The sequence below is a fragment of the Mus musculus genome, chromosome 13, assembly GCF_000001635.26.
Source record: "Mus musculus strain C57BL/6J chromosome 13, GRCm38.p6 C57BL/6J".
NCBI lineage: Eukaryota > Metazoa > Chordata > Mammalia > Rodentia > Muridae > Mus > Mus musculus.
Genome location: NC_000079.6, coordinates 56,325,885 through 56,469,520, shown reverse-complemented (window position 1 = coordinate 56,469,520; position 143,636 = coordinate 56,325,885). Strand labels below are relative to the sequence as shown.

General features: G+C 48.3%; 1 protein-coding gene, 5 long non-coding RNA genes and 1 other non-coding gene across 16 annotated transcripts in view; 2 read left to right on the top strand and 5 right to left on the bottom strand.

The window, feature by feature from the left end:
• The window catches only part of Slc25a48 (solute carrier family 25, member 48), a 34,408-nt gene extending 2,847 nt beyond the window's left edge, over positions 1-31,561 (bottom strand). For 2 of the 4 annotated variants that reach the window (XM_006517278.4, XM_011244532.2), the window contains exons 1-7: positions 31,491-31,556; positions 30,986-31,389; positions 26,689-26,732; positions 20,452-20,523; positions 18,242-18,500; positions 5,776-6,018; positions 4,433-4,566 (exon numbers count right to left, since the gene is read on the bottom strand). In XM_006517278.4, the coding sequence (XP_006517341.1) occupies positions 4,433-4,566; positions 5,776-6,018; positions 18,242-18,500; positions 20,452-20,523; positions 26,689-26,732; positions 30,986-31,031 (798 nt within the window). In that variant the 5' untranslated portion in view covers positions 31,032-31,389; positions 31,491-31,556. Of the gene's footprint in view, positions 1-4,432; positions 4,567-5,775; positions 6,019-18,241; positions 18,501-20,451; positions 20,524-26,688; positions 26,733-30,985; positions 31,390-31,490 lie in introns of those variants that run through there. The other 2 variants (XM_030247304.1, NM_177809.4) reach the window with 2 other exon arrangements.
• Positions 31,562-35,252: 3,691 nt separating this feature from the next.
• On the bottom strand, positions 35,253-42,935 carry Gm3045 (predicted gene 3045). 3 transcript variants are annotated; one of them, NR_165659.1, is made up of 5 exons: positions 42,782-42,935; positions 40,337-40,483; positions 40,034-40,162; positions 38,975-39,322; positions 35,253-36,551 (listed from the first exon to the last, which is right to left on the bottom strand). It is a non-coding gene; the product is annotated as a predicted gene 3045 (long non-coding RNA). The 3 variants fall into 3 exon arrangements; NR_165657.1 differs by having other exon boundaries at positions 40,034-40,483; positions 42,685-42,935; NR_165658.1 differs by having other exon boundaries at positions 40,034-40,483.
• Positions 42,936-45,708: 2,773 nt separating this feature from the next.
• Gm46418 lies at positions 45,709-86,804 on the bottom strand. Of its 4 annotated transcripts, none has more exons than XR_001780958.2 (8): positions 86,637-86,804; positions 78,079-78,212; positions 64,974-65,068; positions 59,451-59,566; positions 58,499-58,647; positions 57,939-58,122; positions 56,175-56,274; positions 45,709-46,920 (listed from the first exon to the last, which is right to left on the bottom strand). It is a non-coding gene; the product is annotated as a predicted gene, 46418 (long non-coding RNA). The 4 variants fall into 4 exon arrangements; XR_001780956.2 differs by having other exon boundaries at positions 58,499-58,619; XR_001780957.2 differs by lacking the exon at positions 57,939-58,122 and having other exon boundaries at positions 58,499-58,619.
• A 13,859-nt stretch (positions 86,805-100,663) lies between these two features.
• Gm10782 (predicted gene 10782) lies at positions 100,664-106,621 on the bottom strand. The gene is made up of 4 exons (NR_046061.1): positions 106,245-106,621; positions 103,546-103,804; positions 102,052-102,279; positions 100,664-101,279 (listed from the first exon to the last, which is right to left on the bottom strand). It is a non-coding gene; the product is annotated as a predicted gene 10782 (long non-coding RNA).
• Positions 106,622-112,339: 5,718 nt separating this feature from the next.
• On the top strand, positions 112,340-122,994 carry Gm40960. 2 transcript variants are annotated; one of them, XR_001780955.2, is made up of 3 exons: positions 112,340-112,578; positions 113,603-113,837; positions 122,894-122,994. It is a non-coding gene; the product is annotated as a predicted gene, 40960 (long non-coding RNA). The 2 variants fall into 2 exon arrangements; XR_873492.2 differs by lacking the exon at positions 122,894-122,994 and adding an exon at positions 115,256-120,270.
• Positions 120,674-123,761, bottom strand: Gm32003. Its single transcript, XR_382481.2, has 3 exons — positions 123,687-123,761; positions 122,958-123,052; positions 120,674-122,637 (listed from the first exon to the last, which is right to left on the bottom strand). It is a non-coding gene; the product is annotated as a predicted gene, 32003 (long non-coding RNA).
• Positions 123,762-126,992: 3,231 nt separating this feature from the next.
• Gm24716 lies at positions 126,993-127,096 on the top strand. The gene has a single exon (XR_003950790.1). It is a non-coding gene; the product is annotated as a U6 spliceosomal RNA (small nuclear RNA).
• Positions 127,097-143,636: the final 16,540 nt, after the last annotated feature.

Below are 143,636 nucleotides of genomic sequence, written 5' to 3'. Positions count from 1 at the left end.
TGGGCTAAGCATTTATTCCTATATAAGAAGTCTTAGAGTCATTACTTTGGGAGACAATGTGGATAAGTGGAAAAACACGAGATTACTAGTGTATTTAACTACAATAGTGGCAACATTGGGCCACTAAAGGGTGTTCCAGGGAACAACCCAGACAATGCTTCTTAAAGCCTTCCCTAGTACCCATTGAACCAGTGGGCACCCAGTGACTGCTCATCACCTGTGGGAGCTGAGGTGGCATGGTCTGAATGGAGAAGCTGCTAGCCTCTGCCTCACAGCTGTGTCTGTGTCACAAGACACGGGTATCATGACTGGTCACTTGTGTTTTGTCTTCTATCCCTAGGTAATGCTTCCCATGAGCTCCTGGCACCCCACATCTTTCTGCTTTGTGCCAGGTAGCTACAGAGAAATGTGGGCAAACTAGAGCCTCTTAGATAAGCCCAATCTGGAGCAATGGCAATGACGGGATCAGAGAGGGGTCTAGGGAGCTGCCCCTTAAGGCCTAGTCTGGAAACTGCACACTCAAAAGGTAAACCCAACCCAAAGCAAGATCAGAGAGCTATCAGGAAACGAACTGCACCTTCTCTTACACTGAATCACTTCAAAGCTTAAGACACAGAGTGGCTCATTTTCAGAAAGAGGCAAACATCCGTGCATGTGCCCACTAGCAGCCACAGGATGCAGCTCAGTCTAGGAGAGGAGTTGATGGGCCACATCCTGGTGCCCTACACATCAGGCAGACCCATGTGGGATGTGGGCAGTGCTGGCACTCCCTTCTCATGCCTGACTGTCTTGGAATTCTTCAGGATCATTCAGAGTGACTTGAATCCAGCTCCAAGGGGAAATTTCCATGCTGGTGCCCAGACTCCCTGGAACCTTGGCTTGAGTCGGCTCCAAGGCAGTACCAGGCGCACCTGGCCTTGGAGCACAGTTTGCCTCACAAAACAACATTCAAGACACTGGGGCCAAGGCGTTCCTCATGAAACCTCCATAGTTACCTGCTACCGGCACGAGCCTCATGCCTGTGATGGATGGCCCTCTTGTCCCAGTCTTGCATGCTCTCTGACTGCCTGTCCCATCTACCTCTCTAAGCCACCTCTGGTCTCTGCTTTGGATGCTCCCTAGACCTGCTTGCAGCCTCTGTCTATCCAAGCATGGCCATGCCAGAGTGGACAGCAGCACCTTCTTGATCACAGGATGCCCTCATTGTTCCTCATGGTCCAGGACTCGGTAGACCCTGACAGGGTAAGGAGCACGGTCTGTGGGTGTGGTTTTCCCTGGTCTCAGCACTCGTGGGGCCTCGGTCTTGAGTAGACCTTCTATAACTGCTTATTAAGCGAGCCCCTGAAGGATGAGCGAGTGCATGGACGACAAGGATAAGCAAGTGCATGGGTGAACAAAGAGGACCCAGTGCCGAGGGATTCCTCGCAGTAGTAGCTGTGAGTGTTCAAGTAGTGTTAGGACCTCAGACCCCTAAGGGGCAGGACCACCAGGCCACTGACCCTGGCCCCTCACAGCCCCTGATTACCACAAACTCTTCTCCCAGCACTGTTCCAGGCTCATCAAACCACCAAGAACCCAAGGCTTGGCCTCCTCAGTTCAGAGCTAAAGTCTCCTTTCAGGAGACGGCTCGCACGGCCCAAGACAACCTTCTAAGCATGCAGAGAATGGGACCAAAGCATCAGGTATTACTTTGGTTGTAGGTTAGTGGTGGGTTCCTAAACCCTGGGCTTCTGGGTTTCTCCCTTGAGATATGAAGACCAGACCAACCTGCCACACGAGTCCTCTCTGCGTCTGTAACTAATAACCCTGAAGTTTAACAGTCCTAAAGCTCAGGTCAGTAAACGGCTTAATTTCTAGTCACCCGTCTACTTCAGGAGCTCTGTCGGCATATATAGCCCAGAACTGCATCCTTCCAGGCAGGGATCTCTACCCAGAAGGCCTTGAAACCACAGACAGGTCCTCCACCTGCTCGGGGCTCAGGACTGAATTTGCTTCTCACATTGCCAACATATGTAGGTAAGAGCCCCTGGCACAGCAGTTCTCAACCTTCCCAGTGCTGTGACCCTTTATTACAGTTCCTCGTGTTGTAGTGACCCCCCCAATCGTAAAATTATTTTTGTTGCTACTTCATAACTGTAATTTTGCTACTGTCATGAATTGCAATGTAAATTTCTGATATACAAGATATTTGATAGGTGATCCCTGTGCAAGGGTCAGTGAACCCAAAGGGGTCATGACCTACAAGTTGAGAACTACTGACTAATCTAGACTATTGGCCACTCCAGGGGGTACAGTCTGGGGAGTTTATAGAAGAATTAGACAACCTGCCCTGTCCACAGACTATAAAACTAAATATGGATAGCAGAGGGCTCTGGTGCACACACACACACACACACACACACACACACACACACACAAGCAAAATGAAGACAGCTCTAGTAGACAGGAAACACTCATGTAACACAGAGTAAGCAACAATATAAAGCACAGGAAAGACAAGGTCACAAGTTCAACTGGCCCTCACTTCCATGCACAAAACTGCAATGTCCAGTGTTTGCAGACCACTGGGGTAACACCATAGAAGATATACAGTGCTATTGCACACAGAGGGGATAAAGACAGTCTCCATAATGATAGCATTGGAAAAGAATAAATGACACAGAGGAACAAATGAAGATTGAGCTAGGAAAGGAATCCATCCTGTCCAGCACAGCAAATCAGCAAAACCCCATTACTAAGAGGGAAACAGAAAAGGACAGACAATAATCCAACCAATCAGAAAAACAACAAGATGGCAAGAATCAGTAAGCTCCTCTCAATACTAGCCTAAAATGTAAATGCCATCAACTCATGAATACAGAGATTTGGACATCTGACTGGACGGAAAGATCAGCCCAGCTGCCTGTTGTCTGCAAGAAACACACCCCACACTCAGAGTCTAAAGGCAGAGGACAAATGCTAGCTGGCCTAGACTGGAAGGTAAAAGTCAGCTGGCGTGGCTATTCTGCTATCTGATAAGATAGACAGACATCAAACCGAAACCAGAAGAGATAAGAAGGTCGATGCTTATGAAGGAAGGGGACAGTCCATAAGGAAGACATAGCAATTGCACCAGATGGCACTCAATTTTGAGAATAAACACTAGAGGAAATTACAGGTCATACAGATCCTGATATAATAATAGTGGGTACTTCATTAAGTATCCCACGTTCATCTAAAGATGGACCACCAACCTAAAAGTAAAAAAACAAAACAAAACAAAAATCAAAAGCCCTCCACCTTCCATTACAAGATAGATTAAATGGATTTAACAGACATCAATGAGATATTCCACCCAATGGATATGGAATATACGCTTTTCTAAAGAGCTGGAGGAGCCTTCTCTAAAATAGGCCACATTCTAGGACACAAATTAAATCCTGGCAAATATAAAAGCATAAATACAGTCTCTGTTTCTTATCAAGTCATAGTGGAATAAAACGAAAATTCAACAGCAAGATAAAGCACAGGAGCAGTGAAGACGCATGGAGATCAAACAGTACGCTCACCAACGATTCGTAAATGTTCACTGAAGAAACCAGGGGGAAATGTAAAAATCCCTCGAATCAGACGAAAGGGAAAAGCACCCATAGCTAGGGATGCTGACTTACAGGAAACCGAGCAGTTAGAGATAAATACCCTAACAGTGCACTTCAAAGTTTAGAGAAAAAAAAAAAAAAACAAGAATTAGCCAAACCCCCAAGCAGTGAGCAGTAAAATAAATAAATATATAAATAAATTGTAAAGGTCCGGGCAAAAATTAGTGAAATGGAAATTTAAAAAAAAATCATCAGTCAAGGAGTTGGTTCTCTGAAACAATAAGCAAGACTGGCTACACACACACACACACACACACACACACACACACACTGAGAGAGAGAGAGACAGAGAGACAGAGACAGAGAAACAGAGAGAGACAGAGACAAAGAGAGACACACACAGAGAGAACGTTTTTCTGAAATCTACAATGAGACAAGGGTGTCCACTCTCTCCTCTCCTGTTCAATACAGTGTTTGAAGTCTTCACTGGAGTATCAGGACAAGAGAGGAAATAAAGAATATAAATAGAAAAAAAAAAGTCAAGTTGTCCCTATTTGCAGATTAGCATGATCTTATCCTTAAAAACCAAAGTATTCCACCCCAAAACTTGATCCATATTTTGAGCAAATAATCAGGGTACAAAATCCAGTAGTGATTCTATATACTAACAAATAAACTTGCTGACAAAGAAATCAGGAGGTGGGGTAGGGGAGAGGTCCCATCTACAAACTTAACCAAGAACAGGCTGGTAACCTCTAGCACCTGCTCTCCCAGTATCCTCCTCTAGCCTCACCAGCAGCAGCCTCACCCTCTGCCAGGCTGCTGCTGACCCAGGGCGGCTGCGTGCAGCTTACCTTAAAGCCTTCTTGCTGGTAACTCTGGGAGATGCAGTCCACGACTCCTCTGTATTTGTTTAAATAGACCCCATCTGCTTGGATTCGACTTTTCACGACATCCATTGGAGTTGCTGTCCCCCAGGAAATTGCCCCTGGGAAGTCAGAGAAACCACTTGTGTCAGAGCTTTCTGTCTGTCTTGGGTCTTCAAGGCCTGGCTTCCTGAAGATGCTGTCCTCCAATGCCCCCTCCCCCATCCCATCCTCATAAGTGGTGGGGGAACATGACTTCTGATCCTCTCTCTCCACCCACTCGTGGACCTAGTGGAAGCCTCCCACACCTCCTCTGTAAACTGGGCAGCAGAGTTGTGTTTATGAGGCCGGCAGGAGACTGAAGCAAGAGATCGGACCATGTCGGAGCTCCCCACACAGAAACATTATCAGTGGAATAGCGACTGCTTCTGTAGTCTCCCAAGCAGGCAGAGAGAGCCCAGCGTGAGACCTGTGACCAAAGGCTTGCAGTTATGGCTAGGTTTGAGTCTGGGGGAACTGAACAAAGCCCGTCTGTCACAAAGACTGATCACTGAGAAGGGCCAGCCTGGGAAAATGGAAAATGTGTAAAATCGTCTTTAAACCTGTGGCATAAAACTGAGAGAACACACAGAGGGGTCGTCCTTGCAGGATCAGCTTGAAAATTCCAGTCTGAGCATTTGTGTGACTTTAAAGGGTTAGGGAAATAGGGAAAAAGGAGGAGGAGGGGAAGGAGGAGGAGGAGGAGGAGGAGGAGGAGGGAAAAAAGGAGAAGGAGGAGGAGGAGGCCTGAGAGGCAGTAGGGAGCCACATCAAAGAAGGCATGTGGCAAACCACTTAGTGCATGCTGACTTCCCTCTGAATGAACTGGGGTTGTGGCCCAGGTGACAAAATGAGCAAGTGTGGCTAGCCTTGGATCTCTGTGACTGTCGGACCCCTGGGTATCTCAGGGCAATGCGGAGATTGGATCCCCCTGACCCCCGTACCTAACAAGCCTGACATTTAGCAAAAGTGAACAGAGATAATAGCTTCTCCCATAGCAGCTCAGCAATGCCTGCCACAGAGAACATGCTAGAATGCACCCATTGCCTCAAAGTCCAGTGAACTCACACAGAGACTCTCATAGCCCTGGAGAGAAGGATCTGGGAGGTCAAAGGGCCGTTCTCTCTACTAGGTGTGGCACAGAGTCAGTGAAAGGAAGGCTCCTGCATATTTGGCTGGATGAGGCCCATCTCCTTAGGACCGGGAAAGTTGTGGTAGGCTCCTCTATACTCTACCATTACTGTGGCAGGCCCAGGACCCAGGGATGGGACTTCCGTGGCTGGGGTCCTTACCTGCAATGCCCCCTGCCAGCCAAGCTGCATAGGGGCTGGGCCCTGTGCAGGCCTCAGGTGTGATCCACTCGCTCAGGAACACATAGGGAATAAAGTAGAAGCAATATCCCGGGATGTCTCTCAGCAGCATGGCGCTGGCTCCCCGGTACAGCCCTGTCAGGCCCTCCATCTGCACAATGGTTGCAATGCAGTGCACTGGTCCCTGGTATGCTGCCACCGCCCTGGACTTCAATCCATGGCTAGCTGAAAAGACAGGAAGGAGATGGTGCCAAATGACCAGGCACGTGAGAGACTGGCCAGCCGCTGGCACCACAGCCAGTCTCCTAACAGACAGTTCCCACTCATGTGGCTCGTTCATTTTTACCAAACTATCTGTCACCCTTGGCAACTTATACCAGAATTCTGAGTCTCCAGAAAGGAGCCCTGGCAACCAGATTGGAGACAATATAAGCCAAGTTGCCCTGGAATTCACAGTCTTCTGGTCAACCATCCCTATGCATTTCTAAGCAGCTGTGATTGAAGAAAGAAGACAATCAAGTCAAGCTCTCTCTTGATGGGGAATTAATAGTCAAATTATTTGAAACCAGGCTGTCCTGGATGCAAACCTTCCTCCACCACTTAACAAATGTCGGCGTTTTCTGCTCTTGTTTTCTAGTTCGTAAAAGACAGATCAAGAGTCATGGATACAAGTCAGGTCACATGCCAAGTCCTTGACATGCTGCCTGGAACAGTGTGGGGTTCAATAAGTTAGCAGCTGATAGTCATTGGTAGGGTCCACTGGCTGGCTAGAGGATGGACGTGTTCTGACTCATGCCAGCCCTGGCCTGGGCTGTGCCCTAAAACAGCTGCAAGGCAGCATCAATAACCCTCAACATCAAGGGCCCTGGATTCTGTTTCCTTTTGTAACAGGCCCCAGACCTTAGCATAACCTTCTCCATGATGGAAGTGCCATTCAGGCTGTAAAATTCAGCATGCGGAGAGCACCACCTGCCAAAATGAAAACAAAGACCTAATTCACCAAAGTCCATAGCTTTGGGAAGTCCTTAAATGTAGGAACCTTGATGTTTGACATCTACAGTTCTGCTTCTGTTCTTGTTAGCTAAAGTGTGTCAACCCAAGATCTGGGTTTTGTGCTTAAAATCTCACCCTGAAAAAGGCTCAGGCTACAGTAGAATACCAAACACCAAGTGTAGTCTAATAAAGACTTTCTATTGGCTTAAACCTATACCCAAACACTCTTCTCTGGTGGATACCCAACAACACTTGGAAGCTTGGGGGTCTATGCTGGCTGGTTGTGGTCTGTTTTCTCTTAGCTTGTCTGAGGGTATACAAAACAGTAGAGCAGTAGTCGCTCTGCCATCCGGTCCTCCCAGAGGCTACCCACCATCCTCCCTTAGACTCTCCTCTGCTATGGCTCATAGTCAGAAAGGCCTCTAAGTACAGACACAGTGGTACTCAGTGGTCCTTCTGAAGGGTCCTCCCAGCATGCTGTAGTCAGGATGAATCAGGAGACCCAGCCATGACCACAGCACTGTCTGAGCCACTGGATTCAACCCCTGATCCGGGCATCTGATTGGCTCTTATTGCATGCTTTGGACAGGAAGTGCCTGCCATCCTGGGAGCTCTTTCCATCTCTCCCTCACCCCCATGAGCATTCAGCCTCAAGGGCTATGTGGTTAGGATTGGAGTAAAGGACACGGGCTTTATCTCATCCTTAAAAGTCCACAGGAGCGAGGGAGAGGCTGCACTGGCCTGAGAAACCCATCTGAAAAAACTCCTATGAATGCATTTCCCCGTGGGGGTGTGGGGATGGGGAGGGAGGTGGACGGGGTGGGTAAATGCCACCTTGGGGTGCTTTGAGAAAGAGTAGACATTGTGGCCCTTGAGAGGCCCCAAGAGGTCATTCTTTCCCAAAACTATGATGACATCAGCAGCGTTATCCTGGGAAATTTGCCTAAGACCAAATAGGTGTTGCTGTCTGGCTATGAGAACACTGACTGATTGAGCATGCTCCTCTCTAGGCAAGGCTGGCCTGACCCAGGAGTCAAGGCTCCTCTGAATCAGCTTCCACAGGGTGGCTCTCCGGAGTTACTGATTGAAAGGCTGTGGCCAGATAATGATCTGCTAGTTTGGCGGTGCTGATGCTGTAAGAACTGTTGCCAACCTGACAACTAGCCCTGTGTGTCAGTAAACCCTTCTTCCAGTTTCCCCTTTCCTCCCTTGAGTTAGCAATAAGAAAATCCTCTCACATTCCCCTAAGTGTTATAACATAAGCAATCTAGCCGTGATTGGTGCATAGTATTCATTTGTGGCTATTAAAGCAATATACTAGCCAGTAAAATATATAATATATAGGCTATAATAGAAGTTATAATAGGAACGAAAACAATCACCAGATGCTGACACAGCTCTGCACCAACCCAAACTCGAACTGTTAACACTTGTCAACTTGGCAGTACTGTAACAAAATACCTGAGGTAATTAACTTCTAAAAAGGTTTACTTTGTATCATAGTTTGGGGATGGGGTGAGGCCTTTCAATGGTTTATCAGTCTCATTGTTTGGAACCTGTAGCAAGGCGTCATGGTTACATAAGACAACTTCACACAAGTGTGTAACATCCTTTGAGCATATCAGCCCCTTACCCTGCTGCCCACCCCTCCCTTACCTCTCTATTTCCATTTTCCTTACTCAGCCTTACTTCTTGCATGTCATATATACATATTTGGTTTTATGCACCTATATAAAGTATGAGAGCCACAACTGAGAGAAAACATTGAATCTTTTTTTTTCTTCTAAAACTGACTTAATTTACTTACTAGATTATATCCAGATTTATTGGTTGTCCTATAAATGACATAATGTCACTCTTTGTGGCTCAAACAATTCTACTGTGCACCCAACCACACTTCCTTTGTGTACCCTGCAGTCGCCACCTGGGCTGACCCCATAGCTCATCCACTGTGGCCCTGTTGCAGTAAGCACCGGTGTGCAGGTGGTCCTGTTGTGTGTTGACTTGGTGCTCTTGGCAAACACGCAGGAGTGGTTCAGCTGGCTCAGTTTTAGTTTTTGAGGAACCTCCATAGTGATTTACATTTCTATCAAAAGTTCCCCAGTATCCTACATCTTCCCTAGCCCTTCTTTTTCTTTCTTTCTTTTTTTTTTTTTTTTTGTTGTTGTTGTTGTGGTGGTGGTGGTGGTTTGTTTTGTTTTGTTTGTTTGGTTCTTTGGAACAGGGTTTCTCTGTGTAGCCCTGGCTGTCCTGAAACTCACTCTGTAGACCAGGCTGGCCTTGAACTCAGAAATTCGCCTGCTTCTGCCTCCCGAGTGCTGGGACTAAAGGTGTGCACCACCACTGCCTGGCTGATTTATTGTTATTTAGTTATTTGAGATCTTTCTATAACCCAGGTATTAACCCTCTGTTAGATATCTAGCCACCGAGGATTCACTTCCTTCCTGCGGGCCGTCCCTACACTCGACTATTTCCTTGTTATATAGAAGCTTTTTTAATTTTATGAAACCTCACTCGTCGATTGTTAGCATTATTCCCTGAGCGACCAGGGTCCCATTCAGAAAGTCTTTGATAGGCCAATGAGGTGGTTCAGTGGGTAAAGATGCTTGCTGCCTAGACCAATGACCCCAGTTGCATCTCCTAGGACCAACGGAATGGAGAGCTCCCGTAACTCTTCTCACATGCAGTATGGCACGTGTCTCCTCCAACTCTAAATAAATATAATTGAAAATCAGAAAGTCCTTGCCCATGCTGATGTCTTAAAGTGTTCTGATTTTTTTCCTCTAATGCTTCCAGGGCTTCAGATCCTACATTAAAGATCCATTTGGAGTTGATTTTTGTACCGGGTGAGGGAGAGAGAGTACAGTTTCAGTCTCCTTAATCTAGCTATCCAGTTTTACCCGCACCATTAGTTGAAGAGGCTGTATTTTTGTCTAATATTTATTTTTGGCATCTTTGTCAAAACTCTATTACCCATAGTTGTGAGAGTCTATAGATGGGTCCTCTGTGCTGTCTGGTCTGTTCTTCTGTTTTGTTCTGGTCTATTCTATGGGCTACATGGTTGTTTGTTTTTTGTTGTTTTTGTTTTGTTGTTGTTCTTATGACTCTGTAGAGCAACTTGAAATCAAGTTTGGTGATATCTCCAGGGATTTTTGTTTTGTTTTGTTTTGTTTTTTGGAGGGGGTTTTAGTTTTGGTTTTCGTTTTGTTTTGTTTTGTTTTTCCTCCCTTAGAATTATTTGACTTTCTGGAGACCTGTGCCTCCATGGGTATCTTAAGATTGGGGTTTTTTTCCCCAATTTCTGTAAAGAATGACACTGGAATTTTTTATAGGTTTGCCTTTATATATGATTTAGTGTTTCTCTAGCTTTCAATGTTTTCTTTGCTCTCTTGGTTTAATATTATAACTGAAATGTGAAGTCAGAGAGTTCTTTCCTGGTCTTGTCTGTTTACTATTCTAAATGCCTCCTGGTTCTATGGTCATCTGTTTCTCTAGATTTGGGGAATTTTGCGCTAGGGTTTTGTGGAACACATTATATATATCTTTAAATTGAAGTTCTATCACCCATGACTTACAATTTTTTCATAACTTATACATTTGATCTTTTAATGGTGTCTAATAGATTTCATGTGTTCTATCCATATTTTACTGCTTTATCTTTGTCAGTGTCCACATGTTTTAATATCTGTTTTCCACCCCTGACAATCTGCCTTCTATTTGGTTCATTCTGTTAGTGGGGCTTTGTAAAGAAGGGGTTTTATGTTTGGTTGTTTTGGTTTGGTTTTTGACTTACTAAAACCTCCATTTCTTAAATTCCAATTTAGCATTGAGTTCCTACGTCAAATCCTGTTTGACTCTCTTCATTTATTTATTTAGATTCTACTTCAGTTCATTTGATAGTTTACTTGTGTCCTCTGATTTCATTAAACATTTTTTTTATAATGCTTTCTTGCTTCTTACATAGCCTGTGCTGGGACTTAGGCATCTGGGCTTTTGTGTGTGGGTTAGATGTTATCAGCTATATTATTTCTGTTGAGTTATCCACAATGTTCAGTGTGGGGCCAGAGTACGGCAGAGTGGGTGTATAACTCAGCAGTTAAACCCTCAATCCATGTGCATAAGAGCCACCAGGCACCTTCTATTACTCCAAGAGTGTGAGCTACACAAACAACCACAACAGTTGGCTAGGACCGCTACATAAACGTCACACTGACCAGTTGAAAATATCCATCCCTCTGGCTTCAATAATAATTGAGGGATAAACAACAAGGGTCGAGTGGCATCAACAAGAGCCTGGGTTGCTGAGATCAGCAGCCAAGGGAATCGGGCTGGGGAGCAGAGTTTCATCAACTGAGAAAAAAAAGGCTGAAATGAAAAAGCAGCCGAGAAAAAGAAGCTGGGGTAACTTCAGGGTGCACCGAGCTCAAAGATCATTAAAGCCACGGAAGGCATAAGAAGAGAAAGCACAGGGGGCAAGAGAGAAGAAATGACATAGGAACGAATGAGGGAGAACAATAGCGGCTCACAGAAAGAACAGTAGAGCATTGACTCGAGAGCAAGTGGAAAAACCCAGGACAATCATAAAACCTAACCAAGCAATGGACAAACCCGAACAAGAGGACTGTGATACAATCTCAGAAACGCCAAGGTTACACATTAACAAAGGTTAAAAGCAACAAAGAAAGAAAAAATAAAAGCAGCGCATCAGAAAGCCCAGTAGATTGAAAATCAGTCAGTGTTTCTTCCTCCAGGTGGGGTGGGTTTTAAACTCAGTCCCTGCTACGACGTTTCCTGGGGCGAACTGCTAACAGGAGGAAGCGCAGTTTGCAATGACAGTTCAAAGCTATAACACCAGGTTTTAGAGTACGCGTTGCCCCAGGAGAGTTTAGACAGGCTCCCTTTCAGACTGAGTTTCAGATGCAACTGTGAGGCTGATGGGGCATGGAGTTCTCGGTCCAGGGAACTGCCTCTCTCTGGCTCCTGTTCTCATTCTGCAGCTGCGACAGCACAGGGGGGATGCAAAGGACACACCCACTCCACCCCCACCCAGCATCACAGCACACACTTGGGACCCAAGATTTCACAGCCGGGACTGATGTCCCAGGTCTTCTACCCATGGTGCATCTGACCCTTAGTCCTGCCACATATATAGAACACTTCTCTCTGGCTGCATAACTTTATCATATGACCTATTTCAGGTGGGCTGCATGCAGCAAATGTCTAACCCTAAATACTTCTGAATGAACACATATCCTGAGGGTTGGGGTGTCATCTTGCTAACCTTAGTAATCGGATTCATTCTACACTGATCATACCCTTATCTAATCTAACATCTATCATAAAGCTGCAATTTGACCTCTTGATATCCCTGATAGCATTTTCCTCCTCCAGGAATGAATCTTGGCTTCCCATCTACGACATTCTCATGACACCCACGTTCAGGAGGGGACAGCCTCTTCTTGCTATAGAACGATCCTCACCCAGGGAGTGTCTGGGGTTCCTTGTTCTTTCAGTGAAGTGCTCGGCTCCCAGTTTCTTCATGATTTTCTTACCTCCTTTTCCTGAGCCTCAGTTTTAATCAGTTTGATTCTAAATTTACACTTAATAAAAAGCTTATCTCGGGCTGGCAAGATGGCTCAGTGGATAAGAGCACTGACTGCTCTTCCGAGGTCCTGAGTTCAAATCCCAACAACCACATGGTGGCTCACAACCATCTGTAATGAGATCTGATGCCCTTTTCTGGGGTGTCTGAAGAGAGCTACAGTGTACTTAGAATATAATGATAAGTAAATCTTTGGACCAGAGCGAGCAGGGACTGAGCAAGTGGGGCTGACCGGAGCAAACGGATTAACCAGAGCAAGCAGAGGTCCTAAAAATTCAGTTCCCAACAACCACAAGAAGGCTCACAACCATCTGTTCAGCTACAGTGTATCATATACATAAAATAAGTAAATCTTAAAAAAAAAAAAGTTAATCTCTTCCGTGACGATCGCACGCACCTATAGAGCCACACCTACCAAGACGCTCCACAAACTGCACTGCTCTCCTGATAAGCTCAGGTTAAAGAACGCCACGCTATCTATCATCCAGGAAGTGCTCTCGAAGCAGGAAACCACCTCCGGGGCGGTGCCTGTTTAGCATCCACTTGCACGGGTTCAATGGCATGCATGGTTTACCATCAGGACCACGAAGAACGTGTCACCGGCTGCAGAAAATTGCAGTGCTAGGCCCATGTGAAAACACATCACAGTACTTACAATGGCCAGGATGAAGACTTTGAGTTATATTTATCAACTCAGCAGCAATGGTAAGAGCCAGGGAAAACTATACCAGGTCAATACTCAGCTGCTGAGTAGGTTTTAGATTTTTTTTCCCAGAAAACAATGGGAGTTCCAAAAGGTTGATCATGCAGCACTCTGAGCTGTATACCTTGGCCCAGAGGGTGTGGCTTGGAGTCCCTACCACTGGCTGCCGAAAAGCCCTGGGTGAGAGTCCTCTGTAGCTCTAGCACAGACTATGGTAAGTGAAGGCGAAATGTGAATGATTCTTATAGGCTGATTTGGGAGATAACAGGAAAATGGCTCTTAGAAATATGTGTGCTTGAATTTCCTAGACCAGCATGCCATTTGCCCAGTGTGACTAAGGAGAGATACAGGATGCTGAATCCCTGCTCAGTCACTAAACTGCTGATGCCCCGCCAACATCTTGAGCCTCCCAGGGGTAGGAGTTGGGGGCCCATGTATGTGGAAGGATTAACATATAGCAATATTTTCTTCTAAAATAAAATATTTTAATATCTCTAACCATACTTTTTATATTGAGGACTGTCATAAAAAAATGAACTTCTGATTGTTTCTTAACATGAATGCTTCGTCGCGGAGACAGAGCCGCTAAGACTGATACTTTCCCTAAATCAAAAACATGTTACCGTCCTCTAATTGGTATAGATTATAGATCTCAGAAGGCCTACAGCCCCATTGACACATAACTGCCACACCACTGGTTCCCAGCCTTCTTGATGCCCTTTAATACAGTTCCCCATGCTAAGATGACCCCCCCAACCATAATATTTTTTTCTCATTGCTACTTTGTAACTATAATTTTGCTACTGTTAGGAATCGTAATGGAAATGTCTGATGTACAGGATGTTTGATATGCAACCCCCAAAGGAGTCATGACCTACAGGTTCAGTAGGGCAGTCGCTGTCCTACTCAGAGACTGGCAGGACGTTTGAGACAAGAGAAAGGACACGCTGCTACATTCACTTTCGCCCTGGGGTGGGAGCCCCACATAAATCTACAGGTCTACATCATCAGTTTTGGTCCCTGTCATGACTGCTTTTGACAGTGGCTAACTGGTCCTGTGGCTCTTCAGCAAGTGTCCTGATTGCTGGCCTCATCTCTGGCCGTCCATCTCTGGTCTCTCTCATCCCTCTGCAGGATGCTGTTGTGCTTGTTTGGTTTTGAGGTGGGTAGATATCTGGATTTGACATTTCTATTTCCTTGTATGCTGTCTCATTCTTGGGTCCCGTTACGTTTTCTTGTTTGTTTTTCTGTCAAATTGCATGGGCTGGGATCATCTAGGAAAAGGGATTCTCAGTTGAAAAGAGATCTCCATCAGATTGCCTGAGTGACATTTTCTTGATTAACAACTGATATGGGCCTAGCCCACCAAGAGTGGTGCCATTCCTGGGTTGGTGGTCTGAGGTGGCATAAAAAAAGATTCCAGCTGAGCAAGCCGTGGAGTGTGTGCTAGCTACTTTTATGTCAACCTGACACACAAACAAGACTTATCTGAACAGAGACGATCTTAATTGGGAAAACACCTCTATAAGATCTGGCTGTAAGGCATTTTCTTAATTAGTTATGGATGAGGGGTGGCCCAGCCCATTGTGGGTGGTGCCACCCCTGTGTGGTCCTGGGTCTATAAGAAAGCAGGCTGACCAAGCCATGGGAAGCAAGCCAGTAAGCAACACCCCTCTATGACTTCTGCACCAGCTCCTGCCTCCAGGTCCCGGTTCTGCTTGAGTTTCTATCCTGACTTCCCCTAGTAATGGACTCCAAGCTGGAAGTGTAAACTGAATAAGCCCTTTCCTCCCCACCTTTCATGGTCATGGTGTTTTGTTGCAGTGATAGAAACCCTGACTAAGACAGAGAGCAAGCCAGTGTTCCTCCATGGGTCTTCTTTAGTCCCTGCGTACAGGCTCCTGCTGTGAGGTTTCTAGCCTCCTGACTTAACTTCATGATGGAATGTAAGATTTCTAGCCTCATGATGGAATGTCGATATGAGAGGAAATAAACATTTTCTCCACAAGTTGCTTTTGGTCATTGTATTATCACAGCAACAGAAAGCAAACACCCTTTCTGGGACAGGACACTTCCTTATGGTAGGAATCTGTAGCCTGAGCCCCGAACACTTCAGCATCATTCCATACCCATTAGACGAGCAGACCTGAGCAGGTCCCCACATCAAGGCCAAAAGTTCATACACTTGGCATTCAACAAAATCCTCCCCTGCCATGTTCTCATCCACAGTCTAAGGTAACAGAGGCACCCCATATGCTCTCTGGGCAAACAAACTGGCTATACCCTCTTAGGAGTGGGCTTGGGTATGAGCAGCCTGGTAGACCCCTCAGATCACATGTCGAGAACTTCTCATCTGGGGTGCACTTTGCTAGCTATTGTTTCTCAAGAGTCTATCTATTTCCCCAGGACCCAGGGGTTCCAAAAGAGTCAGGGGCTTCAGTAGAAAGAACCCTGCATTAAAACACACCAGCATGCCCGATCCTGTTCAGTTAGTACTTACTGAACAACCCATTCAAGGGAACAGACTTCCTAGGTCTTTGTTTCTTTATCTATAAAGAGGGGACAAAGATGAATGGCGCTCTACTTCCTTGGCTTTGTGACATAGGAAGAGAACGTTACAGACACACTTCACTGGAGTAAGTGTTTTGAGACCCCACTCTGCTCAAGAGGCATAGTTACCATTCTTCTGTTTATTGTTCTGTCCTGATAGAATCTGTGATTCTGAAAGTATACCACCTGTCAACTTCACCACCTAAATCAAGGCCACTGATAACTATCTGGGAACAAGAACATTCAAGGCTGGCGTCAAGACATCAGGACAACCCTTAGTCTTGCCCATTGATTTTAAAACAAAACCAAAGCAAAACAATAGCTAACACCACAATGTACCTCCAATGCATGCAACGTTAACTATGATATAGCATGCTGAGTGCACGGCTTTATGCACAGCCACTCTAGGCCTCCTTCCTCCACTTCTAGGCTGCCAGGGCCCCAGCCCTCACTTCCTTTTGGCATCTCAGAGCCTCCTGGAGAAGCACAGCCAGACTATCAAGGGCTGGAATGTGTCTGGGTTTTTTGGGTCTCACCTGTGTCCCCAGAGTTCCTGACTTTCCACATAGTTCTCTTATTTAGAAAGTGAACAGAGCTATCATTAATGATTTTATCACTTAGGGGAGCTTAGAAAATCTGCTGTACTTCCCAACTGGAGAAGAGTAGAGTATATATGGTATGCGTGTGTGTGTGTGCATGTGTGTACATGTGTGGTGTACATGTGTTATGTGTATGTGTGTGCATGTGTGTGTTAGCATGTGTGTGCACATGTGGTGTGCCTATGTGTATACATGTGTGTTGGCATGTGGGTGTGCACATGTTCTGTGCTTGTGTGGTGTGTGTGTGTGTGTGTGTATATATATGTATATATACACACACACACATATATATATACATATACATATATATATGGTGTGCATGTATATACATGTGCGGTGTTCTTGCATGTGTGCAGGTGTGTGTGTGTGTGCAATGTGTGCATGCATGTTTGTATGTTGAACTTGTGTTGTGTGCATGTGTGTGCACCTGTGTGTACATGTGGTGTATATGTGTACATGTGTGTTGGCATGTGTGCATGTGTGATGTGCTTGTGTGGTGTACATATATTATGCATGTATGTGTGTGCATGTGTGGTATCCATGTGTGTGTGCTTGTGTGTGTGCTTGTGTGGTGTGCATATATATGTATGTGGTATGCATGTGTGTATGTGGCATGCTTGTTGGCCACACATGTGTACAGCCACAAAGCAAGGGGATCCCAAGTGGCGCCCACACTGCCTGGAAATGCTGCTGTTGGCAAAGCCATCCTTCAGGAGGGCATGGCCAAAAGCCGAGACTGCACGTTTCAGTCAGCCCCGGCCCTGCTCCGTTCAGTCCACACGTCAGGCCACACAATTGTCTCTTTGAGCTTATGTAACTGAAGTACCTGACAATTTTTAACTGTGATGTCTTACAGGAAGGTCCATTTTTCTGTCTGGTCTTAAAAAACCAGAGGATCCAAACACATCAGACCACAAGATAGCAGCCATGGGGAAACAATGCCCTTAGTTGTCCTGTTGAAGGACACTGCCAAGGTCACCACAACCCCACTACCCCCTCAACCTCCCCACCCCACCCTCGGCAGCTTTCAGATATAGCTGCCACCCACCTTTTGCCTGGGCTGCCTTTTTTTTTCTACCCGCAGAGGGAGGCATACAATGAAGTATGCCCTGGGTTCATGTCTCAGTCAAAAGAGGGAAACTGAGACCGGGAAGAAAGATTGTCTCATCAATATGGGAGGGGGCATGCTTCCTTCGACCCTCTGTTTCCTGTAGTTACTGCCTCCAATGCAATTGTCTGAAATCTCTCCCTGCATCCTTGCTTTCACCCCTGGGATAGGACCAGTTGGGCCTGCCTCATAGCTCCCTGGTGACTCTGTTGTCATTCTATATCCCTTCCACCCTGATGCTGACCCCATCTATTGGAGACAGACACACATCCTCAGAGCAGCCGGGCCTCAGGCCCGCCCTGTGTACGGTGGGGAGCATCAGTCTCATGCTCAGAAGGCTTAGGGTCTGCACCAGACACTGCCAGGACAGGGGGCTTATGGACCTGGGCCAGGATGCTCCTGAGTGAGCTTGTGGGCCTCCTGTCATGTTCCACAGCTGAACCCCAGCCTTAGAGTGCAGAGGGTTCACACAGTGACCATTCTGAAGGCTGCCAGCAAGGGCGGGGTGGTTGGGGGGACTCATCATACATAATACATACACTATGACAGGAAAGACCAGAGATCCAGCCCCTCCATTCTATAGACATGGAGACTTGAGACTGAACCAAGAACAAAACCCACAGAATCGAAATATGTCTCCTCCAGCACTCAAGTCAGCCAAAGGTGACACACAGCGGGTTCCCCTCTCCTCTCTTTCCTCCTCTGTCAAAGCCACCTTCAAAAGCAGCATGGGAAACTCCCAAGAGGAGAAAATGAGATGCTCCCTGTGGTGAGCAGGGAAGAGGGTGGTCTTGCTCACAGAGAAGGTTATGAACAATGGGACCACAGATCCAGACAAATGGGAAAGGGTCACGGGTCCTCAGACACCAGATTTCTCTCCATCGGCCTCTTACCTTCCCGAAATGGCTGTGTTTGCATCTGCAGTCGGATCTTGATGAGTTCCACGGGCCCGCCCAGCCCAACAGAGACCACACCAGTCAGCATGCTAGCCAGGAGCAGATCAGACAGACTTCGGCCAGGGCCAGCCTCGAGTTCCCCACAGCGGTACTTGCTGAGGAACCGTTGGGTGTTGCTGAAGACCCCGAACACCACCGAGTTATAGATGGCGATGCTGGCCAGGGGGAAGGACATGCCCTTGAAGAAGCCAAACACCTGTGGCAAGGAGACCCAATGGGAGGAAGTGTGAGGCCAAACGGCTCTTCAGGGTCTCTCTCTGCATACCAAGTATGGGACCTCCCTGCTCCCCAGGCTCAGAGTTAATAATCCACCATGCCACAGAAGAGCCCCCAGCAAGGGTCTAGATGACATGGCATGATAGGAGAAGGCCACATGCAACTCAGGCAGTCATTCTAGCCCCAAAGATGAGCCTCCTGCACAATGGAGTCTTGGCCTCAGATATATGCATGTCCCAAATGGCAGTGTCAGAACTGTGGCTGCAGAATGTCTGAGGAGCCCTCAAGAGTCATGGGGATGTTAAGTCCCAACACATCTCCTCACTAGCTGCTCACGCAAAGCTAGCACTGTCTGTCTGTCTGTCTGTCTGTCTGTCTGTCTCTCTCATTACTTTCTATGAGTCAAATCAATAACAAAACAGTGTTCACCTTCACTGAGTTCATGGTCTTGGGGGTAAGGCAGATGAGGACAGGATGGAGGGTTTAGACAAACTGACAGGCAACACTGTGCAACTCACTAAGTCTGTGGTGACAGGCTGACAAAGGGACTTACCAAGAGTACCGGGGACAGCATCTCAGAATGAGACCCTTTCCACACACAGATGCATGCACACACACACACCAGACATACAACATACACACCACACCACACACACACCACACACACACCACACACAAGAAAAGGGGGAGAGCGAGGGATGGACAAAGCAAGAAGCAATGCTTCCAGCAGGGGTCAGAGTCTCCTCTATAACTGTGTTCTCAATGAGCCCACACACAGGTGCTCTAAGGGAAACTGGAAAATTCCACAGCCATCAGGACAGCTGAAACGGTACACATGTGCCAACGCCAACGATGAGGAAGTTCTAAAAAGCCACGTCACAACACGAAAATGTAGAAAGCTATGCCACAAACAGGTTATCGTGACTGGAGAGGACACCTCACAGACGTGTGTACACATATGCACATAGGCATCCGCCTCGCCTCATTTCAGGCTCTTCCTCCATAACTTGAGACACTGAGCTACATTGTCTCAGAAATAACACCTGAGGTCCCCACCAGAGGCTGGGCACTGGGACACTGGCTGGCAAGTACTGCCGGGAATGTGAGCCAAGCAAAAGAATCAATGACCATCTTTCAGTGGGCTGGGGAGTCACGCCCATTTAGCTTAGAACACCAAGTACAAGGTTGGCACTACTCACCCTAATTTTCAGAGTGGTTAATCAAGAGTTAACGCCACACTGGCATTCACCATGAATTTGTCTGTTGGCAAGCTTGGTACCTAGCCTCGGGCATTTGTTACAATGTGGCCTGTGACAGCAACAGTCTCACTGGGCACATTGCCAGGAACCCGGGAAGCTCAGAGCTGCCATGAACATACATTTGACTGTTTCTTTAAATGGGGCCATTTTTATCCTAAATGTAACTTTTAAAAATCCTAGATTCCCTCAAAGGGTAGTCTCAGAAAGCAACCTGCTAAGCCTTAAGAAGGAAGTGGGTGTTAAAAATATTATTCCATTTCCTATTTGAAAATCAGCACCTCAGTCACGTGTTGGGGGTGGACGTGGGGGTGGGGATTCCCGCTGCATCCAGATAGAGAGATGCTACTAAGGCTCAGCTTCCCTGCAATCATTGTGTATACTTTATTTGTGCAGGAACTTTCCATTCTGTGGTTCCAAATTCCTCAGAGCTTCTCCAGAGAGCTCATACAAAACTCTTTGGGAAGTTTCTTCTCAGCAATGTACTAAGTGACCAGAGGTTAGCTGAGGTAAGGTTGCATTTGCCCGTGTGGTACAAGATGAGAAGAAATAGGTGAGCCGCAGCAAGAACAAGCTGCCTCCCATCTGTTGCCGTGATGTAGGAGTGTGGCCTGGTCCATGTGGTCCAAGGAAGGCTCTGACCAGTAGCACCCTCCGCCCACCCCAGGCACTTACACGCTCCCTCTTGTACACCATGCGGATGCAGTTGAATGTGTTCGCATAGCCGACACCAGCTTGCAGGCGAGTCTGCAGAGAGAGAGGCAAGGGCAGGGAGCCACTCAGAGATAGGTCACAAGCCCCCAAAGACATCCTACCCCAAGAGACCCACCCAAGGAAGAGGACCAGACTCAGTCCTGGTCAGCCGGGTGCCACATAATCTTTAGGGACACTTACTCCACTATCCATCTAGCCCAGTCCCATGCAGAAGGCTGCTTTGGATCAGGGGATAACCCAGATCGGTTAGATGTATAAAGATGATGGTTGCTGGACTCAGGAGGCCAGCCTCCTAGGTACAAAATGCCAGACCTCGGCTCTGTCCCTTTTGCTGCTATCTCTCACTCCACTCTTCTAGAAGCCTCTAGGGACACCTGCTCATTCCCCACCCCCACCCCCTGCAGGCATCTTTCTAAGCTTTGCCCCTTTCTCACCAGAACACAGCCTTGGCCCTAGTGTCTCCCTCTCACCTCCAGCTGCTCTATGCCACAGCCAGGCTGATTTCTCTCAAAATAATTGAAATTGTGTCACTCTGTTTAAAACTCTCCAGGGCCTCCTGTGCCGAGGACTCTCGGGATTGGCCTGCCTGTTACCTTCCTGGTCACTTCCTCCAGTGGCATCCTGCCTCCATGACAACCTCATCTATACTTCCTGCCTCCAACCTCTGTTCTGGCTGGTCCCCTAGAATTTCCTCCGGTCCCTGCTCTCCTTTTGGATCCGAGCGTACACATAGTAAGGAGGGTTTATATTAGGTTACCCCATGGGGCAGAGCCCCCCACTGCCTTCTCCTCTTGCCCTTGCCTGGAGTTGGGCACAGCCCTGGCACAATTCTTTGCAGCTCTGCAGTGACCAAAGAGGCTACCCAGGAAAGGCAAGATGGCACCCTCTGAGGAAGCCTGGGTGGTCAGGGTCAGGAGACGACAGGCACTGAACATCGAGGAAGCTCCTAAGATTGTTCAGAATAGTGTCTGTCCTGGACTCCGAGGTTCTGCTTCTCTTTTAGTCATATTGCCTGGCATTCTCCCTAAGATGCTTCCTCAGTCCCCTTATCATGCACTGTCTGTTAGGAGTATGAGAGCCCTACAATGGTCCTGTCCCCTACAGTATCCAGTGTGCAGCAAGGAGTGAACCCTGCCCCTCCCACCGCCGAAACAGGCCACCAAAGTGGCAGTCTCCCAGATGTCGTCTTACTGCAGCCCCAACCTTCCATGATATGCAGGGCTATCTTTTAGCACATCTAGTTTTAAAGGTAACTGCTAAATGTGCAACTAATACAGGAATACATTATGCCGACAAGTCTAACTGTAAGTCCAGACCCTTCTCTGACCCACAGTTCTGTCCTACTCCCCTGCCTCTGAGCAACAGCGTGGCCTCTAGCATGGCTGAGGATTTGATTGGCATCCATTAGTAGCCACAGACAATGAAGGGGAAGCGCTGCCGGGCTGTCTGTGAGTGTCAGATGAGTTAACCACCTTGCCGGACACCAGTTGTTAAAAGTCACGAATCTGAATCTGTTCCAACCCTCAGAAGATTCAGCAATAAGGACAGCAAAATCTCAGCCCTTGTGGATAATACAGCTTAGTGAGGTTGGGGGGAAATATCCCCAGGAGTAGCTGGGCCACATACACTGGGCTAGATGGGTTTAAAGGAAAAGAGGGACTGGAGAGGTGGCTGAGGGGTTAAGAGCACTTGCTGTTCTTGCAGAGGACCTGGGTTCGATCCCCAACACCCACAAAATGGCAAGTTCACAACTGCCTGTAACTCCAGATCCAAGAATCTGATGCCCTCTTCTGGCCTCTGATGGCACAGTGTATACACGGTTCACAGATACACATGCTGGCAAAAATGCTCATGTGCATAAAATAAATCTAAAAACAATTAGCGCTAACACAGAGAAGTGTGGGTAGTAAGGTCGGGTGGATCTGGGAGGAACTGAGACAGGGGAGTAAATGTGATTAAAATACATTGTATTTTGTACTCAAAGAATAAATAAACCATTGCTTTTTTAAAAAACCATGGCTAACAATTGGAATATATAGCAGACAGTAAACCTCAACACTTTAAGAAATAATTCCAAAATGAAGTATATCTGGTAGCTGAATGTTATATACATATATACGTATATACGTGTGTATGTGTGTGTATATATACATGTATATATGTGTGTGTATATATACATGTATATATGTGTGTGTATATATACATGTATATATGTGTGTGTGTGTATACATGTGTGTGTGTGTGTGTGTGTGTGTGTGTGTATTTGCCAGTGTTAAGAAGGGCTGGGTGGGAGAAACACCCTAGAATGTACAGTGTGGGGCTGAGCTCTTGTAGTATTTTGGTTAAGCCTAGCCACAGAAGTTAAGCTTGGGGTAGGGTTTTCCCAACCAGGACAATGACAAGGACTATGGGAGGTGATGTAGGCCTCTGTCTATATCCTATGTACCCCTCACTGGCCCCAGATCTGCCAGATCTGTCAGACCATGGAGGAATAAGCCCCCACAAGATTGAGTATTCAAAGCACTGAAGCCCACGAGTAGGCTTAACTCATTAAGAGTCTCTTCAGGGCTGTGAATGAAGCTCTACCAGACATGCAGAGCCCTTGGCATAATGCTGAGGTCAGCCACCAAGCCAAGCTCCTGGACCCCGGTTACCACGTGCACTGACTGCAGACTGCATAGGGGCATCAGAAAGCCCTTTGCCACACCCTGAAGATGAAGAACACTGCTGGTTTTAGATTCCATGGTTGCCATGGCATCTTGAAGCAGCCCAGCATATTGTCACACATCTCTAGGTATCAGACATCCCAGTTCCTCACCACAGGAGCAGCCAGTAGCCCAGGGCAGGGGAAGGAGCCTTTGCCTGAGGCCAGCAGCCCAGGGCCTGATGATCAAGGCGCTCCTAAGCACTCAGGCAGGCCCTGGCTTACCTCTCCTACTCCTTAGACAATCCTTATGACAGCCTCACCTGGGAGGTGCTGTTTACCCATTTTACAGACAGGAAAGTGAGGAAGGCTCAGTGTCGGGAATGGGTGCATCTTAGTTACTTTTCTATGACTGAAAAAAACAATACGGCCAAGGCAACATAAAATATTCAATTTGGGGGCATACAGTTCCAACACTGCAGTGATTATGGTAGTAAGCAGACAGGCATGGTGCCAGAGATGTAGGCTGAGAGCTTATATCTGACCCAGACAAACGAGTCACAGGGAGTCTAACTGGAAAAGGTGTGGGCTTTTGAAACCCCAAAGCTCACCCCCAGTGACACACTTCCTCCAGCAGGGCCATACCTCTTAATCCTTCCCAAACAGTTCTACCAACTGGGAGCTAAGTATTCAAACATGAGGCCTATTGGGGCCATTTGCATCCAAACCCCCACAGAGGGCAAGTATTGCGGCTAAGACTGGATTCTTTTATTATTGTGTCTGTGGGTACACACACACGAGGGTGCACGTGCACATATGCACATGAAGGCCAGAGGACAACCTTGAGTATCATCTTCAGGGACTGAAGGTGACTTAGAAAAGAAAGGTGACTCATATTCACTTCCTTTGAGGTGGGGGGGTCTCTCATTGTCCTAGAACTCATCAATCAGGTAAGAATGGCTAGCGAGTGGATCCTTCTGTCTCCCCAACTCTGGTACTGGGATCCCAAGGGTGTGCCACCATGCCTGCCTGGCATTTTAACATGGGTTCTGGAGCTCAAACCCAGGTCTTTGTGCTTGCTAGGCAAGCTCTTTGCTAACTGAGCCATTTCACCAGCTTGACCAGACTTCTATTTAGACTTGCCCAAGCCTTTTCAGTTGGCAGGGAATCTAGAGAAAAACGTTACCCAGAAGGAAAGCGGATGTTCCAGAGCAAACAAGAGCCTAAGGTTAGATCCAGGGCAGACCACGTGAGTCCACTGCCACACTGGGGTGTCAGCAAGAGGTTCTCAGGCTGGACACATCTGGATCTTCTCACAGGAAGGAGGGTTTTCCTCAGATGCAGAACAGAATGGGAAGGAGGTGGTACCGGCCTTTTCAGGCGTGTGCGTTGAGAGTTGGGGGCAGGCTTGACTATGCAGGAAGCAAAGGTACTCACTTCCCTAATGGCATGAATCCAGTGTCCCATATCCTTAGAAAGGAGACAAATCTTTGGCAAGAGACACAGGGCCACATGAAGGCAGAGGCAGATGGTTGTAGCTAGAGTGGTAAAGCCATGGTCAGAACTGCAGCAACAGACCAAGCCAGGAGGAAGGCATGGGGCAGAGCCCCACTGAGACTTCCAGAAGGGTTCAATATCTTGACATTGCTTTCTGCTTCCTGACAGTAAAAGTATCTTATCTTCATTTGTTTGGTTTTGTTTGTTTTTAAGGTATATTTATTTTACATTTATGTGTATGGGTGTTTGGCCTCCATGCATGTCTGTGCACCATGTATGAGCAGTTACTTGGCCAGAAGAGGGAGTCAGATCTGCCTGAAACTAGAATTATAGATGGTTGTAAATGATCTAATGTGGCTGCTAGTGATTTGAACCCAGGTCCTTTAGAAGAGCAACCAGTGAGTGCTCTTAACTACTGAGCCATCTCTCCAGCACCAATTTCTGTTCTCTTAAGACAGCCAATTGGTGGTAATTTACTACAGCAACCCAAGAAACTAACACATGAGTCATCTTCTTAAAGGTCAGTTCTTCACACCCATTCAGCCATAATTTGTTAAGAATTCCCTTTTATCTGGTCAACCAGAGAGACGATGACACATGCCTGTGTTCTGACACAGAGGTACAAACTTCATGAGCAATCCATGGGCAATCTACTGTGAAGCCACTCGAAAGGAGGACTTTTGAGGTGTCTCCATATTTCCCTCAAAATGTACATGCACAGTTTACATTGGGGACCTGGTAACACATTCTCCGAATTTGGCTAACATGATGTGGCAACTGTGGAGATAATTAATTGACATGATGATATTAAACCGATGGCCCCCCCATTGTAATACCTACTGGGTTTCGAGAAGAGCTCTCCCAATGTTACCTGCAAGGCAGAGTAAATTTAAAGTCCTGCTTAGCAGGCTTTGCAGGTCCAAACCAGGGTCTGTACCCAGGGCCTGCAGAGTTCCATAGCTCACAATTTCTGGCTTGAAGTGTGCTTAGCAATTGATCCCACAGTGGTTGCTTGTCTGTCAGGGGAGCCTTTGAGGTGGGTAGACTGGGAAGGAATTTGGTGAATCTGAGTTCAGTGAGGTAGCAGGGGTAGCCAGTGTCCCCCTTGTCCTTTTCACAAAGCTAAGGATAATAGCTCAGCCCCTCCTTGGAGGAGAGGTAGACAGCACGCAGAGAGTAAACCCGGCCCTAACCTAGGAGAGGCTCATTGTCACCTGCCGAGGAAGATAGGCAGAAAGGAAATTGCAGATACGTGAGTCAGAGCTCAGAGCTGCTTCTGTACACAGTCCAGGCAAGAGCAGCATTGGCGGTCATGTTTCTGGAGCCTGGCTGGGTCCTGTTCAGCACAGATGGGTGGCGGGTGGCGGGTGGCAGAGACTCAGAATGACCCTTTTTTTTTGGTATCTTATCCCTTCATCTCTCTGTTTTTCATGGTATTACAGGGGACATGCCTTCCTACTTCATCAGGGGTACCTATGAATGTCAGGATGGCTCTGCTGGTTTCAGAGTCCCTCTACCCTATGTGTCTTTTTGGGTTATTCCAACCAAGGTTGAAATCACCAACCTGACAAGTGATACCAAGCCTAGATTTGGGTCCACGGCTGTAACACAGAATCAGATGAATCAGTAAAACTGGTCTTACTGGCCTTTCCCAAGCAGAGTCCCTACCCAGGGTCCCTGCCTCAGTCTCCTATGCCTGGGAGACTTCTCCAATGATTGGAAACCTACTCTCACATGTCAAGCTCAGGCTCCATCTCACATGCCAAAGCTTTCCTGATTGTTCAGCTCCCCAGGTTCAAGGAGGGGGAGGGGGAGGGGGAAGGGGGGGGGGTCAGCAGAGCCCTAGCTCCTTTCTCACTGGCTCACAAGATCCCAGGGCAGAAAGGAAACAGCAAAGGAAACAATGTTTCCTAACAACCACATCCCCGGGAGCAGCAGAGGGCCTGCCCTGGAGAGTCTGGCTGGAGAGTCTCTAGGAGATCAGAGAGTGGCACAGTCCCAGGAAAGACCCATTTGAGGTACCTCCCCAAGAGGTCATGAAAAGGCAGCTACTGTACCTTGACTGTGTCCAGAGGGTACCCAACAATGACACTGGCCACACCTGTAGGTCAAAGAACAACACCTGGTCACCCAAACTCTAGACTCCTGGTTTGTCCCTGCCAGCATCTAGAAGAGGTCAGAGAGCTGAGGCACGACAGGCATCAGTCACAGTTAGTCTCTAGAGAGGTCTTCCAGTGCGCAAGGCCTGGGTCCAGTTACTGAGGAAGGCAGAGAGGGGAGGGTCAAACCTGGGCCTTAGTTTTAAAGTGGCCCAAAATAGAAATTTAGGCTCTCAGACAACTGGATACCCACATGCAAAAAAACAAGAGTTAGTCCCCTGTCTCATACTATCTATAAAAAAAAATTAATCTAAAATACGTCAAAGGCTTAAAACTATAAAGACTCAGATATGTGGGAACTACTTTACAAGCCTGGTTCTATAACATTTGTAGTTACAGTAACACACACACACACACACACACACACACAATCAAACCCAATCAACAAAAGAACAAAATAGGTGAAGTAGATATCACACTAGATACTCCCATGAAGTGAAGGCAAACAGCTTAAAAACTGTAGATAGCTTTTAGAAATCTCATTATGTGTTAAAGGTCTCAAATCCAGAATACCCCCGAGAACTCTTACAGATAAAACAATGTTTAAATAGCCAAAAACAGACGTCCCTCTGAAGAAGCCATGCTAACAGCCAACAGTACATGAATATATAGTTAACATCATTAGTCCCTAGGGAAATGTAAATCAAAACAATAATAAAATTCCCCCTCATAACCACCAGGATGGCTGCAATTTTTTAGAAGGAAACAATAAGGGCTGGTGAGATGGCTCAGTGGGTAAGAGCACCCGACTGCTCTTCCTAAGGTCCGGAGTTCAAATCCCAGCAACCACATGGTGGCTCACAACCATCTGTAACAAGATCTGATGCCCTCTTCTGGAGTGTTGAAGACAGCTACAGTGTACTTACATATAATAAATAAATCTTAAAAAAGAAGAAGAAGAAGAAGAAGAAGGAGGAGGAGGAGGAGGTGGTGGAGGAGGAGGAAACAATAAGCATTCACAAAGATATAAAGAGAAATTTTAAAAAAATGTAAACTTTTTAAAAATGTGAATGGAGGTTTGCTGGCCTGTATGTATGAGCCCTGCATGCCTGCAGTGCCTATTGAGGCTAGACAAGGAAGTCTGTTTCCCAGCCACTGTACTTAGAGATGGTTGTAAGAACATGGATGCTTGGAACTACACTGCAAGAGTAGTGCCGACTCTTAACTTCTAAGCCACCTCTCTAGCCCTGAGACATTAGAACTCTTGTATGTTGTTGAGGGAACCAGTGCCTTCACTCTAGAAAACTGGTTATTCCTCAAAAAAAAAAAAAAAAAAAAAAAAAAAAGGTAAGCAGAATCACTATGTGACTCAGCATTTTCAATCCTAGATATATATCTAAGAGCTAAAAGCAAGAACTCAAACAAAACAAGTGCACTCATGGTCAGCACAGAGTTCATCACGTGTGACAAAGGTTGGGAACAGACCCAAGGTTCATTAACTGATATACAACAAATAAACATGGTACACAAAAATGGATTGTTATTTAGCTGCGAGAAGTACTATGTAGCCATTTCCGCCAATTAGAAACATTCTATTTTGGAGGATCCTAACACTCAGGAAGTAAAACCTACAAGTCTCAGAATTCCCTGAAACGGGTAAGATTTACAGGATTCTCTCCCCCAATGTTACATAAGCAGTAAGGGCCGCTGGGGAGAGATGCCTGCTCAGCTGTCCTGAGAACACGTACGCAGCAGCTTAGGAGCCGGCAGCCGTGCTGGGGTGTGTGTTCTGAGCAGCAGCTGCCTATGAGTCACCCAGGCTCCGGTAACTAACCCCTTGCCTATACCTCTGTAAGTAACTCCAGTAAACTGACTTGTTAAGCTAGACTTTGATGGAATCATTTCTTGGATCTGTTACCCATGCTCTACCTGGGGTCACAAAACAGGGAGGATGAACCCTACTGCAATGTGGGCAAACCTTAAAAACCATGGTATGCTAAGCAAGAGATGCCAGACACAAAGGTGTGCTATGCAACCTTATTTAAATGTATTAGGTAGAATAGGCAAATCCACAAGAAAAACAGATAAATAGGTTCTAGGGCTATAGGGAGGGGAATTAGGAGTGATCACTGAATGAACATAGGCTCTTCTTTGGTCATGTTAAACAGTAAACTCTAAAGCACGTGTTTAGCAAACAATGAAATGAATAGCTTCAAAGCAGGAGTGTAAGGGGGAGACAGAGAGAGAGAGAGACAGACAGACAGACAGACAGAGACAAAGAGACAGTCAGACAGAGAAGCAAATAGAGAGAGACAGAGGCAGAGAGAGACAGAGAGAGACAGACAGACAGAGAGAAAGAGAGAGGGACAGACAGACAGACAAAACACTTGGCTACACACATACTGGTGTAAAACAGTCCCAGACCTAGGTTAAGAAGCCTCTGTGGTGCTCAGCAACCGACAGTCACACAGGGCTCTTTCTCCATGACCAATTCCCCTACCACACGGATGACAACTCTGCCATCAGACGTGAGTTTAACAAGCCAGGCAACAAGGACACTTGTTGCTTGGTCTAGAACCTTCTGTCTTCTTCACCCTCCACACTCCGTGAACTTGGCAGCCCAGAGGTGAATAGAAGCAGGCAAATCCTCACTCTGTCCAGCAGGGAGGGAGGGGCTCAGCTCTTAGGGTACCTCGTCTCCCTGCCTAGAGCAGGGCAGGTATCCCCACATCTGGAGAAGTAGCTCAGAGTCAGCTGCAGACAGGCACCTCCCTGTTCACCCTTACCACCTACCTGAAATCAGGGGTGCAAAGTAAAAGGGAGGGTACTAAGGCAGTAGTTTCCGAAGCTTGGAAAGTCTGCTGAGCTTCAAACAAATGTGGAGGATATTGTAGTGAAATTTTGTTGCACAGTGTCATTAAGAAAGACAACTGCTATAGGCAAGTTTGGGGGTTCAAGGACTTTCAAGGACTTTCAAGGCCCTAGGCAAACCCTTGGTGCCCTGTTGCCTGGATTAGAGTCCTAGTGCCTGCAGATGCTCACCTTAGGAAAGTCACCAATTTCTTCTATATTTCCATTTCCTATCTGCTGAATAAGGCTGTAAAGGCACCTACTTCGTTGGGGTTGCTATGTAATGAGAGAAATACGCATAAGCGGAGCAAAGGGCACGGGATGCAGGATTCAATACACAATAGCCAAGAAAAGCAAATGTAGAGGACAGTGGCTGTTCTGAGAGGCAGGGGCACAACTGTGACTCACGGGGAAGATGAGGCATAAAAATACTCTGCAGCTTAGAGGGGTGTTTTACCTCTTGATGGAGTTACTAAAAATCATCAAATCATACACTTGAGCTGGAGGCATTTTTTAATGGAGAATACAAACCTTGGAAGACACAGCACAGGTACTTCAGCCTACCTGGAACCTGCTAAGCATCCTGTCCATGGGTTGCAGGTGACTGGCTATGAGACCGGCTTTGCAGGGAGCCTGAGGCAGAGACTCAGGCTCTCAGCCTCTGACTTGACAGAGAGAGACCTCAGGACACAGCAAGCTCCAGCTGGACTTTATTCAGAAACTTTACTTTTGTTAACTACTCCGGCTTGGTGGTGAACCTAGCAACAGCTGAGGGGTTGGGGTGGGGTACCAAAAAGTTCAGAAGAGCTAAAGATGGGGGTGCTGAAGGCGGCCAAACCAGAGGGATTCCTCTCAGCTGTAGTGTCGCGAGCCACTACACCACAGCGCTCGACTTCCTACCCTGCGGGCTCCGCTCCCTTCAGGATCAATGCCCTTAAGACAACCTGATCTTGAAGTCCAAGTTCTTGGCCGCCCTGAGACCCGGATTTCAGCTGCCAAACCAAGCGCTAACCCAAGCGCTAGTAACTTGGAGATGTCACCAACTCAGGTATGCCCCCGGTCACTGAAGGGTGTGCGCATATTTGGGTGACTCCATTGGTTGTCTGCCCTGACCAGCGGTTTAATCATTATGGGACCCGAGTTACGTTGGAGCCTAAGTTGAGGCAAATCAGAAGCTCGAGAAAATCGATGTGACTCTTAAAGAGCTTGGCTTCACAAATTAGGAGGGAACTCAGGACCAGCCAAGCGGACTGGGCTAGGGACACCCGGTGCTACAGGCGTAGCTCACTCCTGGATGGGCAATGCAAAGCACTGAGCACACTGGGTGCGAACAGCTGGCTTGGCGCCGCCGGGCAGTTTGCCCTGTGGTGCGGGGGTGGGGGTGGTCTTTCGCAAGCAAACTCACCTCCGATCCAGCCTGCCACAAAGTCTTCCAGCTGGAAGCTGCCCATGACCGACACGGCGTGCGCCTCGCCCTCCCGCAGCCGGCGCTACACGCGCTCAGTGTGTGTCGGGCATGGCCCCACCGGATCAGGAACACAGCAGAGGCGCGACTCCGTCACCCTGCAAGTTCTTCTCTAAACTCCGAGTTCCAGCCACCCGCGCTCGGGCTGTCAGCGAATGAGGGCGGGTGGCTGACAACCCGCCCCCAAAAGACCTTAAAGGCACAGCACTTCGACAAGGTGTGATCCAGGAGGCGGGGCCCCAGTCTCTTAGGGGAATTCCTTTGGTTCTTCTTGACACTACTCTCTCCCCAACAGTACAGCTTCTGAGTCTTCAGGTGGAAGCGCCAGCCAGAGGAACCGGTCCCTGTTTAACAGTTTGCAAAGTTCATCAAAAGACGGAAAGAGGGACGGACGCTTTACAACCACCAAATGTTGCCTGCAATAGAACTCACCTGGAAGACTCACCTGTGTTAAAGCAAACAGTCCTGCACTTACTAACGGAAGGTTTGGTGTTGCAGTAAATCTCCTCCCAAATATGCCCGGGCAATGAAAACATGACTCAGTTAATATGAATACATGCTGTGCGCCTAGATTGGGCAGATCTACCACTCCACTACCATCTTCCACAGTTTATGAGACCCCTTAGAACTTGAGGTTTCTCCAGGCCATGTGCTTCTGCTCTTCACCTTCCATTTTCTCCTCCTTCTCTCTCCTCATCTTCCACTCCACCTTCCCTTTTATCTGCCCAATCAGCAGCTCGCCTTTATTTTACAAATTAAGGTGGGAAGCAGGTTTACAGGAAACCACCTGAGTGCTGGCTGACTCATTCCTTGTTCCCATCCACTCACAGGAGACCAGAATTAATATCAAATATAATTATCCCCAGGGCTATCCACAACAGTTTGGGGAGATGGGTTAGTGGAAAGTTCACCTGCTGTGCACGCATGAGGACCTGAGTTTGGGGTCCCAGAGCCCATACAAATGCCTGACATGGTTGGGTGCCTGGAACTTCAGAGTTGAGTGGGGGGGGGGGGGTCCTCATAGACAGGAGGAGCACTTGACAGCTTAGTGGGAAACAGCATAGGAGACTTAAGGTTCTCCACACATACACACACACACACACACACTGTCTCTCTCATATGCACATACATGCGTGCACACACATATACACTCACATGCACACACATACATAGATATACCTGTACACAACTCACACAGGTGTGCATGCACACATATAAATATATACACACAAGCACATACATGTGTGCACACACATATATATGCATGCAAACACATACATGCACATACATACACATGTGTGCATGCATACATGTACATACATATACATAAGCACACATACACATTCACAGCACACATACATACACATGCATGCACATACACACATTGAGCCACTGCTGCTCCATCCCCCTCCTGAGATGACACTTGGTGGGGGTTAGTGTCGCTCTGTGCTGACCTGGCAAGGTAATTCCTGTCAACTGTGGCCCTTCCTCTAGCCACGCCCTCTCAGAGCCCTGTGCTCAGAGAACCTGGTGGTGCAAAGTCTCTTTCAGGCATAGCTGGGGGTTTCAGTGGCAGGAGATCCCCCACCAGATTTTGGCTCAACCCACACTGCTGCAGCCAAAAGATGGTCCTCTCTGCCTTAGATTCCCTCTGTAAGCAGACCACACTCCCAGCAAAGCCCCCAGCTGCAGTCCAGGGACATCCAGGCTGGCCACATGAGGCACCTTTAGGTTCCATTAGGAATGTCCTGCCTTCCCCTGTGTCTGTGGGTGACCCTGTGTTCAGGGGTGTCCAGCTAACTCCCAGCGAGGATGCAGCTTGGGGTCCCAGCCACAGCCCTAAGGGTAACAGGAGTCATGGTACTGCCTATAGGAAGTGCCTCTGCTTGGCCTGCTCTTGTCCTAGGGTGGCACTTTTGGGTCAATGTATAGGAGCAACTGGCCAGGCTTCTCCTCCCAAGGCAAGACTCTGACCACTGAGTCCTGCTATAGGGTCTGCTGAGGAGTGAGGCTCAGCATCCTCCTGTAGCCCTGTCTCCTTCCTCCATGGCATATGTACAGAGTTCATTTTTAAATTCTAGAGCCAAAGCCACCCCTCTGAGTGCAGGATAGAGCATGAAGCACAGGTTGGCAAGGGGAGTCTTGTAATGTCCTACAGAGGAGGGAAAAGCCACAGCCCATAGCTGAGCTCCCTTCATATGCACATAGTGACCCATTCAGCCACACAGTCATCACCAGCACTAGGCTTCATGCTGTACTCCGCTATGCCCATGATCGGGGCCTGGAATCTTTGGGGAGTTTACTGTTGGAGTACATCCAATGTGAAGCCAGCCAGATCCCAAAGCCATTCTTGCGGGACCACCTAGTACTTCCAGGCAGACGGCCAGCTCCTCAGTCCTGTGTCAGTGTTATTAGGGTGGTCTTGAGTTGGCAGGCAGCATTGCTAGCAGATAAGACGGCCCTCCCTGGCCCAGGGTACTGCTGTTTTGATTGCCAATGTTCTGATTGCATGCATGAGCCTGTCCTTGAAACACATCACAAGAAGGACTGAGAGAACCCTACATCATGTGGCAGTGTGGAGCAGGCCCTTAGTGGGCAGTGGGACCCAGCAGAACACTGTTCCAGGACAGGGAACAAAGCTGTTGCCCTTCCTGGATTTGCTTCTAGGGGGCAGCAGTGCTGCTGTCCGAATCTAAGCTGTCCTCTTGGCTGGGACACCAGCAACCAGGGCTCAGAGTTAACTTCTCGGAGAAAGGTTCGGAGACAGAGAGACTGGGAGAGGCTCCCTGGGTTGCCAGAGCGAAATCCCATTCCATTTCTCCCTCAGTTCTTCCACACAGGGAACCCCAGCGGTGCTGCCTGTGTGGCAGGGGCTTGTCAGGGGGTAGCACTAGAATCCTTGAATAATGGGGCCCATTTCTGGTTTCTCACTGGCTCCTTCGAGGGTAACAAAAGCCAGTCTTTGCTTCTGAGAAGGCAGCTAAGGAAGAGAGTTTGTCTGGGGTGCAACGTGGAAGCTACTGGGGAGCTCTCTCTGCAGCCTGCCATCTCCTGTTTGTGCGTTGAATCTACTCAGCTGATGGCTCCAGCTTTTCAACTCTTTTCTTACCCAAGGACTGAGTCCCTTCCTGTGTGCACCAACTACACCTGAGCCAGCTGCTGGCCCACTGTGGTGAGGACCCGTGGCTTTGTCTATCTGTATGTAGATATGGGCTTCCTTGGAGACCTCCAGGAACCTTCCTGAATTTACACCCTCATCTCTCCACTGTCAATCCTCTACCCCACTTGACCCCACGCTTCACTTCTGAGCACAGAACCTCTGCTCTTCTGTACCTCCACCTAAGAGACTGATGCTTCAAGCACATCTCTAACTCCTCCCTCTGCCACCCCCCCCCCATGCTTCTTCCCCTCAGCTTGGGAAACTGCACCTCCACTAAGATGGCTTGCAAGTCTGGCCATGAGCCTCTCCCTCTCTCTCTCTCTCTCTCTCTCTCTCTCTCTCCGCCCCCCCCCCCCCGGCCTCATCCCATCAGCCAGGAATTCCTGGTGTTTTCCCTTCTCCATGGCTCCAATGTCCACTCTCCTCCGACAGTCCAGTCTCTGGCTGTGCCATCACTGCCTGAACATGGTAGACCTAGGCTCTTTGTTCCCTCTGATGTGGTCCTGGGCGCCATCTCCAATGGCTGCTACAGCAGACTGCTGAAGCGTGACCTCTGCTCTGGCCACCTCTGTCCAGTGCCCTCTGGGGATTCTGTGGCCTTGACTGTACTCGCTAATTCCCTATTAAGGCATGTGCAGGTCAGACAGAGTCCAGTGGCTTTTCGGCTCCTTCCTCCTACCGCCTAGTTTGTCCAGTTGGAGTCCAGCCAGGCAGTGTGGCCTTCACACCCCACATTCCTGCCCCGTGTGGGACTGTATGTACCGGTTCCTTGTAGAGATGCCCTCCCCCACCCCCACCCTGCTCTCTGGCTGACCCGGGGTGCCTAACTCCTTTGCAATCCTGCTTGCCCGCCACCTTCCCCTGCCAGGACTTCCATTGCTCAAGTGCACACCAAGACATTCTGCCTTGGCTGTGCCGAACATACCCACGTGGCTGCCTGGCCACTCTGGCTGGTAGTCTGTCTACCATGTCCCCTGGGCCTGCAGAGGCCTGATATCCAGTCAACACTCAGAGGTGCCCTAAACAGAGAGACCATGGGGCAATGACTAAAGGGCCAGCCACTTTATGTCAGAGGGAGTCCTAATCATGGCAGAGCTAAGGAGGTCCCCAGGCGCCTTTCCCAGAGTCCCACAGAATCCTGGCTTCTTTTCAGCCTCCAGGCTTTTGTGCTGATCACTAGACCCCTTCCCCCACCAACAGAAAGACATTTGACTGATGCCTGTGACAGGCCCCACATGTGCTTTGGGCCTGTATTGTTCTTGTGCAGGCTGTGGGAGGTAACTGGAGGGAGAAAAGGGCCACACTGACTTCAGGTTTGCTCTGTGAGCTTGTCATTGGGAACAGGGTTCCTTCCGCAAAGACAGTTCCCTGGGCTCTGCCCAGAGAATGCTCAGATGATTTTCAGTCTGTCGTCCACCCGGTGAGACTTCGGGAGCTGCGTGATAGCATGTGGCTGGGGAGTGAGGGTGGATTGGCCGTTTGAGGACTCTGGCTGCCAGGTCGCTGCACCAGGGTTGAGAGGCTGCTGCAGCTGGTGGCTGGTGGTGTCGCTCTTTATAAGTAAGGTAGGTGTGGTGCCTTCTTAGGCAGTGTCTGAACAATCAAACTGTAGATCTCAGGGAAGCCAGCTGTCCTGACAAGATGCGCCAGGAGGGGGCGCTGCTGCACAGCACTCGGGGCCTCCAGGACAGCGAGGTTGCCAGAATGGAGGGGTTTCCTGCCACGGGCTGGTAAGGAGCTGGGGTCTGCATTAAAAAGGTCCAGCAAGAAGTCTGAGGATGCCAGCGAGGCTGCGGGGGCCAGGGAGGACTCTCTGAGAGTGCCAGAGGAGCCACTGAGAGTCTTCTTGGGAGTTGTAGACTGGAGGAAAAACAAAAAACAAAAACAAACAACAAACCTTACTTCAGGATCACTTGCAGCTTGTAAGTAACCAGGCTCCCATCTTGCGGGTGGGCAGTCAGCTCTGCCAGGCTACACCAGGCTTTCAGGCGGGAGGTCAAATAAATTCGCTAATGTCACTCAGTGGTGATGATTGTGAGACTCGTGGGCGGCTCCACTCCAAGCCCCAAATGCTCCTTCAGGCCAGGACTCAAGAAGGGAAGTGACTTTCCTGAAGGCCCACAATCCCCACCCCGCTGCATAAATGCCCGGGTTTCTCTGCCTCAGCTTCTTTATCATCGATAAAACAGAATTAGCATGCCAACTGCGTCACACCCAAAACGCCAGTGCACGGTGCTGGAGCTCCTGTGTTTTCTTCTGTACCAGGTTCTGAGGGCCAAGGACTGCCTGACTCCTCTCCGACTTTCTCCTCAGTTGATGGACACAAGTGGGAACAAGCTGGGAGATCTGAAAGTGAAGGGTACCTGTGTAAAAGGCTGACAAGGGCCACCGCTGCTGGAAACCTCACTGGGAAGCCAAGAGAAGTATGTAGGGGCATAAACGGGAGGTAGCTGGGTCACATGGCTGTCCTCCATGTGCTGGAGACCTAGCTGCAGGCTCGCCCATGGAAATCCGAAGAGCAGAGGCTAGCAGTGTTCAGAAAGGAAATCTAAGGGCAGATGGGCAAGCTGTGGGGAGAGGCCATAGCAAGTGGGAAGATGGCGCGGAGCCACGGTACGCCTGCGCAGTGGCCTGGGAGCGGGGGGGGGGGGGGGGGGGGTGATCAGCAGTCCTTTGCTCCCTGGTGGGGCAGGATACTGATGGGCTGGAGCCCTGACTCCGGAGGACCTTGGGTTGCAGAGCCAGGAACTGAGATGGTCACGTGGAAGGTGGCATTTACAGGTCGGTGGCATCTATAGGCCAGTGGCAGTCTTCAGGGAGGATGGTTGCTGCTGGGAGTGGACAATTACATCACCCACACAAGAATACAGGCTCCTCTGAAAACAGTGTTTGCGTTCAGGAGACCTGGTAGATCTACCACCTCAGTTGACCCTCACCCCAGGGCATACATATGTGTCAGCCAATAATCCCCAACCCCAACTATCCTCTGAGGGAAGCCTGGGGTCATAGGGCAAGATACAGAGAACTCACATTGTTTCAGATCAATGCCTGGGTCTGCCCACTTGCCACAAGACTTGGATGTGTCTGGTACTTCTGTATCCATTTACACACCTACTAACAAGGCCCAGAACTTGATCCTAGAGTTTATCCTACACCCCCAGACATTTTACCTCTCTCTCTCTCTCTCTCTCTCTCTCTCTCTCTCTCTCTCTCTTTGAGCTAGAGTCTAGCTAAGTTGTAAAGAATAAGGTGCACGCCTTTAATCCCAGCACCTGGGAGGCAGAGGCAGGCGGATTTCTGAGTTCGAGGCCAGCCTGGTCTACAAAGTGAGTTCCAGGACAGCCAGAGTTATACAGAGAAACCCTGTCTTGAAAAACAAAAACAAACAAACAAAAAAGTAACAATGTAACAATGACCTGCTTTTTCTGGCTGGCCTTCTAAATAGCTGAGAGTAAAGGCCTGTGCCACCAGTCCTACAGGATCCAATGTCCTCAGAGTCAAGTCTGAGGTCACTCTTGGCTTCGGAGCACACCTACTACCCACTGATTTCTGCCCCAGAGTCAGTATAATCACCACACAAATGTCCCATGTTGAAGAAGAACAAATTTCAAGAACTCCAAAATGTCTTCTGATCCCATAACAAGTGAGGTGGGGGAGGGTGGGGGTAAAGAATAAAATCCTAGGGCTGGTGAAAATGGCTCAGCGGTTAAGAGCACTGACTGCTCCTCCAGAGGTCATGAGTTCAAATTCCAGCAACCACATCGTGGCTTACAACCACTCACAATGAGAAACAAATAAAATCCTTAAGCAACATGGATTTTTTTTTTCCCCTACAAAATGCACCTCGGTTTTCCTAAGCAGCAAAATGGGTCCAGGGAGAAGAATTGGGAGAACCAGACTCAGAAGGGGCTCAGGTGCACACAGGGTGGGAAGAGGCAGGTGGAGAGTAAATGGGTCACACCAGAGCCTTGCTGGATCTCCTGGCTGTGCAGTCAGGCTCCAGCTCAGCTCCTCCTGGCCCATCAATCCCGCCATCCCTGTAGCCCCAACCATGGGCCTCTGCTAAGGCCAGTGTTCAGAATCAGGAGCCTGTCTGCACACCCCTCTGAACCTGTTTCTTAGTCTTAGAATGACATTTCCTCTAAAAGCCTGGCAAGGCAGGCTCCTGGCTCCTAATGACTGCTCAGTAGAAGGGAGGTGGGCCTGGTTCTGAAGCACCACACTCCAGGTGGGAAGGCACTCCAGCCTCATGATGACACTATCTACAAAGCCAGTGTGTACTGTGTACCTTCAGGCCGTCCAGGAAGCCCTGGCTCCCTGTGCCCAGGTTTGCAGCAAGCTACAGAAGCAACGATGGGATCCAAATGGGGACACAGTAGGAATCCCCCTGCAGCCACTTTAGTGATTACCCTGCCATCTCCCCACCCCCACACCCAGCTTCATGATGCATATTTCCCAACCTAGAAGAACAAGGTGGGGTAGATGGTGTAGGATGGTGAATTTATGGGTGTGGCACTGGGTGGCTGAATGTGGCACAGGCCTCTCCCTTCTGCTTCTTAATGAGAAAGGCAAGCCCAGACATGAGGAGGGAGATACCAGGGTAGAAGACTGCATCATCACCAGGCACTGGTGAAGGTGTGGAGAGAAGGGGAGAGATGGTTCTTTCTGTGGGCCTCTGTGGGAAAAGGAGGACCCTCCCCCCCATTGGTGGTCTCTCTCTCCACCCCCAGGAAGGAGGAACAATGAAGGTCTGAGGGCTAGGCACTCACTAGGCCAGCTGGGGTCCCAGGGCAGGTGGCCTGAGCTGTGGGGGGCCTCTGTTCCAGTTCCCCTTGTCCCTCGATGATCAGGAGGCACTGGAGTATGACTCCCCAGAAGTCCCCACTGCCTTCACTCCTGCGCCTTCCCAGGCTGGCAGCACCAGGTTGGGGGGGTCACTCCCATGAACTCCCCAGCACAGAGGAGGAAACCACAGGGCTGGCCCGTAGCCTCTCTTCGGGGCTCCTGTAGTATGGTACAAATCCTGAGGCCTCATGAGCATGGTGCCCTCGCAAGCAGCAGCAGCAGACTGGTGAGGGTGGAAACCCAGAGATTAGGTCTGGCCCTGCCAAGAGAGACTGGGTGAGGAGAAATAGGAAATAAGCAAGATTCAGGCCCAGATGCAAGATAGAATCTGGGCTACAACTCTACAGGGGTGATCAAGGAAGGGGACAGGACCTAGGCCAAGTTCTGTCAAGTGGGGAACCTTTGGTAATGTTGCTTCCTCATCCAGAGGCCGCTATGGGAACGTCTGATCCTGGCCTTTGAATGCAGTACTTATCTCTGCAGTCCCTAGACCCCATGCCTAGTGGAATGGTTGTTCACAAGATTAGAGGGCACAGGACTAGGTCAGAACCCAGGCTTGGCATCTGCCAGCTGGGTGACCTAGGCTAACCTAAGCCTTGTTCCTTTGATTTAGAAGGAGATGTGTCTCACTAGCCCTGTCTCATGGTCACGAGGATTAAATGAAATGTCACCCATCCAGTGTCTGGGTGTGAAATTTGTCTAACCAATTTCAAGAAGTAACCAGGTGTTTCTAGGGCCTCGGCTCTGGCTTCAGGGCTTTCCTTGAATTCTTGTGGGTCATTTTTCATCTACAGAGCCACTTTCCTGCAAAGGGGGGGGGTGGAGGCTGGTGTACAATTGGACGGTCCCTCCTAGTCTCTGTGCCTCTAGCTACTGAGTCATCAGGGACCTGGCCAGGGTCTCACTGGGCAAGGAGAGGTAGGTATCTGGAGCATTTCAGAGTTTTGGTGTTGCCAGCCCTCCTGTGGCCTCTTCAAACTCACAAGGCATCCATCTCTGGCTGTGACTTTGTGGCAGCCATCTTGTGTCTCACTTCCCGGAAAGGGGTCTCTGGAGCCCAGACACCAGCTGCAGCCTTGAGGGGTGGTGGTGGCACTGGCGAGGTGCTCTTCCTGGGAACGGTAGTACGGGAAGAAGCCACTGGGTGGCGCTGAGTCCTCGAGGAACAGGCTCCCTTGGCTGCTCCAGCCAGCTTCGTGCCCTGGGCCGGTTTCAGCCAGCTGGGCCAGCTCCTCCACAGCCAGGGGCTGCTCATATGTGCAGAAGGGCAGGTACTCTGAGCCCACCTTGGAGAGGCCGGGAGAGCCAAGTGGCTCCCTGTCCCGTAGACTGGTAGCCCGCAGTTGCTGGGACAGGTGTTCTGGGTCCTCCCCCAACAGGAGGCTCAGAGAGATCAAGGTGCCGGACTCGGCTTCTTGGCTCTTCTGCATTGTCTAAGAAGAGAAGACTCTATCGGCCAGTGCTGCCTGCCCCCTTCCTAGTCCTGTCTATATTTGAGAGGCTTAGAGAGCTCACACCTGACCAGGGTTCCCCTCTGGGAGAAGTCTAGCAGTGCTCCTAACGATACTACTAAACCCAGGCTCTCTAACCTCATCATACTCTTTACCCTGCTGGCTCTTCAGCAGATCCTGGGCCCACCCTCAGTCACACCTCTCTTGACCCTACCTGAGCATCTCTGGCCCTTGCCCCACAAGTGTTCCTAGTTTCCCTGACTGCAACCGATATTCCTTCTTTCTCTCAGAAATGCTTTTCTTCGCCTGCCTGCTTTCTCTGCCTATTCTGCACCTGGGGTGGTCATGCCCCTGACACTCTTCCAAGAAAAACATAAAACAAAGAACAAAAGAACCCAAGAAATTGTTCCTTATTCTAACCTCCTGATCTCTGACTCCCCTAACTCACTGTGTTGGGTGCACACAGGCCTTCACTTGGCCTTTCCTGAGCAGGTCCCGGTCACTCCCCGTTGTGCTTACCGGAACCCTCCCCTTTCCTGGGTGATAGCTGCATATGGTTCCTGGTCATAGTGGCTTTATTCCCGAGCTAGTCACATCACCTTATTCGCTGACCCCTTCCAACTGAGAACACTCGTTCTTTGATGCACCCTCTGCCATGAAGCACTTGTTTTGGTTTGGTTATCTTGTATCCCGCTAACTATAAATTTCATCTATCTAGTTGACTTCTGTTTCCATGGGATCTAGAAAAGCCCTGGTGCCCAAGCAGTCAACAAAGAGTGGAAGGAGGAGGGAGGGCAGAAAGTATGGAAGGAGGAAGATGTAAGAGACAAAGATGGGGCTGTAGACATGGCTCAGGGGGTTAGGAAGAGCACTGGCTGCTCTTCTGGAGGATCCAGAGTCAAGTCCCAGCACCCACATGGTGGCTCACGGCAATTTGTAACTCCATTTCTGGAAGGATCTGATGCCTTCTTCTGACCTCAAACATCAGGCAAGCATGTTAGTGGTGTAGACACACACATGCAGACAAAACACCCATACACATGAGAGGGGGAGGGAGGAAGGGAGGGAGGGAAGGAAGGAAGAAGGGGAGGGCGAGAATGAGAGAGTAAGAGAATGAGGATGCCCACAGACTTGCCCAGGCTTGGTTGGGCGAACAAGCCATGTCTGACGAAGAGGCAGAGAAGAGAAATGGGGGATTCCTTCTTGGCCAGAGGGAAATAGAGACTACGAGTCTCCATTTCCATCACTACCTATTTGGACCATATCCAAAGGCCTCAAGCTGCTCCAGCCTAGAGACCATGGGCTTCAGGAAAGATTATTATAGCCTGTCATCTGGATTTCCTGACTCGTCTAGGGGGTCTCAGCTCTTGAATCAGTGACAGCCCCTAAGTCTCTGAATGTCACCTAACTCCTGGAGAAGTCCTGGTCATGGACTGATAGTGCCAGGAAGGGAGGGAGGGACCAGAGCATACAGGTGACACTGAAGAATGGCCCCTGCTCTTAATCCTCAGAAAGTCCACGAGGATGGACTCGTCTCTCCTGCTGCCCGGTAATGGGGAAGCAGGCTGGGCGACTGTACCAGGGCTGAGCCCCATCTGTCCCTCTGAAGCCTGAGCTCTTTGCTGTACATATGTGAAGTACATGTTCCCTGTGAGAGACATCCCAGTCCTAAGCCCTGGCATGGTGACTACGCCCTTATTTGTATGATCTTGGCAGATGCAACCATGTCTAGATAAGTTTTACTGGGTTAGGGCATGCCTTAGATCTATGACTGAGAAACTTGGACACAGACACCCAGGGAGCATGCCATGGTGATGATCTCCTGTGGCGGAAAATGGAGTGACAACTTTTCCCCTGGAGTCCCAAGAAAGAACTAACTCTGTTGACACCTTGACATCAGGCATCAGGCCTCCAACACTGTGTGGAAATGAACCATTTAAACCCACCAAGATTGCAAGTTGGTTATGGCAACCCTAGGATCCTAACAGATATCAGAGGGCTGGATGGCTCACTGTTGAGTTAGAAGGCCTTGCTGGTACTTCCTATGGAAGCCCCCTATGGCGACTCACCCTATGCCTTATCCTTCCTGCCATTGAAGGGGGTGCCAACCAGGACTGACTGTTCTAGAGGGAAGGGCAGTCCATGCTTTTGTCTTGCCTCCTGGGGCCCTGACTCCTCTTTACCTGCTAGGCCTGGGTTGAAAGGGACCAGGTGTGACGGCTCCAACTCCCCAGAGGGCTTCAGAGGAGATGCCCCGCAGGCTCGGCTGTTCCCACTCACCTGCACTTGCCCCTTAGAATCCCAGCTGGAGCTAGCTGGAGCCCCAAGTGCTGACACTAAACCTAAAACTCAGCCTAGAGCTAGAAGGTCAACGTCTCTCCCCTGTGAGCCTCCTCCCTGCCTGCTCTTCACCAGGCAACCCCTCCTGCCTACTGAGAGAAGATTCCACCATGAAGTCACAAGGCCTGATGCCAGGCAAGAAAGCCAGATGGTTCTGTTGCCATGGAGACCTCTGCCCTACATCGAGCACCTGTGCTCCTCACCTGCCTTTTAATTCAGCTTAATCCAGATGGCCCCAAGAGAGCAGAGAAACAAAGACTGGAAACATCTGCAGTCAGACCAGCTCTTTTCTCTGGGGCCAGTGACTCACTAGAGGCCTGTGCCCAGAGACCACAGAGTGACCCACCCTGGGGTGGAGAAGGCAAAGGTTTGCACGGTCCTGTCCAATGATCGCAGGGCACTCAGAGGGGGCCAGCACTGTGTGAATTTCTACTCACCTGATGCTCCAGCCTCTTAGACTCTTCAGACCCTGGCTGAGGCACCTCACCATGCCTCTTCCTAAGTCACCTGCAAAGGGAGCAGGTCTCAGGACTGATTACGCAATGTTTGTTCCCCGTCACAGAGCCACCGTTCAGGTTCCTGCAGCAAACCAAGTGTTCCTGCTCAGGGGGAAGGGACCAGCCTTGTTGACCGATTCCTAGAAGTCTGCAGCCATGAGAGGCCACACTGTGTGCTCCCGTGCTCCTCTCTGTAAGCTTTTGAGTCAGAAGGGCACCACTGTGGTGTTGTTTCAGGAAGGGATGGGGCTTAGGCAGGAGATAGAAGGCTTTGGAGTTCTCTGAAGCTTTGGAGCATGAGACTGGAGCCTGAGAACTCCAAGGTCTGTAGGAGCTTGAGTTTCCCTGGGTGTGACCAGAGGGGCTCTCTGGCATGGCTCTCCTAGACTGCACCCTAAACTCACTCTGACAGCCTCTACTGCTTGCTCACTGGGTGACTCTTTTTTTAAAAATAGACCTGACTCTTAGGTGGAATTCATTTTTTTCCCCATAAATGGATATAGTCCTTGATTTTATAACTGGGATGGCCAACTGACTCAATATCATTTGTAAATATTTCTCTCCAAAATTGATTTGAAATATCAACACAATCCATTTATTAACTTTTAAAGTTCAAATGAATTTCTAGATTTTTCTTTTTAAAAAAAATCCATCTCTTTAACTCTTGGTATAATATTGTTTGGACTTTTTTCAGACTTATTTACCTTTAGTTCATGTTATATAGTCAATGCTACTTAAGGCTAATATCATTAGCAAATCAGTATATCCAATGCAGCAGCCAAGTCCCACCCCTTGTACCCTCAGACCCAAGAAACTACTGTTTGGTTTCCTACTTGGGGTGAGTAGATTCCTGTCTCCCTAGGAATAATGTCACACACACCTCCCTCTCCCCCTCCCCCTCCCCCTCTCCTCATCTCTCCTCCTTCCCTCCCTCCATCTTCCCTTACCATCCCCAGGAACCCAGCCACCTGCCATCACCACACAGGGCTTTACCCTGTCTAGAACATTATAAAATTGTACCAAGCAGATTAGTCTATTGGGTTCTCTTGCTCACACGCTGCTCCTGACTGTGGTCCTGTCACCGTGTGAGCCAATGGCACCCTCGCTTCTCCAACTGGTGGAGCGGCATCTAGAGTGGACATATCACTAACCCACTGTGGATGGTGTTTCTTTGTTCAACGGAATTTTTATCTTTGTTTTCAGTAGTCCAAGCTGCGCCGGGGCATGGTCTCCCCAGAGCACATCTTTTTGGGGTGCACGGACACTCTGCATATCCCATGAGTCTTTATTTCTTCGAGCATTTCTCCAACACTATTTCTCCCCTTATCTTGGAAATCTAACAAGGAGCACATCATTAAACCCTAAAAATATTTTCCCACTTGCCTCAAGGCTCATTTTTAAAACCTTCTCCCAATTTTTCAGGCTGCACCATATTTACTGGCATCCCATCCGTGCACCCCTCTTTTCTAGCTGTTGATTCTCCCGCTGGATCATGCAGGGAAATTTTTTCATTCAGATTTTATGTATTTCCATCCTAACACTTCTGCTTGTTCTTTTTAAAAGTATCTTTTAAAAGTTCTTCGTGGACATACGGCTCCTTATTCCTCTTCCGTCCATCGCTCCGGATCTGAGGGAGCATGCGCACACCGCAGCCTCTTCCATACATCTCTCTGGATCCGAGGGAGCATGCATGCGCTCACCGCAGCCTCTTTTGAAGTCTTTGTCTGGTAATCCAGCAGCCAGTGACTCACCTTGGGATTTGAATGTATTCTTTTCCCTTGAGAACTGGCGGTGCTTTCCTGGCTCTTTGCATGCTGGGTAGATTTGGATTATTTTAGAGATGGGAAATGTCATTGTGTGTAGATGTTGGATTCTACCCATAATCCTCTGTCTGAGAGCCATTGGTATTTTGTCCTAGCCAGTGTTCAGTTTGCTTAGATCTAATCTCAGGTTCAGCATCGCCTTGTGCGGACAGTGGTTCCGGTCTCGGGCACTGTCCTGATTTGGGGTTGTCCCTAGCAGGCACTATTTAGCAAGTGTAGTTTTAAAAATAGGGACATGGTATATATTTCAGTTTGATTCTCAAGGTTTTATGCCACTGTTTGGGTCTCTGTGATTTGTGCATAGCTCAGGGGTCAAGCTAAGCCTACTGCTTGTTCTCACAGAATTAGGGGGCTGTTTTTTTAAATTATGTATAATCCTGGATATTCCTAACACCACCTTTCCAGATGTGTCCCCCAATCAGATTCTGTTGGCACTCCCTTGTGCTGTATCCTTTTGCCTCTGCTGTTTCCATGAGAAGGAAGAAAAACAGAAGAAGACAGGGGAGTGAGGAAGAGGAAGAAAAGAGGAGGAGGAACAGAGGGGGTGAGGGAGGACCAGACAAGGAAAGAGCAGGGTGAGGGAGGAGGGAGGAGCACATGGCTGCTCACAGATTTTTCTCTCCCCCGCCCCCCCAATCTGCATTCACTCACCTTTTAGAGTTCTCACATAGCAGCTTGTATGTTCTATTTAGAATTTCCAGTCACAGTAGGACTGGGCTGTCAGGAGCTTATATTATCATCTTATCCTCATTTTTGCCTGTTCTTGTTGTTGCATAGCAAACACTCCTTATATATGCAGGATACAAGCCCCTTGTCGAACATTTGCATTGTGAATATTTTCTTCTTAGGAATGCCTTCCTAATGTTGTTATTGAGGACTTTCTGGGAAACAAAAGTTTACTTTTTTTGTTTTTTTAATGAAGTTCAGTTTGTTTTTACTTAAATCGTGCCAGTTCATCCCTGCAAACAGCCAAGAGATAGGAAAAGACTTATGCGGGGGTTGCACAATGGTGGACCCACGGCCCACTACAGAAGCCTACGCCAAGGATTCACTTAACGTACATGTTCATATGAACATCCTGAATCCCAGGGTCAGAGTCAGATCTGGAGACACCGCACTCCAGGCTGCGCTCCCAGCTTCTGTTTGCCAGGAATCCTGTTCTCTGCCCAGAGAGTACACATTGTGGGTAGGAGGGACCCTGGCCCCACGATGAATAACAGCAAAGGTTGAAAGCTTGAAACTCCTGATTTTCGGGAGCACGTGGTCCGCGCTGCTGGGCGCAGGCAGGGTTGGAGGAGACAGACTCTGAAGGCTGGGGTCTGCGGGATGCTGCAGGGCTGGCTGCAGTCACAGTATCTCTGTGGGACAAATGCACAAGCACTGGTCCCCAGGATGCAGGGCTCGGAGGAGGAGACCCAGGCCCAGCAGCCCACCGGAACACTGCTGCAGTGCACTTCCGGCCCCTCAGGGGGAAATCAACAGCGGCCTGCTTCCTTGTTGGGAGAAAAAAATATCTCCCAAACCCTTTGCATTCGCCTTCACGTGCCAGTCCCGGTGCTAGTCCCATGTTTGCCCAGAAGCCGCTCCTGGGGTTTGGCAGAACCTGTTTGGACAGCATCAAGGCTCACCGTGGTCCATCAGGAGCAGAGCCTTCCCCTCCCCATGCTTCTGGCGTCATCCTGCCAAGATTTTCTTGCTCAGGGAGGGGCTTTAGTAGCATTTCAATTCTTCACCATCTCAGAGCCGTGTGCCAGGGACCCTGTAGGTAAAGGGCGTCGGAATCAGCCAGATGTGTAAGAGTACATATACCACAGTTCCCTCAGAACTCAGTACTTACCGCCTTGTCCACAAGGGGGCGACTGATTTCCATTTATTCTGGAAGGTCCCTATTGGGTCGTCATTAATGATTACTTAAGATGATATTTCTGTTTCTTTGTGTGTGATTGTTTCAGAGAAACCAAATCTCTTTATGCAAGGGTGGCGCCATTTTCCTCCCAGCTGACAACTTTCAGATGGCCGTTTGTTTGAAAACATATTTCCGAATCATTTACACACATCTTCCCCTGCAGTTAGTCACGGGGTGGGGGATTGGGAGTGGGGTGTCTTCTAACAAATACCACATCTCGACCACTGAGAACAGAGTCTTGTGGTCTTCCGCACCGAAATCAGGCAAATTATTTAAATTCACAGGAAAGGGGGGGGGCGCGTCTTTTTGTCAACATCAAACAGAAAGCATTCTCTCTTTGAACATGTAAATCCCTTAAACATATTCAAGAATTTTAACAAGCATTCCAGAAAGCTATCCTGTTACTCTTTGAAGCCCTGGAAGGATTTTCTTAAAGTAGTCACAGGCTCCTCAGGGCTGGGAGAGCCTTTGCTGTGATGGAGGTAGGAGCTCAGACCCTGGGAGCCCCTCTGTTCCAGAGAGGACAGGCAGCTATCCAGAGAACAGGTAGGCCAAAGGATGGTGAGAATCTTCCAGAAAGAAGAGACAATGGATCCATTTCCTATCTGCTCTGCATCGTGGGGCAGTACGGAGACCTGTCTGCTCGTTCTCAAGGACGACTAGCCGCAGCTCTGGACTCAGCAGCTCCATCCGGGAAACCATGTGTCCCTCAGGGGTCATGAAACTGAAAAAGTCTACACAGTTCAGCTGTGTCTCCTTTGGAAATGGCGGAATGTTTTCAGAGGCAGGTTATTGATGATGGTGTTGTCAATAACGGGGATTGGGAGGGGGGAGATGAGTTAGAGAAATGAAGCTGTACTCATATCACACCACATGACATGAAAAGAACAACACAGACCTGTGTTTACGGTCAGGGAAATTAATAGAACTTTCCACTTACTAAGGGAGAGTTGGCCAAGGAGGTTCTCTAAGATTCTTAGGCAAGGCAAAGGAACCAGAGAGAGTTCTGGGCCATGCATGGGTCAAATGAGGTAAGTCCCCCCAGATTCTCTGTAGCCACAGTGGTCAGGACCACATGGGGCTGGCAGGGACAGACGGATGCGTCAGTGAAACAGAACCGGAAGTGGACGCGCACAGCCACGCACAACAGGAGTATGAAGGAGAGAGAGTCTACAGGGCTGGGAGACAGTCTAACAAAGGACAGCGGAACTTTGGGTGTGTTTGAGGAAAAAACCTGAGCTTCAATGAAAATCAATATGAAACTAAATGTAAGAAGTACATAGCACCTCAAAAGTTTAGGAGGGAAACGAAGACACAGGGGGGAAAATAGCTTGTAACCATAACAGGGTAAGGGTCTGAGGGCATCAAAAGCCTGCGTAAAGAGGTCTGGGAAATTAACCCCATGGAAGTAAGACTTCTGCTCTGAGAAACATCCCTCTAAAAGGAGGGAAAGTGACATTCAAAAGGGGGAAAGAACAGGAAAAAAAATTAACAAAAACAAAAACCTCCCAGAGCATACTGCGACAAGTCACTGCAGGACCTTAGAACTGAGCCTGACCAGCGAAGCACTCTGTGGCTCCATTAGAGAGTGGACGAATGACCAGGGGAGACAGTTCACCAGACCACCTACAGGTGACCTGTGAGCACCTGAGAAAAGGTTCGGCATAAGCAGCCTTTAGGAGAATGCAAATTAAAACCACAGTGAGACACCATACACACACACACATACACACTGGTACACACGGCATCAGAACACAGACACCACATACACACATACACCACACCACACAAACACCACACCACACATACACACACCCCACACACATACACTCATCAGAACACAGTGAGTCACCATATACACATACACACACATACCACACACCATACCACACACACATACACACACACACCTCACACACCCCACGCATGTACACTGCATCAGAACACAGACACCACACACACACACACACACACACACACACACACACACTGGGTCAGAACAGCTATTTAACAAATGACTAGCAAATGCTAGAGACACCCATGAAACAGGGTCACTCTGACCTTACAGATAAGAATACAAAATAGAACAACCAGTCTAGCAGGAGGAGGCTGCTTAACAAAGTATGTAACGCCCACAGAATCCAGCATTTGCACTCCCGAGAGCACACACACCAAAATCCGCATAAATTATGTGAGATTTATCCATGGGTGAAAGGGTAAACCAACTGTGGTATGTCCATACCACAGGGTGCTAGTCAGCCATAGAAAGGAACGAATTATTCAAAAATACACATGCTTAGTGAGGAGCCAGACAGTGCGCTGAGGAGAACAAGCGAATGCAGAGCGTCACTCTGGAAATACGGAATCTCAGAAGAGAACAGCTCAGCTCCTAAACTTGCAAACTGTTGGGTGGTCGGGATAGAAGGGAGGTGGAGAGGCTGTAGGGAGACAACATGGCGGAAACAAATCTGTCCCCTTGTGACGATGTCAATGGAAATATTCTTATTGACTGTATGGAAGCCAGTATCCTGGTTCCTGGGCTGACAAGATGGCTCGGAGGGTAAAGGTGCTTGCTGCCAAGTGTGATGATTTGGGTCGACTCCTGGAACTTACAGTGGGAGGAAAGACATGATTCTCCTATCTTGTTTTCTGACCTCCAGGCTGACCTTGAACTCCTGATCCTCCCCATGCCTGGTTTGAGGCAGTTTGGGGGTAGGCTGAACCCATGGCTTTACGCATGCTAGGCAAACAGCCTGCCCATAGAGCCCACCCTTCATTGTTTGTTAAAACCCCGTGTGAATCTCATGATCTCCAGACTCAAAAGTTTAAAAGGACAGAGCATGAAAGTGCCCTGAAAACCAGAAGCTGTGGATTTGTGTCCTGGCAGATGTGAATCCTAGGGCTTCGCCGGGACCCTCACATTTGCTAATCATCCAGATGACGTGGTCAAGTCCTAGGCACACTGTGCGCTCCAGGAGACCCCTGGCTGGTAAGCTATGGGGTGAAGCAAGTAAGTACCTAAATGTCTCTGCAGTTCCTCCTGAGTCCTGAGGATACTCCCTTCCCCAGCTTGCTAGGGAGGGAGGGAAGGAGGGAGGAGAGTGGGAGGGCAGCACCTCCCTCCCTTCAGTTCAGGGTTGCTAGTAAGGCTGGCCAGCCTGGCCAGGCTCCCTGGGAGGCAGCCTGCACCGCTCACACCAACACTCACACCGCCCTACACAAGTGAGATCTTGCAGTCAGTTAACATCCATCAGCACGCAGCAAATGAGCAAGCAGCAGTAATTAAAGCTCACGTGTTCCTTCTCTCCAGAGTTGTCCTTCTCTGGGTCTAGAGTCCTTAACAAGGACAGCTTTCTCCAATTAAACAACCACAGGTAGCTTCACAAATCTCAGCTGTCCGCCTAGTAGCCAGGAGGTAAACACAGCGGCGACTTCGTGCCCTGCAAGGTCATCTGTCAGCTGCTCCTAACGAGGACACAGCTATCAGAGATGTAAACAAGCCATCAGTCTGAGGGGACTGTCTGGGGGCGCTGAGTAAGGTGGCTGGGAAACCTCACCAGGCAGCAAGTAGGATACAAAGGCAGGCGCCCGAAGGGAGAGCAGTGTGGACCACAGAGCCAAAGCAAGGCCTCAGAGGAAGCCTGGGAATCCTGGCAGGGGTTGGCTCTCTAGGGACGCTCTCCACAGTACAGTGCTAACAGAAGATGGGGTTGAGGGTACACACTTGCTCTGTTCCCTGCCTGAGTGCCCTGCCTCCAGGTCTGCACTTAGTGGGTCCCTCCAATCCTGCCTCTTCCTCAGAAGAGCCATTTCCTCTAAGCTGGCCTCTGGGCCTACCTCCAGTCACATGCTACTTGGCTGTCTCCTCAGAGCACTACCTCAGGAAGCACACTGCTTGTCTGGTAGCCTGCTGAGCCCCTCAAAGTGGAGGAAGTTGTCGATCCACGTGTGTTTTATTCACTCCATGTCTACCAACTTCACCGAATGCCCGCTGATGCCTCTACTCCATCCTAGAGGCTTCATTCTGTCAGGAGAGCTTTGGGTTCCCCAGAGAACAGGACGATTCAGATTCCGGGTGGCTTTAAATAACCACAGGTAGCTATGATATCATATAGGGATAGAATAATTGGGGTAACTTGTCTAATCTAGGTGGGCATCTTGTATTATTATCAACTGGTTCTGAAATTATTGTGTGGGCATTGTGAATTGAGAATGTATTGATATATAAATCTGACAGATTAATTATAAGCATCTAGAGTTTTTATTTACTGGGTTACTGGAATTTGAGACTGCCGATCACAGTGGGTTTATGGCTGAGAAGGTACAGGGGGCTAGGAGATAGGAAGACTGCTGACTGGAGCTAGCTAGAGGCGGCAAGACCGCCGGACAGAGAGTAGCTGGGTGTACCTCAGGAACTTGCCGTTCTCTTTAATATTTCCCTGCTACAGGTGGGAGAGGAACTTCTCTCTGGGAGTTTTAGAGGCAAAAGCAAGTCCTTCCCACCTTGTGAGGAATAAGCTTGAGAGGGCGGGGCAGCAGGTTTGAGGCTGCCCCGACCCTGGCCTTGGTTCCTCTGGTACCCAAGTCTCTGCTACCTGCCCTGCCCGCCTCTATCCACCAGGTCAGGCTGTAGTCACTCCTCCCTTTACTAGGCAGTCTGAGGCCCAACAGCTCTGCCTTTTCTGAGGACAGAGCAACTCTAGAGTAGACTCTAATGTCTCTCCTTCAGACGGCAGGTGTGTCTCTAGAACCAGCTCCCTCTAAGGGAGGGTTGGAGCCTGGTCACAACCAGGACAATCAGATCCTAGCCTGGCCCTACTCTCTACTACTCTCTGAGGCAAGGGCCTTCCTGACTCTGGTCCCTAATGTGTGCATCCCAGCTGGTCAGCTTTGCCCCATCCAGGGCTCCTGCAGGATGGGGTTGGGGGCTTGCTTCCCCTATAAAGACAGATCTCTTTGTTGGCATTTGTCTAGGCTTTGCCCCATAGTTACCTGGGAACAGCCAGGTGTGCCTGACTCACTATAAAAGGGGCTGCTTGCCCCCTCCTCACTCTCTTGCTCTCTTCTTTTGCTCCCTTATCCTCTTCCCCATTGCCCTCTCCCCCTCTCTCCATGTACTCATGGCTCCCCCCCCCTCTCTCTCTCTCTTACTCCCTCAACTCCCCTCCCGGTGGCCTAAATAAACTCTATTCTATATACTATACTGTCATGTGGCTGGCATGGGCCTGCAGAGGCACCCCCTTCCCCCACACTATACCGTGCCTCTACCAAACATATCCCTGCCTTCTCTTTCTTTTTATATAAAACACACCTTGCAGCTTAAGGCCACCCCAGTCCCCACAGGTCAAGCTCTGACTGGAAGAGTTGGTTGGTGTGCCTGACTCACTATAAAAAGACCCTTGAGTGGGCCTAGAGGGAATGAGACGGAGCAAAGCAGGCTCTGAAAGTGAAGACATGGCTTTGAAGAAGCTGCATCAGCATCCTAAGCCTGCATCTTCCTCTGAATCTGAAGGTAACTCCAGCAGCAGCCAATGGGGTTCAACAGCCACATAAAAAACAGTGAGTGCCAGGGCTAGAGCAGTGGCTCAGCAGTTCAGCGCACTTGTTGCTCTTCCAGAGGGCCTGGGTTCAATCTCTAGCACCCACATGGCAGCTCTCAACTGCTGTAACTCCCAGGCCCATGGGTATTTCACCCTCTTCTGGACTCTGAGCACCAGGCAAGCATGCAGAAAGAACACCACCCATGGATATAAAGTACATTTTAAAAATATACAGAGTGCCTGGCACAGGGATGTGTGGCTTGGAAAGATGGTGTTGGTAATGGACAAAGGTGAACATGAACCACCCATTGAAAGGAATGATCTCACCTTATACCAAGATGGCATGGAAGGACAGGTAATTTGTGAGAGACCTGTTAGAAAACAGGAGATGTATTGAGTAGATAAAAGCTCCACAGAAAATGAGCAGCATGGCAAGATAACCCAGGGCACAGTAGTGGCATGTCTACCATGGTGGTAACCAACAGCTTAAGACCCACCCAATAAGAGCTAAGCTTGTTTGGTATCAGAAACCTAGTCAACTATACAGAGTTAGTGAAGTCATAGATCTTAAAGGAGAATGCACAACCACCCACATTACTAAACTAGCATATTCCCTAACTACATCCTAAATATTTGTCTTTATACCCACAGATAAAAGTGGGCCTAGCCTCTCCTCAAGGAAACTTCTCCTTGCAACAGAGATGATTACAGAAAACTAGAGCCAATCAAAATGCAGTTGTATGATCCCATCCCGATGGATACATCTACAACCCCTGTAAGGTTCGGGGATCATTTAAGGGCCAGAGGATCGGAGAGTTTGCTGTGAGACTCTATCTTCTAGTAATGTCAGAAGCTACACCCATAAGACCTCACCAACATGGTTACCTGAACATGAACTGAGCAAGTTTAACAATAATAGACATGTCAATGCAGGCAGGGATGGGATCAGGAGAGGGCACAGTGCATCAACCCTACATAGAGAACTACATGCAACTACGAATTCTGAGAATGGAAGAAATGGTCTTCCTCAAGGAAGGGCAGACCGATTTGTTATCCAAAACCACATGGTCAGCCCTGAAAGCATACCCAGGAGTAACAGTGTGCACGTTGTGTATATATATATACACACGCACACATATACATATACACAAAAACATATACATGATATATATATATATATAACAATGAAAAGGGGGGCATGAATTTGAAAGAGAGCAAGGAGAAGGGTACATGATAGGGTTTGGAAAGAGGAAGAGGAAGGAGGAAATGATATAATTGTAGTATAATTTCAAAAAGAAGTAATTTAAAAAAAAAAAAAAAGAGCTCTAACCTCAGAAACAGTACCTGACCCAGGGAGACATTTTAATGCCAGATAAATCTAGAGTCCAGCAACACTGAGAAATTCTTGGAATGTTGGTGTCCATTCCTGGTTGCCTTTAACCTCTTCCAAGTGACAACAAGATGGTCGTTTGGGGGACTGGCAAGCAGATCATGGGAGTTTCACTGAAGGGCCGGTGAAGGTCCATTATAAAGGATATCTAAGAAAGTCTGTAGCCATGTGGAGCAAGGGTTGAGAAGCAAGGGGCAGACCGCTGCTGTGATTATAGCTGTTTACAGAAACGTCTGCTCACAGGCAGGCTCTGGGAAGATTAGGAAGGGGAGATTAAAAACAGTTGATTTGGTTGAGTGATGGGATTTGGGGTGATTAAAGCAGCATTCTGTTACGGTTGTTACCATGCGGTTTGTGCAAGTCTTTAAGCGGAAAAAGAGAAAGAATTGAAACAGAGTCCTCGTACCTCAAGGGTCCCTTGAAGCTGCTCCCTGCCCCATGGTTTATCATTAAAATACATCTAGCTCCAACAAGGCTAGCAAAGCAGGGTTTAAAAAAAAAAAAAATGAAGGGGCTGAAACTTGTCATCTGTTACCACACAAAAGTTCCCAGAGAGGCAGGTGGTAGAAGAGACATTTGTTGTATCAAGCTGGCTAATGGGAACACCGAGGCCACCTCACCTCCTAAAGGACCGACTTCCTAGCTGGCTTGGGGGCGTGGTGTAGAAGGTGGGCAATCACAATTCATGAGCTGCTTCTTGCAGCAAGGTGATCAAGGGACACCTAAGAGCAAAGGCCACCTCCTCAGGCCGTGCTTGTACCTGATGCATCGCTATGCAGCTCCTGACATTTCTTACGGGTGAACACACTGGGGAGGGTGGCACCTGATTCCTGTGGCAGACAACGGTCAGGTGAGGTTGAAGAGGATCAGCCAATGAGGAGGCCCTGCTAAGCTTTGTCCAATAGAATGGGAAGTGGTTGCCATGGATCAGCCAATGAGGAGCCCCTGCTGAGCTTTGTCCAATAGAATGGGAAGTGGTTGCCATGGATCAGCCAATGACAAGCCCCTGCTGAGCTTTGTCCTGTTACCAACAGAATGGAAAGTGGCTGCCATGAGGGCACATATGTATAGCCTCACGTCCTCTGGTAGAGGCAGGGGCTGGGGGTGTACCCCTTCCTCAGGCAGGACACAGCTGGCTACACAGCCTTGTTAGAACAGCAGGTGCTCTATAGCAAGCAGAGTGGTTCTTAAAGGGTTAATGGTCATATCTAGAGGAGACACCCTGCGCCCTTTGTGCAGCCAGGGTGGAGTTGCTGGACTCTGTGCACAAGAGACAGTGACATGGGAATTTCTGATTTTGTCAGAGGCTGAGTTGTGTCATGTGATATCTTTCTGGAAACCGACTTATGAGAGGATGTTTTGCTGAAGCAGACATGAGAGAGACTGTGGGAACAGACGTGGTGTTTTGCTGGAAGCTGTCTTGTGAAAGGGCGAGTGACGTTTTGCTGGAGCAGACACTTGAGAGGACCCATGATGTTTGGAAAGAGTATATTTATAACCAAACAGCAGTGGAAGACACTCTTGCACTGCATCGCCTTGCAACTCTTTGCTGGTCTCCATTGGGCTTTGCTGAGGCTGGTCTCAAGGCTGTGTGGTATTGGTTCCCCTTGCTTTCTTCGCTGACCTTCATTTGCCGTGACTTTGTAGAGAGAAATGCACCAAAGAACTATTGGTAGTGTTCTGGCAGCTTCTTGTCGCTTCCACTGACTCAAGCCTATCGGCCAAGCCTCACAGTTTCTTCTGCTACTGATTCATGTTTAGTGTTTCTTGAGTGGACTGAACTGCCTCTGCTGATTCGTGTTGGGTGTTTTGCTAGTGTACTGGACTGCTGACAACGAAGATTGGAATTGCTAAGAACTATCTCTAAATAGGGCCACGACCTCTGTTTCCTGTGCTGGGAGGTTGAAGCATTAAAGAACCATAGAGTAAGTTATGAAAAGCCCAAGCCTACTGACTAGGGAAGATAGAGAGACCCAGCAGTGGCCAGCCTGGATAGATCATACAGACAAGAGAAACACTCAAGGATATTCTAGGATCCTTTGACTGTCAGGAAACTGATGGCAACCTCAGGAATGTCCTACTTGGTCTCCTCACGAAGTCCCAAAATGTCACATTTTTCACTCTGATGAAGTTCTACCACAAGTGAAAGCTGAACTCCCAGAAAACAGGGCACTTACCTGGCATCCAAAGCCACATGTGCTTGTCAATGACTGTGGATCCAAACCCCCAGGCCCTTCCTGTTCTCTGTCACAAAGAAAATGAAGCATAGCTGTGAGCCTGGAGAGAGGAGACATAAACGCCGAGGCTGAATGCACTCAGTTATGAACATATACAGGTGCCTCTGCTGGCCATTAAGATGGTCTAACCACCCAGGGGGCTCCTGACACCACCACTAGTGGTGACTCTTGAGACAGACTTCCTTTAATTATTTCAGCTGTACAGAGCAATAGACATCCTGACAACATGCCTTCTTCACATAGGCTGAAAAACCGCACAAGATTTTAAAACAGAGACAAAGGGGCTTTTGCTTCTATGGCTGCCCAATTAAGTGAGTTAATTAGTCTAGTAGAACACATATTTATTATACAGCAGAATGACATTTAAATTGTTTTCTGCTCCGGGCCTTTTAAAATTGTCAAGAGCAAACGCTAGTGTACGGAACATAGATTCATGCCCACATGGGGGCCAAAGCCCTGTGGGATGAACTGTTCAGGGATGCTGTGGAGCACTCAGGGAGGAGAGAGGTCCCACTTCCCTGGGCTCCGTGCCCACCCCTGCCGGCCATCACTGACTTTCAACAACATGTAACCACTCAAGCCCGTCCTACAGTAATCAAAGAGGAATTCAGAGCATGGAGACCTCATCTTTCTTGGACTGCGTCCAGGTTAATCTTCATCTTCCCAGAACCTTGGCATCTTCCCTGCCAGTGAGCATGGCTGTCAGCAGCATGCCTGGGGCACATGAGGCTTCTTGCAGCCCTCTTCCTTCCCACCTTTTCATTCCTCCACCTGTCACCCCTGCCTTCCCTCACTCATTCCTGAAGCCAAGATCTATCTGATTACGCTCTCACATCCAGCTAATGTCTTCCAAGCAACGGTTGAGCCTTTTCACAAATCATTCTCTGGTGGGCCCGCATAGGGTGCCAAATAGAAGACGACACCCTTTGCCTTCCTCTGCCATCTGTCCTTAAAAGCATTCTTCCTGTCTTCAGCATCATTTATACCCAGCCATGCTCTGGAACACGAGAAAATGGGTAAGCCAACATCAGAGGTAGGAACTGAGCCCAGAGAATGTGCAGTATGGCCTCTCTAGCCCTCTGCACTTGCCTCCTCTCCCATCGTTAAGTGAGCATTCTCATGGCTGGCTTGTGTTTCTCCTTCCCTTGTGTTTCTTGCTGCAATCCTGGAGCAAAGGATTATAGAGGAATCATGGAAGCCAGACCCTTCATGACTGTACTGGGACTTGTCTATGTACAGGACAGGGAGATGAATGTCAGGTGCTTGGTGCCAGGGCATCACACCCTTGTGAGTGTCCCACTGCTTTTCAGTATCGGTGACAATCAATACTGGGGTTTCTGGGGTTACTTCTTCCCACAAGGACTCATTTTAGTCCTTTGTAAATATGTCGAGTCCAATAGGCTGGCTAGGTCATGGGAGAGTAGCACAGTGGAGTGGGTATTAAGACAGCCAACTGTGCTGCCAACTCTCAGGTTGTGCCCCTCACACTGTGCTGCCAACTCATAGTGTCTCAGGATGTGATTCCCCCCTGTCCCTGGCCCAGGAGCTCTGTCTGCAGAGAGCCCAGCCTAGCATGAGTACACAGCTGAACTTGGTTTGTGGTGCTAGAGGGACCTGAGCTTTCCTACGACGGCAGCACTTGCGGAGCTATGGGATCCTGGGCATGTTCCTTCATTACCACCCAACCCATGACAAGGCACTGACCTGCTATCAAGGGCAGGGGTGAGAAGGACTTCAGGCAACTTCTGAGTGATGGAATAGCGAAATGGGCATACTGACTCTTGGTTTGCAGGGTCTAGATCAGCTCATCTACAAGCCACTTCAGAGGCTTGCTTCCTTGCCAGGCCCTGTCTCTGGTTGTATGGGGCCTTTCCCCCTTGGCACCATCCTAATCAGTAGAGAATATGGTATCTGTCACCACCAGAGTGCAACCTTGGGCTTACAGGAGAGTGCTAGTGCAATCCACAGAAATACTGAGCAGAATTTATTTCCAGCCCTCCTCGCGGAGAAGGGTTAAGGACTCATGCCTGCCTGTGGCCAGGGCCAGCAGTTAACACTGCTGTGCTCCGCACCTCTCTTGGTCCTCCCTGTAATTTCAATTTTTTTCAAACCTCATTTTTAATGATGGCTCTTAAGTGCCTTAACCTCCCTTGTAGCCCACCACCCACCAGAGGTAGTGGGAAAGAAAGGATACAGGGGAGGTGGACCTGTTTCACTCTGTGGAGTCCTATTTAACCCTCCAAACATCACCTGTCTTGTCTTACCATGTCTCTTGTCTCAGTACGTGAGTCTGTCCCAGATGACATCACTTTGCCAATCAGCCGAGTCCTCAGAAGCAGCAAGAAGCTGAGGCATACCACCAGAAGTTTTTGGGTGCGTTTCTCTCTATGGAGTCCAGACAAACGCAGCTCAACTACACAATGTAATACAGACCAATACATGCATGACATTAGCAAAGAATCCTTCATCACATATCCTTTCATGTGCTTGCTTTAGCAGAACATCCTCTCTCCTGTGTCTGCTTCAGTGAAACGTTCCTTCACGAGCCTGCCTTAGACTTTCCTACCTGTGTCCACTTCAGGAAAACACTCCTTCCCGTGTTTGTCCCAACAAAACACCATCCATCACAAAGGACTCTCCAAAGAACCTGTAAGTTCCGTTTCAGTCCCCCACTTCGGCCACGTTCCCAGCAGCATTCAGAACAAGTTCAGGCACATCCCTGCCTTGGGGTTCGTCAGGTTCAGCACTGACCCTCAAGTTGAGGCATGAAGAAGGAGGGGTATCCTGAATGCTTCTGCTGCTTCTCTGAACCACGCCACCCCCTGCCGCATCATCCTCTCCTGTTCCACTGCCTCTGTCCTTCCCTGTTGTGGGACTCCAGGGCTTTCCATGTGGGAGGCACACACTGGGGCTTTTTCTCCAGAGCCCTTTCTCCAGCCTGCCTGCTCATCATCCCAGCCTGCTCCTAGACCCAACACATGCACACACACACACAAATGGTGGTGGACTCATGTGTGTATCTTTCAAGTCATTATGACACACACCAAGAAAAACAGGCCTAAGAAAACCCTGAAGGGAAAAAGAAGCCCTAGATGTATCATAGTGAAGCCCAAGGAGCTCAGATTGAGTTTGTTTACTTTCCTTCATCCAAAGCCAATGTTTCTCATGTTCATGCTTTATTTTGGCATGATTATATAGTTTTATGTCAGTGCACACCTTATCTGGTGTCCCCAGTGAAGGCAGCCTGTGAAACCATGCCAGTCCATCACAGCCAGGACAATCTCACAACCTGAGCATGCTCACAATATCCACAGTTGAACCGCGCTGTTCTCCTATATATATGGGGAAGAGGAGGGGGGAGGGGAGTAGGGGAAGGGGTAGGAGAATGGGAAGGGGGAATGGGGGAGGGGGAGGGGGAAAGGGGAAGGGGGAAGGGGAAAGGGGAAGGGGGAAGGGGAAAGGGGAAGGGGGAAGGGGAAGAGAGGGGATAAAAGAGAACCATTCAGTGCAGTTTTATGTGTCCATCAATCTCATCAGGATATAGAACAATTCCAAAGTGATGAGAGTCCCCACGGTGTCCTTCCATAACTACATCCAGTTCTCTCCTACCCGCCTAATGTTCATCACAGAATTGACACTCAGGCAGTTTAGTGATCTAGGAACTTGTTCATGTCACTGAGGGATGCAGAATTTGTTCCACCTGCCTGGAAGAGGAGTGAAACCGTTGTAACAGCCAGGGGACCAGAATGTCTGCTGAGATACTTTCCTTCTATAGGACAATGGCACTGCACCTGTAAAATCTCAACAATGTAACTGCGTAAACAAGACCTAAACAATAACAGTAACAATTGGACTATTTTTTGTGGATGGGAAAAAACTCACAAGGGCCCACCCTTAGTTGAAGCGCTACAAACCATGATGGCTGCTAAGAGTGGGAGAATCAGTTTTGCCCAGAAACAGCTGCTTACCTGGTTATTCAATCCCGGGTAGTCAGCCCTAAAAACATGCACATGCAAGCAAGGCTAGAAGAACTCAGAAGGTTTCATTTACATATATTTTTCTTACAAGTAACAGTAATAATTAAAGAAAAAGAGAATAAGGATGTGAGAGGAATTAAGGCTAGGCTCAGGATGTGATCAAAATACATTAAATTATATAAAATCTCAAAAATTAGTAAAGGCACATTAAAAACAAACTTTCCTTCTATTGCTCTGTAATACTGCAAAACTCTTCTTTTTAAATTAGTTATTTACCTTGCATCTCAACTCCAGCTTCCTTTCCCTCCTCTCCTCCCAGTCTTCCCCCTGCCCCCATCCATTCCCCTCCCTTCCTCCTCAGAGAAGGGCAGGCCTCCCATGGATATCAAGCCACCATGGCATATCAAGTTGCAGTAAAACTAGGCATATTCTCTTCCACTGAGGCAAGACAAGGCTGCTCAGTTAGGGCAAAAGGTTCCCAAAGGCAGGCAACAGAATCAGAGACAGTCCCTGCTCCCGCTGTTAGGAGTCCTACATGAAGACCAAGCTGTACAACTGTTACATATGTGCAGAGGGCCTAGGTCCATCCCACCAGTGCTCTCTGATTGGTGGTTCAATCTCTGTGAGCCTCTGTGGGCCCAGTTTAGTTGATTCCGTAGGTTTTCTTATGGTATCCTTGACCCCTGGCTCCTACAATCCTTCCTCCACCCTTTCCACAAGATTCCCCGAGCTCCAGTTAATGTTTGGCTGTGGGTCTCTGCATCAGTTGCTAGGTGAAGCCTCTCGACGTTTATGATAGGCTCCTGTCTGCAAGTATAGCAGCATGTCGTCAATAGTGTCAGGGTGAGCTCCCTCTCATGGCATGGGTCTCAAGCTGAACCAGTCATTGATTAGCCATTTTGACTCCCTATTTCTGCTCTATTTTGACCCCTGTAACATCTTGTAGACAGGACCAATTGTAAGTTGGAAGTTTGCGGCTGGATTGGTGTCCCCATCCCTCCATTGGAAGTCTTGGCTTGTTATAGGGAGATGGCTGGTTCAGGCTCCATATTCCCCATTGCTAGGAGTCTTAGCTTGGGTCACTTTCATAGACTCCTGGGATCTTATGTTGCCCTAGGTTTCTAGCTTGTCCTAAAGATGCCTTCTCTGGCACCACCACCATCCCGAACCGACTCTTGTTGTCTCTCCCAGTACTCTCTCCCTCCATCGTCCTTGTGCCTGATCCCTCCTGTTCCTGTCCCCTCCCTCTCCCACCCAGTCCCTCCCCCCAAATCCCCATCCACCCACGATGTCTATTTTATTTCTCCTTCTCAGTGAGATTCAAGCATCCCCCCCCCCACCGAGTCCTCCAGATTGTAACTTAGCTTCTTTGGGTTTGTGAGTTGTAGCATGATTATCTTTTACTTTATAGCTAATATCCACTTAAAGTGAGTACATATCATGAACTCATGTATCTGGGTTACCTCTTTCAGGATGATTTGTTTTTCTAGTTCCATCTTTTTGCCTGCAAATTTCATGATGTCTTTGTTTTTAATAGCTGAGTAATACTCCATTGTGTAAATGTACATTTTTTTTTATCCATTCTTTGGCTGAGGATCATATTGGTTGTTTCCAGTTCTGGCTATTGTGAATAAAGCTGCTATGAACATAGCTGAACAAGTGTCCTTGTTGGTATGGTGGAGCATCCTTTGGGTATATATCCAGGAGTGGTAATAGCTGTGTCTTGAGGTAGAACTAGTCCCAGTTTTCTAAGAAACTACCAAATTGATGTTCAAAGTGGCTGTACAAGTTTGTACTCCCACCAGCAATGGAGGAGTGTCCCCTTTGCTCCACATTCTTGCCAGCATGAGCTATGGCTTGAGTTTTTTACCTTAGCCATTCTGATGGGTGTAAGGTGAGCAAACTCTTCTTTTTAAGAGGTAGAGTCTTTATTTTATTTTATTTTATTTTATTTTATTTTAATGTGATCTGCTGCATATATATCTGCCTACCTGAAGAGGGCATCAGATCACCCCTATAGATTGTTGTGAGCTACCATGTGGTTGCTGGGAATTGAACTCATGACCTCTGGAAGAGCAGCCAGTGCTCTTAGCCACTGAGCCATCTCACCAGCCCAAGAGGTAGATTCTTTGTTGACAGACCCTTTGCATGCTCACAGATAGCACTATTGTGTGAATGGTGCTGCACTGAATTACTCGGAGGGCCTCACCTTCACTGGAGATGGGTGCTTCTGCTGTCCAGACACAGAGTGTGGTAGCATGAGCCCCAAAGACAGGGCTCCTCTTGGCTTATTGGGTAGCTAGGAGGATTTGGGCCACCTCTCATGTTCTCATGAAGTCACTGTTAACAATGGCTTCGGTGGGAAGGGTAAGGTCATCTAGCTTGAACACAGTGCTTGTTTATTAGTTCTCATCAATGCTGAAGGCAGCAAAGGTTCCAGAACGTTTCATGAGTCAAAGCCTGTTTGGGAGCCATGGGGCATCAGTCTGCCTCCACCCCCTTCAGAGCCCGAGCTCACACCTTGTGGGGCATGTCAGGCTATGATTCATTACAGAAAGTTGGTTTCCTGTGTGTGTGTGTGTGTGTGCGTGTGTGCGTGTGTATGTGTGTGTGCATGTGTGGATATGTATACGTGTGCATTTGTGTGTGCATTTGTGTGTACATGTGTGTGTACATGCATGTGTGCATGCGTGTGTGCATGTGCGTGTGCGTGCGTGTGTGTGTGTGTGTGTGTGTGTGTGTGTGTGTGTGTGTGTGTGTGTGTGTAAGAAGCCGGACATCTTGGAAATTTTCCACCTTTATTACCTGGCCATGGTTTCTCTCCCTCTGTTTGTCTATCATGGAGTCTTTCTAATTCCTAGTCTCTCAGTAGTGGTACAGAGATCCCACCAGAGAAGGCCACTCAGACACTATCTATAGCCAACTTTATTCCAACTAGCTGGGACTACACTCTGGTATTTGAGACCCAAGTGTGGCACCAGAATAAGGAGTTTTTAAAGGCAAAAACCACATCTCACCCAGCAGTTGCAGGATGGGTGGGTGGGTGGGGTTGTGGAAGCAAGCAGTTTATCAGAAGCTAAGATAAGCAGTTAGCTGGATGGGGAGGTCCTGCACAAGCAGGCCATTTAACAGAAAGTATTAGTCAGGGTTCTTGAGAGTAACAGAACTTAGAGAATGAACCTGTCTCTGTATCTAGAAATAGGGGGAGGGCTACTGGAATGACTTACAGGGAGTCCAGCTAATCCAACAACTGGTGGCTGTGAATGCAAAGTCCGAGAATCTAGTAGTTTCTTAGTCCACAGGCTGTACATCCTAGCTGGTCTTCAGTATCCACTGGAATCCCAAAGAAGTAATGTCTAATGCCACCGAAGGGATGGATGGTCTAACGAGGCGAGAGCAAGAAGGCACAGGGCAAAACCCTCTTTCTTCCAAATCTGTACAGAGCAGTGGTTCTCAACCTTCCTAATGCTTCAGACCTTTAATACAATTCCTCATGTTGTGATGATCGCCAACCACAAAGTTATTTTTGGTTCCTACTTCATAACTGTGATATTGCTACTGTTATGAATGGCAATGTAAATATCTGTGCTTTCTGATGGTCTTAGGGAACCCTGTGACAGAGTCATTCCACTGCCACAGGGCTTCCCATCTAGTTAAGCATGAAATGGCCTCATCAAGAATACAAGATGGAGGAACTTCTGCACCGTCTTGCCCTGTCACAGAAGGAAGCAGCTGTCACTTACTTTGCACAAAGGAGGTCTTTAGGGACACAAAAGCAGTGTCACCAGTGAGAGTTCTACAATGTAAACCATACCATCAGGAAGCAAGGGCAGCAGACTGTGGCTGTCACAAACCTTGGAGACAGACTCTCAGACCTCTCTGGGTAATGACTGCTAGGAATAAAAGAGTGAATTATACAAGACCTAACATGTTTCCAGTAAAACCTGAGAAATATAACGTGAGACTTCCAGACCAGGTAGCAAAACCATATCACAGCAAGGACTTGTGAACTTCCTGTTAGCCTCAGAGAGCCATGTCCTGGGCCAGCAGAGCCTTCCTGCTTTGCATGCTAGAGCAGATTCTTGATAACGGGTACAAGCAGTTCCAGGAGAGAGCCACCTGGGTGATCCAAGTTGGATGTTTTCTTTCGGGAGGCATTAATACAGTCCTGATGGATTTGTAATTTAAGAAATTTGTTTTCTCTTACGAATGCTTTGTGCATGACAATATACTGGTGCCCAGACATTTATCCATTCCCTGGGGGCCCTGAAGAGTTCTGAGAGGTGAGTCACAGCCTTCCAGCACCACCTGGTCTGAGCAGCAGGCCACCCAGCAGGCGCAAGCATTATCGGGTAAGAGCAGTAAGGGGAGGATAGCTTGGGTCCTGCTGTGGGTGAGGGTGGGGTTGAGGAAGGCCATCAAAGTCAAAAGGAGTCCCCTCCAAAGCATACTAGCCACCTTGGCAGACTTCTAGGAAAAGCCATAGCACCAGGAAAACGTAGGGGCTACCTGCCACTCTCCAGGACCTGAACATTGCCATAACCCATTGTGCCCCTGCCTTATCTTGTGAGTCACACAGAGAAGTGCCCATCTGGGCTGGAAGCCCAGCCTGCACATGGAGCCAATGTGAGCACCCGCTTCACACAAAGCAGCCCAGCCTGCACACAGAGCCAGTGCGAGCATCCACTCTGTAGTATCCATCAGCTGCCCCTTCTGCAGTTTCTTCCCATCTATCCATTGCTAGTTCAGCCCCCATACCTACCTCTGTCCTGGCAAACAGCTTCTTGGTCTTCTATGTTTCCTGACCCTCTCCATCCAGGTCTCCTTTCTCTTCTGCCTGGTCCACAGCATATTTACCTGTACCATAGCAGATAGTTTTCTCTGTCACAGACTCAGGCAGCTACCTGTCAGGATCTATCAACTTTTAAGTGTCATTTCTCAAAACCTCCAGGCCTGAGGCCAGAGCGCCAAGCTGAGTATATAGTCCAAGTCCTCTCTGCCCAGGTTTTCTTGCACCTATGCAGGCCATGCTGCCTTCCAAGTGGGGACCCCAGCAGGTGGCTGGAACGGCCTCTCTGCTCACCAGCATCAATGGCTCAGAAATTATGCTCCTTTGTACCATCTGAGAAGCTTGACACATGACAGAATGGTACTACTTCTAAGGCTAGAAAATGGAATGACATCACACATGGAATATGTTTAGAGCAAAGGCCAGCAGAGGAAGTACTCAGAGTGTCTAACATCATCACCTATGTCTGCCTGTGTTTCCTGTCAGAGCATCTAAGTTAGGATATGGGTAAAGACAGATCCTGAGCTCAACTGCCCCAAACTGTCATGTACCCTGGCTGGCCTCAGGGCTGCAGCTACCCTCAAATGCCAGAGACAGTAGGCAAAGGTTGCTGGCTCTGAGCTGGCCCCAGCAGAGCAGCACTGATGGATAAGCAGCCAAGAGTGTGGGAGATGGCAGAGGGTTGGCACGGAGAGACCTCTACCCTTCCGGTCTCTTAGGCACCAAAGAAGCAGATCTTTTCCGAGACTAGGCCAGGAGCTGGGGAGTTTATGGAAAGGAAGATGCTGCATCTGCCTGTCTTCTGAGGCTCTCAGGGGAGGCTTGGAGCATTCCTGTGGTCCAGGTTCCCCTACGCAGACACCCTGCCCTTCCTGATTACTGTGCCCAGCTGGTGGCCTCTCTGGAGTCAAGCTCTCCCCTCTGCTAATGTGTCTCTCCGTATTTGGAATGTGGCTAACCAGCTCCAGGTGGATGGCTAGGACCCAAGGTCTGCGGGATGGGGAGCCAGGGGAAATGGCTCCAACTTCACAAGCCCACAACCCGGAAACCATTATGGATAAGTTCTGCCTTGAAGCACTTTGTGGCCGCTTCTTCAAACTGGGTCCTGGGGAGGTGGGGCTGAGGGGATGAGCAGCAGGTGCTCAGCCCACCCCACTGCGGGGTCCCCCATGACCAGCAGCTTCCCCCAGGGGCATGTGGGGGCAGGACAGTGGGCCGTTCAGAGCACCCCAGCTCTCTACCCCATTCTATACAGGACCTCACTGTAGATTCAACATCAGAGGCCAAGGAGGATTGTGGAGAAAGAGACCCACAAGTCTCCTTGCAATAGAGCATCCAAAGGCACCTTGCCCCAAGGATGGCCATTTTAGTCAGTCAGAAACATGCAAAGTCAGAACCTAGGCTGAGAGGGCAAGGCCTACTACCATGAGTCAAGCCCTTCTCAGTCATACTGGAACCATAGACTTTTTTCATATTCAGTAGGTAGATGGTCTCCTCAGGGCTCTGCACTTCTGTATTAGTTCAGCTATCAATTACACAGCTATTAGATGCCAGGCCTAAGAGACAGTAGCCAGGGAGGAAACTGCTGGGCCCCTGGTGTTTCCAGAAACTCAGTTCAGTGGCTCAAATGAGCCAAACCAGTTCCTATTTTTGAAAAAGCTTTGTGAGGTGTGAAACATCAGAGTACTGACAGCAGGAAGTACCTAGCATCAGAAGTAATCGTGCTACAGAGAGGGCAAAGTTGCATAGTCTAGGTTACCACTCTTCACACTACAGCTTGCTTCCAACCGATCACGGACTGGCACGTGCTGGTCAGTAGATCTGGGCTGAGCCTGTTTCCAGGATCTGTGTCAAGGATCTATAAAGCCACTCTTTGGATAGTAAATTATTATGCTAATGCTGAGCAACCTGTTCACTAAACCTAAACTATGAGTCAATTGATCTAATTGCAGGATTTGATGGGAGAGGAACATAGATCCCTGAGACTAGGTAGTTAGGTTCTTGAGGGTGGGCTGTGTGTCTCTACCTGTCTGGCTAGATATGGATCCTGCAATTAACTATATAGAGAAAGCTAGATAGATATCTACATCTCTAGATAGATAGAGGGATGGATGGATAGATAGATGGAGGGAGGGAGGGATAGAGGGATGGATAGACAGATAATAGATAGTAGATAATAGATGGATGGATAGAGAGAATGATTTATGGGTCTATAGATGACATTCTGTTCTTCAGATGAGACATAAGAGGTAGACAAAACACTTCACACTCTTCCTCAGTGTTGTTGGAGTTAAGGTTCTAATAAGCCCATATAAAAGACACATTTCAGATATTTTATTTATAAGCCAAATGCCTAGACTGGGCAGATCTAGGGCTATTCTAACTTATTCCCCAGCTCTAAAGCCCCTTGTCACTTGCTGCTTCTCCTAGCTATGTGGTTTTAATCCATTGTGGCTTCCCCCTTCTCGTCCATCCTCCAGTCCCACCTTACTCCCTCTATGGCCCAGTCGAGTTCTCTAGCGTTTTACTGACCAGTTAAATTGGGGAGAACCTTAACATTTTCATGTTCATGGCATCACATGAGTACCTGAGTATCAGCTCCTAGGGGTGACCATACCTTATAAGGAGCCAGTTTTCGCTATAGGATGCAAGCAGCATCAGAGGGACCCACCACACCTCAGTGGGATGTCACGTGCTTCCTGGGGAGGAAGATGTCCAGTGCTGGGGGCAGGTACAGTTTGAGCACAAGTCTTAGATATGTTTTGGTGCCCTGGTCTTTCAGTGGGTCTCATCTGATCGAACAAGGGAATAGCACCCTCAAGACAATGGATCAAATGTGACCCCAAGGTGGGGGACTGTAGCAGGTTGGGCAACTGGAGGCTGGCCTCTTCCTCGGGCTTTTTTGGACCTCAAAAGCAGCAGCCTTGCTATCTGCTACAAATGGGGGGAGGGGGCACCTGAAAATCCTGTTCTTTCCTTGATGAACTCTGTTCCCAAAATAAAGCCGACAAAACTCTGTCAGCAGCTGGAATCTTCCCTCTTGCAGAGAGCACCTCGCCTGGCAGTTGACTTAAGCGGTTATTTGCAGGCTATAATTTTCATGAAAACAGTAGGGTGTGCCTGGCGGGAGATGTTTTCTACAATTGGAAAGAAAACAATGAGAAAACTTTGGAACAAAGAGCACTCAGATTCTTACCCACCATTCAGGGTCAAGGCTTAACAAAGACAAGCAAACTTTTCAAGTGGAGTTAGGGAAGTATGCTGAAGAAAGCAGAGAAAGCACACAGCCTGAAAAACAGCTGGGTAAGAGAGGTCCCTGCTAGAGGAGACAGTGGAGACCTCCAGTTGTCTAGGGGAGGAAGTGCAGAGGTTCCAGAAGTGACACCAGTGAACAGGAAGGAAGGATTTGGGCAAGTGAAAGCCATCAGGGTAAGAAGATGGCCCAGAGACAATGCTGTCTTGGATGCCCATCCCAAGAAGCTGAAAGGCACAGTCCAAGTGATGAGAAAAACACACAAAGGCACAAGCATTTCTGACATGAGGCAGGGACTGGGGTCAGTAGCAACTTGAGAGCAGCATCCCTCCTGTTTTCATATTTAAGTTCCACATGCCGTGGGCCTATAGGAAGAGGGAAGGATAAAGTAGATAAATGGGGGCCTTTGGGGAGAAAAGCTATGAGAACCTCACCTCTCAAGGCCTCTTTCTAGTGGTCTGTAACCCCCACCCCCACCCCAAACATGAACATGACAGTTAACAAAGTACCCCCAAAACCCTTTTGGTTAGTTCACACTGACACACGTGGCCCAAAGCCATCTGTGAAGTAGATCCTTGGAAGGTTTCATTTCATTAAACCCTACGACCAGGAAACACTGACAGAGCCCACAGAGACAGGAAATAACGTCAGCTTTAAGCAAGGCTGGGCCTCTGCAGATCGAACTCCTTTAAGCATGAAGAACAGGTAAGTAGGAAGGACGGTGGGAAGGCTTTTGCTCCTTATTCTAAACCAGCCCAGATGCCTGCTGAGGCTTTGAGGAGACCTATCCGCACGCAATGTCCAATATTTCTGGGTTGCCCATACACGGTTGTCTGTGGACAGCATTTGATGATGCAGAACTCAGCCTCTGATGTTGGGGCTCATATTTGAAGCCACTGACTGCTTTCCCACTGTCTGGGCCCATGACAGCAGTACCAGGAGAGTCTAGCACCTCGCTCGGCAGCTCCGGGATAATACAGGCTGTAGAATGCTTGGAGCGTTCCCAGGTTCTCTAAAGGGCGCTGTGCTTATACAGCGTCTTAGGAGTTACTAACACTAACTGCTATAACAAAAATATTGACAGTCTGCGTAAAAAGCTCTCACAGTTGACCTTTGAACCTTTGCACCATGCAGACTGTGGGTACTTACCTTCTTCCCCTCAAACACATCCAGTTGAGAATTTGCATAAAGCGTCCCATTGGTCAGAAACACCCCCCTCCCCAACTAATAGCCTGCTTTTCATAGAAGCCTTGGTGACCACAATTGGCTTATGCCTACTTTGTATGCCATATACATTGGGCAGTACCAAGTACTCAGAACCCGTGAGGGACCACCTTTTTGGTCGATGAGTTAATCTGCTTCTCTCTTGGGGATGGTCAGCACACACAGTGGCATTTTAAGCAGAGACTCGGCAGCATGTGAGCCTGTAGCCACAGTCACTGGGGCGACACCGTGTGCTCAGCAGTAAACTGCACGACCACGGTTTGCTCCTGCATTTCACACCTTTCTCAAGCACAAATGGCCTCTCAGGTATGCACACAGTTTGGGAAGCTATGAAGTTCATCTTTGTAGGGGAATTTCCCCCTAGTTCTTTGATTGGCTGATAAAGACAACAAAAAGCCAATCATTGGGTGAAGATATGGAGGCAGGATCTTCCTAGTAGAACAGGAAGAGAAGGGGAGGAGAGCAGGGTCAAATGAGATTGAGGACTGAGGGAAAGAAGATGGGTTTTTGTTGTTTCCAATTTGTCATAAACGTCAAAACAGTAAAACCTCACATAAGGGGATGTATGGATTTGTGGTCAAGCCTTTGTTGTTCAGAGTCAGCTGTGTCTGTCCCTCCCAGGAGATCTGAGGGGCCTCTCTGCCCTGCATGGCACCCTTGCTGGGAACTTAGGTCCTTCTGGCTCCACCATCTTTGAACTCGCCATCCTTTTTAAGCACGCCTGTAAGTTGTATGTCAGCACATAACACTTGCAGTGTCTCGCGTGTCTGATAGACAGGCATTTATTCACCTCACAGAGCTAGGGAGTTTGAAGAGTAAGCTTTGTCCTAACACGGTGGAGAGGTGGCCAAGAGAGAAAGACTAGAGGGAGCTACCTCACATCTTAAACCAAAACATGTCAATAAATTCCTACGGATTAAGAGAATAAATAAATCCACATGGGGGTTTTATAGGAAGAAATTTTTGTTGTTGTTTTTGTTGTTTGTTTGTTTTTTGAGACTGTGTTTTTGACAGTTCCTTACACAGACTCCTGTTGGGCTAGCAGAACTTACCATCAAGCAATCTGTGCTACCTCACCTGTGGGAAGCAGCCTGCTTTCCCAGTGAGCTTCCCAGCCTCTAGAATAAAGATGGCTTCCGGGGAGTAGTCAAAGTTTGCTTCCCATTCATTTAGCTGCTTTTCTTTTCCACACTTGTCCCTGGCATGTGACAAATGCTTAATTCACAATCTCCCTGGGAAGCAGAGTGGTTGGGGAAGTGGCCCAAGGTCACACCACAAGGGTCCTCTTACTTGGCAGTACTGGGATTTGATTTCGGACAATCCCGTTCAAAAGCTCACACTTGTTACCTGACACAAATATGCTTTGCCACTGTTCAAATTTTTAAAAAGAACAGACCCAGAAGAAGCCAGAGACAGGGACATCTTCAGAACCCTGAACCCTCCGTGTGGCTCACAGCAAATGGGAGATGATGGGCTGACCTTCTCCATCCTTTAATGCTGAGCCATCTCCCCAGCCCCTAGAATCTGGGTGTGTCAGATCATCAAGATCTCTCCTGAGTTTCCTGGCCACAAAGGTGCAAATCAGGAGCTTTGGCCTCCATCTAACCCTGAGCAGGGACTCTCCAAAACTTCTCATACAAAGTAGGAAATCTAGTTAAGAGAGAGGTCTAGGTCTGACGTGGGTTTGGAAGAACTTAGAGCCCAGTCAGTTAAGATCTCAGTTTGGGGGCAGGTTTCAATATGTGAGGTAAAGTCTGCAACTATGCCCGTCTCTTTCCAAAATAGCTTTCCACCTTTGATAACAGTATGGTCAGCTTGGCCATGCAACCTGAAGAAAACCATGCCAATGAAATGGCATTCTGCCAATTCCAGGCAGAGCAAAGTCATGCTCTAAAGCAAAGGACCTGAGGTGTGAGCCCCTAGGGCCATGCTGTGCTGATGACCACCTAGTTTCACAGGGATAGCCCACCCACCCACTGGGATTCAGGAGAGCTGTCTCCAGTGTTTTTCCACTAAAAGTCATGAGGGGTGACTTTCTAGGCTCTCCCTCAAAGTACCCCAGGTCCCTGACTCAGGAATCATTCAGTCCATGGTTTCCACCCAAGACTCAATGTCCCAAAGCACCCAGCAGCAACAACACAGGGTCCAACCCAGCTGTGATGAGGCCACCTTAGGACAGCTTGGTCATCTCTGCCTGTCTGACAGTCAGGCCCCACCCACCGTTCAAATCCAGAATGAACTCCTGTCTCTCAGTGGCTGTAAAGCCCAGCCATCTGGACCTCCCTGGGAGGCCTCAGCAGACTCTTGTGAGGGCTAATCTTAACGAGAGCAGACAGCCCGGAAGACTCGGGGTGCAGGGCAGAGGAGAGAAGCTGGGACAGTCTGGAAAACACTGGCCAGGGAATATTTCTAACATACACACACACACACACACACACACACACACACGCACATACACACACAACCACCACACCCACAGTCCCTGTATTAGCTTTTGAATAACCCTCATGGGTGAACGAGGTATAGGACAGACAGACTAAAGAAAATGGCTCTTGAGCAGTGAGCAGCCGGGTGTGGCTACACTGCTTCTTGAATTGTGCTGATGTGTGGAGTAATCTATAACAGGAGGCAGAGGCCTTCACTGGCCATACTCAACCCACCTCACTCAACACATAAACACATATTCCCTATTATCTGTTTCAGACCAGGAAACCCGTACCATGCCAGGCATGGCCATCAGTGAATACAGACATCATGGACCTTGATGTCCATGGCTTGCCCTGGGTTGTCCCTGTACTTGTCATTACATTCCAGGCTGGTGCTGAGAGCATCTCATCCCCTTAGACCTTTGAGGTAGGGGATGTTGTTCACCCAGGCTACAAATGGTAAAACTGAGGATTAGAGGGCTTACCCAAACTCAATGACAACTTATAGTTTAACGAGGATCTAAGTGGAGCCCAGGGTTTGTTTTATTCTATGAGAGTCCACATGTGATTCCAGGGCAGAGGTCTAGACCTCTGGAAGCCCCAGTGCAAGACATGGCAATGCCTGGCACAAGTCCCAGAGCCCTGGAGTGCATAGCTCTCCTCTTCTTCCTGGTTGTCCAGGCCTTAGTCAGTCACTGCCCTGCAGAAAAGCCATGTTTACTCAGGTGTCAGGTGTGATGGGCAGGGGCCCCGGCCTGAGGCTGGGCAGCCTCTCACAGAGAGGCTTGGAAAAGAAAGGACAGCAGTCAGAAGGGTTCAAAGCCACTCCTAAGGACAAAGATGGAGAAGCCACAGCTCAAACACACCTGCACTCAGCCAGGCCTGCCCATCCTCAAAAGCAGCTTCTGCCAGCTGCTGCTGTGGCCAGCAGGGAGCCTCTGCTGTGGAGACCAGCCACCCGTCAGGAGTTGCTGATATTCCCTGTGACCTGGGATGGCTTGGTGTCCTGTGATAGCCCTGGCTCTACCTCCCAGGCTTCTCTCTGTAGGCAAACTGTCTCAGAGTGGATGGGCTCAGAGACCCTAGCAAAGTTGGGCAGACTCACATCCTATGTAGGCAGTTTTATGCTGGTCTGTTAGGCAGGTACTGAAAGACTCTTGTCCAGTTTAGAATGGACCAGGACCTGGTGCACACATTCACCATGCGATGTTGATACCACTGCCCTCCTTACTGTCACTGTCACCAAGCCTCGGACAGCATACTCACCAGGTGCTAAAGGTTTTGCTCAGATCACTGTATCATCTCAGGGCTCCTCACAGCTGAGGCCCCGCATTCCCAGCTGGCAGAGTGACCCTCTCACTGTTCCATGGTGGTGACAGTGACAGGGACCATCTGAAACCAGCAGCCCATTCTCCACCAAGCTGGATGGGCCACAGAAGAGTTCCCTGGCAGCCCACAAGTCCACTGAGGCCCTGGGCTTCTTCATAATCTCAAGCTAAATCCAGGATGGGACATGGTAGCTGGAACACTGATCAAATGGAGCACACTGACAAAGACATTACTGCATGCTATGATGGAAGCCTTTGTGAGAGCCTGAGGCCACTGTGGATGCAAAGCATGGCCAGAGGCGCTATACAAGGCTGACTCTGGGGCAGGGGCTCAGGGGGCTCCACAGACACTGCCCTAGACCTTTTGGGGCTGGCACAGGGCAAAGGGGTGGTTGTGGGGCACTCAGAAGAGAGGGCAGATGTGAACACAGCCATGAGGTCACAGTGAGATGTCACTGCCTAAAGTAGGACATCAGGGAGGTAGAGGGAGGTAGTAGGGACATAGTTGGGGGGGGGGGAGAATCAGCAAAGGTTTTCTAGAGGTAAGACATGGGTACCGAGAAATGAACCAGGTTAAGGTAGGTAGTGGGACAAATGGCAGACAATGGAATGCCAGAGGAAGGTGACAGAGCCCAGCCAGGTCAATCACTATGATGTGATAAGGAAATCAGACTCTGGCACCTAATCGCACATGTGGTTCTCTGTTCCTCATGCCCAGGCACTTACACTCAGGGTAAGGAGATGCCCATGGGCCCAGGGAGACCTGGCAGTGTGGCCTGTGGACACATCACAGATACCTTCTCTGCTGGGTAAGGGACACAACTGGGTATCCCTAGGTAGTGACTGAGGGCTTCGGGCATGGCATTAGGAGCAGCCAATGCCGCGCTCCTAGGAAGCTATCCTACACCGCAGCCTCATCTTTACCCCCAGATGAAAGTGCTCGGGCATGCACACCTGCCTCTGCTACTTCTGCCTGTGGGCTCTGTCTGACACTAAATATTACCCTCTTGTTCATGGCTCTCTGTGAATGGCACTTTCATAGGAGTTTCTGATATAATTAACTCTCTCGAGGTCTTTCATGTCTCAGATTTGACGAGGGTGACAGGGGCTGTCAGGAGTGATGAATAAGCCAAACAGGTTTGGTCAAGAAGCGGCAAGAATAGAGCCAACAGGAATGCCTGATGGTATCGGATGGCATTTCTCCACGTGTGTGCCATCTTGGCTGGCTGGGGTGCTGTAGAGAGGGGCTCCCAGATTGGGTTAGTTGAGAAGACTCTTGCTGAAAGGGTGTTGAACAGCCTTCCTAAGCTTTGAACCTTCTTAGCCCCTCCCCTGTGTGGATAGCACTGAGCCCTAGCTGCCAACCTCTGTGCCTCTGCATGGCCCATATTGTAGTACTGCAAGAATAGGGAGTATACATAGCAGAGCCTGGTAATACAAGCTCGTAACCCTAGCTACTTTGGAGGACAAGATGTCTGTTCAAGGCCAGACTGAGAAACTTAGTAGGACTGGAGTGGGGAGGAGGAGGAGGAGGAGGAGAAGGAAGGGGAGAAGGAGGAGGAGGAGGGGGGAGAGGGAGGGGAGGGAGCTGTGTGTGCGTAGCTCAGTCGTAAGCACTTGCCTAGCATATACAAGACCCTAGGCTCAATCCTGAGTACCACAAAAAGAAAAGACAGTGATAGATACATCACAGCACATGGGAATATCAGAGCAAACTCTCAGCCAGCTACTATGGAATGGTAGGTGTGGCTCATGCAGTTTGATGTTAGGAATGCCTAAGTAAGGGCCTTGGCAGAGTCCTGCTCCCTCTGAAGGCTCTGGGGAAGACCTCTTTCTTGTCCCTTCCTGGCCTCCATTGGTGACCAGCGGTCTGTGGCTTTCTTCAGCACATGAACATGTCTCTCTCCTCTCTGTCACCTTCCTGGTGTCTCTAGGTCTTCACTGATAGCCCACCCTAGTCCAGTGTCACCTCACCTCAACGTGGTTATACCACCCATATCCCATAACAAATATGAGCACATTCACAGGTCCCCAGGATCAGGACTTGGCCACTTGATTTGGAGGAGGGGGGTGTCACTATTATGGATTAGAGAGACCAGAAGAGTGGAAACAGCAAGAGAGCATAGCACAAAAGCCTCTGAAGCCAGGCTGTATCTCTGCAGCCTCCTAAGGATCTACCACAGGCTCTCAGGCCTCATCTTTGGAGTCTGTACAGAGACGTCCTAGTAGCAACCACGGAGGATGGTTGTAGGATGGAGACTATAAAATCTATAAAGGGCCCAAGCCTCGGATCCCAGTAAGGGCAATGGGAAGGGAACGATTATTTCCATTTCTCTTTGGTTGCTGAAATCCCTTCCCAAGACGGGTGTTACATATATGAGGTCTGCCTCTCCTTTGCAGGTCACAATACCAAACGGAGGTACAAGCCTATATAGGTCACTCCAGGGAACCTGTGAGTCTATCAGGATTGCAAACAGAGCTTCGGCTGAGGGGTTACAGAAAGTCTGCACCTGGCATGGATGATAACTCCTCCATGGACACACAGAGGGAGCCCCCTACCCTACTCCATCCAGACTCCTACATACTCTAGCCTAGTGGTTCTCAACCTTCCTAATGCTGCAACCCTATAATACAGCTCCTCATGTTGTCATGAACCCCAACCATAAAGGCATTTTTGTTGCTACTTCATAACTGTAATTCATAACAATACTATTATGAATCCTAATGCAAATATCTGTGTTTCCTGATGGTTTTAGATGACCCTGTGATAAGGTGATTTGAACTCTAGAGGGGTCATGACCCATAGGTTGAAAACCTCTGCTACAGCCCTTCTCTAAAATCCTGAGGCCATGTGCAATTCAGGCAGAATTGCACACAGCTGGTTGGGAGATTGGGAGATAGCTAGATTGCTGACAAAAGGCCCATAACCTTTCCCTTCCCTCTGTGGAATTGGGGTAAAGGAGGGAGCAGGAGAGCAATCAATAAGCCTGGCTTGATGATCTTGTGTGAGCACAGCTGAACTTCTGAAGGTGGTGGCCATCTGTCTCTGAGGAGAGTCCTCAACAGTATGGAGGACAGGTAGGCACAAACAAGACTTCCATCTCCATTTTGATGGGTCCCATCATATCTGAGGAAATCTCCTAGCATCTTATCTGGCCAGACGTGAGAAAGAGCAGTCTGTACACCAGGCAAAGATCTCCTGGGGAGCATCAAGTATAGGCTGTCTGTTCATCTGTGTATCAGCTCAGACACTGTCATGAGACATCAGCAGAGTGGCCAAGAGTTTGAGGAGCCTGTGTTCTTCTCTCTAAGTGGAATGATCGTTCCTCACACACACCCTGAAGGATAACATGAGGAATGACATAGTAATGCAGGGAAGAGCTTTATGATAAGCAATCCCCTGTGCATATGTGTGGAGCGGGTGACTCTGTCCCTCAGTGAACTGTGCCCCTACTTTGGTGCCAAGGCGTGTGAGGAGACAGAGGCGATCTACCATAACTATAAAGAAATGTGCCTCAGCTTGTGAAGCCACATGGAACTATACTTGGACTTCAGAGCCTTGACATATAGTGATGGCAATGGTCCAGAATGAGGGACAGTGCAAGGGGCTGAGTGATCAGGTTAGCCATCCAGGAGCAATCACTTAGAAGTCTTGACTGGGGCCAGATGACCAAGTGCTAAGACAGGTGAGCATGGCTCTGTCCATCTCTGCTGGAGCTCAGAAGGCAGTAGGAGGAGAGAGAAGTGTGGGTCCTCAGGTGACCACAGTACAGGTGCAGCAGATGGCATCCTATCACAAACCTATGGGCAGGACAGGGCCTGGCAAAAACTCTTCCTCCCTTTGAGAGGCAGGAATATGGGTTCCCTGGGGCATGGCTCCTCTAATTTATGGGGCCTGTGATTTATGGGTTTGTGTCAGCCTGCACCAAACCTACCTTTAAAGGTGGGAACAGAGACAAGTCTAGCCTCCAGGCCATGAGGCATATGCACAAACACAGGCACTAGGTGCAGGTGTGTCCTCAGAACCTCAGAGAGGGGGAGCTGGCACAGGTCCACATGCAGTGGGCCTGAGGGGACCATCAGAACTCCCTCCCCGACTGTCTATGTAGTTACCTGCTTCCACAATCCGAGTGAGGGGTGGGTGCCTGCGTCCGCAAAAAGAAAAAAGCATTTCCAACCTGGGACCCCCTCTGGCACAAGGTGGAGCCTTAAAGGGCCACACAAGAGAGTGTTCTGGAAGTGGGGGTGGCTGGCGTAAGTATTGGCTGGCTGCTGAAGGGTGCTGTGGTCTGAGGTTCAGCCCCTAGCACAGTGCTTAATTCTTAGTGGATCCTTGCAATGCTGAGGTTCATATTTTGATCAATAGTATTTCCCAAGTGCCTACAGGATATTTTGCAAACTGGAGAAGACCCGGAGATCACAAATTGAGGGCCAAAGAGACAAGAATTGGAATAGGTCCCTGGTCCCGGGAGTTCCGCTTCTGTCCTGAGTTCTCACGGCTTTGTAACTCCCTCAGAGACTCTAACTCCTCATGAGACAAAATGAGGTCTCTGTGGGTCCCACCCGACTAGGCAAACAAGAGTGTTGTGGACACCAGTGCTCATGAGGTTGGCCACCATGATCGTGCAGGTGGCCGCCATGATCATGTGGTTGACCGCCATACTTGCACACGAGGCTTCCAGGGTTGGTTACTGACACTGTGTCTCGAAAGTTGTAGTTTGTGTAAAATAAAAGCACAGATCGTAATTATTGTTGAGAACTAACTATGTGGCCTTCATACCCATCTCCAGAGCCAGACAGCAAGGTTAAATGCTCCCAGTAATCATAGAAACCCCTGGTGATCTTACCAGTTAAGCTCTGTGTCCTGGTTGGCTTCTCTGTGGCCGTGACTTGAGGAGGAAGGGTGTACTTACCTTACAGCTCGCAGTCCATCATGGAGGAAGTCAGGGCAAGAACTCAAGCAGGAACCTGGAGGCAGGCACTGAAGCAGAGACCGTGGAAGAGGCTTGCTTATTGGTTCATTCTGCATGGTTTGCTCACCTGGCTTTCTTAAGTAGCACATCTGCCTAGAGATAGCACCTTTCATGGGGACTTGGCTTTCCTATGCCAACTAGCAAGGAAGAAAATGCCCATAGGCCAGAGGGATGGAGATAATTCCCTAACTGAGGCTCCTTCTTCCCGAGCTGACAGCAAAGCTTAGTCCTTAGCCCGCTCCCTTGTTCCCAGAGGCAGCCTTTCGGAGTCCCAACATCACAGATGAGCTGCCTCTCCGAGGCCACACCCTTTCATCTGGAGTTTTGCTCAGCATACTGTTCATAATGTTCATCCATGCTGAGCCATATCACAGACAGAATTGTATGAAAAAAAAATCCATTTTCAAATAAGCATTAAAATAGTAAAAGTTAAAATTATGCACTAAACAAGGAATGCCTACACTAGTTACTTTCCTATTTCCGTGATAAAATCCCGAGACAAAAGCAACTTATAGAAGAATTTATTTGAGCTTATGATTCTAGGGGGACAAGAGCCCATCATGGCGGGGAAGTGCGGCAGCGAGCAGCAGATGTGATAGCCAGAGGAGGAAGCTGTGAGCTCACCTCCTCAATGAGAAGCAAGAGAGCAAACCGGGACTGGCGGGAGACCCGAAGCTCTCTAAGCCCACCCCAAGTGACATAATTCCTCCAGTCAAGCCATACCTCCTAAACCTCCCCACACAGTGCCACCAACTGCAAATGAGTGTTCCAGTGCCTGAGACTATGGAAGACACTCTCCTTTAGACCACTGCATTGCTGAACTGTTTTTGAAAATAATGTTACCATTGCACAACCTCGCTAGCAACTCACGTGAGCTCTGGTCTTTGCACGTCCCCAGCACTGGGCATTACAGTCCCTGGCCTCAGCCAGTCTATCTCACTGAGGCATTGAATGTAGGTCACGGCCCACTGAGGATATGAAACGTGTCTCCTGTGGTTGTGGTCACCTGCACGCCTGCTTTTGGGAGGCCTGGGCTTTCATTTGTAAACTTGGCTTACTTGTCTTTCAGTGTTAACCTACAGATAGAAGTATACCAATGTTTTGCCTATGACTGGACCAGCCTGCCTCTTGACAGGAGAAAACACTTAAATCATGGCTTCTCCAGGAACTAGTACAAAGGAACCCTAAGGAACAAGCCAGGCCTCAGGCTTGGGCTCACAGTGAGTGAGCCTCAGAGATGTTTCTATCTGTGGGTGGCTACCATGACATTTACTTTCTTTAATATTTTATTTATTTAGTTGATATATATCAGTACACTATAGCTGTACTTTGACACACCAGAAGAGGGCATCAGATCCCATTACAGATGATTGTGTGCCAACGTGTGGTTGCTGGGAATTGAACTCAGGACCTTTGGAAGAGCAGTCAGTGCTCTTAACCGCTGAGCTATCTCTCCAGCCCACATTCACTTTCTTCATGGAGTCTTGCAGTTGATGCTGTTTATTTCTTGCCCAAGAAAGCTTCACTCACCCCAGGGCTGTGACTAGTGTGGGATTTTTTTTTTCTTGTTTTCGGGAAGCTGTTTTGTTTCTAGGTTTTATAGTCAAACCCATGATGCACTCACATTGTTTTGTTTTTAAGTTTTGGTGGTTGTCTAGCGCCATAAACACTAAGGAAACACTCTAGTTCTTTGCAGGATTGAACCTGACTTGAGCCTCAGGCTAAAGACGTCATTCCAGTCCGAAGAAAGGCCTTTTGTTACCATCAACTTCGAGCCATCCCCAGAGATCACACCAACTGACCGCAGGCTGCAAATGGCTTCATATCCACTAGTCAAACGAACCGCTTCCTCCCCTCCCCTGGATTTTTCAAAACCTGCTTAATAAGGGTTCTTTAAAGCTTCAACCTCCCTTCTAGCCCACCTGCTAGAGGTAGGGGAGAAGAAAGGTTAATAGGAGACGAGGGATGTAAACCTGTTTGTTCTTCGGGGCAATTCCAATTTTGGTTGTCAGGATATCAGCAGTCCAGTCCAAAACACCAAACACAAATCAGTAGCAGGGGCCAGAAGAACGGACAAGGCTGCACCAAATTGGCATGAGTCTTCAGAGGTGGCAAAATGCCGCTGGAATACCACAGGGAGTCCTCTGGTCTGTTTCTTTCTACGAAGCCACAACAAGCAAAACCAGCGAAGACCAGTGGCGCATTGTAAGGCCGATCAATGAAAGAGCGTCCTCTCACTCCCCGTGGGTTATATTCTTTCTAAGCATCACGAGTCCTCTCAAGCATCTGCTCTGACAAAACTGGCGCCCTTTCACAAGACAGCTTCCAGAAAAACATCGCATGACACAACTGAGTCCCCAAAGAAACCAGAAACTCCTACTTCAGATGGCCCTCATGTCGCAGGGCTAATCCATGCTGCAGGGGTGGGGGGGTCTTGCCTATATCCCAGCACCCTGAGAGCCTTGCAGGCTCTTCAGGCACAATGACACACCCGTGTCACCCTCCCATACTGTAGGGACCAAACACTCGAATCCTGGCGCTGCTACTTGGGAGTCACAGATGAGCAGGGTCTTGCTCAGGTCCCACTCCTTAAGAGAGAACAGAGTGTCCCAGCTAGTGAGCAGGGACCCAGAGAGCTGAGCAAGCAGTCTGACTCTAGAGGCAAGAGGCATCCCAAGGCCACTGGTCCAGAGGGGTCTGGCTACATCCTCCATCTCCTGAATACAGGACTCAGATGGAGTCCAGCGTTGAACACGGTGACCACTTTGCACAGATCAGGAGAGGCAGCTGAGTCAAGCCGGGCTGCACTGCCGAGGAGAAAGCCTTATGTCACCTCTTTCCTCAGAAAAGAAGCATTACCTGAGGTGACCTGTGACATTCTGGGTTCATCTGTGACTTAAAGAGGTTTTTTTTTTTTTTTTTTTTTTTTTTTAAAGCCAAGTTTCTTCCCTGAGTCTCTTTCAAGAGAGTCATCTGAGCATCATTTATAACTCAAATAATTCTGGTGTCAATTGTGTGTCTCTAATGAGCCCAGAAAATTTTCATAATTATCCTTTTTTTTTCCAAAGACATAATTATAGGTTAGAATACATGCTACAGACAAGACATTTAAATAGAGCTTTTTACACGCTTAGGCATTCTGCCCCTCCCTTCAGAAAACATTTTGAAGAGGGTTTCCAATTATCCTTCTGCCTTTCCTCCTCTGAGTAAACACTGGGAGGTAAGATGATCATTGTCCCTAGACAGTGAGTGTCCTATGCCTGGCCTGTATACCCAGCCCAACACTGTCTCTCCTGTGTCTCCACTGAGCACAGAGACTGGCAGGAGGTGGTAGGGGTCGCCTAGAGTACTGCTCTGTATGGAAAGCCCAGGTTAACCCCCGAGCAGTCTCAGAGTCTTTGATGGAGACAAGGGAATGAATGTATTAAGCTCTGACTAATGCTATGGTCAGAACCTGTACCCAGTGATAACCCAGGACCTCATTCTTTGGCTTGAACTTGAACCGGCAGGTCGGGGGGGGGTGGGGGGGGGGAGGCTGAGACAGAACAGAGACTGAAGACGTGTGTCTGCCTGAGACACGGCATTTGGGCTGTAAAGGGACACGTGACCTGCTCTCACAGACCCTGCTTCTCCAGCTCTCTCTTGTCGAGTGACTAAAACTGCCGCCCCAACCCCATTTCTAGAGCATGTGTTTACTTCTGAGCCCAATAACTCATGTTCTGGGGAGAAGTTTGGGGAAGGAGCAAAACCACATGGGCTAGCCTCAGAGGAGGAGCTCCAGGGACCTCTGTCCTCCAGCTGGGGTCCAAGAGGAAACACAGCTGCCTCTGGCACAAGGAATGGGAAGAAGGTGCCAGCACAGCTGCCCAAGGTATGGGGCCAGCCAGAGAGAGGTCCTGTGGGGGGCAGGGTGTCCACTCCTGTCCAGCAGTGGCTCAGGAGAAAGGGCATGGCAGTTCAGGCAAGAATTTGACATACCAGCTGCAGGGAGTCTGTGCCCATCACAGCCCAGCAGCCCACAAAGTATGCTGGGAAAGCTTGGGGCAAGAAAAGTGTCCTCTGGCTTGGGAGTTCTACCAAAGACCTTCTCACCATAGCCTGCTGATCGACAACACACTTTTGGTTGGCTTAAAGACTTATGCTTGTGTAGATTCATGTTCTTGGGAGAGAAGGGGTCTGACCATAAGCAAAGATATCAGACAATTTTGGGTATGTAGGGAAGAGCATGGTTCTGTAGGGGGAAGGCTTCTGTGTAGACAGACTTTTGAGCTGACCCACCCATGACATCAGCCTCTCCCCCACAAGACCCTAAGGGAGAGGGACAGGCTGGTTCAACAATGCAACACTGGAGCAAAGCAGGGCTCTGGAGAGTAAGAAGATGCTAATCGTGAGGATGGCAGTGGAAGCTGGCAGATCTGTGGCAGTCAGCTCATAGCCTCGGACTCCATCTTGTGAGGACTTGGAATTTCACAGTGAGGGCCCAGGAAATGTCTGGCAAGCTCAGTTCTGAATCATTCTGTTGTCTGAGCAAAGGCTCAGCCCAGCAAGGGCCATGAAGGAACTCCTCATCTTAACGTTGTTCATAACAGCCATTTTACATCTCTAACCACATAGCCAATGTCCTAGCAGGTCTTATTCTCACGGATGATAAAGGCAGGCCACTCAGATAGTTTCTGTCTCTGCAGCCTCCCCCTCCCTGCTTGTGTGGGTGGACACATCTGTGTACGCAGCACTTCAATAAAAAGCCTTCACACAGCACACTGGGCCGCCCGGGAGACACGGCGCATTTCATCCAACTGCCAAGAATCTTCTTTAAAGTCTCCTCTGCCTTGTTGAGGGGCCAGCCACTTGCTCCTGCCCACTGTTATGGCTGCCTCGCTTCCTGAGACACACTGTCCGGGAACAGACACCCCTTGGCAAGCTGCAAAGGTGAGCTGGTGGCCCGAGGGTCACCATCCCTGCTCTCCAAACAGCCTTTCAAGTGAATCTCCTTAACTGCTCCTTGAAGAAGTGTTTTGTTTTGTTTTGTTTTGTTTTGTTTTGTTTTGTTTTGTTTTTCTAGAATGTTCTGATCAAATGACCCTGGAAACTTTCAGGACAAAGGGACCAAGAGGCTTTGGGAAGCTAGGGAGACCCCATCAAGCCACATGACCTCTCCTCCCCCTCCCATGAGAAGCAAGGACAGCAGAGGCCTCCTTCAGGCCATCCCTGGGCAGCTCTTCCTTTGCTCTCAGGATGACAACGGTGTTTGGCTTCAGTTTGCTTTGCTTGAAAGCAGCTACTGTGAAAACAGTGTTAATGGGACTATAGATTATTGCTGAGCTTCAAGGCGAGAGGATGATTGATTGCTGATGTCTAACTTGAAACAGCATAAGCCTTGCAGGCAGGCTGCCACATTAGCCCCCTCTAGCCAAGGCTGGTAAGTTTGGAGATCTCAGGAAGAGACCTCTCTCTTCTCTGTAAGGAGAGGCACGTAGGAGCCACCAGCTAAGCACTGTCTCTGTCGTCTAGTTATTGCACCTCAGTACATACAGGGCCCACAGGTAAGATCGGCCCTGGGGCTTCTCAGGCCTAATCCCTTCATTTGATGCAAAGTTCCCCATGTTCATGGCAACTAAAACAGGTTTCAAACCCACAATCCTCTGGGGCAGTTCTCCACAGTCAATGAAACAGGGTTAGATCTCTCATAACAAACCAAGGTAAGTGGTAAGTATTCTAATGAAATATAAAGTTTAAAATCTTAAAAAACAAACCAAAACTAAGAACACTTCAAGTCATTAGCAGTCCCCTCAGAAATCAAATGAGGAAAAAGCATACCAATTTACTTTTGAAATTCAAGATGATTTAGTTTGAGTGTTTTGTTTTGAGACAGGGACTCACTCTATAGCCCAGGCTAGCCTTGAACTTGTGACAGTTCTTCTACCTTAGCCTCCCCCGTGCTGGGGTGACAGGTGTGAGCACCATCCCTGGTATTGTCAGAGCACTTAATTTAACTTTAACTGCTATGTATGTCTACTTTAAAGGCGATCAGAGGACCAGGAATATGAGGTCAGTTGTACTGGCTGGTTTTGTGTGTCACCTTGACACAAACTGGAGTTATCACAGAGATAAAAGCCTCCCAGGAGGAAATGCCTCCATCCAGCTGTAAGGCATTTTCTCTATTAGTAATCAAAGGTGGGGGGCATTGTGGGTGGTGCCATCCCTGGGCTGGTAGTCCTGGGTTCTATAAGAAAGCAAGCTGAGCAAGCCAGGGGAAGCAAGCCAGTAAGCAGCATCCCTCCATGGCCTCTGCATCAGCTCCAGCAGCTCCTGACCTGTTTGAGTTCCAGTCCTGACTTCCTTTGGTGATGAACAGCAATGTGGAAGTGTAAGCTGAATAAACCCTTTCCTCCCCAACTTGCTTCTTGGTCATGATGTTTGTGCAGGAATAGAAACCCTGACTAAGACACCACAGTCTTGGCTGTGAAGTTGTTGAGGCGAAGGTAGCCTGGGCTATAGGAGACCCTGTCTCCAGAAGGACAATTTAAAGGCATTTGGAGAGCTGTTTACTCTGGGGGGCCTTGCATTCTAATGCAAGCCTCCACTCTTGGGGCGTAAGTTGCAATGACAGACAGGCACGGGCAGATCCAGCTGACCGGAAAACAAATATGCCTCTCCTTGTTGACTGGCAGGCTTAATTGGCAGCCTCCTCCTATTTAATTGCTAGATTATCAGCAATGACAGTGGGTATCTGCATAGCATATAAATGTGGAGGGTGACTCTGCCCTGAAACATTTTCCAGAGATTCAGACCTGGAAAGAGGGCTGATAGCACCCTGGACACGCACCGCTGGGCTTCCTGTCTGCCCAGACCTTACCCTACACCTGCTATGTTTCTGAATAAGCAGTAACCCATTGGAAAGACAAAGTGGGAAGGAATTCTGGAACACTAAAAAGTGGTCCATCAACAACAGCCCATCTGAATTATTGTTACCTATTTTTCTATTTGGACGATACAGGTATTCTAAATCCATTCATAGAAAACTAAGCCAGGCATGGTAGTCCATGCTCATAATTCCAGGACTCAAGAAGCTGAGGCAGAAGGATGCTGTGCATTTAAGACTGTGAGATAAGCCTGGATTATGTGAGTTCCAGGTCAGCCTAGACTCTAAAAGAAATAAGGAAAGAAGGAAGGGAGGAAGGGAAGGAGGAAAGGGAGGGAGGGAGGGAGAGAGGGAGAAAGAAGAGGTTGGTGTCTTATAAGTCCATTCTTTTTCTACAGGGTTTCTCTGTGTAGCCCCAGCTGTCCTGGAACTCACTCTGTAGACCAGGCTGGCCTCAAACTCAGAAATCCGCCTGCCTCTGCCTCTGACTCTGCCTCTGCCTCTGCCTCCCAAGTGCTGGGATTAAAGGCGTGCGCCACCATGCCTGGCATTTATAAAACCATTCTTATCAGTACATCTCATGGTCCATGACACAGGGCCTCCTTTTTGGCTGCACTGAGATGGACCCATTGCCATATGAAGAGCTATCCTGAGCTATCATCTACATTTTACCCAAAGGCTTCTTAGTTTGAGTAGTGGTTTGAGCTGCTCTTGAGAGGCCCTGTACAAGGACTTACAGCCCTTCTAGGCTGCCTCAGGATGGAAGGGAAGTGAGCCAAGGCCCATCCCTCCGCCTGCAGTGGTCCAGCTGCCTTGCCTGTATCCTTGTCCTAGGCTTAGGGTACACTCACCCCACTGCATCCAAACCACGTCTAACCCCCAGGGATGTGAGTCTGGAGCCACCCACTGCTCAGCTGCGAGCATGATCTCTGAAGCCAACACTCAGTTAGTTCCCTCTGCATTTTGCAAAGCTTCTGGACAGAAAAAACTCCCATAAAAAGACAAGTGCCTCCCAGAACAGGGTTGCCTAACTCACTCTCCTTTCAACCCTCTTTAGCCCAAGAAAATCTTAGGACGTCCTAGTTATGTAGGCACATAAAGTCATCATAAAAACAAAAACATTTGCTGGTAATAAATCACAAAGAAAAATTTTAAACAACTGCTTGATATATATAGTATTTACACATGTGTGTTTATACTTATTTTAATATATTTATTTATATATTATATACATAAGACAAGTGACAAGATTATATGTATGCATTATGTATGTATATTTACATAGTGAGATAGATGTGCTCCCCCCCCCCCAGGAGTTAAATTTTGCCAAATATCTAATATTGCTGGAGAAAGAATTTTTACATCTCTCTGAATTTGTCAGAATATTCATTTTATAATCATCAATACCAAGAATACTCCTTCACAATTTTGGGATTTTTCAGAAATTCCATCCTAATCCTAAAGCCAAATTATATTTAATGATCTTTTTTTAGTGAAACTCAAGTCAGAAACTCAAACAGCAACTTTGAAAGTGGAAGATCCTAGCCACACAAACCAAAGATAGACTTACGTAAGAGGTAAACTGTTGTGGTCCCCTGTAGTGTGAGGTCTGCACAGGGAGCAGGAGGCACCAACCCCTCTCCTGTGACAGTCTGAGTGTGACAAGATGTCTATGTTGCTGAACCAAGGATCAGATAAGGGGTGGTCTCAAGCCCCAAACTATTCACTAGATACGGCTGTGCATCCTAAACCAGTAAGACCGGAATTTGGGGTAAGGCCTGCCCTATGGGAAGAGAGATCAGGAATGTCTTACAATATGGGACATATCACACATTGATGATAATAAAACAAACAACCTGAGCAGCTGAGAGAAATGCAAAACTTCTTTGTCCTTTAAAGTCACCGTCTCATGCCAAATCAGCAAGCCAGCCATTTTTTTTTCTCTATGCTGCCGGATTTTCTGTAGAATAATATATTTAAAATGCTTTACACTGGGGCACAGCGACGCACACTTTTAATCTCAGCACTCCCGGGCCAAGGCAGGCAGATCTCTGTGAGCTGGAGGTCAGGCTGGTCTACATAGAGAGTTCCAGGCCAGCCATGGCTAGATATTGAGACCCTGTGTCCAAAACCTCAACCTGCACCCCCACCCCTAGCCCCACCCCAACTCCCGTGGTTCATTTTTTTACTTTCTTGTTATCCACTTATTTCCTATACTTACATGCTAAGGAAATGAAGATAGGAAAACATTGTCTTTCTTTCCTACAACTAAATTGATAAAAACCTGGATGTATATGAAAACATCCTCAGTTCTAATACAGTGTATCATGAACTGTGTACTGTCCCTGTTTCAGCCAGCACCCCCTGGCTGGCATGGCATACCAGCATGTGCAGTGCAGAGTGCAGCTGTGGCATACACCTGATGTGCAGCGAGTGCTAGACGTTCCTGTCAGCCCACCTGCGCTGCATCGGGTGAGCTCGCTATACACTGGGAGGTTTACTTGCTGTGTGTTTAAAACCTTTTTACTCCTGACCGTCCCCTACTCAGCCCCACACTCAGTTATACGACCCGGTATGAGGTTGTGGCCCACAGTTTAAGAAGCTGGAAGTTAGGTCAGCCTGTCTCTCTTGGCTTGCTCTAAAAGTTCTATAGTAGGAATCTCACACCTCAGGATGCCCTCCAGGCCTGAGAAAACCAAGACAGCTGTTGAGCCTATGTCTAAACAGCCAAGGAGGCAGAGACATAGGACCCTACCCGCAGTGTGGCGTCTCTTGGGATGGAACAACTCGACTCTCCCCAGCCCCTGTTCCCCTGCAGAAGCCCAAACCCAGTGCTGGTTGCCATGCAAGACTTGGGCAAGCAAACCTGGCAGAATCCAGCCCTGGGTGAGGAGCCTTCTGTCTCACACTCCTCAGTAGAACCATGGCCTCCAGCAACGGGGATATCTGAGAGCAAAATTTATGAGCCCTGTTTCCACTGGATTCGGCCTTTTAACCCCAGGGGCGCTTAATTGCCTTCTCCAGCCTCCCTTTAATAACCAGCTCCACTCTTGGCCAATTTTGGCTGAATTGAGAAACGTTGACTGTGCGTCTGGGAATGGAAAGCTCATTACTTGATACTTGATACAGCCTGTGCCAAATCCTTCACTCATTCATTTCATTGTCGCGGCATCTTTCCATACAGAAATCCGCGTCATGGCAAAAGCTGTAGACCCAGAGCGTCTGTGAGCCTGTATTTTGATAAGAATGCCTGCCACCTAACTCTGGAACGTGAGTCGCACAATGACTTGTAATTCTCAGGCTCTTCCAAAGGATTCCAGCCTCTCTTTGGGGGGCTCCCAGCCCCAACCTCTCCTTCTAAAGCAAGCACACAGAGTCAGGTGTAGACATCTGGTTCCTGTTTTTGGAGTCAAAATTGATCTGCTGGGTGATTCTTGGCAAGTCACTTAACCTCTCTGAGCTTAAGCTTCCCTAATCCTGGCTCACCAGACACCTCTCAGGAGGAGGGGCTGGTGGCCACTTAATGAGCAGGTGTTTGGGGGAGGGATAGCTGAATCCCAGGGAAAAGAGGGGACCAAAGTGGGACGAAGCTGGAGGGGTCTGAAGGCATAACCCAGCAGTAGCTAAGCCTGCAGATTAAAGTGGAGACGGTCATTTGTCCAGCCGTTCTCATGTTCCACTGATGCAGTCTTGAGTGTTTAGGGCCTTTGCAGTACACTGGTCTCCAGGTGGCCTTGCTCAAGTCACCTTGCCTCCTGTGGGCTTCATCCTATGAGGTGTTTCTCGGCCCCACTAGATTCTCATTCTTTTGTGGATCTCGAGAGTGTTCCAACCCAGAAGAAGATCCCCGTCCTTATGCATGGGCTTTCCCCTCATTAGCCTTAGAGTTTTCTACCATCCCTTCATTTGGGCAGAAACTTTCTGGTGTAACACACAACGCAGGGCTCTTGAGACGCCTCTCCATCCCAGATGAGCCCAGACTGGCAGCCAGCTGAGCCTGAATGACTGGGTCATTTCCCAGTTCCCAGCACTTCTGAGTCCTCTCCTCAGTCTTCTGCTGCTGTGGTCCAGGCAGAGCTGGACTCCCAAGAACAGAATCATTGCTGTTTGAGAGAAGCCAGGCCAGAGGAGACTGGGATGGGTTGGAGGGTGGAAAAAATGCCCAATTGAATAAAACACATCTTCACCTTTAATGCCTTACTGGCATCTCTTGCTCCATTGTAGGGCACATTCCTGCATAGAGACAGAAGCCTTCAGAGAGATGAAGAGTCTTCACGGTGGAGGACACCGAGTTCAAGCTTGCGCAGTTGGCTCAGGCCCTTTGGTAGTTTAGACTGACCTGATATGTATGTATGCTGCCACCAGGGGTGGATACTACTGAGAACCAACCTCAGCTGAGCAACTCTCTATTTCTCTCTCACAGCCATGAGCAGTGGCAGGGCGTAGGGTAGATGGGTGGGCAGGATAGCTAAGAGGGAGCCGAAGACCTGGATGGGGCTCATCTTTGAGAAAGAGGAGGCAGGGGATGACCCAAGGGGTTGTGAAGCCCCCCAGCTTCTTACTGCCAAAGGACAGCAGGAGAGCACCACCTTATCTCGCTGATTTCACAAAGGGCAGGGGTCAGAAGCATTGGTCCTGCCAGGTTAGGTTGGCAAACTCACCGGCCATGTCGAGCAGACCTATCGGCTCCAGGTAGCCTTGACTCCAGAGAGAACTCAGCCAGGTGGGCGTGGGAATGGCTGGCAGAGAAAGCATCTATCTTACTGCCCCCTCTGCTTCCCACCTCACAGGCAGTGACAGCTCCCCCAAGGACTCGGGTAGGCCACAGGGCCAGACTCATTTCCATTGCTTCCATTGTCTAAGTTGAATGTCACCTTCTCACACCAGGAGTCAAGCAGGGGACCGGAACTACAGTCCCTGGTTAGTAATCCTTTGGTCCCTTCTGGTGTCAGCTCCTGAGTGGTCCTGTCAGATACGTGTGAATGTGGCCCAGCTGCAGCAGAGCAGCAGTTACGTCCATGACAGACTTCTCCACTGTGTCTGGGTCTCTTCACATGCTCACACTGCCCCAGGTATAGCCAAGAGAACTGGGTTCCAAAGTCATGTCCCTTACAGGAAAGTCTGGGTTATGTAAAGCCAGACCCCAATAAGGATGGAGATTGATGGTAGGAGTGGACGGTGGAGATGGATAGTAGAGATGGGTGATGGAGGTGGATGATGGAGATTGATGGTAGAAGTAGATGGTAGAAATAGATGGTAGAGACAGATGGCAGAGATGGATGGTGGTGATAGAGAGAGATGGATGATAGAGATGGATGGTGGAGATGGATGGTGGAGATAGATGGTGGGGATGGATGGTGGAGATGGATGGAGATGGATGGTGCAGAGTGATGGTGAAGATAGATGATGGAGATGGATGGTGGAAATGGATGGTGGAGATGGATGGTGGAGGTAGAAGTAGAGACCAATGATGGAAATAGAGAAAGAACTGGAGATAAATGGTTGTATACAAGATTTAACACCACTGTGCTGTATACTTGAAATAGTTAATGTGGTAATTCTTGTAACGTGGGTTTTACTGCAATTAAAATAGGAAGGAGTCTTGAAGTATTTGCCCAGAAATCCATACACAATAAGCCCCACTCAGGGTAAAGACAGATATCCAACCACAGCGCCGTAAGAACTAAAAGGAGAAGACTGATTAACAAAAGCAAAGCAGATGCCATTTCATACAAAACCAACTAGAGCGCCACGGTGTAGTGTACTCCCAGAATACACGATCTAAGGGGGAAACGCCGCCTATAATGGCAACCCAGTGTCATCGTGGAATTGGGACTTATGACCACGTGCTGTTGGCCAAGAGAGGAGAGCAGCATTGAAGACAAAACTCAAGATGATGCAGAGGAAGCGAAGCTCTCAACAGTGTCCCCACAGTGGCAGGTGTTCAGAACACAAGAACACAGCTGTCATGTGATCCAGATGTCACTATGGAGTGTGTGGCCAAAGGAAATGAAAACACAGCATTAAGGAGACATTTAAGGGGCTGAGGATCCAACACAGTGGCAGAGCATTGGCCTAAGATAGGGAAACAGGACCTGAGTTTAAGCAAAAGTATGGAAGCAACCAAGACTTCTACTGGGTAAAGGGATAAATACGATGTAGTGCATGGGAACAACAGAATGTCAGTCATGGAAAGAATAGAAGCTATCATTGCAGCAGAATGGATAAAACTGGAGGGTACTATACTAACTGAAATAAATAGGTTGCAGAAATCAAAATAAGGTAGGCCCAGAGAGGTGGCTCTGCAGGTAAAACACTTCCCAAGGACCTGAGTTTGGTAACTGGGCACCCACATGGTGAAGAGAACTCACTCCCACGAGTTGTCTTCTGACTTCTGCATGCTGTGGTCACAAAAGCTTACAGGTTTCCCACAAGTGAGCAGCATAAACTTCTGCAAGACGACATCTCACACCACAGCACTGAAGTTAGAGTCCATAGCCACCTGCCACCTGGCTGCTGCCAATTGCAGGAAAAATGTTGGGTGGGGTTTTTTTGTTTGGTTTGTTTGGTTTGGTTTCTGTCTATTTCTAAACCTACAGGAACATTCTGTGTCCTGCCAGGCTGTGAGTAGGAAAGGAGTCCTCCGGGATTTCTCTGAAAAATTCACAGGGATGAATCCAAGCTGATGGAGGAACCTTTACTGGAAACTCACATTCCCAGAACAGAGGAATAGAAAACATGGGTAGAGGGTCTTCAGGCTATCAGCCCCGAGAGACGACAGGGCTCACTCTCTCATCAAGCTACTTTCTGGGAAGATACAGGAAGCCTGACCTTGCCTTGCCTGCTGACCACCCAGCCCATCAGCACTTACTTGGCAGGTATGTGTTCTTCCTTCCGGAGCTTCTTCCAAACCAGAGTTGCTGATTTCACAACCTGCCAAACCCTTGCTTCCAGAAATTTCTTCCTTACCCCTCTTGTGGCTACAAAACTGCAATGTTCCAAGCAGGGGATTTCTCAAAACTTCTCAGTCATCAAGCATGCCAGTTGGCCCAAGGCGAGGTAAAATGTGGAGGCACTTCCCAGCTTCTCAGACTTGGGGGGTCAGTGGGCCAGTGAACGCCAATTCCGGTCCTGACCACATGTCGAAAGCCTTTACAAAGCTTAAGTCTTTAGTTACTAGATTTTGTCTTGTTCATAGATCTTTAGACCCCGCCCTCTTTGCACTCCATCCCTTGGCCAGAGCTGACCCCACACAGAGCTTTCTCCATTCTCACTCAGTCAATAATAATATGTGTTATTGACAGGCCTGGCTAGGCCCATGGAGACCTGACATCAATGCCAGGGATGCAAACAGTATTGGAAGTGTGGGGATTCCTTGGGCCACTCAAAAAGGATGTCTGCTCTTGGGAGCAGCCACAACCACTCTGTGACCAGACTGGCTCTGCCTCCTTCCATTCAGCCATTGAACTTTATACTCTGCTCTCAACCTGAAACAGTGTGATTGCCTGGGAAGGATTGTGAGGTGAGAATTTGGGGAACAAAGGCACCTTTGGGGTGCGTAAGGGCTATGGAATGAGTGTTCATCATTGGTCAGGGGCAGGGTGTTGGGGATGCCACATTTGTATGAGCAAGAATTCCAGGTGGTGCTGGATGTGACCTGACCAGGGGAAAGGAAATCTAACCAGGCTACTAGCTACATGATATTTCCTGGCAGGGCAAAGGTGGGAGTGCAGGACTATCTAACATGCAGGTCCAGAGCAGGAGAGGGAGTGGGCCCACTCCTACCTCTCCCAAGATGAGATTTCTGGGGTTGGACATGACTCTACCATGTTCCCACTGTGGACCTGCTCCTCCTGGTTCCACAGTTTCCTGGGCCCACAAGCCATAAAACGGCTAACTAGTTATCACAACTAATCATGTTAGCAACCTAGACAGGTTGCACCTCACTATGAGATCATGGGTAGAATTATATGTTTCATATGAAAGACTGTGTCAAGGCAAATGTTGCTTAGATGCTGTCCATAGTCCCATTCTTCAGACTGAGTAACTTCTGTTTATCTCAGAAAGAGGCAGTCACTAGTCCATTCTGAGGACCACAAAATGTTTTTAATTGTGGTAAATTATAATTGGGATCCACATTTTATCTCTCCATGGTTGGTAAGTGGAAATTGTAGGTTACTGGGGTCTTTTTGTTCATACACAGATGTGCACACAAACACAGTCATCATACTTGTATATGCTAGAGAAGCACACATCCAAGTCCTTTGCCTTATCCTGGACCAAGTTGGAAAGAACCAAGAAACTGTCTTGACAATGAGTAAGGCCAGAAATGATGGAGTAACAGATTCAGATCTCTTTAGCTGAGAGCCGATTACTATGTGCCTGAAGCAACTCCCTGGGGCCAGGAAGAACCTGCTGTCGGTGAGGAACACTCACCAGAGATGGATCACCCAGAGTTAGCAGGAGCTTATCTTGCCACGATCCAGAGTCGAGAAGCCTTTTGTAGGCTATGGGGCAACATATTCAAGGTGGGAATCTAGACATTTTCAACTAGAGGCTGTTCTGGCCTCTAGGAACGAATCTTAGAAAGAAGTCATTAGAGGATTAAACTGGTTCTAAGTAGGGTAAGCGAGTTCCAGAATAAAGATTAAGGATAGAGGAGTACAAGACCCAACCCCACTAGTCTGGCATTCTCTGTCTGCATAACATCAAGACGGAAAAGTCAACACCAACAGACCCAGACATGGCACAGGAGGCAGAACTAGCAGACCAAGAAACATAAAGGCTCGTCATACTATTTTACCTGTGTTCCGGGAGATACAGGAAGGCGTAGGCTGTTGAGAGGAGACATGAGAGATGCCCACATGCCCTGCAAAGTCTTTAATGAAGGCACATGCTAGAGAAGGTAAATAGAATAGGGACAGCTCAGGGCACAGAACATAACTCAGTGGTATCGAACTCGTCTATGAGTGTGGGGCCTGGGTTCACCCTCCAGTACTGGGAAGGAAGTGTCAAAGAAAAGATGATTGAACTTGAAGACACACCAATGGAAAGTGTCAAGAGATAAATGGGAGCGAGGGCTGTGGGGAAGGGGCAGGAACCAGAAAGCTGAGAGGTGGCTTTAGTGACTGAGGAGATGCAACCGTAATCCCAGAGAGACAACAAAGCAAAACAAACCAATGCCCCAAAACTTAAAGTGAATATTTAAAAATATCTGAATTGTATAACGAATTCATCTATAAATTCACATTAATCCTGATTAAATTCTCAAAAAAGAAATTTCCCAGAGTAGGAATGGTCAAGTTAGATATGTAGAGAAATGGAAAGGGCCTACACTATAAATAAATAATTTTTAAAAATCTTTGAAAAAGAACAATAATAATTGGAAGATTCACACCACCTAATTTGAAGACATAATTATACACCAATCAGGCAGTGTGGTATTTACATAAGGTAGATATACCAAAAGGAGGCGCATAAAGATCCAGACACAGACCTCCATATATACCAAGGAAGGACTTCTGATAAAGAAGAAAGCTCTGCCCCAGGTCATGTGAGAGCCATCAGACAGCTGTGGGTTAACAACAGCAAGACCCATTCCTCCTACCTCACACCATGCAAGAAAATGAATTTGAAACAGACAAGAGACCCAACGCAAGCACTAACATCGTGAAATCCATGGAAGGTCAACTCAGTAAAGTCTGAATGACTCTGGGCTTGGGGAGAATTTCTTAAAGATGACACAAAGACCACAGACCACTTTGATGAAGAAATTAGACATCATCAACATCTCAAATATTCGCTCACTGAAAGATCTCTTCATGGAAATAAGGGGGGCAATCCACCAATTTAAAAAAAAAGGGTAAAACATCTGATTTTGACTTAGAACATATAAAGAATTCTTGGAATTCAGTAATAAAAAGAGACTCCAGCTTCAAATGAGAACGAGTCAGAGCCAATATTTCACTGAAGAAACGACAGACACATGGCAAGATATGGACCGTGTTACTCATTAGGGAGACAGAAGCTGAAATGGCAACTGGCTCTCACTCCACTAGAATGACCAACAGTAAAGTGTCCACACCTCACCACGTGAGGCCTGACACTCCGGTGCATCTCAGGTTGAGGCTCGGTAAGGTGCAGACGCTTTGAATCACGGCCCAGAGGTTTCTCAGGAAGTTCCATTTCCACCTTAGACCAGCTACCAGTTTCATCCAAAGAGAAATGGAAACCCATTTCCACACAGAGACTCTTCCAAGGATGTTCATTACGGTTTCATCTGTAATAATCCCACACTGGAAATTAGCCAAGCGCCCATCAACAGTCAAATGAGCACGCCTTGTGGAAGAGTCACGTAATGGAAGATGACTCAAAAGGAACAAGGCTGGGTGCGTGCTACAGCATGGTGGATGTCAAAATAATTACGCCGAAAGAAGCCAGATCAGAAAGATATAGCCTCAGTTCTTCCCGTTATTAAAAATTCTAGAAAATTCAAATTCATCTCCAGAGATGAAATCCAGGCGATCATCGGCCTGGGGATGGTGAGTTGGGAGGAAATATTTACAAGAACCTGAGAGAACTTTGAGAAATAAAGAGTGTAACTATCTTTTTCAAAAGATTTATTCGTGTATTTGTATGTTTGTGTGTGACTTTAATTTTTTCAAAACCTATTTTAAATGATGGTTCTCAAACATTTTAACCTCCCTTGTAGCCCACCACACACCAGAGGTAGTAGAAAGGAAAGGTTACCAAAGAAGTGGACCCTGTTTAGAAAGGTTCTTTGGAGCAACTCCCATCTCTGTTGTCTGGAAATCGGCAGTTCAGTTCACAGGTTAGCAGACAGGGGCAACTCGATCCACTCACAAACACCTCGTGGATACACCAAGCAGTCCAGAACGGTAGAGTAGGGGAAGCAACAGCAGGGGCGACATGACCTAGCAGAGATAGCCAGGCCTCAGGCTCAGCTCAAGTCAGCAGGAGGGACCAGCAGGAACTCCAGGAGAAGTTCTGGGCTGTGCCTCTCTCAGGGAAGCAAAGATCAACAAAGATATGAGACCCATAAACTTGCACAGCTCTCTCTGGAGTCCCGTTTATACCTTCCAAACATCACATGTCCTCCACGTGTCTTGCCTCAGCAAGTGAGTCTATCTCAGCTGACGTCACTCTGCCAATCAACCCGAGTCCTCGGAAGCAGCAAGAAGCTGGGGCACACCATCAGGAGTTTTATGGTGTGTTTCTCTCTATGGAGACCCAACAAATGCAGCACATGCCTACACAATGTAAGGCAGACCAATACATGTGTGTTGTTAGCAAAGAATCCTTCATCGCGTGTCCTTTCACATGCTTGCTTTAGCAGAACATCCTTTCACCTGTGTCTGCTTCAGGAAAACACTCCTTCATGTGTTTGTCTCAGCAAAACACCATGCAGCACAACTGACTCTCCAAAAAAAAACCCTTAAGTTTCCACGTATGTGTGCCGGCATATGAGTTTGTGTATTACTTTCATGCAGATGCACGCAAAGGCCAGCAGAGGGTGCAAGAGTTGTGAGTTACCCGGATGTTGAGCACATCTAGACCCTCTGATGAGCAGTGAGTGCTCTTAACCAATGAGCCATCTCTCTAACGCCTGTGTTTATTATCTTGGTTGTAGTTGTGGTCCTCACAGAGCTACACATACACCAAATACTTTAAATACAAGTATCGAGTGCACATCTATCCCAATAAAGTTGTTTAAGTAAGGATAACTTTCAAAAAGCCATAAGAAACAAAGAATGAGATCGGGTGTCCACCCCCAGCACACCTGCCGGGATCCGACTGGCCAACCTCACTTTCCCATGTCACACCACTCCAACCCAACCGTGGCTGGTCTCAGCGGTTAGCAGCTGGATCTATGACCCTAACACTTCAGAACTTGACACCAGAGGCAAGACCACGGGCTGCTGCGGCGGTGGCCACGGTCCCACACTCTGATGGGAAGACTCTCTTCCTGTCATTTAGCCTACTCAGTGACAGAAAATAATGTGAGAGATAAATAAAAGAAAGAAAGAAAAGGTGAGGATAAGTGGCCGGTCTCAGGCATTGCTGACAGCTGTCCCGAACGAAGCTGGGTTTATGAGAAGTTCAACTCGGTCAGCATCTTGCTCATTCCAGCATCACCCCCACCCCACCCCCACGCCCCAACGCATCCACAGCCCTGAGAAACCCTCTTCCTTTACAGTCTCCAACTCCTCCCTGGCACATCTCCAGAGGGGCTATGATTGGGTTACGTACAAGTTTCCGAGCTTGCAACTTCCTTTTGCTCATAAATCAGCGCCTGCACACTCAGTTTCTCCTTCTGCTTCCATAGTATTAATAGCCCCAGGTCCTGGGAGCATTCGAGAACTGTTCCAATTTTGGTTTGAAAATCAATTTAGAAGCTAGTGGTTGGCTTTGTTCAGACTTCCGATTCCCCCGGGAAGGCTACTTCCTACAAACTGACCAAGTCGGGGGCAAGGGGCTTCTCTGAAAACTCTGGATACTTTGGTTGCAATGATTTTCTTCCACACTCTGCCCCCCAAAATTTAAAAGTTCATATGGGAGAAAAGAAAAGCTGATAAGGTTTTTTTGTTTGTTTGTTTGATTTTAAGAGTTCATTCCAGGGTAGGTCAGATTCCATTGCAAAAACAAAAGGATAAATAAGAAATTCAGTGGCATTCGGTCAGACTGTTAGTCTAGATGTTTGTTTTAGAAACTTCTCTCTCCTAAATTAGTCCGGCTTCCTCCATAGGCCGCCAGCCTCCTGCAGGGATAGTGAAGCAATGTCAGGTCTCAGCAGATGCTAACAAGGTGGGGCTGGCTCCCCAGCAGGTGGGAGCAAAGACTGCTGGCTAATGGGTCCAAGGGCCTGCCTCCCCTCATCCCCCCTCCCCATCAGCCAGTTGGGACCTGCTTCAAAGATAAAGGAAACAAAGGGGCCTTGGCTGGAGGACAGAATAGATTCTCACCTTCACAAAACACTCACAAGTTAGGAAAGACACAGCCAAGAGCGACATAGCTGGATTTCTATTGAGCCTCCAGCTGTAGAGAATACGGTTACCACTGAGTCCATTGGTGCCCTATTAACACCAACCTCCCAGGTCCAGGCCAAAGCTAGCTTGGCATCCTCCGCTGGTTCCAGGCTTGTCTGAATCACACCCTTACATTGTAAGCCTGGCATTCCATTTCCTGTATTTAGCTCCTTCGGTCTTCACTATGCCAGATGTTACAAGTGAGGCTTCATCTTTCTCTATACAGGTGGTTGGGACCAGTCCACGTGGGCACTCATGGCATATGCCCCCTGACTGAGCCTGAAGCTGGTCACATTACCTCAGCCACAGGATCCCTCCCATCTCCCACAAACAGGGACTCTGATCTAGCAGGGGTGGATGTCATTTCCCTCCAGTTCCCGCTCTGAGATACTCAGCATTTCAATAGATCTATAAAGACCTGCATCTGGGGAGGGAGATTATTAATCTATTCATTAGTGAGAAACAATGTGTCTTTTTAACCTGATATGTCTAATTGTGGAAGGGAACAAAGGCTGACGGTTACAGAGACAGGCAAAGGAGCATCTGCTTCTGTGACAAGGAGGTCCTCGGTAGCTAAGGGCACACAGCATCCCTTCTAAGCTCCCTGGGTGGAAACAGGATCCACACTGAAGCAAGTGATGGCAACAGGAAGCGTCCATTAACTGAGTCACCACATAGTGTACAGAGAGCTGCACATGCTCAGTTGGACTTCACTATCATCAGCCTTGAGTGACTTTAAAATTGAGTACCTTAAGCTCCATTCAAAAGGAGGAGTGGGGGCCTGGGAGGCTGTAAAGTAATGGATGGTTTGCTTGGAGGGAGCCAGTGCTGCAGAGACAACACTATTTCACAGGTCACAAAACCTATCCTCTATCTGCCACTAGGTCCTGCCTGGCTTTCCTGGTTGACATCAGCAGGAGCCAGGGCACTGACTTGAGCAGCCAAGGCACTGACTTGAGCAGCCTCAAGCTGACAGCGCTATGCAAGAACTAAAGACAGCTTGAATGGCAGGTCATCTCCTCCCTGTGCTGGTGAATCTGAGTGCTGCCATAACCAGCTAACAGGGACCTGGGGTGGGTGGGCTGGGCTGTCTCTGGTGATAATCCCTTTAAACACGTGAGACAGGTAATACCCTAAGTTAAATGGACCCAAAGTTAGGGAACGACCACACAGCGAAGCTGAGACTTGAATCAGACTGAAGAACAACCCAGAGTCCAACATGGCTTAACAACTCATGGGCAAAACCTTTTATAACAGTTAACTATCTTGTGACCCCAAGTCACCAGGACATCCAGCACTCTGGTCAATGAAGGAGGCTTTACAAAGTGCCCACAGGCCTTTTAGATAAGAGGCTCCCCGTTTCTAGGCTTAGGTTTACCACCATGGAGATCTGTCATCACTAAAAGCAGTTAGCAGCATGTGCCCACCAGACACAGTAGAGGGACAAAGGCTGGCACGTCCATCTTCCTGGCACCTGGGGTTCTACTGGCCAGGGTCACAGACTCTCATAGACCCTTGGAGAAGAGCAGGAGTTTTTTTCCATGATACTGTTAGTGAGAGCTCTGAGACTCCCTACTGACTAGAGTCCTACTAAGTGCTAGAGCCCTATTAAGTGCTGGAGTCCTACTAAGTGCTGGAACAGGCTTGGTCGTTCTACAGGCAGGCCAATGTTTCTGAGAACCAGGGCCCCCAGCTAGTGGCTAGTGATCACTGTGGTAATAAACACCCCCAACTCCTTCACACTAAGACAACAATTCTGAGTTATGGCCTATATTGTCCTCCTGAAGTTCCCAATGGAATTCACAACCATTGCCCATAAGAGAAGCTGCCTGACTATGCACTTACTTAATCCCTTTCCTATCTCTGTTACTGACCATTTCTTCCTGAGGTAAACTCCCACAACACTACATGGCCTCCATCCCATGTCTCAAAACCAGTTCAGCCCCGTTAAGTTGTTAAGCCATGTTGGATTCTGGGTTGTTCTTCTGACTTATCTTTGAAGTCACGGGCCATGGGTACTTCCTCCTTGCCTTCTGGGAAGAGCCTCCCCCAGGGCTGCTCCATGTGGCTCTGTTGCAGGGACTCACCTTGTTTGACTTTTGAGCTACTTATTCATTCCCGCATGGAAGCAAGGGGGCCACACTAACTGCCCTGTGTGGCCAGCTCAGGGGCTGAGCCCCTCATCAACTCCCTGCCTCTTCCATTTCCTCAGCAATGGCTTGCTGCTCGAGAACGGCTTTCACTGGCCAGAGCAACGGTGCTTCGTAACCTGGGTTCTGAGCCAGTTCACCTCCCACATATTCATGTCTGTCTTTTTCTATATGGGGATTCCCATTGCCGCTGGGATGGCACTATGGCCCTTTAGGGCAGGCCCACGGTGCTTAGTAAATGAATGTCAATTGACTGACATAACCTGAGCAGGGTATGTGAGCACCTGGCAGTTGACGTCTGAACTCATGTCACTCACAGATCGAGATAGCCAGCCTAGACCGGGCTGGTTTTGAAGAGAGGTTATTTCAGGATTTAGAAGATAGCAGAGTACCACTTCTCTGCTTAACTAGATATATTTAATGGCTGTCAGGTTACATTTTACTTGGCTGCGTATATAAATAGCTCATATCCCATTTTCAAACCACAAGTCAGTGTAGAGTCTCTTGAGTTCAGTTCCTTTGGCCGTTAAGGTGAAATCTTGGCTCCTTGAGGCACCAATGTTTATTAGCTGGGATTTTAAACGCATGATCAGGCATGAACTCATCCGCCACTCGTGACTGCTGTGCAGGCTTAAGATACCTTAGAGTGTGTCTGGAGCCATGTTGGCCTCAGGCAGCCCCATCATTACAGCCTACAGAGAGAGGCTGTCTTCATACCCCAGAGCTTTAATGGAAGAACTTGGTGGAGAGAAACAGATCCATCGCAGCATTCATGGCCAGAATTCCTCAAGTGATATTAGCACTATCCCTAAGCACAATCCAAAGGTGCATGTTTAGGATTGCCTGTAGTGCATTCTACCACGGCTGTATGGTAACTTCAGCTTGCAGCCCTGGTAAGTCGGTACTTCTGGGCATGATCTTGAGAAATGTTCCAAACTTCGCAGCAGGGTTGAAACTCACCTTGGTACAAAAGGATTCTCTTCCTGCAAGTTCGACCCTCTCTAACTGCCACAAACTCTGAAGATCAGAAGCAGCAGGTAGGAGGAGGAAGAGGTGGCGACCACACGAGGCACATCAAGAAGAGAGAACACGGAGATCAGAGAGAGAACGGAGAACAACTTGGTTTGAGACGTGAAGTGATTGGGAGCCAGCCCCTTCTCTAATGGCGCATGAGCAACAGCAACAGGACCTACCGCACAGAACTGTCTCCACTGTGTTCTTAATGTAGACCGAACTTTTAGGGACTCTCAGAACGTCCCTCCAGCCAGGCCCTACCACCTGCTGCTTATCATCCAGGTTCCCACAGAACAGCTCCCTGAGCCACAGGACTCGATGACTTCTCTAGTCCAAAGATCAAATGCCACCACAGTCCTCCACAAAACGTGGTAAGGTCTGTCACAGCAACGGTCTACTCTCGGGTACCAATTTCTGCCTTAGTTACGTTTCCAATGCTCTGGTAAAACTCCAAAAGCAACTTGGGAAGGAAAGGGTTTATTTGGCCTTTATGTCCCAAGTCACAGTCCACCGAGGGCAAGAACTCACGGCAGGAGCTGATGACGAGGACATGGAGGAGCACCACTTACTCTCTTGCCCACCATAGTTTGTTCAGCCTGCTTTCTTACAGCACCCAGGACCACCTGAGAGGGGACCACCTGTGGGGGGAAACACCTGTGGGGGACCACCTGTGGGGGGAAACACCTGTGGGGGACCACCTGAAGGGGGGAACCACCCACAGTGAGCTGGGCCCCTCACTTTACTCAATAATCAAGAAAATGAAATACAGACGTACCTACAGGAGGCGTTTCTCAACTGAGAGGCCCTCTTTCCGTGACTCAGGTCCGTGACGAGCTGACATAAAGCAAGCCAGCACACACTCCTGAGGGAAGGGGTGAGATGTGATTTGCCTTCACGCCTCTGGTGCCTACCATCACACGTAAGCCTGGGTTCAAGGTGCTAACATGTGTGCAGAGTGAATAACCGCACCATCTCTCCGTCCTGAATGTTTCTGAGAGCATTACTGTTTTGGAAACAAATGAAGGTGCTTTACCAACTGAACAGCTTCCCAGTGGCAGGGACTTCCCGGCCCGTCTACTGCTCACTCAGGCGTGTTTCTTTGGCAGTCTAGGTATACTCCAGATGCTAAGCAGCTGTTAGGACAATGTAGAGGAGATAATCTGAGAGCTGTGGATAAGTGGGTGGAGGCCACCAAAACCCAGTGGTGGGAAAGCTCAGGGCAAGTTCCAGAGGACACTGGAGGACATCGTCTAGGACTCGAGGTACAAGTGACGGGACAAAAGTTCAAGTGTGGAAGACCCAAGAGGTCATCAGGTGTCATTTCTAAGTTCCAAAAGATGTGTGACGCTCTCTAGAAAGACTTCTTCCCCAAACGCTAACGCTTTCCCAGACCCCTGCTCACAGGATAAATACTCCTTATTTTGAGAGACCCATTTCTGGTAAGCTTTATTTCCCACCTTCTGGATGATAAAGAGGCTGTTCACCCACTGACTTCCTCCCTCTCTTTTCCATGGCCACTCCCTCTGTGCCTTCTGTCTTCCAAAAACAAACCAGGTAGGAAACAGAATGGCTTTCTTTTCCTGTTCTAGGTCCCTGGCCATCTCAGTTGGGCTCTGAAGAATGGCATCTTGCCCCTAGACTCTCTGACTCTGAGTGACAGAACTTGATTAGACATCAAGTCTTTGCCCCACTCTTCCCAGAAACTTTGTACCATGGCTATCAAGACTGAAGATGACACCCAAGGAGCTGATAGCTGCCATAGTGGCTGGAACTGGGTTTCAATCCCCACTCTTGCTGAGCTCTTCCTGAAGATGGATTCTTTGTGTGAAAGATATCTGAAGATGGGATCACCAGGTATTCTACTGGGAAAAAACAACTATCTATCTCCTGGTCTAAAGCACACAGATTACTCAAACTAGCCTCTGAGACGTGGGGATACTTTTCTCTCTGAAGCTCAGTGCGCTTAAGACATAGGGGTCTTTCCAGATCTCTGGGGTGGAAACTTCCCCTGACATCACAGATTGGTGGTACAAGACAGACAAAGAGAGGTGGAGAGGGTTCCAGAGAAGGAGCAGCTATGGCAGACATTTGTAGAAGCATCTCACACCACATGAGTTCATCCCTGTCACCAGATCACAGGACATGATGAACGCTTTCATTTCTTTTCTAACTTATAAGAGCATCTTAGTTATGGCTTTATCTCTGTGAAGAGACACCATGACTAAGGCCACTCTTATTAAGAACAACACTTAATAAGGGCCTGGCTTACAGTTTCAGAGGTTCCGTCCATTACCGGAAACATGGCAGCTTGCAGGCAGGCAGACACGGTGCTGGAGGAGCTGAGAGTTCTACATCTTGATCCAGAGGCAGCAGCAGGAGACTGTGTGACACACTGTGTGTAGCATGAGCATAGATCTCAAAGCCTGTCCCCACAGTGACATACTTCCTCCAACAAGGCCACACCTCTTAAAGGTGCTACACCCCCAGAAGGCCTACTCGAACAAGGCCACACCTCCTAGTGCCACACCCTATGGGAACAAGCATTCAAACACATGAGTTAAGAGTCATACTTATTCAAACCATCACAAATAGTTTTATCGGTATGTGCTAATTATTCAGAGTAATGGGTTTTATTGTGACATTTTCATATATGGCTATAATGTACTGTGATCATATTAACACCTGTGCTGGCTAACTCCTGTGTGTCAACTTGACACAAGCTAGAGTCATCAGAGAGGAGAAAACCTCAATTGATAAAATGCCTTCGTGAGATCAGTTGTAGGCAAGCCTAGTGATTGAGCACAGGAGGGCCCATTCCATTGTGGGTGGTGCCACCCTGGGTAGCAGTGGTCCTGGGTTCTATAAGAAAGCAGGCTGAGCAAGCCATGGAGAGCAAGCAAGTAAGTAGCACCCCTCCATGGCCTCTGCATCAGCTCCTGCCTCCAGGTTTGAGCCCTGCTTGAGTTCCTGTCCTGATTTTCTCCAACGATTAACGGTGATGTGGAAGTATAAGCTAATAAACTCCTTCCTCCCCAGTTTGCTTTGGGTCATGAAGTTTCATCATAGCAACATAACCTTAACTGAGACAATGTCCTTGTATCCCCTATGCCTGCTCCTCCATCCCCTTTTACATCCATAATTGTCCCTTTAACTTTAGGGTCCCTTTTACCTCATATTTGACGCATGATACAGAAACATGCAATACTCGTCTTTGTTGAGTCTGGCTTATTTCTCTTAAGATGATGTTCCCCAGTTGTGCCTATTTTTCTGTAAACAACTTGCATTTCTTTCTTCTTTATTGCTGAGTAAAATTCTGCAATATGTATACATACACTCTATTTTCTTCAACTATTCGTAGGTTGATGGACAGCTGGATAAACCTCTATGTTGGTGACTGTGCCATGCACTCTGATAAACATGTCTTGTCTTAATTTAACTTCTTGCTTTATCAACTCTCAGTTTCTTGCATGCATCCTACATTCAGGTCAGACCGGGCGTCTGGCATCCATTGCAAGGTCTCTCAGTCTCAACATTACTGACATTTGAGCCAGGTTCCTAAAGGAATCCTGACTGATTCCTTTAGGTCTGCACCCAGATGCCATGTAGCTGATCACACCATTGTTCTATTTCTAGCTTTCTGGAAAGCACTCCATAATGGCTTCCATAGGCACTGCACTTACCCCCACCAACAATGCCACACTTAACACTTTCTGTAATTTGCACTCTTGAGTCAGGAATGGAGAGATCTGGGCAAGAGCTTTGCACTGTGAATCAGTGAGACTCTGGAGCTCTGGTTTGCACCAGGGTGAGGTTTTTGTCTCCTGGGGACATGTCTGGGGGACATTCTGTCAGTTGTGACATGGACTGGGGATGACACTACTGGGGGGTGGGGGCTGAGAGTGCTGATGAGCATCTCACAGAACATAGGACAACCACAAAGAAAACCTGGCTCAAATGTCAGTAATGTTGAGACTGAGAGACCTTGCAATGGATGCCAGACGCCCGGTCTGACCTGAATGTAGGATGCATGCAAGAAACTGAGAGTTGATAAAGCAAGAAGTTAAATTAAGACAAGATCTCAGATCTGAATTGTATTCAGCATGAAGTGTGCAGTTAGAAGAAAATTTCCAATTGCAGAGAGGCCCCACAGTCCTCTTGAGGTGACTCTTGAGGTCTCTGGCCTAAGTGACAGGTCAATTTGACTAAAGACAAGATACAGAGGAGGAGTAGATAAACATGGCTAAGCATGTGCCATCATGCACACGGTGTGCATCCCTGGTGTTACCGCAGCAAGACAGCACGCTGACCTGCTCAGAGAGCAGCAGGAATGTGGACCGGCAGCTGGCAGTGAGCAGCTCACTTGAAGCCAGAGTACTGAGGACAACACAGCCATCCAGAGGTTCCTAGGGACATGGGACTGGAATATCCACAGGGACTTGGAAGACCTTGTAGAAACAGGGATAGGAGAGCTGTCCCAGGACTGGGGGGGGGGGGGGGGGAACGAGGGAGGGAGGAGGAAGGAGCTGGTGGCACCAAAATGGGGCCAGAGCAGACACAGGGGCAATAAAACCAGAAGAGCAAGGAGCACAAGCAGGAGCTACAGGCCCTCTCTAGGTCAGTCAAAAGCTGTAAAACCATGACAAGAATGGGGAGGAAGAAGGCTGAGGCAGCTCACCATATCCTTCCAGAGAGAGCTGGTCTGGAGTTTGAACTTGGGTCTGCTGGCCATGTGTCAATGGCTTTCCCTACCTATATATAACAACAGACCACCACAGGATCACACAGATCCGTGGACAGGCTCCTTGCCTGCACACAGGAGGCTGGATGCAGTTGCTCCAGATGGGATGACAATGTACAGTCACCAGAACAGGGAGTCTGGTGTCACACAGGGAAGCTCCCCCTGCCCTACAAGCAGGAGCTACAGGCCCCTGGGGCTGCTGCATTAGTTTTATGTTAATCCCACTTAACCTCTGTGAAGCTCACAGCTTGAAGCTTGACACTCACTGTGGCGCCTCAGCAGAGGTGAGCTGAGCTCTGTGGAGGCCTTAGCCAGTGTGCTCCTCCAAGACTCATTTCCTGAGACGCAGGTGGATGAAGAAGAATCAGAAAAGATGTTCAACCATCCCAGTGGCCAGAGGAACACATTTAAAAGTAAGTACAAGACATTATCTTCCCCCAGCAGATTGTCAAGAATGAAGATCGGCAGCAGGGCTAGGCGCGTGGCAGCCAAGGTAGACAGGTCACATGGGCCACGTGCAGCGTTAGATGAAGCAAGGTTGGAGGAGCCGAGAGGTCTACATCTCAATCCGCAGATAGCTGTGAGTGTATGTTGAGAATTTAAGACCTTAAAGCCCCGCCTCCACAGTGGGCATACTTTCTCAAACAAGGCCACGCCCCCTCCAATGAGGCCATGCTTCCTTCGATAAGACCACGCCTCCTCCAATAAAACCACGCCTCCTCCAATAAGGCCACACCTCCTAGTCCTGTCAGTCCTTTATGGGCCAGTCATTCAAACACATGAATCTCTGGGGGCCATACCTATTCAAATCATAACACCCTTCTCAGTTGACCCCGTTATCATCACCCCAAACTTACATATGAAGGCTCTATGGCACTGGCAGAGTAAATATCTTAGAAAATGTAGCCAATAATTTTGATAGGGAGGAGTCACACCCCAGGCAATCTGCCTCTACTCCCAGGACATTTAATCACACTGTGAACCCAGACTGCGTTACTCTCTGGGAAAACCCGTTTTTTAGTTGCAGGGCAGCTCAGCCTTAGTACACGCCTTGAATCCAAGAGCACTCTGCTAGAATATTGTAAACAGGAGTAAATAAAGTCAACCAGAGGTCAAGAGGCGGAGCAAGCAACCAGCTGACAGGAAGTGACCATAGGATTAGTAAGAAAAACCAGAGTAAGAGGGGTTAGGTGGATGGGGAGAGACACACAGGAGCTAGAAAGGAGGGCCATTCAGTTTGAAGGACTTTTTGTTTTGAGACTGTGTGAGTGAGGGGCATGCATGGTGGGCTGTTGGCTGAGGAGGAAGGGCATCTGGGGGTTTACTCTGCTTCTCTGAGCTAGCTTTCACCACAGCATCTGGCTCCTGAGTCTTCATTGATGAAATGGAATGACAGAGTTTGTTTGTTTGTTTGTTTGTTTGTTTGCTTTTTTAAAAAGTCAAAAAAAATTTTAAGTCAAATAGCAGGTCGAGGCTGCCGATGAATAATAAAGTCACCAAGTCTGGAATGATGGGACCATATCTTTCAAAACTATGGATATGATAGTCACAGGCGTGGTTGCTGTAGAGATGGAACAGTGGGCATGAGCCTTGTGGTAGAAGTGTTGGGTCTTGAGAGCATCATTGTCTTCATCATGATTAGGAGGCTTTGGTGTGGGTTTGTGAGACATTACAGGGGAAACTGAGTAGAATATACAGGGATGTCTCACTGGTGTGTCTCCGTGCTGTGTCTCCATGGTACGTCTTGCAACCACACAGAATCTCAGAAAAGTTTTACTTTGTAAAGAAGTATTCTCCAGAATTCAGTCTTTAGATGCAGGATCCCGCTGACTGAGCCAAAGTTAAATTTCATACATATGGACCACAAGTGTGTTCTGATTGAAATATGCACAATTGAAGCAGAGGAGTGAGTGGAGGTCTCTGTACCAAATGCAACTATGGGCCAAAGCCACACACACACTACACATATACTGCACATACCACACAGATACCACACGCATGTACACCACATACACACACATGCACACCACACATATCACATACACATACCACACATGCTCACACACACACTCACGCACACGACACACATGCTGCACATACCACACACATACCACATACACACCACACACATACACTTAGGACTAGGTAGTGACAGACTTGATTGAGAGGCCTCTGCAGCTGCTCTCAGCCTTGCCTGCCCAACACACAACCTCTGAAAAGGTACCCGGTGCCATGAGTACCACTGGGTGCTCCTGCTGGCTGCTCCTGCTGCGTGGCCCTACTGGGTGTCCTCTGTGGAGTGTGATATTAGCCTGGCCAGAAAGGGTGTGACTATGACAAGAGACGGGAAAGCTGTTCCTCTGACAAGAAGGCAGAGCCAGCACCCATGGCCGCACATACAAAGTATGGCAACCTGCCTGGTTAATGACAACAGACACTCACTGCCTCACTCTGCTAAAGGATGGAAGACCCAGAGCAAGTTCTCTGTGGGGATGTGAATACTCTGGAACCTAGAAGGGAAAGCCCTTGGCTCCTCTCTACTGATAGTTTGCTGCCAATAGCAAGCTTTGGCCATTGGTCTGCTCCAGCCTCTGTCCTCAGCACCATGTGGCTTTCTTCCTGTGTGTCTCTGTGACCTCTCTTATAAGGACATCAGGAAAAGTGGCCTGCTCCCACACAGTGACCTCTTTTTTTGTTTGTTTGTTTCTTTTATTTATGAGTACACTGTTGCTGTCTTCACACACTCCAGAAGAGGACATAGGATCCCATTACAGATGGTTGTGAGTCACAATGTGGTTGCTGGGAATTGAACTCAGGACCTCTGGAAGCACAGTCAGTGCTCTTAACCGCTGAGCCATCTCTCTAGCCCCACAGTATGCCCTCTTAAAGTAACTTATCACAGCCTCAGTGGCTTCATTCCATATAAGATGTATTCTGAAGGCCTAGGAGTTAGACTGTTAAGGTTTCTGATTTGGAGGGGATACAATACATCCATTACAGTGAGACAGAAAGACAGTAGACCTCTGAAAAAATCCTGCAGAGAGTCTGAGACAAGGCCCATGGGACCTCAACCTTAGCAACCATGCCCCAGCTGGGTAACAAATGATCAACCTGTTCACCACAGACCTTGAAGGCTTAGACAAGAAGAGGCAGGGTAGCCAGCATGAATAGGGACCAGCATGTCCTTCCCTGTGGGCTAGCCAGGACAGTTCTGGGAATTTCCACCGTCTAGCATGGGAAGAGGCCAGTATCGATACTTGCAACACAAGATCAGCCTTCAAGTCAAGCTTATTTTGGTTTAGAGAAAATTAGTGTCCAAAGAAATGGCTGCAACTTTATAGTGGTTATAAACATGTCTCCAGCCTAAGGTCACACTTTCGTTTCTATGAACTGCACAAGATCGGACCTTGCGATATGGAAGACATGCATCAACGTGGCAAATGGGATCAAAAAATGAGAGAACGAGGCCAAGTGTGCATGCCTGCTAGGAACGAGGATAAACCTAGAGAAAACAGAGCTAGTCTGGATCTCTACCTCCACCCCACTCCACCCCCCAAAAACTCCCTGTAGAGAACAAATATTAATAAAATAAAACTCCAAAATTCGATCCTGGAGCAATAACAGAATCCCCGTGCCAGACTTCACAGGCGCACAGAGGATGTGCGGAGCTGAGCGATCTGTGGACAGCAGTTCTCGGAGGAACTCTTGAGAGCTCACGGTGTTCAGGCCAAAACGTCCTGGAAACCGGGTCCTCTGGAAAATGCAGACTAACTTTATGAATTGCACATGTGGCCACAGAGCCAGCACTGCAGCGCCGAGAGAAAGGCTCTGCGAAGAAATCCGTCCCCCATGCCGAAGACCACCGGGGCGGATGCGAAGCACACACCAAGGGTCCTGAAAACCCACCCAGCCCCGAAGGGCTTTCTTGGCAAACTCAGGAAAATAAAATCCAGCTGAGACCTGCTGGGATTAAATGTGATAGACAAAGGGCCACTCGCCTTTACTGGAAGGGACCTGCCTGGAGAAGGGTTCCCCCCAGGGAGAACAATGGTCCCTTTCCTAGCTACTTCATTTGTTTGTTCTTCCTTTCCACCATCTTGGATATGCATCTTCCTGGCGCTTAGCTCATGGACTCTTGTGAAGATGAAAAGAGTTAACATAAATGCTTGGGCAGCATTTGTCCTGTCAGAAGGGATGGCCCCACGTCCTTTGCGGTAAGCACTCTTCAGGACAGCTGAAGCCTGGGGCCCACTCCTCAAGTCACTCGACTTTTGCACCCCTCCCCCCCTCCCAATCCAATTTTGCTATCCCAGATTCCCTTCCCATTTTGTCTCCCAACAACCTCTTCCCAATCTGGAGCGCTTCCCACTTGCTGTCACAGGATCTAAGAACAGGAAGGGCCCTCTGAGGTCCCTCAGCTTCCGCCTCTGCCCCAAGGCAGATCTCTGTTCACACCGACTCCGACAGATGGATGTCGTTTCAATACAGGAAATATTTATTGTGCATCTAGGCTGGGCCAAGCCCTGTGCTCAGGACGGCTAGGAGCACACATAGAAGTGGGGACGGCTGAGGTCCTGCTGTCCCCTGGGGGATAGAGCTGAATGCTCCAGCAGGGGGCAGTTTTGTAAACCACAGACAGATCTTCTTTATGAAACTCCATTTTCTTTCTTTTGGCTCTTAGGACTTTCAACCTATTTGATAAACCACTCTTTGCCCCCCAAACACACACACACACACACACACACACACACACACACACACACACACACATCTCTTCTTCCTACAGTTAGCTTGCTTTGATGTTAACCACACTTGGGTCCACATCTGATTACTGGCCCCGTGACACAGCCAAGGGGCATGGAAAATCAACCATCACACACAGGGTTCATTGGTCATTGCCCTACACCCAGATTCTCCTAGTGACTACAAGATAACTTCTGGCTCATCACGAAATGCAGAAAGAATGTCGTACATTGGCATCTCTCCCATCTTCTACAAGGTGGCTCAGGCCCAATGCCCATGACATAGCTTCCATCTCCCATTCCATTGTAGTCATGAGAGTTCTGAACATAGCCTGTGCCCCAGCATGCTTCTGCCTTATCCACTGAGTAGCATAAGGAAGCCTTGGCTGGAGTTGTGAACCCACATCTATGTGCGAGATTGAAAATTCCTCAGTGGGATATGGATTGAGTTGTAAAACAGCAATGGATGCATGATGCTGACTTCCCAGCATGCACTGCCTGGAAGCCGAGCTTGCATCCACCCTCACAGCTGCCTCCCTCCCTGGAGGGTCAGGAGATATCTAGGCTCATCCTATCTGCTCCTGGCTCTCAGCATCAGCTACGCCCTTAGAAGACTGCAGTTCTCTGATAGCTATCTTTTCTAAGAAATAGAGACTTTCCATGGTAGACTCCAGGCCAGCCCCACCTCTAACCATGTCACCACCATCCCAAACATATCACCAGAGCCTCCTAACCCCAAGAGAACAAATTTATCTCTGAGAATCCTGAGGATTCTTGCCTAGTCAGGTATGGCTGCAGAATTCCCAGACAACCCAAGTCCTCAGACTGGAGCCTTCTAAGGCAACATTCCCTTCTCTAAGCAGTACCTCCTCACTTACTGGCTTCGATCCTCTCTGTCTTCAGCTCCTACACCACCCACTTGGGGAGTGGAGACTAGCCAGTCTTCCAGGCACTTCTCAGTCCTTCCCCAGGCTCTTCACCCAACTTTTGTAACATAAACAATATTGATGAATTGTCATTTCTGTTTAAACTTGTTGCAAGTAGATTTGGGAGCAAGGTGAGACCTCTTGTCCTAGATTCCAGCGTGTTTATTTCAAATACTCTCCATAACACCTTTTCCTGGGACAGGCTGGCCCTCTAACTCTGTGCCAAAAAGCAAAAGAGAACAGCAATCAGCCAACAGATTAGCAAACTTTTTGCCCAGGGCTAGAGAGATGGCTCTGTGGTTAAGAACACCGACTGCTCTTGCAGAGGTCCTGAGTTCAATTCCCAGCAACCACATGGTGGCTCATAACCATATGTAACGGGATCCAATATCCTTTTCTGGTGTGTCTGAAGAGAGCAATAGTGTACTCACATACATAAAATAAATATTTTTTAAAAAAATCTCGTCCTTAAAGACAGCTAGAAGTTAAGCCATTTCCAACAGAAGTTACTGCTGTTTGTCAGGAGATATAATTTGCCTGCCATGGGATTGGGTGAAAGTTGAGTCATGGGTAGCTCCTCCATGGAGATAATGCCCCACCCCACCCTGCCCAGACCTCTCAGCTGGCCTCCCCAGTCATTTCTGCTGTGAGTTTGTAAGGGCCTGATGCTCCTCTAGCTACTGTTTGCCACTTGTTCTTTGACCTGGAAGCCACACCCAAGGAGACACTACTCTGCCAGGACTCAGGCTGGCTGCTTCAACAAGGCTTCCCCAGCTAACTTCTGCTGGGTGTTTGTGAGCCTCTGATTTGATGACTTCACCTTGGACTTGATCTCTTCACCTGGCGACCCCAGTCCTTGAGCTTTGACTGGCTGATGCTTAGTCCTGCTAGACGCTGTGAGTTCTGATTGGCTGATGCTTAGTCCTCCTGCTGGATGCTGTGAGCTCTGACTGGCTGATGCTTTGCCTCCACTTTCCCTCTGCCGCTCTCATTTCCTCTTTAACCTTTGCTTGCTTTATACTTAACTCATTTGAAACCGAGATCGCAGCTGCTGGAGGTCATTCTCCAGCCTGCATTAAACGTGCACCCTCTGCAGAAAAGGTACAAAGCCATGCTGTCCCCTCTCTCACGACTGTCCTGACTGCGGTTGCTGATCTCTATTTTCCTCTGTCACTGATACTCTGTGTCCCCCAAGCTCAGTCATGGTGTGTGTGTCGAGGGGGGCGCAGGGGGTCCATCTGGTGAAATGGCCCAAACTTTAATTTCTGAAGGGTCTGAGACCTTAGCTAGCCTGCCTGTGTCTTAGTGGCCTTTTCCCTTTATCCTTTAGTCCTAAATGAGGGTTTTCCAGTCTTTCTTGCCCCAGTGAGGCTACAACCTCATTGGCCAATGATAGAACCAACCATTCCAGCCAGCGTAGTAGCCCCTTCCTCCTTTTTCATTCAATAGAAAGATCCCCAAGATGGCCAAGTCATATCTTCCAGTTTAATGGAACTACAGCTTTGGTCCCTATGTTGACTTTACTAGAGAGAGGCGAATAAATATACTCCAGAGAGAGCTTCAAGGATGGATCACAGAAATGACTCCATTTGGGTCTGGCTTGCTGAAGCACTGACTTTATTGAGATGAGTGAGTTCCCAAACAGCATGAAAGCCCACCCTGGCATGGGTGACACTCCTGAATGCCACATACATGGATGGAGTCTCTTCTTCAGTTACCCATCACCTCCTACATATTCTAGCACTCTTAGATCACCTACAACTGGGTCAAGATTATGTGCAACTGCAGGAAGGAAGGGGGTGACTGGACTTTCATCTGAGCATCTAACGACCCTCCCACCTCCTCTTCCTATGAGGAAGAACTTACAGCCCCAGTCCTGTGAGGGTCCCGTTAGTTAATCACAGCTGTTTTATTTTCAAGATGATGAAGACTGTGCCATATCTGGGGAACAGAGTGCCACAGCAGCCTCATTTGAAGCCACAATTCTGTATATAGATCAGGACGCAAAATGGAAAGAGAAGTGGCTGCCAGCTGTATTCCTTGATTTCTAGAATAGTGTATCCTGACTCTGAGGAGTTAGCAGCATGTTGTGGTCTCTGACTCTAAGAAGACATCGTGTCCTGTAAATTAGAACCTTGTCCATTCAGGATCTTTGGTAAGTCTCTGCACTCTTCACATACCACAGCCAATGGGAGAGTGGGAGAAGGAGAGGGAGAGGGAGAGGGAGAGGGAGAGGGAGAGGGAGAGGGAGAGGGAGAGGGAGAGGGAGAGGGAGAGGGAGAGGGAGAGGGAGAGGGAGAGGGAGAGGGAGAGGGAGAGGGAGAGGGAGAGGGAGAGGGACTGACTTACACCTTAGCAGTGGCTTGATGCTCACGTCCTAAGCTAGGATCAGAAGTGTTCTAGAGCATTATCCTAACAGTGGCTGAGGTGTCAGGTCTTCCTGTATCCATCATTGGCAGTGCTGGCAGAAATGGTATGTGCTGAGAAGAAATATCTGTTATTAGAAATGCACCTAGGCCAGAGACCACAGTAACTGTCATCTTCACGGTACCAGAGGCCAATATAACCATTCTGCTACTGGGTGGGGTCAGGAGTTTAGTGTTGGCCACTCCTATAGGCAGATTAGACACCCAGGTAGATAGCAAGCTTAGATAACACTCACAATGGAGAAGCCCACCTACCAAGCCCCTCCATTCCCCTGCCAACTCACATCCATGTTCATGGGCCCCTGCATGAGGCTTGGATAACCACTAAGTGACAGTTACCCAGAGAGTCACTTTGTCCACCTGATCATTAAGGTCCCCTATACTAATTTATGTCCTCAAGACACACACATTCACAGTTTATATGCTCATTCTGACTTTGTCACTAATATAGCCCTGGCTACCCATGTCTCTGAACACCTAGATAAACCATGACTGATCCCTACAAAGCTATGTGGCTCTTTGCTTCCAGTCAGCTCTCCCTTCACGTGACTGGACAATCAAATGTTCTGCTCAAAGTTCTGTTTGTAAAGTTCAGTCTAGACACAGAAACCACATAGTAATGCAAACAGAATTGCTATTGTGGGGTTGGTGTGCTAACCAGTAAAAGTTAATGAGAATCCTAAAAGTCCAGGTACAACAGACACAAGGAGCAGCCACAATACCTCAGGCTGTTAGTGCACATGAGGAGAAGCACTTTCCTCCCTGCCAAGCTGGGATTAAAACCTCAGAAGGGCATGGCCCTGTTCCAATGACCACTAGGAGCATGTAGATGCCGAGGAGGCAAGGTGTGATGAAGACACTTGTAGTATCAGGAGAAGGTAACCAGGAAGTCTCCATAACCCAGAGTGTACCTGCTCGATATACACTGGAGGGAAGGCTAGGGGAAGGTGGCGCTCAAGGAGGAGCATTCCACTGGAAAACTTCCAGAAAAGATGACTGAGGTCAGGATCTAAGATCCTGATGATAGCCACTGGGTACTACAGAAGCTCAGACTCTTCCCCCATGCGATCTGGGGCCTAAACCTCAGACCTGTGTACCGACGAGGCTCACGGAAAACAGAAGGAGACAAATCCCCTTTCTTTTCCAGTCCCTCCACTGGCAAGATTTACATGTGCCAGTCGGCAAGAGAACCATTTGCAAAGCCCACCTCCGCCATCACGAAGCAGACCAGTGAGGGTGGACTGAAGCACTGTAGAGCAATGACCTGATGACCGGCACAGAGAAGGAGGTGTGCCAGGAGGTGACATCAGAGGGAAGGCAGGGAGCACACCAACACATGGCAGCACACTGTTATCCAAGCAGAGCCCAGCAAATATGACCGCTCATCAAGACAAGACCGGCACAATCAGGAAAAGACAGAAAATACACTTCCTTCCCACCACCACCGAGAGGACAAGCTTAACCCAAGCACTGGGGCTGCGTGTTCTCAGTCCTGTTGGATTCTAAGCAAACCATCCTTAAGAGAATCTTCCTGTGACACTGGGCTGAGTACTTTCTCTCATTTGCTGAGACTGTGGCCAAGGCATGGAGAACCACACTGCTTCCTAACAACCAGGGCTAGGTTGGAGGCTGTGATTCATTGGCTCATCCTTTGTCCTAAAGATGTTCAGCTCCAAGACCATCCCCTCCCAGTGGCCCTGGCTGGTTCCTGAGAACTCTATGCATGGAGGATGTCCTTGTACTCGTATGCAGCAAACGTTGACCCTGAGCCGTTCTCATTACAACCCTGGCTTCTTGGATGCTGACGAGGTCTCCCAGCCTGGTGTTAAGCAATCTTGCATGCATGTATCGGTGTTGGAAAGGGCATCCAAGGAGAACTGGTCTGTTACCAAAGTTGGTTCTGTCATAACCAGGGTCCCTTTTGACCTTTGTTTTTGGTAGGCTAGACTTTTGGAAAGAGAAACAGGGAAGCAAACAGCTACTCTGGGACCTGCGGCATTTGAGGTTGAGGAAAACATTGGTCAACATCCGGTCCCTTAGCTGTCAGACGGACGCTGTCTCCAAGTCGTGGCCTTGGTTTCGTAACATCTCAGTTCAGGGTCACAGAGCGAACACTGTCTTGGTTGAGGAGCACTCTGAGAGCTTCAGAGACTTCTCCAGGAATCTCGTGGCCCTACTTAACCTGCTCATAAATGTCTTCCTCTTGCCCTCTTGCCTCCTCTCTCTCCAAACAAGTCAAATCTCAAGTCCCTGGCTTTGATGGCCATGACCCTTCTAAGACCATGGACCACACACTGGGTAGCATGGGCCTGCAGTGTATGGAGAGTTGACTTAGGAACTCCCAAGTTGAGAATGCAAGTCTAACCCATGCAATGAGACTGGATAGAACTGCTGGCCCTAGAGCTGGGTCTCAAACAAGAAGGTGTAGAGGATGGGCGGGACTTATGCAGGAGCCTCTGAAGTCCCTGTGAGAAGAACATCACGCTGGCTTCCTACTTCCACCACCACAGCCCTTCCTGAGCCATCTACGTCCTCCTCCCTCCTGCTTCTCCCCTTGGTTCCTCTCCTGATCTCTGAGGATGGGGGTCATTTTATCACTGGGTATGGACACAAATGGAGTCATTCCTGCCCACTCTCTTCTCAACTATGGACTAGCTGAAACAATGAGACTGCAGGAATCCCAAGTAGGCGCATTTGGAAGATATGAATAACCGCAAAGGCAAAAGCTGAGAATGGCTCCTGCCAGGGTGAGCGCAGGAAGTGGGTGGAAGTGGGAAGGACTCTATTAATTCCCTCCGACCTTGAATGAGTCATGACTCTCAACTTCCTACTCAAGTGTCTGGATGCTGCGCTTCGGTCATGACTAAGGCTCTCTGGTGGGCACACACTGCCTTTTGTATCCACACAGCCATCCTAACTCCAAATTGCCCCTATTGCTCAGAGCATCCCTGCATACAGCCTTCAGTGGCTTTACTCCCTGTTACTACCACTTCCTGGCCCAGCCTTTGAGCTTTAGCCCTCTGCCCATGTGTTTGTAGCTTGGCGTTAATCTCCCTACACTCAGCACACTAGATCCTAAGCCCTGCAGTCTCAGCACAAAGCCATCTCCTCAGGGTGGCTCTCCCAGGCCCACTGGCTCACTCTCATCAAGGCAGACGACCTCTTCATCCATGAGTCTCCTGCCCATGCCTTTCACACCAGGCTGCAGCCACCATCAAGTCAGATGTCATCACTGTCTCCATGAACCCTGGCTCAAACATGGAGAAAGAACGCTCTGTAGCCCCATATTCTGCCCCTGATGGTCCCCAGCCTGCTGACTCCATTGACTGAGACACCAGTCTTCCCAGTTATAGTATCACCAACCTAAGAGCAGGCCCCACACCCAGGGTCTCCGATGGAGCCCGGGCTGCCGTGCACTCAGAGAAAGGAGCAATTGTAGGCTGGGGTTTGTCTCCATCTTCCCAGAGGCTATCTAGCTGAAGACACCAATGCTCAAGGTGTGGGGGCTTCAAGGGCTCCAAGTTGGCAGAATGGAATCTACAGGGCTTCTGGAAAGAAGTTGGAAGTTGGGAGCACTGACTTTAAGTCCTTGCTGTGTGAGAGAGAAGTGGGGAACTATGGCCATACCCAGCATCCAGCAGCAGGCCCTCCTTCCTGGGCAGCCGTGGACGAAGCCTCCAGTTCCAGCTTCTACTGTGTGCAGACTCCTTAGTACCGTTACCTTCATCCAGACTCCAGCAAGCCCTAGTAGAAAGGGCTTTTCCGAGCGCTGTTTACATTCTTGTCGTTTTTGCCTGTGTTTAGACTCATGAAAAAAAAAAAAAAGCAACACATTTCAAACATTTCCAAGCAATCCCAGGCCCTTGTGGGTTTCACATAAACTACCCTATAAACCAGTGAACTTCAGAGTCTCCAACTCCACAAAAATCATAAACCCTCAAAGCTGTAAGCCCATGAAGATTCTCTGATCCAACATTCTTGTTTCATGGCCAGAAAAACCCAGGCTCGGGAGGGGAAGGCCTCGCCTAGGCACCCTGGAGCTGAGTATAGAGCTGATCTCTACCATGCAACTCACGGATCCCAACCCAGTACAAAACACTGCAGCCCACGAACACATCGCCTCTGCCAGCATGTGGTTCTGGTTTTTTAAAAGAACTGACTTGAGGTTTGGAAATATTAATGTGCCTAGGATTTTGGCAAAGGAATGTGTGTTAAGTGTACAGGCTTGGCTGACAGCCATGCCCCAGCGCCAGGCAGGCTGCTGTAGGATGAGAATACTCTGGGACTTGATGTGTGGGGTGCGCCTGCTGTGCGAGGCCCCAGAATCACTGGATGGAAGTGTGGCTCCCCTCGAAGTCAATATCGTCTACCAGGAGCCGCTCTCACGGGAGATGTAAGATAACCTTGCCTTCAGAAGAGTCTTCGCGAACTCCAGAAGATGCTAGAGGCCAAGTTCTAGTATGAGCCAGGAAGGCACCAAACAGACCCTAAGCCATCTGGGCCAACACCTTTCCCTCCACCATAACAGGCCCAGGCAGGAAATTAAGCAAAGCTCTTTCTGAACTTCTGCAAAGGAATTTCCTGGAGGGTCCTGGAGGCCCAGTGCTCCGAGGAATCATGTTACAACAAAAGCTACAGGCCCCCAGGTTCTTGCCACAGCACCTGTTCTGCAGAGCACCTTGGAATCCTATCCTGGCCTGTGATGGCAGGGAGGCTGGCTCTACAGCCCCGGGAAGCCAGAAGATGTCTTCCTAGCTGTAGACACAGGACAGGCATCTCCCCACTTGCCCTCATCTCTGTATCTTAAGGCCCAGGAGAGCCCTCTGCACATATCCTGAGCTATGTCCTCTCTAAAGCTGGGAGACAGCTGATTGGTAAAGCAAGACGAGGGCCACCCTGACCCTAATAGTCTCTCCAAACCAAAGGCCTGAAGCATCTTCCAGCAGTCACTGACAACTTCTCTAAGCCTTGTGTCAAAACTTCAGGATATTGTGGACCAACAAGAATGTAAGAGAAGCCAATTCACAATAACCTGCTGCCCAGCCTGAAACTCGCAGAAAAATAATATAATCCAAATAAAATCTTGAGTCTAGTTAATACTATGTACCAACCTTGATCTCTCAATCTTTTTGTCTCTCCCTAACTTCAATCCATCTCTCCCTCTGCCTCTCTCTATGTAGCCCAGGCTTCCCAGTTAAATAATATGCATCCCCAGTAAGAAATCATTCTGCACACTTAGAAATTAATAAAGGAAAAGATTTTTTATTGGTAAGAGAATAAAAGTGCATGGCTGGTAGCAGCTAATGCCCAAGGAAAAAGCAACCATGAATAGATTTTCCTAACATGCATACCTAAGTCCTTTCATGTCCTGGCCCCAGGTTACACTTCCAATAATTTAAACACAGTCAGGAGACTCCAAGTCTGGCCACTTGGGCAGACGGAAGATTTACACAGCAAAGATAGTGCCAGGATTATTTTAGGTACACCAGTGTTAGTCTTTTTGAATAGTTTTTACCCAGGTTCATCTTGCCCACCTGGCAGGATTATGCTTTTCCTGATAAAAATGCAGGGGCTGAACCAAGAAACCCAGATCTTTAAGGGTAGCTGTGACCCCGCACTGGGCTCTTGAGCTGGCCAGCGAGGCATGTTTTTTGGGAGATGAGCCTAATGGCTAGTCGGTCCTGATGAATAAAAATTCGCAGCCTAGCAATGTAAATTTTGCTTATCTCTAACAGGCTGGCTAACACACTACTTATCTTTGGGTATTTGGAGCCAGCACTCCCTTAGTTAAATTCTGCATTTGTGATTTAACGTCTCTTAAGCAAATCTTTTAGTAAATCCTTTATAGCTTGTACTCTTTCTTCTACATTGGCCCTTATCCCCAGTCCTCCAGCCTCCCTCTTCCAAGCACTGAGATGACAGGCCTATGCCACCTGTGCATGTGAGTGTGGGGACTCGGGACCCACAGAAGTGCGCAGAGGTCAGAGGGCAACTTTTGGGGACCAGTTCTCTCCTACTGTGGAATCCTAGGATGAGAGACAGCTTGTCTCAGCACTTGAACCCACTGAGCCATTTTGCTGGCCCCATGCCTGACTTCCTTAGTCTCTTTAAGTTGTAAAAAACTCTTTCCAAAGTTGCTTATTTCCAGAGTTTTGTGAAGCATCGCTGACAAATAAAAATTGTATTTAAGATGCCCAAAGTGATATTGTTCACAGAGAATATGAAATGATGATAACACCAAATCAATTCATTACCTCATAGTTACCATGTGTGTGTGTTTGTGTGTGTTTACAAGGTGCTGTATAAGTGGATGCCTATGAGTGTATGTGTATGAAATGTAGGCATATGGTGTGTGTGTGTGTTAGATGTGTATGTAAGTGTATGTGTGTAATATTACATGTTATATGTGTGTGCATATGTACATATATTGTGTGTTTGTGTTATGTACATTTGTATATATGTATAGCACACATGTATTTATTTTCATATGTATACACATTGTGTGCATGTGTATATATATATATGTATATGCATGTATTGCATATATATGTGTATTTCCAGAGCTTATTCACTATGTGAAACTGAAGCTTTACACCCTTTCACCAACATTTCCCAGCCCTCCCATCCCCAACCCAGAAATGAGGTGGTGTGGAATATGTCCTCCTGTGCCTGGCTTAGTTCACTTAGCATCATGTCCGGAGGTCCCCTGTGCTGCAGTTAATCGGTTTCTCGCTGTGTATCTACCACGTTTCTTTATCCACACATGGGTAGATGGCAGAGCTGTTGCTAAAGCCTGACTGCTCCCAGCATATAAAGTAACCACCTTCCAAACAGGATGGGGACTGCAGTTAGAAGCTTCATTTTACAGCCAAGGAGACGAAGACCACCACTACCACAGACACCTAGAGTCCTGGCTGGCAGCAGATATCCGGTCAAAAGTCACAACCAGGGAGCTGCCCAGACACCCTGGTGTACAGGGCATCTCCTAGGCTGAGTGGAGATCCAGTTAACTTGTCCGGAGTCCCTGAAACACAAGCCTGACTGGACACTTCCTCCGTGGAGAACACAGCCACCACCCTTCCATGTAGCCTGTAGTGGGGAATTAAAGCCCTTCCTATTCTTACCTCAAAGGCCTAGAATGTCATCCTCAGAGGTGTACCAAGACAAGATTCTCTCCTCCCTCTACTCGTAAGTTTGTTTCTATCAAGAAGCAAACCCCCAACACCACGTTCCCACACGTGGAGGTGGGTGCCACCATGAGCGGCCTGGTCGCACCCATCCGGACAAATCCCTCAGCTTCCCCTTGGCCTCTCCTGGCCTGAGCTTCTAGACTGCCCCTTCTGCGTTCTGAAAGGAAAGGAGCCATCCTTCTCACAGCCATCCTCCCCGTCCCACCTTGTTCAACATGGAGACAGAGAACAGGCTGCAGCTTAGCAGCTTCTCTTTCTAATGTCTTTGCTCTTTAATGTTCAACAACTCATGGCTGTTGCTGCCCAGACAAGCTGAGGAGGAACAGACACGACTCTAGCTCACAGAGGAGGTGAGCCATGGTCCTCCACGTGGCTCTGTGGTCTCTGCCACCACCAGGGAAGCCAGACTGCTTTTCTTTCTCTGCTGAGAGAACTACAGAAGACCAGGCAAATGTCAGGGCCCCAGTCATGACAATGCAGGGTGAATCCAACTCACATATGTCACACAGACAACATGTGTCAGTCTTCGTTCTCAATGGTTGATGCTTCTAATTAGGAAACAAACAACCCTTTTTTTCCTCATTACACACACACACACACACACACATACACACACACACACACACACACACACACACACACAAACACACATACACACACAGGTTTGAGCCACTTCCTAGCGTCCGGCGAACATGGCCACAGCTGAGGCGCTCCAGGGTATGTTCGCGCTCAGTGAATAATTATGTGAACAAAATAACGCAACGTGGTTGCCAACAGCTATTAAACCTGTGAAAAAGGACAATAGAAAACTCAGTTGACTGGCTCTCAGGGCCCCTCAGAAAAACGGGGAAGCCAGCTGTGGCTTCACATCTGTAAACTCCAAACACAAACCAAAAGGCACAGAGAGAAATTGTCTGTGAGTCCGGACTCTTGGAGTTGTCTCAATACTCCTGTTGCCCGTTAACTGGGTGAAAGCTGGTTTCTTCATTCCTGGTGTGTGCAGAGCCTTTGTCTGCTTTGGAATAGAGGCAGATGGGAGATGGTCAAGAAGGCATATACCCACGGCCTCCTAGCAGGCTAGGGTAAACCAGAGCTGGGCAATATTTTCACTATTGTCTCTCATCAAAGTAAGGGGCCTTCTGAGGGGAAGATGAACAGAAAGCCAGCCTTCCTCTCATGCCCAGTCTCCCGTGACACACCCTTCACATCACATGAAGAACGGGGCTTTGCAATCCACACACCTGGTGCTGGCTCCCGGCTTCATCATGCATTAGCTTAGCAGTCTTGAAGAGGAAGTCTGGCGCGATGGAATTTTGGTCTTTGAAGCTGTTTTGCAGGACTGTGGTAAAGACCAGAGATGACTCGCATAAGCCTCTGGTATATCGGTAGTTACAGATACATAGAACAAACATTGGCCCCATAATAAAGGTCAGAAGGTGGCAGAGCCACCAGAAAGGCTAGTCAGATGTGTCCAGCAATCATATCTGGGAGGACAGCCATCGCTGCCCCAGATCCCCGCAGTTCTCACAGTCCCATGCTCTGGAATCTGACACTCCAGGATGTCTCATGTCACCTTACGCCTACTTCTCTTCCAGATGCCAGTCCCCCACATCAGACTCCTTGTTCGGAACTCCCGGCTAAGTTCCCACACAACAATACCTGTGCAGAGGCTGGTCCTGCTGAGGAGACAGACTCCTTTCCCATCTGCTGCTTGTTCTTCTTGGTCTGCATAAACCTGTCAGAACACCTTGGCCCTGCAGAGCACAGTAACAAGATACTAATCCATTGTCTCTTCCATGTCTGTGTTATCCAGCTCCCTCAACCTTCATCTCCACATCTGGAAAATGGGACAATAATCTCACCAGCAAACAGATGGGTTAGGGTGATTAAATGAGATTATCATTATTATCGGACACATAGTTGTTTAGTAAATGCTGGTTACTGCCTGGGAACTTGTGTGACCTCGTGGACTTGCTGTCTACTAACTAGAAATTTCCCAAGGCTCAAACCTGTGTGGTCCCACAGAAAGAACATGGATCCCACGTCAGCAATTGCTCCACAAACGTTGACGGTGTAAGACTGGACCTTCTCTTGAGACGTCAGCCTTCAACAATGAGCTACTGTTTGCCCTTACCTCTCTGACAATTAGCAGAGGGTGAGTCACCCCACTCTGAGTATGCAGAAAGGTAAGGCCCAGATAGATGGGTTGTAATGGGACATGAGCTTATGTGCAGAAACATTACCACTCAGCCACACCACCACTGTGAGAGGCAGACCAGGCCAGGCTTCCACCTTCTTCTATACCCAAGGCCAGAAAACTCCTACAGGAGCAGTCATGCCCTGTGCTAAGAGGGTCACCATGGAAGAGCCTGGAAACTCAGCTCCTACCTCCTTCCAAGCTCTGCAAGTTTAGCTCCATGATGGGCAAGGCCACAAATGCAGGAGGACACAGGCTCCTCCTCCTCCTCCTCCTCCTCCTCCTCCTCCTCCTCCTCCTCCTCCTCCTCCTCTTTCTCTCCTCTTCCGGCTGCAGCTGTTCTCAACTTGTCCCCACTGCCCATCAGGAAACAACTCAGAACATAATTGAGCAGCTGTGGCTGTATAAAGAACCCAGTTCAGAATGAGACATCGAAGTCCAGCAAGTGTGTGCTGTGATCTTTGACCGGATGCTGACACATGTGATGGGCCGAGCCCACTCAGCAAACCCAAAACTCTCCGAGCATCATCTGGACCCTCTTCCTGCTTGTATGCCACAGGGTCAGGATTTGTAGGACCATCCCCTCCCTTGATTCCCTTTCAGAGGTCACAGCTATGTGTCCTCCAGAGTCCGTGGGTCCTGTGATCCCTTGCTCCATTCAATGTGCTCATCAGAAGCCATATTTGAAGCAGCATCTACCATCCATGGTCCACCTTCTGTCTGGATCCACCCATTTAGGAAACCATATCCTTGTTTGACCAGATCACTCCTGCACACGTGTTGCTTTGAATTCTAGCACAGGATTCAGCATGACATTTCCCTTGGATTCCTCTTCTGAGCCAACAGAGTGAGGGCTATTTCCCAAAAAAACAACACATTATTAACAAATGAATAAGAGCCAAGAAAACAATACAGCCAGCATATTTAGTCCACGCAAGCTTGTTTAGAATACAAATCGCAAATGTATTTAATTCACAAGGCTCTTGGGGAAACTTTCAGACCTCTTATATCCAACAGAGCCAAGAAAGTCACCAAAGTGAGGACTATTCACTGGCCAAGGGCTGCCCCACACAGGTCAGTGCCAGGTCCTCAGAGATAGAGGACTCATTCTCAGAACCCTGGTAAGGCCCCTCACCCCACCCACTGGCCAGCCACACTCCTTCATCCCATGGTCTGCCTTTGCCTTAAGCGTGGCCATCCAGCCATGGTCAACAGCATCCAAGATGTTTCCCTGTGATCAAGGATAGGTTAACTGTGAGAAAACAAGACGCCGTTATGACAACCTCCATGAACGCAGGGTAGAACCGGGCCCTGAGTACGTTCAGGCCCAAATAGAGTTGATTTATGAAAACCAAACAAAGTTTCCAGCAGGCCTGGCACGTCTACAGCCTTGGAGAAAAAGCCTTAATTATACTGCCTCTGCTCATTAAATAGATAAGATCTTAGCGGAGGCAAGCTATGTTTTGTCTTCAGGAGAAAAATTTAAATCCATCTGGCTCCATCTTTTACAGTTGTCATCAATATCCTAAGGCCATGTGAAGTGCCCCGAGTTTTCATCTTCCTGAGGCTGGGGTGTTGGGGGGGTGGGCGAGAGAAAAACGGAACATCAACAAGAACGCCAAGGCTGACAGCATGTTGTAGACGCGGTGATTCTAGCATTCCTGTTTCTACAGAACTCCAGAGCACAGCAGGCCCTGCCTGGGGACTGGACCAAGTAATAAAGCATCCACAGCCACCGGAGGAGACAGCCCTGGCGTTCCACAGAAGTGCCACCTGCTGAACGTGGAAGTGGTCAGCCTCGCCTCTCATTGCTCAGGGGGAGACAGTGCTCTCTATGGAGCACACAGCACAGTGTAGGCCCAGGAGGCCCCTCCTTTCACATTCACAGAAACGGTGGTCAACTGTGTCTCAGTGACCACACAGCCTCACCCTCAGGCCTAGGCCTTCCCTTCCTTCAGCTCTTCTTCCGGATCTCATCCACCCACACCTTTTCTCCATTTCCTAAAATCTGTCTCTCCAAGCTCTTATTCCCCAAATCTTCAATTTTTAAATCCAGTTGCCAACTGACACCTGAAATTCAAGTGCCTAAGAGCACCGCTGTGGTGTTGAGTAGGAGCCTAGGGGTGGGCATTCTTGTCTTATGTCTGATCTTTAAAAAAAGGATCTAATTAATCCTTTAATTTAGATATTTATGGTTTGCATATTATATAAAAAAATCCAAGGGTAAATCTCCATGTTAAATCTACCTTAAATTCTTAAATATACCGCCTCATCTATGAGCGTCATTCTTTTTTCTTGAGTAGCTGTCTTGTGTTTACTGTTTCTTGCTATGTCTGACCATTTTTTATTGTATTTCTGATAAGATCCCGATTTCCTAGGGATTTAAATAACACTGTCATTTTTTAAAAGATTTATTTATTTAATGTATGTATGTATGAATACATTATATTCTGTCTTCAGACACACCAGAAGAGGGCATCAGATCCCATTACAGATGGTTGTGAGTCACTGTGTGGATGCTGGGATTTAAACTCAGGACCTCAGAAAGGGCAGCCAATGCTTTTCACACTGAGCCATCTCTTCAACTCAATACTGTCATTCTTAAAAGGGCATTGCCACTTGCTCTAGAAAATAACTAAAATCATGGATATACATCTATAATTCTCCTTGATTATATTCTTGTTGGGACAGATCCGCCCTTGTTTCCTGAGTCGCAGGCTACGGCTTTTATCCCAGGGCACACACTTATTCTTAAGACATAGTCGTCCATTATATTTGATGAATGTTTCCAATGTTATAAATTGAGCTGATTGATTCTGCCTTGACCCTTCTCCCAGTTCTTCCAGATCTTTAGATGATTCTATCAGGATCCCAAGCCTAGGGTATCCACTTGTTTTGGGAATCTCACCTTACTCAAAAAAACAAAACAAAACAAAATAAACAAACAAACAAAAAAACACCACCACCACAACAACAAAACCCAGTCCCCATCCCTCAGCCAAGGACCACAATGACTCCACTTAAATTCCCACAGTTCCCTCCTCTCCAAGACTCCACCTCGAAGCATCCTCACACTCTGACTTCTAGCTCTTCTGGCTCGCTGTGATGCACTCCTGTGGAATATCAAGCTCTTTTTGCTGCACATGAGAGCAGCGAGACTTGACGTTTTCACAGACCAGCATTGCCCTGGCTGTGCTGCAGCATTTGATGCACAAAAATAACTCTCTTTTCATGGTCTTAGGATTACCACGCTAGGTTGGTAGTTAACGGTAGCCTTGCCAAATACCCTTCGCCTGAAGGAACATACTAAAAGTAGCACACTGTTCTTATACCTGTTGGCGTGTGAACATTTTGGGGAGTCCCCTATTTTCCCAGTCCTAGCTGGCTGCTTAATCCGATAACTTGGCTGTTGTTTATGTTTGAGTCTTTGCCAATGCAGTTTAAAACTGTCAATCCCAGCTGAACTTCCTAATCATTGCTGTTAAAGTCGATGAAAGGTGCTCGCTTCTGCAGCACGTTATTCTAAAACTGGAACAATACAGAGATTAGCACGGCCCCTGCACAGGACTGTATGTAAATTCACGAAGCATTCCATAGGTTTTGTAAAATGAATGAATTAAAAAAAAAAGATAAAAGAGGGTGAGGATGGTACAAATCTGAAGGAGTGTGCTTCGTGTTTTTTGAGAGCACACTACTTTGGCGTCCTAGACAAGATTCCGAGGATTCCGTAAGCTGAATCTTATGGAAAGCAGAGATAAGGTTCTGGGTCCCACATAAAATGAATAAAGTGTGCAGGCTGTGTTCCTTTAAATCCAAGCCATTTGAGTGCAAGACTTGTCCTTGTGGGCATCTCAGTTACATAAGGCTATGACAGTAAGAGCAACTGAGACCTCTGAAATCACACCACTACTGTTCTAAAATTCAGCAGCCTACTTGTAAATATGGCATAGGTAGAAAGACCTAGCAAGAGCACACAGCCTTGTAGTGAAATGAGTTTCCACCACGTGCAGCTAACCTCCATATTCACGTATCAGAAAGTCCAGTTGACGATCTGCAGGCCTGACCGAATCTGAGAGCTGCTCAATAATAAAGTGCCCTGGTCACCACCAGCTACGTTTAAGCGGAATTTCCATGCTCTGATTTGTTTGCCTGCTAAAGTGTGAATAGCATTTTCACTAAAATGCTTGGTTGCTTTGTAAGGAAACGTAGGATTTTTGTCCATGTATCCAATGACAAACCTTTGCTTTACCGACACCTGCCTTGCGTACCTTGAGACAATGTTTCAATGTAGACTTTAAACTGCACTACAAGTATCAGTTACACAGAACAGGCTTCCTCAAAGAGCATAACCATGTAACTGAAGAGACAAAACAAATGGCTAAGAACGAGTTTCCACCCGTGCACACGGTGACATCAACCAGCTAAGTACGAGCTAAGTACTAGTCTTCACATGTGCACACGGTGACTTCGGCTCCGAGGCTGCCAGCGATTGTGCAATGTCAGTAAGTTCAGGTGTCTCGCTCTGTCATTCTCCTTCTGGCTTTATACTAGGCCTCTCACTGAACTTGGAGGCCAGTCGGCCAGTGAGGGCCATAGATGCTCGTCTCTGCTCCCCACAGCGCTGGCGTTACAGCATGTGAGTGGACACACTCAGATTTGATGTGAGTATTGGTCCCCATGCTTATGTATCAAGCACTCTTACCGACTGAATCATCTCATCAGCCCTATTGTAGTAAAAAGGGCAGCAGGTGGGATTAGCTGAACTCACCTTGTGCCCACTCCAAATCTACTCGACTATTAAACAAATGCCAACTGGCATACGTGCTGTGTGTATTTCATCAACATTGGGTTGTTGGGTTTTGTTGTTGTTATGCTTTTCGGCTCATCTATTTTTATTTTATATGTATGTGTGCTATGTCTGTGCATGTCTGTTCACCACGTGCATGTAATGCTCTCCGTTTCTAGGCACTGGAGTTACAAGCAGTTGTGAGCTGCCATGTGCGTGCTAGGAACCAACCAAACCCTGGTCCTCTGCAAGAGGCACAAGTGCTCCTAATTTCTGCTCCTTCTCTCCAACCCTGAGAAACTGGTTTTTAAAGGACACCTCTCGAACTCCAACTCTACTCCTAAGAGATGCCCTCCCTTCCCTCAGTACCACGGCAGAACGGAACTTGACCTCCCGTTGCAGGCCCATGGGAAGTGGACCACACTTCAGAAGGAGCGCTCCCACACGGCCCGGATTGGCAAGTCACAGCACACATGTTTCTCTGTTTATGGGCATGGTGTTGCTCAACCTCCAGGGTAACAGGCGTTGAAAACTGGAGCAGAGCCCAACATCTGAAGTCTTGGCTACTGTGTGCGCAGTTGCTTTGGACGATGGTTCTAGGGTGAGCGCTTCAGGCTCCATCTGCTCTGCAGGCTGGGCTATTGCGGTGGCTCTGGTGACTTTCCAGGCTGTCAGGCTGTCACTGATACGCGGGCTGATTCCTGCAGACTTGTGTGATAGAAATTTTCCAGAACTTCATTGGGAGTTTGGTCTCCCTTCTGAGAAGTCAGCCCAGCGAATGGATCCATTTCTGTACTACGGACAATGGGGACAGAAAACTATGATCATGCAGCAATTTACAGATGATTTGCCAACACCACTTATGATGTCACGTCACCCCTGACCACCTAGTCAGAAGTGACCTTTCCACAGAAATGTGGAACTATACTCTCTTCCACAGAACAATGCACTTAGGTCACTGGGCAGCTATGTCCCTACCTTCTTAGCTAAGCCTTTTAAGAGCTGAGACTACCTTGTTAGGATAACCTACGCCCATGCATATAAGTAGCAACTGGCTATGAAAGTGTGGCCTGTGTTCCCAATTGTTAATTGCTGTGCCAGCATCACCAGGTGTTAGCCGGATTTGCAAGTATTCGCTCCTTCCTCACCAGCCTAAGGTATTCTCTGATTGGCTTTAATAAAGAGCCAATGGCCAATAACTGAGCAGGAAGGAAGGGGTGGGAGTGTAACTTCCGGGCAGAGAAAGGGATGCTGGGAAGAGGAGGAGGCCCGATTTGCTAGCTGACAAAGAGGCGGATGGCCGATTGAGTGGAGAAGAGAGGTAGACCAGGCCACATGACAGGACGCAAGCCAGAGCCAGCCTGGTTAGAATAGTATGAAGAATGTCAAGCTGAAGGCCTAAGCTTTAAATATAAATAGGGCCCGTGTCAGTATTTATATCAATGGCAGGTCTGCAAACATCAGTATTTCTATCAATGGCGGGTCTGCAAACATCAGTATTTCTATCAATGGCGGGTCTGCAAACGTTCCATTAAACTGCCTCGTTTAGTTCATCCCTGCGTCCACCCAGGGGTTCCACAAAGCAGACGTCACACTGACCTTGTTAGAGGTCACCAGAAGCAGAGTGTGCTGGTGGGGTGATCTAGAGGTGGCTGACCCAGACGTAAGGATTCTCGCGGGGGCTGGAGCGACGGGACGAGTCAGCAGTTAAGAGCACTGGCTGTTGTACCTGAGAGCAGGGGTTCAGTTCCCAACACCCCCCTGCTGTCTCACAGGCATCTGCAACTCCAGTTCCAGGGGATCCAATGCCTTCTTCTGGCTTCTGGGTGCACCAGGCATGCATGCCATGCACAGACATCCATGAGAGCAAAACGCTCACACGTAGACAATGAAAAGCAAAAACAAAGAGATTATTGTTTTGTATTAGAACTATTGACCCATGGTCTCAAGTCCTCCGGTTTCCCTTAAACAGCTGCACATACAGGAACTAGAAACCACAGGTGGGACATCCTTTTCAAAAGGTGCAGCTGAACGTACAAGAATGACAGATTCGGGTTTGATTTAAATTTTTCCAAAATATTTGCTTAGGTCTGGACGAAGTTGTGTGCTTGGGTGATGGCGTCTGATAGGCCCACAGCAGACAGAACGATGAAGTGAGCCATACAGAGGGACAACCAGTGTCCTACCTCTGAGGTGTCCCACAAGAGGCAACAGTGTGCAGCAGCTGGTCCATAATGTTTCATGATAGCTACCTGTAACAGTCTCTTCCAAACCTCATCTGGGGACATGGATCACTTGAAAGCATTGGTCAACTGGCAAAATACAAACGGAATCTGTATCTTCCCTCCAGAGAGCCCGTCATTCAACATTTGCCAACATGTGATTGATTAAAGATCAAGTGGCTGGCATGAAAGGAATCTGCAGATGAGATCCTGCACTGAAACTCTGCTTGGCAAGATGACCCTTAGAGCCCCTCCAAAAGCAAGCGTTTGAAACATCTCTAGTCCTGCATGAAGAGAAAAGCCCAAAGCCTGAGCTTATTGCTCTTTTGAAACCACCACCAACATCACAAGGCTGACCATCTTGGCCTCCAAAACTCTCTGATGGACTTAGTCAGAGGTCAGAGTCTCCAACACCAGCATTGCCATTACTACCAGGCCCCTGCTCAAAATTAGGTTCTGATCCATAGCCTGAGAGTCCCCACAAGCTCCCCTGCAGAAAAGGAGCAACCGGGATGCTCTGATCGAAAAACATCTGGAAGGCAGGAATCCAGAGACTGAAGGCGTCTTCCCATGGGCGACAGATATACACAGGGCCATTGAGACAGAGGGTAGGTAGTGGAGCCTGGAGACATACAGGTAAAAGCAATCAGCAGTTATCACTAAAGAAGGCTACAACAGCAGTGTCCTTCACTGCTCAGGGAACCCCTGGCTTCCTCTCCACGCTATTCAGCTTCGGCTACTTATTGTCAAGGTGCAGGACGCAGCCTGGCATTGGCATACAAAGACACCAAAAAGCATCTGAATGAGCCATGGGATATGCCAGTCACTCTGGGACTTAGGATATAAATTACATTTTAGTTCCTTAGAGAACTTATAGAGTCTGTGTAGACACTAAAAACTGAACAAGCAAAACTATCCACGTTGTCCCTGCTGTAGAACAGAGAGCATCGCTTCTCTCCTGTGATCCTGCTAGGCTGAAACTCTAAATCCAGAAGTCTTGGTGTTTGGGATTGATTCTGATCATGGCTCCATAGGAGCAGACTTGTGTGTTCAGATCAAATATTCCCATGGTATCACCCTCATATATATGTGTCTGTCTTAGTCAGCACCCGCTGCCTTAACCAAATACCTCAGACATTTATTTTCTCAAAGTCACAGAGACTAGAGGTCCAAGATCAGAAAGCTAGCACTATTCTTCCTCCATAGACGGTCATCTTCTTTGGGTGTGCTCAAATGGCCTTTGTTAGCATGTGCACATGGAGTAGGGTTAGAAAACAAGTGGGGACCACAAATTAAAGACCACACCAACCCCAGTGAATCAGGACTCTGCTCGTATGGCATCTTTGACCTTAATAATATCCCAAAGACCCATCTCCAGGTACAGCCACACTGAAGGCTAAGTTTACAACATAAGCATTTGAAGGTGGGGCAATTTGGTCCAGGGCAGCATCTGTGGGTAGTTTCACTGTGCCGCAAGTTCAAAGCTCTTCCAGCCCAGGCATCTTTCTGTGATTAGACTGCATAGTCCACTTGCAAGGAACATGTAAAAATATTCTCCATCCATGTCCTCCTGACTTCCCTCTGCTCTGTCAACTCCCTCCATAAGCACCACTAAACCGCGGAGATAATCACTCCTCCGAGGCCGGCAGTTCTCCCACATAACCTGAAGGCACTGCCATGGGTTTGTCACAACAGATCATCTCTTGAACTCTGACAGCCAGCCCTAGGAGCTGGAAGAGTGCTCATTTTCCTCACCCTGCCAGAGTTTCAGAAAGGACTCAGCTCAAAATAGATGCTATTGAAGCTGAGACACACACAGAGGCACACAGCCTATCAACGTCTCCTCAGTGGCCCCTCCTCACCCTCCAACCCTACCGAGTACGTGAGAGCCGCCGCTGGAAGCTTCGTAATCCAAGACCATTAAGTATTCATGGGGCTGGCAACCACAAATAGAAACTGAGTTGGCTCATTCCTTTTCAAATTAGTATAATGACATTATCTGGGAAATGATGATTTTTAAAAGGAGTTCAGAATATTGGTTTGAATTTGCTTCCTACTCTTCTGCTCAGGCAGTTCCCTCTGTCTTTCCCAGGTGTGGTGTGGAGACCCTCGTGTTCCGTGGCAGGTTCCCAAGGAGACACACGCAAGTCACCTTTGACTTTGAGTTTGTATTCTGCTTTTAAACCGGAAACAACATTTCTCCTCCTTCTTTTTCTTCTTCTTTTTTTTTTTTTTTTTTTTTTTTTTTGGTTTTGATTTTTCGAGACAGGGTTTCTCTGTGTAGCCCTGGCTGTCCTGGAACTCACTTTGTAGACCAGGCTGGCCTCGAACTCAGAAATCCGCCTGCCTCTGCCTCCCAAGTGCTGGGATTAAAGGTGCCACTACCGCCCGGCTAACATTTCTCCTTTAGCTCTTCAGTCAGTCCCTCATACATACACAGCCCTGAAACATACACACACCTGACACAAACACCACACTCACACAACACATACATACCTGATACACACCCCTCACACAGATACACTCACACCCCTGACACATACACACAACTTACACACGCCCCTGACATACACAGTCAAGACATACACACACCCCTGACACTAACACACACACATACCAAGAAGCTCTCTGAAGTTTTACATCTCAGATATCCTTAAGTGTGTCTCTCCTCAGCATTCCGTGTTCCCCTCACCTAGTGCATGGACCACTACTTTACCTGGGAAATATGCCTGTTTCCCTAACTGGTCTCCTGCCTGCAGCTTTCTGTAATAGCACTCCATTCTCAGAATGGATACCTGAGTTATCCTCCTTTAGAAACCTCACACCCTTTCTCAGTCCTGCCGGAAACCTTGGGTAGCCCCACGGCCCTCCGGATAAAGCCCACACAGTGCAGAATGGCAGAGACAGGGCTCTCTGATCTCGTCGCCCACAATGACAGTGTGACCATGTGGTCATTGAAAAAGACTGTCCAGCTACGTGAGGTGTCACTAACTCTAACACACCTCTTCAATCCTAGCCTTGGCATGGCCAGCAATCAGACAGGTAGAAGGGGACCTAATGAGTCACCACAGACAGGTCCTGGTCTCTGGCAGAGACACAACTGCCATGCCTCAAAGAGCATCCCTACCCTTGGATTTGATTCTGAATCTGTCCCTTGTCCTACCAGTGCTTGGATAAGGAGCAAAAATACCACACACAGTGCTTGCACGGAGGAACGGATTGAGAGACTCATCCCATGGCTGCCCCGCCTACAGAGCTAAGCTGAAAGCTTCATCATAGCAGGCTTGAAATGATGGGCATGGTGGTGCACGCCTTTAATCCCAGCACTCGGGAGGCAGAGGCAGGCAGATTTCTGAGTTCAAGGCCAGCCTCGTCTACAAAGTGAGTTCCAGGACAGCCAGGGCTACACAGAGAAACCCTGTCTCCAAAAAAAAAAAAAAAAAAAGTGACTCACCCTGGGGACAGCCTTCTCTCCAGAGCGGGAGGGGGGAGGGGATACGACACAGACTCCATTCATGTGTGATTACAGTTGTCAGCTTACACAACAAGAGAACCACGCTGACAGTTATGCTGATCCGAGGAGAGGGAAGGGGACAAGGGAAGCGGGACAGATTAGTTCTGGAATATTAGGCATTTATTTGCTGGGTCACCGTGGAGCTCTCAGCTTTGAATTTGCCCTTCTTAAAATAAGAACCATTACAGCCCTGGCTGCAAAGAACCACTCCTGAGGTGCCCACCAGGCAGGAGCTCTGTGGAGACAGAGCTTACAGAGCAAAGTCGAGGCAGGAGCCTGGCTGGATCACAGCTGAGAGAGCCACAGTGTGCCCTGGGCAATCCCAGCTCCCCTCCCAGGAAGCCCATCCCCCTACTGAAGGAGCTGCCACTAGAGGCAGCCAGAGCTCTAAATGGGGGAAGTTTTACTTGCACTGTTGCACCTCCCCACTCATTTGCCATTCCTTCCTAAATAAACCATGGCCCCAAACCACAGAACCCCATGCTCAGTATAGCAGGCCATTTGGTCACCCAGACTGCAAAAGAAAAATGGCCAAGGCCCTGATTGGAGGCTTCATACAGGAAGTTCAGGGCCCATACAAGGAACTTAAAGGCAAAGCACCCTCCCTCACACATCACAAGCCTTCTATTCTGGTCTTTGGTGGATAGACTATACACCCGTACAGAGGCAGGCCAGGCCCAGCCAGGCCCAAGCTTGCTAGACAAGTAAGTTGTTGCTCAGTCCTCCCCTCCTGGTTCTATCTACAGGCCCAGGGCAGGCAAAGAAATGTCTGACTTCCATGACTCTACCAGCTGGCTCTGAAGTGGTTACTTTTCTGTTGCTGTGATAAACACCACTGCCAAAAGCAACTATGGTAGTATTTATTTAGGTTATGGTTCCAGAGAGATCGGTGTCCATTGTAGTGGGGAAGCAGGGCAGCAAGCAGCAGGCTCCGGACAAGAACAGGAAGCTGAATGGTCACACACTCAAGCAAAGCAGGAAGCCCAGAGAGTGAACTGAACCAGTGTGGGGCAAGGCTATAAACATCCAAGCCCCGCCCCCAGAGATGTACTCCACCCAAGCCCCGCCCCCAGAGATGTACTCCACCCAAGCCCCGCTCCAGTGATGTGCTCCATCCAAGCCCTACCTCCAGTGATGTGCTCCATCTAAGGCCCGCCCCCACAGTGATTCACTTCCTTCATCAAATGCAACCAACAACCAGGGACTAAGTGTCCCTCAAACGTGAACCCATGAGGGATATCTCTTGTTTAAGCCACCGCAGGTTCCATCTTGAAGTCCTAAGCTTTGAACGCTCGTGTCAAGCCTCTGCCCAGGCTGCCTGTATTTTGTCTCGCCATCTTTTCGGTTGATTCTCACTGTGGGATTTTCCTCCAGGGTTTCCTTCTGAGCCAGGCAAGCCTGTGTCTCTACAGGTACTAGCTGGTCCTGAGAGTACCCTCTGGTTTCAACATGCTAAACGTGGACACAAACAGTTGCCTCCTAGTCATCTGTTCCTCCGAGCCGGCATGCAGTTCCCAGTCTTCTGGATGGACAAATCACCATGGTGCAAGAGCTTATCTATCACCCCCTGGGCTCCCAGAAAATTTCTTCCTGTGGGTAAACCAATGGGATTATGAGTCCCTTGGAACCATCACTGGTGGCACATACCACCTTATAACTTCCCACTGCCAGTTCCTAAAAATCTTCCCAGGTTAGGTGGACTAGTGGGACCTGCCCAGCCCATGACAGAGAATGCCAGAAGGCTGGGTTGTCAAAAGTTCAAACTATTATGGTTGGAAGTTGAGGTCTGATGCCCCAGCTCCCTTACTACAGTGTGACAACTCCGGACTCATTTCTCCCGTCCTCAGGAGGTCTCAAACCCAATGTGTCCATTACACACCATTAGCCTGCTGTCCTGCATAGATTTCTTTCCCTTTCCTCTTTTCCTTTCTTGCTTGACTTCATCCTCAGTGACCCTTGGGACAGAAGCCAGTCTATGTCACTTCAGAGCCCCAGATCTGAACCATAACATTGATGCTATGCTATCCACTCTGTCCCTGGCTATCCCTCCCTCAAGAGGCAGCCGGGGAGAAGTATGACACCATAGACCTCGGAGGCAATAGTGTAGCCACAGGTGCTGGATTCTTGGCATTCTGTGCCTGGCCTCTGCGTTCAGATTCCAGCCCAGGTGTTTGGCTGACTATGCAACCCAGAAGTTTTTTGGGTTTTTTTTTTTTTGTTGGTTTTTAAAAAAATTATTATTATTATTTTCTTTTCTTCCCTTGAAGCTGGGATGCCTCAAATCTGTTCTAACATCAGGGATTCTGGCACGGGGTAACCCTTAGGTCCACTGCAGCTTTCAAGTTCTACAAAATGACCTCATCGCCAAATCGAGAATGATAATGTGGAATCTCTTCCTTAGAAGTGAGGGCTGAGAGTGTGTTCTCATTTTAGGGTCTTTGTGAAGACCCACAGCCTAATTAAGCTAACCCCAGCTGCAGCTTCCTGGCCCCGGTGAGGTGGACATATATCGTTGTCTTCACACGTGTGCTCATCTGGATTTCGGTAGTCTCAGGGGACTGAGGCACGCAAGATGAAATTCCGCAAATCTCCATTATTAAGTCCACAATATGTTTGAATCCCATCCTCCATCTTGGTGATAATGCCTCTGAAGTCCCTCCAAAGTGAGAAGGAGGGAGGGAGGGAGGAAGGAAGAGAGAGAGGGAGGGAAGACATGGGGAGGGAAGAGGGATAGGGCGTCTCTGTTATTTGTCCCAAACCCACCAGTCTCCTTTCTGTCATCTTCCTGGAACTGCCCTGGCCCAGTAAGAACTGTCATAGAGCCTGTCTGTCACCTGGTGACAGGCATAAATCCGCTCAACTGTGTCCCCAGGCTGTCTTGAGCTAGCTTAGCTCCTAAGAGCTCCAGCCCTGTGGTCCAGGATTCGCCGTGGCTCACAGCCAGTCTCCTTTCTCCCTGTGTTCCTCACGCTCCATGTCAAGCTATCCCAGGACCAGGGCAATCTGTGTGTGTCTGTTGTAAAAGGATAGCCAGCCAATTCTGGATGATCAGTCTGTAATCAGAGAGTCTGTCAAGCCAGCATGGAACTGAAGGCAGAGCAGTCCGAAGGATGTGCCCATGCCTAGCAGCAAGTTCCGAATAACCAGAGTGTCCAGGTCCTTCATCCCACCACATGCCCAAAGTCAGCTCCCAGGTGGAGTCAGTCTGCCTCTCAGACTGTTACGGGATGCATAGATCTAATGCATAGGTCTGTGTACTACTCTTAACTCATTGCAATGAAAGCATGAACATAGTGTGGTCCATGAGAAGGTAGAATCAAGAAGCTTGCTCTGCAAAGCACCACTCTCTTTCCCCCTCCCTCCCTCCCTCCCTCCCTCCCTCTCTCCCTCCATCCTTCCCTCCCTCCCTCTCCCCACCCACCCTCTTGCCTTTGTCCTCCTGTGTGGCTTCTCCCTGGAGAAACCCTGCCTTCAAGAGCTTTGCCCGATCTCACTTCTGTGGTCCTTTCCTGGCCTCACTCTCATGCACTCAGACTCTAAAATGGCTCTAACTGGGCTAAGCCTCTCCCTTCTCTCCATGTCTGCTATAGCCCTGGTCTTGAACACAGGACAGTGAAGAACTCTGGGCACGTGGTTTATCCTGCTAAACCCATGGACACCACCACAGGACACACTGCGGGCCAGGGCAGGGCACCCTTCAGACTCTGCCTCTCCTCCTCTCCCGGTAGCAGAGCTTAGCCACCTGATCCACATGAGCTGTGCTGCTCACACCTCTGACCTGTCGGCCACAGGCATAAAAAAAGGAAGATGGCTAACCTTTGGCAGGGCTGAGGAGAAACAAAGGTCATAGTAATTCTAACTAGGAGTACCTCCTCCATCTGACATACACAAAGAAAGTACCAAAAATATATATACCATCTTCGCCACACATATTCAAACAAAGCACAAAATTGAATGTTGTGATCTGGTCTCCTTCGAGATGGAAGGGGCTCCTCTACCTTGCAGCCAGGCATTTCAGAAACCTCATGGACATATGGAGGAAACAGTCACTTCACACACACACACACACACACACACACACACACACACACAGACACACACACACAAAAAGGTGGGCCACTGCCACACTGCTGTCACAATAGCTTCTATCATAGTTGTCACTGAGCTGCAGCTGACTGTGCCCTTTCTCTCACATTAGTATTAAGCCGATCCTTTTATCCTGGCTTAATGTCACTCATTCCGTGAGCTTTGCGTTCCCTAATCTCCATTAAATCTGAGTCTGAAAAAACCATAGTCATCTCAAAAGACCTGGCTGCAGTTAACCTGTACAAAGCCACTGCACAGTAGCCCCAGTTTGCTTTGACAACCTCTAGATGCTGGGGGCGGGGGGTTGTTGAAATGTCAACATTCTACTCCTCTGGATCAGGGACCACGCACAGTGGTCACAGCTCTCCCTTCAATGACTCATGAGCTCTGCCTGGTGGCTCCTAATGGCCCAGCCAAGGGAATTCTTGCAAGGGTAATCTTCAAATGCCAGAAAGCAAGGCAGGAAGTCAAAGCCGGGCTTTGTGCTCATTTCGGGGAATGACCACACCCGCTCTGAGCTCACACCCACTGCTCTATCCTCTGTGCACCCACAGCTGAGAGGATTTGGCAGAGGAGGCCCTTCTACCCGTGCCCAAGAGCTGCAGGCTCTGGTAAAGGTAGACTGGGAAACCTCCCAGCCCCTCATGGGACCAATCAGACAGAAGCCACAGCAGCAACTGAAGCATCCCTAATTCCCCAACAGTCATGACAGCAATGTCTTCCCAGAAGTCCTGCTGCACAAGTGTTGGGCATACTGTACACCTGATACTCAGCACCGAGCATAGCTAACCTTTGGCAAGACTGAGGAGAGAGAAAGAGAGAGAGAGAGAGAGAGAGAGAGAGAGAGAGAGAGAGAGAGAGAGAATGGTAATGCTAACTATAGGCACTTCCTCTGAATCTTACAGGGATGAGAACCCTGACTTTTAAGACTCATAGAGTCCCTTCAAGGTACTTATTACAAAGAGAACTGGTTTCTAGAAAGGGGACCTGAAGCCCAGCCTGCTGAAGGGATGGGACAAGCCCATAGTTGCTTCTAGATCCTTGAGCTACCTACTATTTTCCAGCCCTGAGACTAGCCTTCCACAGTCACACCAGCGTCCTCAGGTAGATGCTATTATACTCTTGGAGTGGCTGACGCCCCACTCCCAGGCAATAAGCACCATGCCAACAGAGAAGCATCAGGTTCAGCTGACCCACTGGCTGTTCTAGGCCAGTGAGCATCCCAGATCCAACACGAGGTTGAGTGTGCCTGGGAAGAGAAGTGAAAGGAGAGAGGTCTTAGCCAGGAAACTGAATTAAACAGCTCCAGGACTTACAAGCTCTTGATGCTAAAAGGCTTTAGCCTTTCAAAGCAATGGAGCCAAGAGGGGCTGCCCATATCCCACACACACACACCACACACATCGTTGCTGTGGTAACGTGTGGATGGGCAGCTAGTACGATACCACAGGCACTTGGAAACACGTCCTTGTGCTGGGGCCAAGGAATCTCCAGTGAAGGGTGACTCAAAAGGGTTTTAGTGTCTCTGAGAGGCTCTGGTGCCCCCTGTCCCCTCAGCCTTCCCATCTGTCCTTATGGCTGCTGTTCAATCACACAATCCGATTCTGTTTCTGCTTCAACGAGCTAGCTAGTAAGGTCCAGGCTTTACTCTTAGTAAAACACATGTCAAGAATCTTTTGCACAGTCTGATCTCTTGATCACCGTCTAACATTTTTCTCATTGTAAATATATGTATATGGTGCCATCAGAAAGCCTAAAAAGTAGAGCTTGAACATGGCCCACGCCAGCCACAGATATGGCACGCCGCTCACCAGCTCCTATCGTTCCTTTGCTTCATCCCATCATGTTTCTGTCTCTGATTATTTTTTATTTTTTAAAAAAAAATGAATCATTCTATCTATAGCTTGCATGGTGGTGTTTTCAGTTAGCGTATAGTGAGCATTCTCTCATGTCATCTGGTGGTGACAGGACTCCTCAGAAACATGACTGCTAATGACAAGACTATCCATCATGCGAATGGGCCATGACAGAGCTAACTCTTACCATATTGCTGGGAATGTCATGTGGTTCCAATTTCTTCCTATTAAGACGATGCAACAATGAATACCTGAGAAGCCAAGCCCATTTGCTGGCCCAGGACTCGTCCTCAGGATGCACTCATAGAGGTTCAATTGTTTGGGCCCTCACGATGGCTGTTCTTCAGATTCATAATAAAAGGCGTTTTAGAAAACTGGTCCAGCCTGCCCCCTCAACACCTGAATATCAAAGTAGCCATTTCACTATATCTTCTACATGCCTGGATGCTATGATACTTAAAGCTATTCCCTCGTGATTTATGAAAAGGGATGCATCTACTGTGAATGTTTTAATGTTAGTAAAGTTTGGCATTTTCCTTTTTTTATTTTTATTTTTTTCATTTTCTTCTGTGGTTCAATTGTTTGTGTCCTTTAACCTCTTTTGTTATATATTTTTTAACTATAAGAGTAATGAAGAAGAGCGTATAGACCCGCCCTCAGAATGTCTTCAGGCTCCAGGATAGCGATTTTGATATCCACCCTCCCATCTGGAATGCATTTGGATGAATCATATTTAGCAACAGTTCCCACACTTTAATGGTAAGTGCGCCCTTTCCATCCCACATGCCTAACTGGAGCTTGGAGGTCTTATAAATGCCCTCTTAGAGGTTGTAAAGCCCTGGACGGAGCTTCATAAGCATTGATAGAAAGAAACTATTGTTTCAGTGAATGGAAGATCTGGTGTGTTTACCAGATGAATAATGCACCGAGTTCTTATACCCAGTCAGAGATACTCTTACACTTCATTCTCCTCTGTACACTTTTCAGTTCTCCTATAGAGAACACCATCATATGGGCAGTAAGACTTCGGGCTACATCTAAGCTCTGCACACAAATGCCTCTGCACCTCTCATTCTGGACTTTATGTTAAAGACTTTCTTTTTCACTGTCTCTGTGTGTGTGTGTGTGTGTGTGTCCCCATGTGTGAATATGTGCATGTGAGTGTCAGTGAAAGCTGAAGCCAGACATGCTGCATCTCCACGGACTTGGAATTACTCACAGTAGTGAGCCATCCAATGTGGGTGTTAAGAGTCAAACTCAGGTCCTCTACAAAAGTGATCCTAGCCACTGAGCATCATCTCCCCAGCCCCGCATCCCTTGTTAATGAGTAGATAACCGATGCAAAGTTTCTCCCGAATACTTTTAGAATTTTCTGCATCTTCCCATAAGTTGAAAACAAACTGATGTAAAAATAAAGGCTAACATCATCGGAGCCCTGGCCCCGCCCCAGGCGCTGTTCTCAGTCTCAACAAGCACAGACTTGGAGTGATTGCATGGGAGACATCACCGCCTCCATCCTATGCATGAGAAAACCTGAGCCTTCAATTCAGTAACCTGACCCTGTAAGTAGTCAGCTGGAGCCCAGGCCTGGTGATTTAACTACCACCCCCTCTGCAGGCCGTGTGCAGCACTGCCTCACAAACTCAACTGCACTCCTCTGCTAGTCACCAACACAGCATACATTTCTGTTGATCCCAGTAGTCTTAACGGGCATGGGAACTGCTGCTTTTCTCAGTATCCATCCCAAGTCTTGATTCCATGTCTCCCCAGGTACTTTATACACTCAGACAATTAAAATGAGATCTTCTGTATTAAATACTTTTTTAACTGGCTTATTCTTGTTATAAAAGAGAATTAGGACATACAAAGCATTTATGTTGTTTGCCAACTTACTGGCCTCCTTTTAGTAAAGCTAATACTTCCCTTGGTTTCAAGGTAATTGTATTACTTTAAAATACTGGGGAGTTTCTTCCCTATTTTTTGTTTTGTTGTTTTCTACCATGTCTTTTGCTTCTGGTTCTAGGCTTTTTTGCATGGATGGACATGAGGTAGGGAAGCTATGGGGCACATTCATACCACACCGGTGGCTTAATAGACAAGCAAGCAAACAGACGAGATCATCTCCATCTACTTTTCCTATTTCCTAGAGTTTCAGCTGTTAGTTTAGACAATATTCTTTATTGTGATAAGGAAAGAATGTTGGCATCATGGAATTTAGGTTTGTTTCTGTTTTTGTTTTAACTATTTCTGAGCTGAGGAGACAGCCAGTCATAAAAATGTATTCCACACAAGGTGGGAGGATCTGAGGTCAAATCCCCAACACTCGGCATGGCAGCACACCCCTGCAACCCTAGTGTTGGAAAGCGGATGGACACAGAAACAGGCAGGCCCCTAAAGCTCACTGGCTATACAGCCTGGTGGAATCTACAAGCCTCAGAGTCTTCAAGAGACCCTGGCTCAAAAACAATAAAAATGGGATATATTTGAGGAAAGACACCTGACGTCAACCTCGGGCTCCACACGCATGCACATATGCACGCGCACACATACTTTTTAAACTATTTCTCATTTTAGAATCCAAAACTTCTGCCTTCCTTCTTCTTCAAGCAGAAGATGTGGAACATAGCTCACACTGAATATTCAAAATAATCTCTTGCAGACTTATTCCCATATGATACCAAAACAGCTGGGACTCTTCTGCCCTCTGACCCGCTGAGTCCCCAGCCTTGTGCCTCTCAGACTCTTGTCTCTATGGTGACTGTCATGATGCCACAGTGTCTTCTTGCTGTCAGTGGTTCCATGCACTTACCCAGCTTAGCCCTCCAATTTCTGTCGACACAGGGATCAGAAAACTCCACCCAAGAAAATCATGCATGAAGTGTGAATAGCTTTCTGGAAGTAATTTTATATCATTAAGAGCCAAAGGTGCATTATGAAAATGCACCTTGACCTACTTGGACCACTCAACAAAGTCTCTTAGTATTGATTCCCTCTGGTCTGGAGAGAAAAGGGCTCCCCCCAGACAGCTAAAGTACCATACAGAAAAGTAAACCCAACACGGCTTCAGAGTGTCAACAACACGAGCGAGCTGCACAATAGGTCAGAAAATTAGATTGACCCCCAACACATTCTACAACCATCAATAGGCACCGCGCAAGCTTACTGGAGATTCTTTAATCATAAAATACAGTGAGAGATATTTTCAACAAAATCTTTACAGCCCCAGAGTGGGTATGGAGGGACGGGGATAAACAATCCACAACGAATGAGCTTGTTTTGTTGAGTGCAGTTAACTCTTGCTGAAGCAAGGGCATCGCAGAAGGCACGAGACTCCGAGGGGAATTCTCAGAGCTGTGCAATTCTGTGGGAGAACCAAACTCGCGCATAAATAATTAGAACAAAGTCAGTACATGTTGGAAGGGTTGGGGCTGTAATTTTTCAGGCCAAAGAAACGCAAACATTTTAAGTCGGAACGTCAGCCTTGGGGGATAGACAGCCCCTGCCTGTGCAGTGAGAAGCAAGGCCATAAACCTGTGTCGGGGCACATGTAGATGGATGCGGGGGTCACTCGCTTCCCCTGCCTCAGTTCCCCCTGCCAGAGCTGGCCTCAGGCCCATCTTTGATCCAGACCGGGCTTGTTTTACCGGCAACTGGCAGATTCTCCGTACCCCTCAGAT